The following is a 144179-nucleotide window of genomic DNA, read 5'->3' on the forward strand; positions in this document are numbered from 1 at the left end:
ATCTGTAAACCACAGAAAGGAACAAGAAAACTGAGAAAAGATGCTGATAATGTAACGAATTGTTCTCATATGTGAATATACCTTTGTTGGCAGCCCAAGTCATGCCAGTCTTTGTATTGACAAGCAAGTGGAAAAGTATACATTTAAGATAGCCTCTCTAGTGCACTGAGCCCCAGTGTAACTAATGAAATAATAATAAGGAATGTATAACTAAAAGCGAATAGAGGTAGGAATAGGAAACGTGATATCTGATTATCACTGTCACACGTTGAAAAGAATGTGAAAGGCCGGCAGGGGGTGGCTCACACCTGTAATCCTAGCACTCTGGGAGGCCAAGGTGGGCGGATCACCTCAGATCAAGGGTTTGAGACCAGCCTGGTCAACATGGCCAAACCCCACCTCTATTAGAAGTACAAAAATTAGCCGGGTGTGGTGGCGGGTGCCTGTAATCCCAGCTACTCCAGAGGCTGAGGCAGGAGAATCACTTGAACTTGGGAGGCTGAGGTGGCAGTGAGCCAAGATCATGCTATTGCACTCCAGCTTGGGTGACAAGAGCAAGACTCCATCTCAAAAAATAAATAAATAGTATAAACAGAAAAGAATGTGAAAAGTAAAAATAAGAAATAAAGAATAAATGGAACAAATAGAATATATAAGGTAACATAAATTTTCAAATTTAAATTTGAAAATTTGAAAATTTAACTATGTTACCTTAGTTAAATACCTAAGAATAGAATTAAACTTTCCCCTCATTCTGAAAAAGAATGTATTTAAAAAGAAAAGTCACATAGCATCATACTTTTTGAGAAAATATTGTAAAATATTGTAAAATATTTTCTCAAAATATTGTAAAATATTGTAAAATATCAGATTAAATTAAAAGTAATGGGACTGTGTTTTCCAAATAAAGAGTAAAATTGTCAAATTGAATGATAAAGGAAAATTCAAATATATGCTACCTAAGAAAGACACATGTTAAAGATAAATATGCAGATTGCATAAAATATAGTGGGAAAATATACACCACACGAATGTTAACTGATAGAAAGTTGGTATGCTTATCATTAGACAAAATGGAATTTAAGACAAGAAGTGTTACTAGAAAAAAATAAGAAATATTACTAGAGAATAAGGAGAAACATTTCACAACACTACTAGAATTACATCTCAATTGGAAGATGTCACGATATAAGCAAGAATAAAAAATACTCAAATAAAAAGGAGATTCAGGCTGTGCATGGTGGCTCATGCCTGAAACTGCAATACTTTGGGAGACCGAGTAGGGAGGATTGCTTGACCCCAGGAGTTTGAGAGCAGTCTGGGCAACATAGTGAGGCTACATCTCTTACCTAAAAATTATTTTTTTTAATTTTTTTTTTAAAAAAGAAAACACAACTACAGACTAGATAGGTCTTAAAAGAACAATAAGGCATTTTGAATTACTTTATGCCAAAAAATTCTGAAACTTTAAATGAAATGTACAAATTCCTTGGAAAACACAACTTCCAAAAAGTTACACAAAAATGAATACCAAGTCTAGTCATTAATGTATTAGACAGTTTTAATCCATAGTTTTAAAAGTCTCATGCACACACACACAAAATTTCAATGGCTTCCTGGTAAATTCTTCAGAATACCTAAAGGTGATATAACACCACTGGGTACAAAAAGTACAAAGGATAAACATTAACATTCATACATGACACAACTAGCACCTAACTAAGAATAGAATTAAGCTTTCCCCTCATTCTGAAAAAGAATGTATTTTAAAAAGAAAAGTAACATAGCAAGCATCACACTTTTTGAGAAAATACTGTAAAATTTCTTCTGAGATTAGGAAAGAGAAAAGGATTTCTATTTTTTTCTATAATAAAGAAACAAGTAAGTAAATGCATAATAATTGGAATGAAAAAATTAAAAATGTCACACTTATGTAAGAAAATCCAAAATAAATACCTGAAAAATTTATGAGTATTATTAGATTTAATAAGGGATTATGGCAGAATTTCTTAATTTTAAGTCAAAATACTGAATAAACTATGTTTTTATCTCTGCAACAATAATTAGAAATTTTTTTTTAATTACCATTTAAAATAGTACCAGAAAACAAAATCTAGGACCTAGGAAATAAACTATTTACATAAACTGTATTAAAAACTACTATGATTGTTGACAAATATTTCAAAGCAGACCTAAATAAATGTATTTATAGATTTAAAGACACAATACTCTAAAGATATTAGTTTTCCCCAACTTTATCTAAAGATTCCATGTAACTCCAATCAAAATATCAGGGGGTGTGTGTGTGTGTGTGTGTGTGTGTGTGTGTGTGTGTGTCTTCTTTCTCTCTGTCACCAGGTATTAGGAACCAATATAACCCACTGTCTAAATAAAAGACAGTATGAAAGAGAATTCTTGGAAGATGTCCAAGTAGAAGCACCAGGAATCCACTTTACCACAAATTGTCCTGGCAGAATCTGTCTGGTGTAAGTATTTTGGAACTCTGAAGTCTATTTGAAGGCGTACAAGTTCCAGGGTAAGACTTGCACAGTAAAATTGCAGTCAATTTTGGTCAGTTTCAGCTCTAGCTTAATGGCAAATACCCATCTTCCACCCCCCATGCCTATGCCAGGCATCCATGCATGTGTTCCTGAAGTAGCTTGTATGTAGCTTGTAGGAGTCAGGGTGAGCAATAGCGATCCTGCTCTCTAAATATGAGGTATCTGTGTTCTGATTGCTGATTGCTGGTTCTGATCACAGAGGTGCAGACACACAGGAGGGCAGCCATTTTCGCACAGCTCTCCCACCCACTGAGTTGTTGCGATCCTCTTCCCCGTTGGCTGAAACAACTTTCAGGGGATTTAAAATAGGGTTACCTTTTGTTACTCCTCTTTATTTTCCTATTTTTCCCCTTTGGGGAGCCAGCAATCTAAGGACTAGGACATTCAAAGGCAATCATATATACAGGGGAATTCAGAAAATCACTATGCAGGCCCAGGGAAAGTCACAAGCTCAGAACAGAGATACCTTAAAACAGTTTTTTAAAGCAATTCCTGGAAAAGCGGGGGAGTCAGACCTCTAACAATACCACAGTATAAGATTAAAATGTCTAGCTTTAAAGAAAAATAGGCCGGGCGTGGTGGCTCATGCCTGTAATCCCAGCACTTTGGGAGGCCAAAGCAGGCGGATCATGAGGTCAGTAGATCGAGACCATCCTGGGTAACACGGTGAAATCTCATCTCTACTAAAAACACAAGAAACATTAGCCGGGCGTGATGGTGAGCGCCTGTAGTCCGAGCTACTCGGGAGGCTTAGGCAGGAGAATGGCGTGAACCCGGGAGGTGGAGCTTTCAGTGAGCTGAGATTGCGCCACTGCACTCCAGCCTGGGCAATAGAGTGAGACCCCGTCTCAAAAAAAGAGAGAAAAAAGGTATAAGACACAAAAAGAAACAGAAAAGTATGGTCTATTCAAAGGAAAAATGAATCAACAGATATTGTCCCTGAAAAAGACCTGGTTGCAGATCTACTAGTTAAAGACTAAATGACTATCTTAAAGATGCTTGGCATTAAAAGATATGGACAAAGATAAGAAAATTCTAAAGCTGAAAAGTACAATAACTAAAATAAAATCTAGAGCGATTCAAAAACAAATGTAAACAGGCAGAAGAAAAAAATAAGTAATCTTAAATATATGACAACTTGAGTGATTGAGTCTGAGGAACAGAAGAAAAACAAATGAAGAAATGGGAACAGATCCTAAGGGACTTGTGGGTCACTATCAAGCAGACTAACATATGTATTGTGGGATTACCAGAAGGAGAGGAGAGATAAATGGGCAGAGAAATTATTTGAAGAAATAATGGCCAAAAACTTTTCAAATTTGATGGAAGATATGAATATAAACATCCAAGAAGCTCAATGAACTTCGAGAAGTATAAACTCAGAGAGAATCATATTGAGGCACATTATAATCAAACTGTCAATAGACAAAGAGAGAATCTTAAAAACAGCAAAAGAGAAGCAACTTAACACATGCAAGAGACTTCCAGTAATATTAATAGAAGATTTCTCATTAGAAACCTTGGAAACAAGAGGCAGTGGGTTTATATATTTCAAGTGCTAGAGGAAAAAATCATCAATGAAGAATTCCATATATGGCAAAACTGTCCCTCAAAATGAGAGAGTAATTAAGACATTCCCAGATAATGGAGAAAGTTCCTTCACTAGATCTGCCCTGTAAGAATTGCTGAAAAACTGCCAGATGAAAAGAATGAACCCTGGATGGTAACTTGAAGCTGAGTGAAGAAATAAATACCCCAGTAAAGGTAAATACACAGACAGTTATAAAAGCTAGTCTTATTGTAACTTTGGGTTGTAACTCCACTTTTTGTATTCTACATGGTTTAAGAGGATAATACATTAAAAATTATTAGTCTATGTCTTTGGACACACAATGTCTAAAGGTGTAATTATGTGACATCAATAACTGAAATGGTAAAGGACAAAGATGTATAGGATCAGACATTCTTATGTTATTGACATTAAGTTGGTATAAGTTCAAATTAGGCTATTATAATTTTAGGAGTTAAATGTAATCTCAATGATAACCACAAAAAATAGCTATAGAATATACAACAAAGGAAATGAGAAAGGAATTCAAATGCTTTACTAGAAAAAAAAAAATCAAGTAAACACAAAAGAATTAATGCAGGGAATAAGGGAAAGAAAAATTATAAGGCATATGGAAAACAAAAAGCAAAATGACAAAAGTAACTTCCTTTTTATTAGTATTACTCCACAAGAAAATAGATCAGACTTTCCAATCAAAAGAGATAAGCAGAATGGATAAACAAATAAAAACAAGCATGATCCAACTGTATACTGTCCATAAGAGACTTACATTAGATCCCAAAACACAAATAGATTGAGAGAGAAAGAATGTAAAAAGATATTCCATGCACATAGTAATCGAAAGAGAGTAAGACGGCTATACTAATATCAAACAAAATAGACTTTAATCAAAAAAGTTTACACGAGACAAAGAAGGACAATGTATAATAATAAAAGGCTCAATACAGCAAGAAGATATAATAGTAAACATTTACACACCTACTAACAAACCATCGAAATACATGAAGAAATTCAGACACATACTATAAGTTGGTTATTGAACCTGGAAGAAATTATGCTAAGTGAAATAAGTCAGCCACAAAAGAACAAAGATGGTATGATTCACTCACATGAGGTCCCCTAGAATAGTCAAATTCATAGAGCAGAAATAGTTACAGGTAGTTAGGCAGGAGTGGGAGCAGGAGAGGCTCTCTCCAACCCACTAGGAATGTCAGGTGATGGTTCAGCAGTGGTCACCTTGCCTCTCTAAAAGTGATAAATTGGTAGCTGGTGCCATGGAGAGGCTATTTCCTGATGTCCACACCTATTGCACTAAAGTGATAACAGAACACAAGCGCCAGAGAGAAACAACTTTCTGGGCATGCACAGTAAGAGACAAAATGGCGGAGGATGATCTTCCGGGGCAGTCCACAGGGCATACGTACAGCTTCCCCAACACACTGCGCATGCTCATTTCCCAAGGTAAGGAGCGCACTGCGCATGTGGGCAGCCCAGCCTAAGGGAAGAATCGCGGGAAAAGGATGCAAGATGCCGGCCTATAAAGTCGTAGGATCACAGTTAAGCAGGGAATTTGTTCTTCAAGTCCCCCACTAGGATTTCTTCCAAGTGTTATTTTCTATTCTAAAGCCTTTTTAATAAACTTCCACTCCTGCTCTGAGGCTTGCCTCAGTCTCTTTTTCTGCCTTCTGCCCCTCAGTTGAATTCTTTCTTCTGGGGAGGCAAGAATGGAGGTTGCTGCAGACCCGAACGGATTGACTGCCGGTAACTCAGATACCTTCCCCTGGTAACAAAAGTGGAATGGTGATTGCCAGGGGCTAGGAATAGGGAATCAGGGGTTAGTATTGAATGGGTAGAGTTTTACTTTGGGAAGATGAAAAGTTTCTGTGAATGATGGATGGTGGCAATGGTTTCATAATCGTGTGACTATGCTGTAAACCAAAAATACAATTACAAACACTCCAACTGACTGATGGGTCCTGCTGTCAACCAAGGACACTCGGAAGAAACCTGCCATGAGAGGAAGTGGAAGGTTGGGCATGCCTCATTTTACCCTCCTCCCTTTGGAGTTCAGACACAACAGACCAGCGATACCATGAAGACAGAGACCTGAAGAATGAAAAAAACAGACTCCTTGTAGCAATAGGACACCAAATTCCAACCTTACTGCATCACATGACGAACCGCAGGCTCTGAAAGAAATGGAAGTGTTCTACCTCAAAATACATTTCTTTGACATATTTTGCAATGACCCTGCAAAGCTGTCTCTTGTGGGGGACATCTGCATTCTGTAGAGAATCCCTTTCCCTTTCCAGGTCTTTTCTCTGATCCTGGACAGAATTAACTAAGAGTCTGGCACCTTTTTAAGTCTGATAAGAAGGACTCACAACCTATTGTATCTGAAGCCTGCTCCCCACAGCTTCATCTGCATAATAAAAACCTTGGTCTTCACGACCCCTTATCTTAACCCAGACATTCCTTTATATTGATTCCAGATCTTTAGATGATAACTTAACTCTTTCAACCAATTGCCAATCAAAAAACCTTTGAATCCGCCTATGACCTAGAAGCTAGAAGCTTCAATTGTCCCACCTTTCTGGGCTGAACCAATATACAGCTTACATTTATTGATGGATGTCTGCTTGTAACTTCTGTCCCCCTAAAACGTAAAAACTCCAGCTATAATCCTTGGGCACATGTTCTCAGAACCTCAGAACCTGTGTCAAACATCATGGGCCTCACATTTGGCTCAAAATAAGTATCTTTTTTTTTTTTTTTTCTGAGATGGAGTTTTACTCTTTTTGCCCAGGCTGGAGTGCAATGGTGTGATCTCAGATCACCGCAACCTCTGCCTTCTGGGTTCAGGCGATTCTCCTGCCTCAGCCTCCTGAGCAGCTGGGATTACAGGCCTGCACCACCATGCCTGGCTAATTTTGTATTTTTAGTAGAAACAGGATTTCTCCATGTTGGCCAGGCTGGTCTCGAACTCCCGACCTCAGGTTATCCTCCCGCCTCGGCCTCCCCAAGTGCTGGGATTACAGGTGTGAGCCACCATGCCCGGCCCAAAATAAATCTCTTTAAATATTTTACAGAGTTTGTCTCTTTATGTCAATACTGCCTGATGACACTGAATTTTACAATTAAAAATGATTAAAATGGTTACATCTATCCCATGCATATTTACCATAATCCTAAAAATTGCATATTTTTTTTAAAAGATCAGTGGTTGCAAGGAGTTCAGAGAAAGGGGGAGGGTTGAACAGGTGGAACAAAAGGGATTTTTTAAGGCAGTGAAACTATTCTGTATGATCTGCAATATTTGAAATGATGCATTTGCTAAAATCCATAGAGTGTATAACACTAAGTATGAATCCTAATGTAAACAATGGACTTTAGTTAATAATAGTGTAGCAAAAGCTAAAAATGAAAACAAACAAACACAAAAGACTGTGGAACAAGCATAGGAGAGAGAGAGCACTGGAACAGAACAGAGTCCAGAGGCAGACCCCACGTGGTCAGTCACAAACCTGCCAGGGTGCCATGGCAGTGCAGGGAGGAAATAACTGAAATTTTGTTGGCACATTTGGAAAATGTGTATCATGTAGAAAAACCTGAACCTTGATGCTTAACTTACCCTATCCACAAACATCAGTTCCAGGTGGGTCACAGCCAAAGTGTGGTTGGAAAAATGCTAAATCTAGAAGCTGACATAGAAAAATATCTTCATGACCACAGGAAAACGGGGAGATTTCTTAAAGAGCACACAACAAAATGCTAACTACAAAGTAAAGATCAATAAAATGGACTGCATTAAAATTAAGGACTTCTAAGCATCACATAAAAGCTTCTTTCATCAAAGGATAACTTTAAAGGAGTGAAATGGCAAACCACAGTCAGAAGAAATATTAGCAGTATGCTTGCAATATGCATGGCTAATATATAAAAATAAGTCTGACCATTTTCTTAATAGAAGACAAATAGCCTAATAAAAAGTAGGCAAAAGACTTGAAAAGATACTTCTTCATAAAATTAGATATCAAAATGGCCAATACATATGAAAAGATGTCCAATTTTATTAATCATCAGGTAAAAGCATTTTAAAACCACAAAGAATTATGAGCATATAATCACTTAAGTGGCCAAAATTTTACAAACTAACCATCCCAAGTTGGTGAGGTTGTGAGGATGCCCAGACAGTGCTTTTGAAAGTAGAAATTGGTGGCCAGGCACAGTGGCTCATGCCTGTAATCCCAGCACTTTGGGGAGCCAAGGAGGGTGGATCACGTGAGGTCAGGAGTTCGACACCAGCCTGGCTAACATGGTGAAACTCCGTCTCTACTAAAAATACAAAAATTAGCCAGGTATGATGGTGGCCGCCTGTAATCCCAGCTAGTTGGGAGGCTGAGGCAGGAGAATTGCTTGCACCTGGGAGGCAGAGGTTGCAGTGAGCCAAGATCCCGCCATTGCACTCCAGCCTGGGCAACAAGAGCAAAACTCCATCTCAAAAAAAAAAAAAGAAAGTAGAAATTGGCACATAACTTTGGAAAGTTACTTGGCATTATCTACCAAAAACAAACATATACATATCCGTATCTATTCAACAGAAATCTTTGCATGTGTACAAGAAACATGTACATCATTGAAGCAGTCTTCTAATGGCCAAAGACCAGAACCAACTCAAGTGTCCACCAACAGTAGGACAGACACATGGATTACAGTAGATTCCCATCTGGCAATGGGAAAGAGGGAACCAGTGCTTTGCCCGACAGTATGAGTGAATGTCACAGACATACTTGCCTCATTCAAGGGGTCTTGGATGGTCCTAGTGAACTACCTTCCCCAGGGGAGATGTCTCCCTTCAGTCTGGGTCAATTACCAGGTATTTCTTTCATAAAGGGAGTTTAAGCTATTCTTGTAAGGGTAAGGTTGGTTTTAAGCTTCAAGAAGTTTGCATATGTGCTGAGGAGACCTTGTCTCTAGGGCAACCAGATTTTTTAGGTCCTGTTGTCATGGAGACCCAGTAATTCCCCAGACCAGGATTGGAAGTCTCCAGACCAGGTTACAGCAGCTTGCTAAGTGATACGTAGTGCATCAGCCCCGAGAGATGTCAGAGTGGGCCGTCTGGCTGTCCTTAATCTTATAGCCACAGTCTGTATCTTAGAGTAGAGGCCTCCACCCCCAGGCCACAGAACGGTACTGGTCCACCTGAGCTCTGCCTCCTGTCAGATCAGCAATGGCATTAGATCCTCATAGGAATGTGACTCCTATTGTGAACTGTGCATGTGAGGGATCTAGGTTGTGTGCTCCTTATGAAAATCTAATACCTGATGATCTGGTCCTGTCTCCCATCACCCCTAGATGGAACCGCTGAGTTGCCAGAAAACAAGCTCAGGGCTCCCACTGATTCTATGTTATGATAAATTATAGAATGACTTCATTATATATTACAATGTAATAATAATAGAAATAAATGCACAACAAATGCAATGCACTTGAGTCATCCTGAAACCATCTCCCACCCTGGCCCTGGTCTCTGGCAAAATTATCTTCCATGAAACCAGTCCCTGGTGCCAGAAAGGTTGGGGACCACTGCCTTAGAACATGCTACAGTACACTATTATCTGAAAGAAGCCAGACTTGAAAGACTGCTAGCTGAGTGATACTATCTACACAAGTTTAGGGGAAAACATCTATGGTGATACAAGTAAAAATAGCAGAAACTGTTGGCAGGTAACGTCTAGGGCAGGCCGCAAGGGAGGCTTCTGGGTTAATATACTTCTGACTTGAGTTGGTAACATGAGTGTATCTTCTTTCCACAAATCACTCATTCATTCATTCATTCCAGCCCTACAATTTAATATTATTTTCCAACATTAAAAAAAAAAAGCTTATCTTAAGAGGAATAGCAAAATGTTACTAAGCTCACAAAGTATATTAAAATCCAGAGAATTAAAGATGCTTCATATTTGTTAGCTTAACTTATTAGATTTACAAGCACTGTTTAAATGCTTGGAAGGTCTGTTTGCTAGCCAGACAATTGAAATACCAAAAAAAAAAAAAAAAAAAAAAAAAAAAAAGATCAAATATATTACATATATTAATTCCATTTAAAATACTTGAGGGAATTTCATGGTCTAAGTTTATAAATAGGATCAAACATTAATCAAAGTTGAATTCAAAGAGATAAGGAAGTCATTTTTTAATGTGTGATTTTCATACATCAAATAATATTTTTTAAATGTAAGTTCCTAAGTAACCCTTGAATCATCTTTTCACTGGACAAAAGCCGTTATGCAGGGTATTGAAAGTGTCGTGGTGACACCATGCGATGCGGTCAACGCAATCCCTAGGATCAAATAAACAAGGAATGCCAGGTGTCATCATCGTGATAATTCTGTTTGCCCTTGCTGTGACTGTTGTCATTTGTCATGCCGTGTCAGTACAATCTGCAACACAGATTCTTTTCTGCTGGTGGTGTCTCTCAGCCACGCAATCCTACTTTCCCAACCCTGCAGTGTAGACAGATACCACAGAACCATCATGGTGCCCTGGGGCAGATGGATTTGTGATCAAGAGCTTCAAGGCCAACTCCGCCCTAAAGCCACCCTGATACCCTGGGGGTCAAGACGTGTGCTGTGGCAGAACTCGTGACTCTTGCACCCACAGTGCCTCTTTATCCCCCACCCCAGGGGAGGACGTGCTTCTGCAGACCCTCTGGGTCTGTGTGAACAAAAACATATGTGTGAGCATGGTCTCATGTAGAATCAGTTGTGTATACGGAAGCCCAGCATGTTCCTACCTTACGGGGAGTGTCACTGACCAAGGCAGCCCCCTGAAAGGAACTGGGGGCTGGGGCGAGTTGTCCCAGGGGCTGCAGCAGCTGCTTCCCCATCCACAACTCTAACAAACACCCGTGACTTTGGGTAATGAAACCAGGAGCTCAGTGGCCTCCCACAGTGGACAGTCTCTTCCCACTGAGTCCTGGAGGAGAGGGAAGTGCCTGATGCATCTCCATACCCCACAATCCCTGGTAACTGAGGAAGTAAAAAAAAAAAGAAGAAGAATTAAAGAGACATGGCTGTCAGTCAATGGGGTGTTGAAAACACTCAAATAAAATCAGTTCCATGTAGTGCAGTGGTAGAACCAGGGAGGATGCCCAAAATCCAGACACATGTTTTACATCAAGTTATTGCAGGAGCCTGAGTGAGAACATTAACCTCCCTGGCACCATTCTCTCCCCTGTGGTACAGGGGTTTCTCCTCGCTGCCCTCTTACGCCCGGGGTCACACGGGAGGTCACGTGATCAGGATGGTGAACCAGGAGTACCAGGCTCCTGCAGAGATGCCCTGGAAAGACCCCGGAACAGTCAAGGAAAGAAAGTCTGAGAGCACGTGTGTCAGCTGTTCATGCACTCACCAGCACCCTGCAAAGACGCCTCATTGTGCAGAGAGAACGCAGAGATGGCAGATCCAATGCAGAAGCCGATAGAACCAGGGACACCATGGAGGGCATCAGATGTGCTGCTGCCTCGGGGGAACAAGTCCCAGAGGGGGTGTCTCCAGGAGACCTCCCTCTGCCAGGTCTGGAGCAGAGGAGGGGCCAAGCCTTGACATGTATCTCTGATAAAGCAAGGACTGGAGCCTCCTTGCCCCTGATGAACTGTGGAGGCAGCTCTGAATGACTGGAAAGACAGGCTCCAACCCACTGCTCAGAAGGTCTGTGATGTGGAGAAAAAGATACATCACTGTGTTTCCATCACAACAGCAGAGCGAAACTACAATCCTTCCACCAATATACCGCTGATGGCCGAATCTTCACCCAAAAGGCCTTTTACTTTCGTTTTATGTACAACTCCATAAATACTTACTGAATATGGACAACATGCAGGATACCAGACCTATGTGCTTATTTGTAACTAAAAAGGTATTTTTACAGAAAATGCATAGGCCGCCCGGGATGAGTCAGGGTTTGCCAGAGGAACAGACCAGTGGGCTCTATATGGTAACATAGAAGAGATTTTCTAAGGGATGTGGAAATCTTCTCTTCTGTATTACTTTTTTTTCCCTTTGAGATGGAGTTTCACTCTTATTGACCAGGCTGGAATGTGATGGCATGATCTCAGTTCACTGCAACCTCCGTCTCCCAGGTTCAAACAATTCTCCTGCCTCAGCCTCCCAATTAGCTGGGATTACAGGCAAACACTATCACGCCTGACTAATTTTGTATTTTTAATAGAGACAGGGCTTCTCCATGTTGGTCAGGCTGGTCTCAAACTCCTGACCTCAGGTGATCAGCCCGCCTCAGCCTCCCAACGTGCTGGGATTACAGGTGTGTGCCACCGTACCCGGCCCTCTTCTGTATTACTATACAGAGCCCACTGGTCTGTTTCTCCCTTTCCAGCTCACAGGATCATGGAGGCTGAGAAGTCCCAGGATAAGCTGTCTGCAAGCTGGAGCCCCGGGAGAGCAGGTGGTGCACACTCAGTACTGGTCTGAAGGCACGAGTACTGGGTAGGGTGGGGGAGGATGGGGGCCAGGGCAGTAATGTGAGTCCTAGAGTCTGAGGCCTGAGAACAGGAGCACAGGTGTCCAAGGCAAGAGGAGACAAACGTCCCAGCCCAGAGAGGAAGAATGTGTCCTTTCTCTGCCTCCTTGTTCTACCAGGGCCCACAGTGGATTGGACGACAATGCCCGTCCACACTAGGGAGGGGTCTTCTTGACTCAATCTGTGGGTTCACATGTGCTCTCATTAAGAAACATCCTCTCAGACACACCCAGGAATAATGTTTCACCAGCTGTCTGGGCACCCCATGGCCCAGGCAAGTTGGCACATGAAATGAACCACACCACACACTCTGCCAGCCCAGGAATCTTCTCCACAAAAAGAGATTTGCCCTCCTAAGAAGGCTGCTCCAGGGCCTGGACCCCTCAAACTGGCTCCTGAACCCCGACACACAAGGAGAAAGCTTCTCATCAATGCAACCTCGGTGATGATAAAATTACAAATACCATGTTTATGTTTCTGGAGAAGGGAAATAGGCCGGCTAAGACTTGTGGACAAGAAGACCATGGACGAAATGTACAGAAACATGCAAGCATGGCTGTTCTGGGCAGGAATGCCGGGCTGGCTTTGCACGGCTCGTGAACCCTGATCTCATCCAAAGCTGCTCAGGACAGGAGGCTGGGTGGGACCTGGAAGTGGATGCAGCTGGAGGCCTCTCAACACTTCTCATGGGATTTCATATTGGACAGAAGAGCGTCTCTGTCTTTCTGAGCCATGCACTTTGTTCTCACACAGATGAGAAGACCTGTGAGTAGGGCTGTCGCTGCTCTCTCTTCTCTGACAAGTTCAATCGTGATATTTATTTGGAGTGATTAGCAGTGGAAGAACAGAGCTTCTCTCTTAGAATTAGTCTCCCAGGGTGGACATCCTAAGGTGGTGTTTTTTCTTGCTTTTTATTTTGTTTTGTTTTTAATTTTTAAAAAAGGAGCAAGATTGGCTTTTGCTATGGTGTCATTATGTCATGTTTCCTTCAATAGAATTGTAGGAAATAAGGACAAACCAGGACTCGGTGAACCTGGCCCTCTGGAAAGCCACTTTGAGGGGAAGGTTTGAGCTCCTTACACAGAAGTGGTTCCCAAGCCCCCCACTGCTGGGGCGACACTGGGTGTAGCGTGAAGCCTGGGTGAGCCGTGCACCATTTTGGCTGGACTGTTTCCCTCTCAGAGAATGCAATTGTTCATTTGCTCAGTGATATCAGCAAATGAGCAGCATCCCATGGGTGAAACCCTAAATGCCTGGCAAGGCCTCCAGCCCACCTTCTAGTAAGTGTGTGAGTCTCACGCTCAGCTCACAGGGTCACCACTCAGGAAGGCCAGGGACAGGGCCTGCAGGGCTCTCGAGCCCAGTGGAGCTGGGGAGGGAGGGAGGGATTGACAGAGAAGGAAGCTCAGTCACACAGCCAGGTGCCTCAAGCCACACAAGCATGGGGTGCACATGGCCAGCGATGTCCAAATCCAGGGGACCCTGCTGTCCTGGAAGTTGAAGAAAGCCACCAACAGGTTCTCCACTTACTCTCAGGGCCAGCCATCAATGGTCCTTAAAACTCCTTGACAGTAGGTCCTTTTATCCACCCCTTGCCAAGACCACAACCTCATTCCTTCTCCCACAACAGGGGCTTCAGCCCTCCTCCTGCCTCCCAAGCTCTCAGCCTGGCCCCTGGTTTTGGCAAGCCCTGATCTTCTACTTCAGTAAAGAGATGAAGGCATCAGACTCAGCTCCTTCCACCTCCTATTGTTTTTCCAACTCAGATCCACCGGTCTTGACCATCCAGGCCCATAGGGAAAAGCATCCTTAGCTGTTGTTTGCAGCAACCCTTTGTATAAACCATACCATCTTCCTGACCCCCTGTTCCTTATCTCTAAATATCAGAGACAACCACACTTACCACCCAGTGTGATCTCATCCCAGGTAAGTCCAAGGTAATTGGGGCCGAGGGCTGTTCTGAGGTTAAATAATGTAATCTCTATCAAGAATATGACAACACGAGGCTGCAGTGAGCTGTGATGGCACTGTCGCACTCCATCCTGGGTGACAGAGTAAGACTCTGTCTCGAAAAAAAGAGAGAGAATACGACAACAGCTCCTTTATCCGATAAACACAGAGTTACTGTATGACCAATTCTCCACTCCTAGGCATGTACATAGGAGACTTAAAAGCAGTGTTTAAATACATATTTGCATAGGAGTGTTCTAGGCAGTATTATTCATAATAGACAAAAAGTGGAAACAACTCAAGTGGTATATCACAAAATATGGTAAAATGTGGTATATTTATACAATGAAATACGGTAGTGTTCCTCCATAAAAAGGAATGAAGTTTTGTTTGCTTGTCTGTTCATTTGTCTAGACAGAGTCTTGCTCCGTCGCCCAGGCTGGAGTGAATGGCACGATCCTGGCTCACTGCAACCTCCAACTCCCAGGTTCAAGCAATTCTCCTGCCTCAACCTACTGAGTAGCTGGGACTACAGGTGTGTGCCACCATGCCTGGCTAATTTTTGTTTTTTTAGTAGAGACAGGTTTTCACCATGTTGGCCAGGCTGGTCTTGAACATCTGACTGCAAGTGATCTGCCTGCTTCAACATCCCAAAGTGCTGGGATTACAGGTGTGAGCCATCGCACCCAGCCAGGAATGAAGTCCTGACACAGGCTACAGTGTGGCTGAGCCTTGAGAACGTTATGCTCTGTAAAATAAGCCAGACACAAAAGGCCACATAGTGCCAGATTCCATTTACATGAAATGTCCAGAATAGGCAAATTCATGGAGATGAGAAGTAGATAGATGGTTACCAGGGGCTGGGGGACAAGGGAATGAGGGGTGATTGCAAATGGGTGTGGAACTCCTTTTTGTAGGGACATTATAATATCCTACGATTAGGTACTGTTCACGGTTGCCCACCATTGCCAACATACTTAATGCCTCTCGGCTCAGCCACTTTAAAATGACTAATACCATACATTTTATGTTTTGTATATTGTTAAAACAATTAAAAGGGAGGCCCTCAGACTAAGGGCACCCTAATGCCTTGAGTTCTTACATAAGCAAAATTAAACTTAAGGCCAGGTGTGGTGGCTCATGCCTATAATCCCAGCACTTTGGGAGGCCGAAGTCAATGGATTACTTGAGGCCAGGAGTTCATGACCACTATGGCCAACATGGTGAAATCCCACCTCTACTAAAAATACAAAAAAATTAGCCAGGCATGGTGGCAGGCACCTGTAATCCCAGCTACTCGGTAGGTTGAGGCAGGAGAATCACTTGAACCTGGGAAGCAGAGATTGCAGTGAGTCGAGATTGTGCCACTGAACTCCAGCCTGGGCAACAGAGTGAGACTGTCTCAAAAAAAAAAAAGAGAGAGAGAGAGAGAGAGAGAGAGAGAGAGAGAGAGAGAGAGAAAGAAAGAAAGAAAGAAAGAAAGAAAGAAAGAAAGAAAGAAAGAAAGAAAGAAAGAAAGAAAGAAAGAAAGAAAGAAGAGAAAAGAAAGAAAGAAAGAAAGAAAGAAAGAAAGAAAGAAAGAAAGAAAGAAAGAAAGAAAAGAAAGAAAGAAAGAAAGAAAGAAAGAAAGAAAGAAAGAAAGAAAGAAAGAAAGAAAAAGAAAGAAAGAAAGAAAGAAAGAAAGAAAGAAAGAAAGAAAGAAAGAAAGAAAGAAAAAAAGGAAGGAAGGAAGGAAGGAAGGAAGGAAGGAAGGAAGGAAGGAAGGAAGGAAGGAAGGAAGGAAGGAAGGAAGGAACTTAACTTCAACCAATCACAGGCAGCCAAGTAAGCATGAGTTCTATTACCAGGAATTCCCCTGGCTGGAGAGTTCAAATGAAAGGACTGCTCCACTTTAACCAATTAAATACTTTCTTTGCTCTGCTTCCACATTCACCCTATAAAAGCTTTTCCTCCAAGCCCCTCCAGCAGAACTCCCAACCAGCTGGGATCTGAAGCTGCCCTATTCATGAATAGCTTTCTGCTGACATAAACCCTTTAAAGTTTTAATGTGCCTAAGTTTATCTTTTAACAGTATCTTACCACAATTTTTTAAAAACAAAGCAATCTCTGGTGATTCAGCTCCTTTCTGCCCCTGTCCAAGGTCTCCCATTAAACACAGATTCTATGACATCCTCATTACTGGCTTCTCCTCGATCATTGTGGTGGGCAGAATACAGCCCTGCAAAGATGTTCATGTCCCAGTCCTTGACCTAGTCCACATCCCAGTCCATGTTCCAGTCTGTGTCCCAATTCCTGGAACCTGCAAACATGCCACCTTACATGGCAAAAGGAACTCTGCACGTGCAGTTAAGGAACTGGAGATGGGGGTTGATCTTGGGTTATCCGGGTGGGTCCAAGGTAATCAGGGTCCCTATACAAGGGAGGCAGGAGGGTCAGAGGGAGAGCTGTGTCCTTGGAGGCAGAAGTCAGTCTGAGAGAGATTGGAGGATGGCATGCTGCTGGCTTTGAGGATGAAGGGGACCATGAGCCAGGGAACACAGGCAACCTCTAGAAGTTGGAAAAGGCAATGAAATGGGTCCTCTTCCAGAGCCTCCAGAAGGAATGCAGCCCTGACCACCTATTTTGCATGTAAGTCTGTATAATTTTAAGTCACTAAGTTTCTGAAAATTTCTTGCAGCAGCAATAGACAGACAAGTCATACACTCTTCCAACATGTTTGGTCCCACCACTATTAGTCTATACTCTTCAGCCTTGACCCCGCCATCCACTCTATCTTTCATTCCCTCTCTCCCTCATCCTGACCAAAAAATTCCTAGGGTTGTTCTCCTGCCCTCACCTTCAGGGAAATCACCTTGGACCTTATGTGTGTGGACACAGCCACAGTTAAGCTGCATTTTGAACACGCTCGCAACAGAGAAGAATTCTTGCCTTTCCAATGGCTCCCAACAGGAGGGCCAAGGAACGGATGGTAATCGTGCTCCATTGCTGCAGAAGGCATTATGGAATCTTCCAATTAAAGGTATTTTAATTACTCCTAGTCCCACAGCCCCAGCTTGGTCTCCCAGCCTTCTGATAAGGATGTTACAGGAGTGTGAGAATGGGATTCGTCCCAAGATGAATTCTCTAAGGCCTACCTGAGCCGCTGTCTTTCCCTCTGGAATGCACTTTAATTACGCGCTGCTGGTCACAACACTTTACATCTGAGGAGGAAATTGTATAATCCCTTTAGTGACAATTAAAAGGAAGGATTTGTCTGTAGGTCATCAAGAGCATCTCAGAAACATTGCCTGGTTGTTCTCTCCTTTTCTCACTTTAATCCCGATATCTTGTTTCCTTGGGGCATCTTCTTTTATTACTTTCAAAACCTTATCAGAGAGGAAGAAAAACAATCAGAATACTTACACGATGGTTATCTTGCAGTGGTTGGAATCCATGTAAGGCCTCTCAGAAAACTTTACACCCAGAAGGGTCCTCGAAATAGAGAAGCGGCACCGATGCTCATGCCCCTGGCTTCTCCGGATCCTGAATCAGGAGGGCTATGCAGGCACAGATGGCTCTTTGGAAACTGGTTCTGTGATTGAGGGCTGACGTCCATCCAAGGGCAGGATCAGACAGGCAGATACCACGAGGACCACCTGGCACCCACCCCTCACTTCAAAATGGGATCTGAAACCCAGAGAAAAGGAGAACTGGGCCCAAGCTTCAGAGTCCAGGGCTCGGGATCTGTTGGCTCAGAGGGGCAGCCTCTGTGTGGAGATCTCAGTGTCCTTTTAAAAATTCATAAAGAAGGGAGGCTTGGAGAGAGAGAAAGAGCACACATAGGAAGACGATGTAACTACAAAAGTCAGTACTCAAAGGGGCTCAGGTGAAAGTGGAAAGCAGAACAAGGAGTGTTTGCCTGAATTCGGAATGAACATCATCCATCAGATGTGTATGCTCCAGAAGTTTGTAAAGTGCTTACCCACACACTGGGCACCTTTCTAGGGGGTCCCATGCCTCTCTCCTTGCCAGAGAGTATTCATAGTCATACCTCAGCGTCCCAGCACTAAATACAGACACTATGGGCAGCAGGTGCTCCATCAATGCATAGAAGGGCAAATCCATGATCTCAGTGAGCCCTTAGGGTTCCCCTGCCTCAGCTGCCTGTTTTGCAGAAGAGAAAAGGCCACTGTCACACAGGGAAGCTTCCAGTCTGTTCCAAATGCCTTCTCATGGACCTAACTGCCCAGCACGTTGAGCTGGATGGGACTCTGCCAGGGCTCAGTGAGGCATTTGATATGGTTAGGCTTTGCATCCCCACCCAAATCTCATCTTGAATTGTATCACCAGGTGTTGAAGGAGGAACCTAGTGGGAGGTGATTGGAAAATGGGGATGGTTTCCCCCATGCTGTTCTCCTGATAGTGAGTTCTCATGAGATCTGATGGTTTTATAAGTGTTTGGCAAGTTCCTCCTTCACTCACTCTTCTGTCTCCTGCTGCCATGTGAAGGAGGTGCCTTGCTTCCCCTTCCCCTTCCACCATGATTGTAAGATTTCTGAGGCCTCCCCAGCCTTGTGGAACTGTGAGTCAATTAAACCTCTTTCCTTAATAAATTACCCAGCCTCAGGTAGTATCTTTAGAGCCATGTGTGAACAGACTAATACAGCATTCTATATATTTTTTTCATCCTCTGAAAACCCCAGCACCTTCCATTGCCTTATTCGTATCAAGTATCAGGCATGAACTGGGCAGATGTCCAGATGGGTCATTCCAGCCCCTCCAAATGCTTCATCAAACTGAAGGTACAGACCTGGCCCTGAAAGGTCACATAATCTTGGACACCTTTTTAACCTCAATTCCTCCCCTGCAATGGACTGACAGTACCTGCATCTCAGGGCTTCTATGAGCTTTACCCAAGACAGCAAATTGGGCTCTGCTTGAAAACTGAGGTGTGGGATCATTAAAATTCTCTTTCTCCCTCGATGATGTGGCCCCTTCCCTCAAGGAGCTCAGTCCCTCAACATGCTGAGACAGTGACTCTGCAAAAAAAAAAAAAAAAAAACGTTGAGAAACCTGCGTTTGAAGCATCTATTGACTCTTGGGTGGGGAGAGGGAAGAAAAGTAATCTCGCCCAAAAGCTTCACCCCATTTAAGAACTATTTTGCAGGAGAGCACAAAACTCAGAGGTAGGCAACAAATACTGCATGATTCCACTTAGGTGAGGTCCCTAGAGGAGTCAAATTCACAAAGACAGAAAATAGAATGGTGGGTGCTAGGGGCTGTGGAGGAGAAGGGGAGTTAGTGTTTAATGGCTATCGAGTTTCAGTTTGGGAAGATAAAAAAGTTTGGAGATGGATGGTGGTGGTGGTTGTACGTGAAGGTACCAAATGCCACTGGATTGTATATTCAAAAACAGTTAAAATGGTAAAGTTTTTGTTATGCATATTGCACCATCAAAAAATGAATGAATAAATAAATAATGATAAACAGTGGCAGTAATTACACGATAAGAGCTACCACTTATGTAGGGTTTCTTGTGTGGCTTTTGGTTACCAACTCAATAAGTTCATGAGAGACAGTTAGGAAGCTGTTAGGAAGAGGAAGCAACACCAATGCGAAATGTGAGTATTTGTTAGCTAAGGCTACATAACAAATTACCACTGAGTGGTTATTTCCTTATGTTCTGGAGGCTGGTAAGTCCAAGATCAACATTCCAGCTGTGATTCCTGATGAGGACTCTCTTTCCAGCTTTCAGGTGGCAGCCTTCTCAATGTGTCCTCATGTGGCAGAGGGAGAGCTCTGATGTCCCTTCTTATAAGGATGCCAGTCTCATCAGGTTAAGGCCGTACCCTTAGGACCATGTTTAACCTTAATTATCTCCTTAAAGGCCCTATCTCCAAATGTAATCACATTGGAAGCTAGACTTTCAACATATAAATAGAGAGGAGTGAACTTTGTTCCTAACAGAAGGGAAAGACGGATTAGATATGGGTGGAGACAAAGACTGGCTCCACTTTGCCATGTCAGGGCTCAGGGAATACCGAGGCATTTGAGAAGCAGAAAAAATAAGGAGGGAAAGTGGTGTCTTGGGGGATGGGGGGCAATTATAAGCTTTCTTTCCTATGCTGAGTTTGAAATAAACCCAGGACAGTCAGTAAGACCATGCTGGAGCTTTGTATATATGCCAGGGCTGGACATGAAAATGGGGAGCCATAAATTCATGAGTTCACCCAACTTTGACTCTGTGCCTGAAGAGTAGCCCAGAAACAAAACAAGAGAGCTAAGCTCATCAGGCTTAGAGTCAAGGGAAAGGAGGGTCCCTGACTACAGCTGGGCAGGGATAAATCAGCAGAAGAACATTGAAAAATGGGAAGGAAGCATTTAGAAAGGAGGGTGGGGAACAAAGAGGGTGGCCCAGATGCTGTGAGCAAGTATGTGATGGCTGAAAAGAGACTGAGGCTGCACAGCTTATGTAACTTACCTGAAAAGATATATAACACTAAATGCTGGAGTCTTAAAAAAAAAAAAGTACTGGTCAGAGTTAAACAGGCAAGGAAGATTTTATCCAAGACTAGGGCAACCTGGGAGAGAGATTGAACTCAACTCAACTGAAACAAGAGGTGGGAGGTTTTTGAAGCTTTGGAATGAGCTAGGGGTAAAGTTTTGGAGGACACTGAGGGAAGATGGGCTGATGTGACAGGCTGTGTGTGTGTTTGCCCGTCGCCTCTCATCAACATCAGGCTCCCCTCCCTCAGGGACTGGGAGCCGGGAGCACCATCTTCCTGATGATCATGTTTTGAAGGAACCAATCCCAGGTCCTTGAGAAATACATTCCTGGGTTGTAGAAGGTTTCCATCTCAAAGGGCCAGAGAGAGACTTACAACCGCAATTTTTTCTGAAGCAATGCTCTGAGCAAAGGGAGGTCAGGTGCCTCGAGTCACGAAGAAGCCTGCCCAAGCAGCATCAGCCAAGCTGATGGGAACATTCAGGCCATCCTGGTCAAGTCCGAGAATCATCTGAAGGATGAAGAAATGGAAGCTATGAGAGGAAGAAGGAACTGTGCACCCCTGAGCACTTGTGGCTCTGTTTGCAGCGTTCTGGGGCACCAGCTCCTGAAGTCAGGAAGGAAGCTGCCGAGCAGCTACAAGGCTGAGCAGTGGGCCCAAGGGGCCCCCCTACACAGGCACAGAGAAGGGCCATGGGAGGGTTCCTGTCCTGTGCACCTGCACATTCAGCCCTGCAGCCACTGCACTAACTTCTCACCATCACAATCTCCATTGTACAGATGAGGAAACAGAAAAACAAACAACTTTCCCAAGGCTCCCAGAGCTAGAGCCATCTGCGTTTTCCTCATTCCTTTGCTGCCCTCTCTGGGAACATCACTCTTGCTTGGATCAAGGATGACCCAGTAAGGAGCAGCCCTCATAATAAGCCCACATGAAGGCCTTGTGCTCACAGGAGTCTGTGTGTAGCTGTTCACATCTGAAAGACTTTGAGATTTGATCCCAACTTTTTTGCCCTCTTCCTTTCTATGCAATTAAAATCAATACCATAAAGCCTCAACAGCACATAAGGAAGCAGGAAGCCCTCACCCGATGCCGAACCTACCTGGTGTCTTGTTTTTGGACTTCCAGTCTCGAGTTCGTGGTATTTTGCTATAGCTGCCCAAATTAAACCAAGACTGCCAGGGTCCTCTTGCCAGAGCCAGCAAGCACCTGGGTTTACAGGTGAGTGGGAAGAGAACCAGGAGGGCTGTCTGACGAATGTGTCCTCCAGGTCCAGGGCTGTGGGCTTAGAGAGGGGAAGCAAGCACCAGGCTTCTCCCAGGCTGCCCTGTGGGATAGAAAGGGTCATGGCAGCTGCCCCTTGGGGCAGGGGGAAGGTGGATTGGGCAGATCTGCCTTGCTTTGAGTCTCAGGCTCCAGGCATGGAGGGAAGAGGCCCCATTAGGGAGGAACTGGGCTTGCTTTCCTCATGAGGGTGAGAGCAGGACTGCTTGGTGCCCATCAGCAAGGGTGGCCCTTGACTTCCCTGCATCCAGAGTGCCATCAGGGCAGCCTGACTCAGCACTGCTGCACCGAGGGCCTCAGGTGAGGCTCTTCAGAGATGCTGGCAGGATCCGGGGGACACTGGGCTGCTTAGAATACATGGGCTGCCTTCCAAATCACGGAGATTTGAGTGGACAAGATGGCCAGGCTCCAGTCCAGTGCCAGACTGCATGCGTCTGAGAGGTGAATTGGCAGGCAGAAACACCGACGGATGGCGAGGGTGACCAGGAGCTGCCACTCAGAGCCCAGAATGCCCAGCAAGCCCTGTTCTGGAGGCTGTCGTGCCCCAGAGGCAGGAGTAGCCACTGGTCCCAGGACAAAGACTCCCTGAGAGCAAAGGCCTGGATAGGACAAGGTGGTAAGAAGGCCGCCCAGCCCCATGCACCTCGCTTGGTCTCCTGCCTGCCTGTCCCCTGACACTCTGTGGGTTCCAGCTCCACTTTATCTCCCACATGCCCACCATGTCCTGCTGAGCACACATCTGACCACTCAAGCCTGCTCAAACCAAGCATTGCGGCCAGAAGCCGCAGCCTCTGAAGTAGAGATGGTGGCTGCCTCCCCTGCCAGCTCTGAGTTTTCATCGATTCATTCTATAAATGGGAATCGATGCCTTTTATGGCCCTTCTCCCATCACTGCCTTTTCCGTAGCTTTGGCTTCAAGCCAGCGGCTATGTAACGTCTTCGTGATGCTGAGACTTGCCTGCATTAATATTCAAATGTTGTTGTAATTACCCCTGACACTTACTGAGTTGTGGCTGGGCCAAGCACTTCATATGTAGACTTCATTCGATCTTCGAGACTGACCTACGATGTATGCACGATGACGGGCCCATCCCCTGCACTCATCTTCAGATGAGGAAATCCAGCTCAGAGCAGGAAGAAGGGGCAGTCCCACAGCCACCTGCGAGAGGCAAAGGTGGGATGTGAATGTGAGACTGCAACTCCAGAGCCTGCCTCTGTTTTAAAAAGGTCATCCAAGACTTGCAGATAAGCAAAAGGAAGGCTTCTGACGCCACACGGGGATACTGTCTAGCAGCCCACACATGCAAGAGTTGGTTCTTTAGGGATGCTCCTTTCCTGCTACTGTTTCCTACTGCTTCGTTCCCAGACTCTGAAATTACTTGTCAAGCTGTGGATTTCTGCCTAGCAAACATGCAAATAACTTCTACCTGGTGAAGAAGATAACCCCACAGGTGATGACTCCATTGCCCCAGAGGACAGCGACCAGCTTTGCCTTTAACATAGCAACCCGATTTCAGTTCGCCTTCCTGGCTTAAGGTGTGAGCACCTGTTCCTCAAATTCTCCTTTGAATGGGTTCACTCGCCTGCCAGCTCCCTGTTCAGGGAGGTAAGTTAATCTTTGAGGAGTGTTCATTCCATGTTTGCAGGAGAGTCCTATTTTTAACTGTTCAGAGGGATGTTTTGATGGCTCTGAGCCCCGGCTCTGCTGGAAAGCCTGTCCCTCCTCAGAGGTCTGGCTGCAAAGTCCCTCCTCTTTAAGCTTTCTCAGTCCAGCTTTATCCTCCGACTGTTCCACCCAATGACACTCTTCCTTAACTGCACCCCCACCTCCATAAGGTGTGTACTGTAAAAGAAAAGAAAATATCAGGACCCTCTAAGTGTATTACACCAAGGGAGAGGTTAAGCCCTAAAGACTGAGTTATGTAGTATGTTTGCAATTCTGCTTCTTAGATTATAAATGAGGAGAGATGAATTATCTTCCTCATTACTCTTGTACCAGACCTTCCCCTTCCAATCCAAGACTTTGCTATGGATTCACTGCCTCCTTTATTGCCCTGTACCCAGCTCAGCCCAGATGGTGCTCAAGACCCCATGATCATTACATCTTCAGTGTAGAATGTTAATTATACCTTTTCTGAAAGAAAAAGACTAAGTCAACTAATCAGATTGTTGTAACTATACATTTAGCCTTATATAGAAAGATATTGAAATTCTGTTAGTCTTCCCTGAACTTTGTTTATATATGCAGTCCCAAACTTCTGCACTTTGGAATACTGACTTCCATTCTTTGGAATCTGTATTTCCTGGGTGGCTCATCCTCAACTTTGCAATTGAATGAACTCTCTTTAAACTAGATTCTGACCCTTTTGTTTACCTTAGGTTTACAGTGCTTATAGCACATGCACAGCCCGGCTTAACCCCACCCCCAGCCAACAATGGCTTCCAATTAGGTGACTTTCACTCATCTTCTTTCCTGGAGTCCCTGCAACCCCAATGGAGGATATATATATATATATATATATATATATATATATATATATATATATATATAGTTTCATGCCTTTCATTTCTACTCATATGCAATCACAGGGACAGCACACCTCTCTCGGCTTTTGGATGGATGAACAGATGGATGGATGTTGAATGTTGAATGGATGAATGGATGTGTGGATTGATAGATGAAATAGTAGATAGATGGATGTGATTGATGAACGAATGGATGGATGGATGGGTGTGTAGCTGGATGGATGGATGGATGAATGGATGGATGGATGGATGGATGGATGGATGGATGGATGGATGGTGAACAGATGATGGATGGCTGGATGGTGGAGAGATGGATGATGGGTGATACAGTGATGGACAGATGGATGGTTGGATGGACAGATGGGTTATGATAGATCAGAAGACATGCTTGGCCGTTCTAAAAAGCTGCAACTTAGCCTCTGAGTCCGTGAGTGACCTTGGGCAGACTACATCTTCTCTCTGGGCCTCAGTTTCCTGATCTATTAACTGTGGGAGCAGACTGGCTGATTCCAGAGGCTTCTCCCAGCTCTCAGCCTCTGATTGTATTATGTATACTATAAATTGATTCACAGAGAAACCTTTGAACGTCAAGACTCTCAATGACAGTAAGTTTAGAAAGAAAAAATATTAATGACGTGAAATTCGAAAACAAAACAAAAACTCTCCCATCACGATCAGAGTTCTGTTTGTCAGGAAGCTGCAGAAGCTGAAGCTGACAGGGTGGGATCATCCACCTGCTCAGTATTTATTCATGGGGTGAGCTCCAGCAGCAGGGGAAGCCTCCTCTCCACCAGTGCTGGCTGGGAGGGCTAGAAAACAGGGAAGTTTCAGGGCTGTTCAAGCAGAACTTGACCTTTTCACCTTCTCCTTCCCTGAAAGGAGGGCAGGTGGCCGGAGCCGGCTGGGCATCTGTGAGCAGGGGGCAGGGGTGCTGGGTCAAGAACAACTGGCCACCTGTCCCTGCAGATGATTGAAGAGAGATGAGCTAAGAGATTGGGTAATTTGACAGTTTTGACAGAGAAGGGAATTTCCCCTTTTCCTCAGCCTGGGAACTTGGCTTTCCAATACCTAGGCAGTGGCATTTATTCCCATTTCAATGCAGACTGATTTTCAGCTGCCAGGGACCCCTGCAGCTCTTTTCTATCGAATTTGCATTGCAATGATTGGAGACGGCAGGGGACTGGGAGCCAATTTTTTAGCTGTGAGCTTATCAATGCAGGAGTCTGCCCAAAGTTAACTTCATCTTGTCCCAGGAAAAGCACCTGCCTCCTACTCCACACCGAATCTGACACCTACTTCAAAATAAAAAGAAGAAAAGTTAATAAAAATCAGGTTCACTAGACTAAATACTTAACATCACTGTGGTGATAAAAAATGTGTAAGAATATCTCACGGAAGATGTACATGGAGCTCAGATTAAGAAATTCCATCCCTGAGAAACAGGCAGCTTTCTTCTTCAAAGCTTCTGTGTATCAAAGTCTCGTGTAGAGAGAGAGGAGTGGGTGGGAGATGGAAATTGGATTTTGAAGACTCGTCTAGGAAAACAGAAAAATGCCCTCCTAAGTGATAAGAAGTTCTCACAGAAACAGCAGCTTCCCGTTATCTGCAGTAACAGCAGGCCCTTGAAGGTCAGGACTGCAGAGTGCTGGGCCCAAGTTCTCACTGAATCTTGGGTGAAGAAACAGGCACGACAGAGTGGGGGACCAACCCATAGGGAGAGTGCTGGATGCAAACCCTGCCAGGGTGTTCATTTGCTGATGAGGCAATTCGGCTGAGTGGAGACACTTCCTGGATGTCAACTGATACTCAGAGCAAGAGGGAGATCAGTACATTCAATCCAAGAAGAGCAGCCAATGTGGGGAGCCCGGCCATCCTGGCTCCGGCAAGTAACCACACAAAGCTGTAGGCAGAGCTGTCCATGGAATCCGACTAACTCCAGACAGCCCAGCACTCTGTGCAAATGTATAATACAGCAAGTGAGAGACGGCCTCAGAGACAGGCCAGGTCTAGGTCCTGGGTCAGCCAGCCTCCAGTCAGGTGACCTTGGATGTACTTGAACTTCTTCTCCCCGGTTTTCTCATCAGTCATCACAGGTTATTAGCTCTCTACCAGGAGTGCTGCTGGGATTAACCTCTAAAAATACGCACAAAGGTGGGGCTCAGTGGCTCATGCCTGTAATCCCAGCACTTTGGGAGGCCAAGGCAGGTGGATCACCTGAGGTCAGGAGTTTGAGACCAGCCTGGCCAACATGGTGAAACCCTGTCTCTACTAAAAATACAAAAATCAGTCAGGTGTGGTGATGCATGCCTGTAATCCCAGCTACTCGGGAGGCTGAGGCAAGAGAATTGCTTGAATCTGGGAGGAGGAGGTTATAGTGAGCTGAGATTGCACCACTGCATTTCAGCCTGGGTGACAGAGCAAGACTCCATCATAAATAAATAAATAGTCCAGACGCGGTGGCTCACGCCTGTAATCCCAGCACGTTGGGAGGCTGAGGCAGGCGGATCCCAAGGTCAGGAGATCAAGAACGTCTTGGTCAACACGGTGAAACCCCGTCTCTACCAAAAAGACAAAAATTCTTTTGGTGCATGGTGGTGCGCGCCTGAAATCCCAGCTACTCTGGAGGCTGAGGCAGGAGAATTGTTTGAACCCGGGAGACGGAGGTTGTGGTGAGCCGAGATAGTGACACTGCACTCCAGCCTGGTCAATGAGTGAAACTCCGTCTCAAAAAAAAAAAAAAAAAAAAGAAAAAATAGATAAATAAAATAAGCATAAAGCATGTAGAACACCTACCACGTTTGTGAAAGAAGACAAGCCCCGGGTCACCTGCTTGCTCACGCCCTAAATCCAGGAGACACGAGCAGGCCATGGCAGGAGGGGCCCACAGGGTAGCTTCTGCCCCTGGAATGGAGCCACAGAAGGTCTGGAGGCTTAGGGGCACGGGGCTCTCCAGGCCGTGCTTGCACCTACTCACACTGACATGGAGGGGCCTGCTGGGAGGGGAACCCTAGCTAGTCTCAGAAGGGAGAAGAGGGGACATGCACTGCCCCAGCTGCCTCCGGCAGCCACACCAAGCACAGAAGGCCGTTGATGCTCCACAGATGCGGCAAAGCTTGCAGGTCCCACCCAGACACACCCTTCCCAACTTCATACAATCTCAATCAAAATCTTATCAGACTATTTCTACAACCTGACAGAAGATTACTCAAATTTACCTGGAAAAATAAATTGCCAAGAACAGCCAATAGATACTGAAAAAAAAAAAACAAAAAAAGTGGGGGAAGGGATGGAGAATAACGGAAAAGAGATTTCCATGTCAAACATGAGGTTATATTATCATTCAAAACAATTGTGACAAAGTAGTGGTGGGTGGGACAAGGATGCATACAGATAGGAATAAATCTCCCAGAACCAGATCTAAGTAAATGTAGAATTTCAAGGGAGGGAGATGGTTTATTTGATAAACAGCAAGGAAAATTTGATGCTTAAACATTTCAATAGAAATGAAATCCAAGTTTTACTCATAGTGCACACCAAAATTACTAGAAGGTTAAAATTCTGATAGCAAAAATAAAATAAAATAAAATCATGAAACTTAAATAGAACAAAGCATAGAACACTACTGACCTCATCTCAAAGGAAGCAAAGTCTTCAGGAGCAAAATAGAAAGAATAGCAAATACATTTGTAGGAAAAGTTTGTATCTCAAACTGCATAAAGGTAAAAATAAATAAATAAATTTTACTAGAAAATTAACACTAACAGAATTCAGAGAAAAAAAAACAAAAACAAAAATTTCATCACAATATGTGACAATGTCCTTTATACATAAACTGCTCTTAAAAAAAAAAAAAAAAAAAGCTCCAAGAAAATAAAACAATAGCCCAAATTGAAAAACGGGCAAGGAGGATTAGCTGGTAATTCATCAAAGGAAAAGGAAAAAGTACCAAAGAAAACATGTAAAACAGTAGCTTCAAGAGTAATCGAATGCATGCTACTTACCACAATGAACTATTGCATTTTTATTTTCTTGATAAGGATCACTTAGCTTAAATGAAGCTTCTAGAACCACCATGAGAGCAGCCTGTGAAGGAAAAACCAAACAGCAGAGAAATGGTCCTGCTGGAATGGAGCTGTTACTACCAGCCAGCCCTATTACCGTTTGATGATGGAATATACTTCATCCTAAATGACTGTGTGATGCTTATCTGAAATCCAGATTTAACTACTGTTTGATGACGGAATATACTTCATCCTAAATGACTGTGTGATGCTTATCTGAAATCCAGATGTAACTGGGCACCCTTTATTTCATCTGGTAAGCCTACGCATGAGGCTTCTGGATGATATCCAACCAATGGGGTCCTCCTCTGTCTTCCAGGAAGGGGGGTGAAGCACTTCCGTGACCCAGCTTTCAGGGGAGCAAGACGCTTTGCAGCATCTGCCCGGACATCCCCTGCAGACTCCCAGAATCCCATGCCTTCCCTATCAGGGTCCCGACCCAGGGGAAAGAGACTCTTGAAGTCTGATACTCTTGTCGTCTCTCAAGTCCTCCCTTTTCACAACCACGTCGGGCCTGATCTCCAGCTCATTCTACCGCAGACGCGAGGGATTCCTTTAAAGAGGGCCCCTGACTCCGGTGTTGCCTTAATTGGTGATTGATCAACCTGAGTCTGTCATTGTCTCTCTTCCGAACACAGTTCTTTCACTTTCTATTTCTCGGTTCTGGGAAAATGGCAGAGGTATGACACGAGCCAGTATAAACCTGCTTCCGATCTCTGTTCACACAGGTGGAAGTTGTCACAACTGACAGCTCCCAAGCACTAGGGATGAAGGATTCCCCACCTCCCCGAGCAGTGGGGCCCCCGTGGCCAGACAGCCCGAGAGGGAGACCAACTCCAGAATCCCGTCCTCAAAGTGTGCACCCTGGGAGGCAACTTCTGCAAACTGAGGGCGATTTGTCAGCAAAGAGGCACAGACATGGGCTGTTTGCAAACCTCCTAATCCCAGCAGCATGGGGGGTGAGTGGACGGCCTGGCAAAAAGGTCTGTGTGTCCATCACAGCGTCTTCCACAGCCACTGAGTGAACAGAGGTGAAGATGATCGCGACGACATGACGGGGGCCCCATACATCATCATTAATTACGATCTTCAAAGTCAGGCTTGATTTTTCTCAAGTGGGAGGGGGTGTCATGGCATTGCTATGGCATAAACCTTTATGTCCCCCCCGCAAATTCATGTGTTAAAATCCCAATCCCCAGTGTGATGGTATTAGGAAGTGGCCTTTGGAAGATGATGAGGGCGTGAGAGCGGAGCCCTCATAAATGGCATCAGTGCCTTCATAAAAAGAGGCCTGAGAGAGAGACCCTTCCCCTTCCCACCATGTGAGGGCACAGTGGGAAGGCCCTGTCTCTGAACCAGGAGGCCTCACCAGACACTGCACCTGTGGGTGCCTTGACCTCGGGCTTCCTGCCTCCAGAACTAGGGGAGATGCATTTCTAGGCTGCTTTGTTGCGGCAGCCCAAACGGACTAAGATGAAGATCCACTGAGAAGCCTCGTGCATTTGTATGTTCACCTTCTGAGCATTCACAGAACAAACTCCAGATTCAACCCTTGGAACATCTTAGAAAACCTGGTGACAACCTCCTGGTACCAAGGTCTTCCTCAACCATGCAGAAGTCAAGAGTTCCTCATCGTGCTGGATCTTTTTTTTTTTTGAGATGGAGTCTTGCTCTGTCCCCCAGGCTGGAGTGCAGTGGCGCGATCTTGGCTCACTGCAAGCTCTGCCTCTCAGGTTCACGCCATTCTCCTGCCTCAGCCTCCTGAATAGCTGGGACTACAGGCGCCGCCACCACGCCCGGCTAATTTTTTGTACTTTTAGTAGAGATGGGGTTTCACCATGTTAGCCAGGATGGTCTCGATCTCCTGACCTCATGATCTCCCAAAGTGCTGGGATTACAGGCATGAGCCACCGCGCCCACTCCCCGCTTTTTTTAAAATTTAATTTAATTTATGTTTATTTCCCTTTAAGTTCTGGGATACATATGCAGAATGTTCAGGCACGTTACATAGGTATACATGTGCCGTGGAGGTTTGCGGCACCTATCAACCCGTCATCTAGGTTTTAAGCCCCACATGCATTAGGTGTTTGTCCTAGTGCTCTCCCTCCCCTTGCCCCACAACCCCCAACAGGCCCTGGTGTGTGTTGTTCCCCTCCCTGTGTTCATGTGTTTTCATTGTTCAACTTCCACGTGTGAACGGGAACATGCAGTGTTTGGTTTCCTGTTCCTGTGTTAGTTTGCTGAGAATGATGGCTTCCAGCTTCATCCATGTCCCTGCAAAGGACATGGTCTCATTCTTTTCTGTGGATACTTTTTGCAGATGCTGGAAGCTGAAAACCACGCTGCCCAGACCCTCTTGCTAGCAGGCTTTTGGAATTCTGCCAAGTTGATGCTCATGTGAGATTCTGAAAGCAGACAGGAACACCATGATTTTCCCGGGTGGAGGCAGATGTGTGGCTAGAGGAGAAGCCTGGAATCTGCGCAGATTCAGGACAAGCTTCTGCGAATTCCCTGCTAGGTGCTAAGGGGAGCTGCCGTCACAGGTGCCAGTTTCCCTGCAATGCCTGCACTCCCTGAACTGCCGGGAGCCCGCAGTTCCTCCTCCTGGACTTTAGCCCTCAGCCCTGCAGATGGTTCGAAAAACACCTGATTTCGGCCGGGTGCGGTGGCTCACACCTGTAATCCCAGCACTTTGGGAGGCCAAGGCGGGTGGATCACGAGGTCAGGAGATGGAGACCATCCTGGCTAACACGGTGAAACTCCGTCTCTATTAAAAAATACAAAAAATTAGTCGGGCGTAGTGGCGGGCACCTGTAGTCCCAGCTACCCTGGAGGCTGAGGCAGGAGAATGGCATGAACCCAGGAGGCAGGGCTTGCAGTGAGCCGAGATCACGCCACTGCACTCCAGCCTGGGCGACAGAGCGAGACTCCGTCTCAAAAAAAAGAAAAAGAAAAAGAAAAACCGCTGATTTCCAGAATTAAGCACTCTTCTCAAAAAACTTCAAGTCGTTTGTTTTTCTTACCCGACCCTGACAAATACAACCCCCAACACTTCTCTCCATTCCCCCCAAAACAATAACGACCTTTAAGACGGGTTATGAATTAAGAATCTTTGGCCAAACTAACTATGGGGATGCCAGTGATGTCTAAATAAGGTGGGTACATCCAAGGGTGTCCAGCCTCAAGCCAGAAGGCAGCAATCATCTGTGAAAAATGGAACATCCAACCAAGGGGGACGAGGCACTCCGTGTCCAACCAAGGGGGACGTGGCCCTCTGTGTCCAACCAAGGGGGATGTGGCCCTTCATGTATTGGCTTCAGGGTCACACCCTAGCATGGTTTCTTGAAGAGGTCATCCCTTTTAGAATTTTGAGGGGGTCTTGAAATTAATAATCATATGATCATAAGCATCACAAACAATGTAAGATGATCACCCCGGCTGTGGCCAGTTCATACCTTCTGACCACGGCTACTTACAGCGACCCTGAACCATCCAGGCCCACACCATCATACAGGGGCTGGCACACAGGGCACACCCTTGGAGCCTGTCGCTGCCTCAACTTCAGCTCTGTGATGACATGTAAGTGCCAGCGTTGCTGCCTGGTCAGACACCCTCAAGCCTGAATGCTCCTGAGCTGTGTGCAGAGAAAGCAAGCGCTCAGGCAGCACGACTGCTATGGCTGGCTTGGAAGGCACACTAGGTCCCCAGAGACACTGTGACACTGTGGGATATCACCCAGTGGCTGGGAGCCCAGGCATCCTCTGTGTCCTTCCCGGGCCTGGTGTGCCACCCACGGTGGGGACATGCTAGCCATGCCGGGCACAGGCCTGTCTGGCAAGTGGCAGTGCAGCCACAAAGCCGCTTCTGCTGTCCATGCCTAGAGGTGGCCTCCATGTGTAAATGACCCCATGCAACTCCAAGGACAGGAACAAAGAGGGGCCAGAAGACGGAACAGGTTCTCCACAACGGGAAAGCGTCTTCTCCATCAGGCTCCGTTACAGACTTGGACTCAACTGGCCAGGCAGAAGGAACTGCTTAATGCAGGGCACCCAACACCACCTGGCAGAGCCCCTAACTCTAGTGGTGGTCAGAGGCGAGATCTGCAGACACGAATGAAGCTGTTGTGTCAGCATCATGAGACCCCCTAATACTTTAAAACCCAGGTAATTATAAAATGTGTAGGGTGTGGTGGCTAATCCCAGCACTTTGGGAGCCCAAGGTGGGTGGATCACCTGAGGGCAGGAGTTCAAGAACAGCCTGGCCAGTGTGGCAAAACCATGTCTCTACTAAAAATACAAAAATGAGCTGGGCTTGGTGGCACATGCCTGTAATCCCAGCCACTTGGGAGGGTGAGGTAACAGAATCGCTTGAACCCTGGAGGCAGAGGTTTCAGTAAGCCAACATCATGCCTCTGCATTCCAGCCTGGGTGACAGGGTGAAACTCTGTCTCAAAAACAAACAAACAAAAAAAGATGTGTAATATAAAAGTGTCCAGCGTTTAAAAAGAGCAGGACATTGCATCAGGTCGCAGCTGAGACTGGGTGGTCTGAGGATGACACAAAGGATTTAAGCAGGTGGCAGGTGCTGTGGGCTGTCCCTTGGGGTCTCTGTGGATAACCCACCCCCAGCACTGACCTGTGAGTCTCTAGCACCCAGGAGCTGGTGGCATCCAGAGGCCATTATGTATTTAGACAGTAGCATCCGTGGAATCCTTGCACATGTCGGCTGTGTATCCTTGGAAAAGTCTTGGTGCCTTGCTGGACACTGGAAGGGGTCTCAGATATAAGATTTGGACTATTGCTGTAAGAGGCATACTGTACTTTCAGAACCTGTGGAAATAGGCCAGAGTGTTGTTCTTGGGTGGGGAGATGCCTACGCTGCTACTCTAATGACTCCAAGGGCCATAAGCTCCCTTCCCCTGTCATAACCCTAATCAATGATGCCTGCAGCTCTTCACGTATTCCCTTCATATATACAAAGGGTGCAGCAGGAGACAGGGCTCCTGGTGCAGTTGGACGTCTCTGGTCCATTTGTACTTGCCATTGTGATTGACTTGATGACTTTGCCTGCTTCCTAGATTATAAGATTCTCCTGACTGTTGGAACCACGCTTTGATATTTTTTTTTTTAAGACGAAGTTTTGCTCTTGTTGCCCAGACTAGAGTGCAATGATGCCATCTCGGCTCACTGCAACTTCTGCCTCCCGGGTTCAAGCGATTCTCCTGCCTTAGCCTCCTGAGTAGCTGGGATTACAGGCATGTGCCATCACGCCGACTAATTTTGTATTTTTAGTAGAGACAGGGTTTCTCCATGTTGGTCAGGCTGGTCTCGAACTCCCAACCTCAGTTGATCCGCCAGCCTCCACCTCCCAAAGTGCTGGGATTACAGATATGAGCCACTGCACCTGGCCATGTTTTGAAATTCATTTAGTGTACACCACCATTATCCAACGCCATCACCACAACCATCACCATCACCACCACTATCATCAGAATCAGAATCATCAGAATCATTGATTTTTACCTTGAGTTTTTCTGCCTTCCAGCATTCTGTTTCCTTCCTGTAAAGTCGCCTTAGACAAATGACACCTTCACTGAGAACAGGAGTTTGTTGTAACCTGCACTCTTTCAGGCCACCAAGGTCAAAGCCCACTGCTCCTACATTCTCCGTGTCTAACCAGCCATCAGCCATGGTGCCGGCTTTTCTTTTATCCTTATCTCTGTGTTTCTCTCTTTCCTACGACTTCCGCCACATTTGTTTTGTATTTGTTTTTGTCTTTTTTTTTTTTTTTTTTGAGATGAAGTTTCACTCTTGTTGCCAAAGCTGGAGTGCAATGGTGTAATCTTGGCTCACCGCAACTTCTGCCTCCCAGGTTCAAGCGATTCTCCTGCCTCAGCCTCCCAAGTAGCCTCCCAAGTAGTAACTACAGATGCCTGCCACCACATCCAGCTAATTTTTTGTATTTTTAGTAGGGATGGGGTTTCACCACGTTGGCCAGACTGGTCTCAAGCTCCTGACCTCAGGTAATCCACCCACCTCGGCCTCTCAAAGTGCTGGGATTACAGGCATGAGCCACCGCGCCTGGCTTGTTTTTGTCTTTATGTGAACACTCTGTTCCACATGGGATTTGAAGTCCGAGCCCATAGTTTGACCAGCTCATGCCTTGATCTTCCTGACCTTCTCTCCTCAGAGACACTGCTTGTTTTGCCACTGTCTGGGCCCTCCTATGTTCCTTCCCCTCTGGGACCAAGAAAGGCAACAGAAAAACTTCAATGACTTCTGCTGTCTCTGGGAAGAAGGATCTGACCTGCGAGAGTCCACATCATATCATTAGTTGTCCCTAATCTGCATTCCCAGCATAACTAACCTTCTGCCCATCCACACCTGAGGACCTCATAGCACACAGGACTGGGCCACATCCTGATATGGTTTGGCTGTGTGTGTCCCCAGCCAAATCTCACCTTGAATTGTAATAATCTCCATGTGTCAAGGGTGGGGCCAGGTGGAGATAATTGAATCACGGGGCTGGTTTCCCCCATACTGTTCTCGTAGTAGTGAATAAGTCTCAGGAGATCCGATGGCTTTATAAATGGGAGTTCCCCTGCACACGCTCCTTGCCTGCCACCATGTAAGATGTTCCTTCGCTCCTCCTTTGCCTTCTGCCACGGTTGTGAGGCCACACCAGCCATGTGAAACTGTGAGTCCGTTAAATCTCTTTTCTTTATAAATTACCCAGTTTCAAGTATGTCTTTATTAGCAGCATGAAAACAGACTAATATAGGTCCTAAGGAGATCAGCTACCCTCCCAGACCAGTTCCTCCAGGACCACTTTCCGCAGATACAGTTTATTTAAATGCTGTTCCCTCTTCAAGCGTGGCTTGGAACATTTCATCTTGCACACAGTGGGTACACGCCTTGGGACATGCCTGACCAGATTTGAGGGCCAGTTGTACCATTCAAGAACTAGGTGACTCCAGTGAAGTAATGAACCTTTCTATGCTAAAGTGTCATCACCTGGAAAATAAGACTTACCATAGAACCAACAACAACAAGTTTCAGAGGTTGTTGTACAGAAACCTCTGTTACTTTAAAAAGCTTTGACATATTCCTCTCATGAAATTAGCCTTTATTTGATCAATGGTACAGGAGTGGCCTTGGGTTTTGTTATAATGAATTCCTAGACCACCAGTGGCTGAATTATTCTCAGCCTCCCGCCGACCACCTGGAATAGGTGTTGTTTATTTTTCACACTGTGGAGCTATTGACCCTGAACATTCTAAAGAGTTCCCTAAGGGCAAGAAGCCATGCATTGCATGGCCTCCATCATCATTCCTCACAAAACTTCACACATATTAGGAGGCATAAATATTAGGTCTCTAGTTCATCATCTATCATGGAGGCCCACCCTGGAGACGGCAGAGAGAACACCTGGGTGTGTATTTTGGGATATTTGAGGTGGAGTATCCCTGAGCAAGAGTCTCAGGAAATCATGTTGATGACTGGTGTTTTCTCCTGAACTTTATGGTCTCCATAGTTGATTACGAAAGAAAAACAAACTAATTAACCTTTTGAAAACATTCCTCTAATCAATGACATATTTTATGGTTTCATTGGCTATGGGCCCAAACTCAACAGGTGATCATATTTAATTCCTTGCATACCAATTTATAAAGGATACTTTATGGCCACCTGTTCACGAGCAGTGTAAAGTAGGATTCCCACTGCAGGGTAATCACTTTTTATATTGAAACAACATTAGGACATCCCAAAATATCACAGAGCCCTTGACGTCCTGTGATGAATGGGAGGTCTGCTTATGGCTTAGAATCTTTGGAGAGGGCTGCTTTCCCCATCCTTTCCTGGGCAGTCACTGGAGTTTCATTAGTGGTGGCTGTCTTAGTCCATTTGCTGTTGCTATAACAGAACACCTGAGACTGTGTAATTTACAAAGAAAAGAGGTTTATTGGGCTCATGGCTCTAAAGGCTGGAAAGTTCAAGATCAGGCCGCTGCCTCTGGTAAGGGCCTCGTCCTGTGTCATGACATGGCAGACAACATGACATGACAGAAATGCAAAAGGCAGCTTCGGTTTATAACAACCAACTGTCATGGTAACTAATCCAGCTCTGCAAGAGGGAGAACTCACTCCCTTGAGAAAAGCATTGATTCCCCTTAACGACCTAATTTCCTCTTAAAGGCACCATCCCCCAATATCACCACATCGGGGATGGAGCCTCAACATGAGTTTTGGTAGGGCCAAACCATATTCAAGCCATAACAATGGCTTTTCTTGAGTTGTTGAGCTTTCTCAGGCTGCCAGTGGAGACTCTTAATTAGGCAGTTGTTGACAGGCTCAGAAACACGTTGCACATTTAAGCAGAGTTTTCATTGAGGATAAAGCACAAAGCTGGGGTGCATGTTATGATTTGAATCTTCTCACCCTCAGCACCCTCAACATCAGGTTTATCATCATCATTGCCACCATCTAAAAGCCACTGACTCTGCCCTAACTTTGATACCATCCTATGGCCGTCATCCATTATCTCCACCACCTCAACTCCAGGCACAAAAGTGTTGCTTCCAGTTGTACTCTCATCCAGCCGCCTTTTGCTTCCCTGACTCCTCCTTGCATAAGAAAAACAGAAGAGACCAGGCACAGTGGCTCATGCTTGTAATCCCAGCACTTTGGGGGGCAGAGGCATGCAGATGACTCTGTTTCAGAAAACAGAGAAAAGGAAGAAATCTTCCAGATCACTCCTATAAAGGTGGAATTATAATAAAACCAAAACAGTACAAAGAAAACACAAGAAAGATACTAATCAGGAGTTTGAGACCAGCCTGGCCAAAATGGTGAAACCCTATCTCGACCAAAAATTAAAAAAAAAAAAAATTAGCCAGGCGTGGTGGCAGGTGCCTGTAATCCCAGCTACTCAGGAGGCTGTGGCAGGAGAATCACTTGAACCTGGGAGGCGGAGCTTGCAGTGAGCCGAGATCATGCCATTGCACTCCAGCCTGGGCGACAGAGCAAGATTCTGTCTCAAAACAAAAACAAAAACAAAAACAAAAACAAAAAACAGAAAAAAGGAAAAGCAGAAGAGTAAATTCATCTCCACTTTGGTTTTAAAATACTAGAACAGGAGGAAATTTAGAGAGATAGAATTCCAAAATAGTAACCAGGATGTCCAATTGTTTCATATCCCTTTAGATGGATCTTTCCCTGTGTTCAATCAGAGGCAGCCAATTCACTGTGGGAGAATTAGGGGTTTTTATAGCTTAAATTTAAAAAAAAAAATTAAAACCATAGTAAATATCAAAACCTTAAGAAAAATGTCTTTTGGAGTTGTAAGAACTGGCATATTTTAAGTACAAAAAAAATTTAAAACATATGGATGCTGTTAATTTAGGAAGGAAGACTGATTCTATAAAAACTTGTTTTCCTACCAAAAAAGAGATAAAGTTCATCAAGTTATGAGAAGGAAGAGAAGAAACAAACAGATGAGAAATGGGGCTCGGAAGCCTGTGTGTGGGTCCCTAAGTCACCCCGTCTTCATCTCCCTTGTACCCAAGTCACACGTAATCAAACAGCCTCGCACCTGGATCCTCCTAAAGAATCTCTGGCCAAGAGCAGCTTGTAAAGTACCAGGTGACAAACCTTCCTGCTTGCCCAGAAATGAGAGGCTTCCCAAGTTACAGGATTTCCTCTGCTAACACCAGGAAAATCTCAGATGATCAGGAGGAGTGGGTCACCCTTTAATAGGACTCACCTCAAAAAAAGATGATTCGTTTTTCACAAAGGGAATGGAGCAGGGTGTAGACAGAGCAGAAGAAGAAGAGAAAAGGAAAGAACAAGGGAAGCAAATGGAAGATGAAATGTCATAGATGTGTCGCCGAGGGCCTGAGAATCGTTACCTGACCCATCACCATGAATTCAGAGAACCTGACGAACCAAGAGCTAAGTCAGAGCGCAGGTTGCTCGGGAAATCCACGGAGGAGCACAAAAAGGGGAATGAAACTGTGGCTCATAGAACCCAGAGAGGTAGTTGCGGGGGACAATGCTTCCACCACCAAAATGAATGCCAGTTTGGAAGCAGCACGAAAACAAACACTTTTGGGGATCGGTATGGGGCACACAGTGGATATGGCCCAGAAAGTAACATGAAGTGAAACTGAACGAAGCCAAGAATTTCAGGTGATTAGGGAGGAAATAATAGACAATAAAAAACAAAACAAGGACCAGGCAGGAGCATAACTGTGTTCCTAAAGAACAGGAGAGAAATAGTACACAGACCTGATTCAAGAAAATTTTTCTGAGGTAAAATAAAACTCAAATCTAAAGACGAAAAGCCTCACCATATTCCAAGGAAAAAGGACCATCTGTAACAATCAACACCAAGATATAGACTAGACTAGTAAAATTACTGGAGTTTAATAATCACAAACAAATCCTTTGAGCATGTAGGAAAACATACCAAGACACTCGTAAAGGAAAATAAAAATCCTAGCCAGCCTCAGCCTTCTCCAAAAAATTATTCAAAAAACCGTTCCTACGAGATCTTCAAAAAATGTTTTTTCTCAACTGAAAACATTCAGATATCAGAGCAAGGGACAGCTACTTTTTGTGCATTCAAAGATCAAGGAATATAATTTTGGTGGGTAGAGAGAGAAAGTGCCAACAAAAGAATGGACGTAAAAATTGAATGTGCTCTATTGCAGTTTTAAGACCAAAATAAGTGTGGGAATTATGTCTCTATAATAGGAGGCAAATATTATCAATCATGTCAGTATAGAAGTAATATAACCAAGAAAGGTGATAGGGTGAGAGAGAGAGAAAAGCCTACTGAAAGGAACAGCTTAGGGTGCAAAGTGGGAAAAGTACATTCTGGTGTTCCCATATTATTGTTGTTGGGCTCAAAAGATAATATTTAAGCTGATGATACAAGTAAAAATATAGAATTAAGCATATAAAGTAAAAGAGCGAACCCATAAAAGGACCAGGTCCAGACAGTTTCAAAGACTGATTCTTTAAACTCTGTAAGGTTACATTTTTATGACACTGCTTTGACTGTTTCAGAAAACAGAGAAAAGGAAGAAATTTTCCAGATCACTCTTATAAAGGTGGAATTATAATAAAACCAAAACAGTACAAAGAAAACACAAGAAAGATACTAATCTCACCTATGAATACAATAGCCATGTAAATATGTTAGAAGCACCGTAAATATCAGAAAACAGGGTCCAAAACAAAATAAAAGAACCCCACAAAAGGACAAAGCAGAGTTTATTCCAGGAATTCAGTGATGCTTTCACAATTGGAGAATCAAATAACATGACTCGCCATACTAATTGATGAAAAGTGAGAAATCTTATGATAAATTCCAAAGATGTTGAAAAGTCATTTAAGTATACTTAATTCCATTTTTGATAGGTAAAGCTCTTAATAACACAGTTGTTAATGAATACTTTTTTGCCATGATTTTGTTCCTTTATATATATGATGACAGGAAAAAAAAAAAAAAAAAAAAAAAACTCCTAGACAATTCATTTGTTAAAAAAAGAAGAAGATGCAGAAAAGTGTAGGTTTTATAAGAGAGAAATGTAGCCAAGTGCAGTGGCTAACGCCTGTAATCCCAGCACTTTGGGAGGCCGAGGAGGGCAGATCACCTGAGGTCAGGAGTTCGAGACCAGCCTGATCAGCATGGAGAAACCCTGTCTCTACTAAAAATACAAAATTAGTTGAACTTGGTGGTGCATGCCTGTAATCCCAGCTACTTGGGAGGGTGAGGTAGGAGAATTGGAACCCGGGAGGTGGAGGTTGCATTTAGCCTAGATCACACCATTGCACTCCAGGCGGGGCAACAAGAGTGAAACTCCATCTCAAAAAAAAAAAAAAAAAAAACAGAGAGAGAGAGAAGTGTAGTGAGTGGCGGGCTGTATATGCGTGAACATCTCTGTGAATACAAGCAAGCAACAGGTGTGAGTAATAGCCTTTTGGAGCAGAATAGGGTAAAAAGAAATACTTTTTCCTGTATTCTATTCAAACATTCAAAATACATACCTTTTGGTAAGTATATTTTTATAGATATAACTAGTTTACAAAATTGTTATTCTAGAGCAGTGACTTTCACGTTCAGGGACATTGGCAGTGTCTGGAGACACTTTGGGTGGTCACAACTTGGGGGCAGAGGGTAGAGGTCACCAGGTGCTGGAAGTCAGGAATGCCACTCAACATCTTGCGCAGCCCAGGAAGCCGCCTACAACAAAGATTTATCTGGTCCCAAGTGTCACTGTTGCCAAGGTCAAGAAACTCTGTTATAGAGTGATAATTTCTACCACAGAGGTAACTACGAGGCAATCAAAAGTGTATGGAACTTAAATCAGGAAATCTAAGGTTTCCTCTGTCATTTATTCGCTATTTGACCTTGGGTAAATCATTCCCCCATACAAAGCCTCACTCTCCTCACCTATAACCGTAAGGTGATAGTGTAAAAGCAAATGATGTAATGTCTGCGAAATGGCCATGTAATGGCAAACAACTGCATTCAGCGAGCTTGGCTGGAGCAGAAGAAAGGTGGATCCATTAGAACCCTGTCCTGGGAACTCACCGCCTAGTGGAAGAGGTGACAAGTAAACAGAATTGCAATGTGTATTTACGTGATAAGACAGAGACTTGCTGGGAGCTTTGGAAGCAAGGCTTGGAGGCTATTTCAAGCCAATCGGATATATGCAAATTAGAAAGCCTCCAGCATACTGGGCACCTCCAGGTGCTAATCACCTCACATGGGACAAGAGCAGCTGTCCACTAGCTAGGGCAGAGTCCTCAAGCAGGTTGCTGTTTATCATGCACAAAATACATTTTCTATTCCATATTTGTCAGTAAACACACAAATCATACATACACACACACACACACACACACACACACTTCTATATATACATACTGGCATGCCTCAGAGGTATTGTAGGTTTGGTTCCAGACCACCATAATAATAAAGCAAATATTGCAATAAAGCAATTCACACAAAGATTTGGTTTCCCAATATATATAAGTTATGTTTACACTATACTATAGTCTATTGAGTGTGCAATAGCATTATGTCTTAAAAAGCAATGTACATACCTTGATTAAAAAACACTTTATTGCTAAAAATGCTGTGATAGAGATGGGAAGCGAGCACACGCTGTTGAAAAAATGGCACTGATAAACCTGCCCAATGCAGGGTTGTCACAAAACTTCATTTTGTAAAAAAGTACAACATTTGCAAAGTGCAATAAAAGCAAAGTGCGATCAAATCAGGTGTGCATATAAATATTTAAAAGCTTATGAACAAATATTTCCCTTTACTACAAGTTTACACTTATGTATCCTATTCAATGGGATGACTTTATCTAGAAAATGCTGATCTCAGCCCCCTCAAGATCCATCAACGAGCCACGGCTCAAGTTTGACACACATGATGCTTCTTCCCCAATGTGAGCACCACACTGCAGTGAAGTGACCATTCTGGGACACAGATAGGAAGTGCCAGTGCCTAGAGAGATATCCTTCTTGGCTCCCCGTTGCCATAAGCAAAAGCCGAGCTTCACCTCCCAGCACACAACCTCCCTGTTCGGACCCTGAGCACCCACCAGGACTTCCCCTTCTCTCCAGCCCTCATTCTGCAAGCACAACCCAGGACCTGGTTTAACCCAGGATTCTCTGTCATGGAACACACCCGAAGGGAGCCCAGCAGGACAGGTGTTCCTCTTCACCTCTATTTTGCTCTTCTTCTAAAATTGAGATGGAAGAGGCTCTTTTCAGGCTGGAGCCATGCAGAGTCTCAAAGAGGAAAAAAAGAAGATCTCTGCTGTGATAGAAACCCTTAAGAGAAAGTGAAGGAACTTCACAGACCTGAACATCAACTGCCGGAGAAAGAAGTTTGCCCAAAAAGTGCTTCAAAAGGTAAGGAGGAAGCTTATCTATGAGAACACTGTGACTACCACAAAGAACACAGAAAGAGGCACAGAGCTGGGGTCTGGATGGCTGGGATGGCAAGGAAAACCCTGTGGGTGCCTGCAGAAGCCAGGCTGGCCTTTGTCATCAGGATCAGCAGTGTCAGGAGTGTGAGCCTGAAGGCCTAAGAGGTGCTGTAGCTTCTTTACCCTTTTTCTTTTGGAAATGGAGTCTTACTCTGTCATGAGGCTGGAGTGCAAAGGTACAATCTTGGCTCACTTCAACCTCTGCCTCCTAGGTTCAAGCAATTGTTCTGCCTCAGCTTCCTGAGTAGCTGGGATTACAGGCACCCACCACCATGCCCAGCTAATTTTTGTATTTTTAGTAGAGATGGGGTTTCACCACGTTGGCCAGGTTGGTCTCGAACTCCTGACCTCAGGTGATCCACCCACTTCAACTTCCCAAAGTGCTGGGATTACAGACGTGAGCCACTGCTTCCAGCCTAGCTTCTTTACCTTTGCTGTGTCTTCAAAGAACTGTTGTTAAGCTCCGCAAGGCTTCAGTTATGCTGAGGCTGGAGGGCTCAGATGCTGTCTTGCATGGGGAGACCTAAACACAGAGTCAGTAAATGAGCTGATCTATGGGCATGGTTATGGCAAAATCAATGGGAAGCAAATTACCTTGACAGAGAGCTTTTTGATGGACCTCGAGCTGGACCTCGTGGGAAATACAGCACCATCTGCATCGAGGGTCTGATTCCTGAGCTCTCTACTGCTGGAAAAGAAGCAAACAACTTTCCAGGGCTCTTCAAGTTTTCTCTATGAGCTGGAATGAGGGACCACCTACTTCATGGAAGGAGATGCTGGCAGCAGAGAAGACCAGACCAACAAACTCATTAGAAGGATGAGCCAAGGTGCCTCCCGTGGTTATTGTAAACTGGTCAGTTAGAAAACAGTGACTACTTTCAAATCGAAAAAACATTGAGATGCAGGAAAATACTTGGGTTCTAGTTAGATACATTGGCTTTGACGTAGTCGTGTACTAATTAAATTAATAGCTATGCAAATATTATTCTTAAAGTTTATCTTTGCATGGAGAATATTTTTAAATAGCCTTTTAGCACCTAGATAAATTTTTGTCATTCCTTCAAGACAAGAATTCTGTTGTACAAAAGTCTCTGTCCACAGAAGCATTGATTTGTCACCAAAGTGCAGCGATGTTTTTGCACTGATGTCAAGATTATGGAGCATGGCTTCCTTAGACACAAAAATTGAACAATAATCTCTCCCTTGTTTATGTTTAGGAGTTTTCAGTTATATGTGACTTTGAAGTAAGCCTGTAAGGCAGTCAAGTCTTACTTGCCTAATTTTTTTCAAGTGAGGAAACTGCATCTGAGAAAGCTGAAGTGGCTTTACTGTGGTATCATAGCTCCCTTGGTGACCTAAAAGTGGACTCCAAAGTTAACATTCAGATCGGAAACTCTTGGCTCAGAGCAGCCCATGCAAGTACCTGAAAATGTAATATTCAAAGACACTTAACATTAAAGTATGTTCAATAAAGCCAGTCGAGAATATAGAACCCATCTAGACATCATCTTCATCAGACAGTGAAATTAAATTAGATTTCCCTGATAACCAGCTTTAGTAAGCCCATTTGCATTACGAATGTGAGATTAGAAATGGAGTAATTCAGTAATGAATCTACCTGCAGAATTTCTGAGCATGCATTTGGGTTCAAGTCAGTCTTCATTCCAATTCAGAGTAATAAAGTTTCAGCTTTAATGTGGACCTGAAGGTCACACGGTCTAAATCCAAGATGCAAGTCTAACCCACCGAGCTTCCTCCAAAATGGCCATCCAGCCACTCTCAGAGCAGTCTTCTTCCGCTGCCCCGGGAAGGGAAACTGACTGTAGTCCAAAGCATCCCTTTCCACATGAGATTATTCTGTTCCTGAAGGCCACACAAGACTCCTCGAGCACCACTTGACAGCTCTGTATATTTTCAAAGCTTGCATCCTTTTCCCCCTTTGACTCTTACCCCCTTCCTGTGCCTGTTAATCTAGCTTCTATTAATTGTAAAATAGTTTGCCCTTGATGAATGGGAGTTGATAGATTTGTTCCATTCCTAACAGAAAGACACAGGTCAGGCCAGGTGGAGAAACTTGCAAGAATGGAAGTGCCCCTAGGATGGGGCTGAGGCTGTACAGGAGGGAGAGTGGGGCTCTGACTGAGAGCAAAAACTAAGGTCAGAGCATTTGAGTCCAAATCAGACCTTGCCACCAAGTTTGGCTCCAGAGGAGGCTGAAGTCAAGAAGGGATCTCTGGCTAAGGTAATGTGAAGCCTGGGTACTGCAGGACCACAGACATCTCCTGAGGACCTATGTCTCCCAGAACTCGACATTTTCGGCGTCACAGGCCATCTCAAGCCAACATTATTCTGTTATCCTCTCACTTCTCCTCAACCACTGCCACCAGATCTCAGCATCTTCCTCATAATAATTATTTTGCCAGTTTAATCAAATGAACTAAGAGCTATCTTATTGAAATATTCTAGTGTGTATTGCCAGAGAGAGGAGGGGAAAGATATGAAGAAGCAGAAAATTAAGGCAATGAAGAAGATGAGGGTGAGGAAGCAGGATGAAGAGGAGGAGTTGAAGGGGATGAAGAAGATGAAAAAGGAGGAAGAGGAGGAAGAGTTGAAGGTAATTAAGAAGAAGGAAGAGGAGGGGGAGATGATTGTGATGAAGGTGAAGAAGAGAAAGAGGAGGAAATGATGGCAAGGAAGTTGAAGAAGGAAGAGGAGGAGGAGTTGAAGGTGGTGAAGATGAAGAGGAAGGAGGAGAAGGAGATGAAGGTGATAAAGAAGATGAAGAAGGAGGAAGAGTAGAAGGAGAGGAGTTGATGAAGGTGATGATGAGAAGGAGAAAAAGGTCATGAAGATGAAGAAGGAGGAATAGGATGAGCAGATGAAGGTGATGAAGATGAAGGAGGAAGAGGAGATGATAATGATGAAGGTGAAGAAGAGAAAGAGGAGAAGATGAGGGTGATGAAGGTGAAGGTGAAGAAGGAAGAGGAGCGGGAGTTGAAGGTGATGAAGATGAAGGAGAAGGAGGAGGAGATGAAAATGATGAAGAAGATGAAGGAGGAAGAGTAGAAGGAAATGAAGGTGATGAAGATGAAGAAGGAGGAAGAGGAAAGAGGAGGAGATGAACTTGATGACAAGGAGGAGAAAAAAGTGATGAAGATGAAGAAGGAGGAAGAGGAGGAGGAGATGAAGGTGATGAAGAAAGTGAAGATGAAGATTAAGGGGAGAAGAGATGAAAGTGATGAAGAAGAAGGAGGAAGAGGAGAAAAATGAAGATATAGATGAGGAAGAGATGAGGGTGATGAAGAAGGAGGGAGATTAAGAGAAGAGTTCATTTCCAATCACTACTTTTGTAAAACTTCCAACTGCCTACAGCCTGCCCTAACTGGGGGGGTCACCACACCCTCACTGGATGTCCTGAGTGATCCTTGAAGAGAGACAGAGTGGAGTTCTGCTAGCCAGGCTTTTGTGAGCCCTTCAGAGAAGAACAGTCCAATAGACTGGGCCCAGACCCCCATCCACCAGCACAGTAGTCCTGAGCTGCTCCTCGCTCAGGACAGGATTAGCTGCACCCCAGAGGGAAGCTCATCATGCCAGCAGAGCCTGCAGGAAAATGAGCTTATGTTGATCTTCTTTCTTTAAATAAATGCACATTATCTACACATGTGGAAAAGATAGGCTAAGTATTTATTTAGCCAAGAAGTCCATATGCAAAGCTCAAGCAGAGCCAACTCCTGAGTAACAACCACAAACATTGTTTATCAAAGCAGTCAATGAGTAGCCACTTGACTAGAGTAGTTACATCCTAAAGGAGAGGATAATAGAGTTCTCCAGATGCATTGTTGCTCTTTAAAGGAACAATGCCCTTTCATACTCTCCAGGGAGCATTTGATAATCCACTCTCCTGTAGTGCTGGCCTGCTGCTAGTTCAACCCAGGGAGGAGGATCCAAGGGCACACAGCTGTGCGGCTCTCCGGATGCCATCTCTCTTCTATGTCAGGGAGACAGCAGGGTGTGCCAGCCTGGCCCTCAAATGCCCAGGAGCTCTGAGGTTAGGGGAACACCTGATGAAGGGGGATTCAACTCTTGGGATGCAGAGGGAGGACGATACAGACTGAGAAGCTGCAAGTATTTATTTAGCGTGAGTTTTCTTTGCCATGGTGCAGAGGACTCAAGAGCTGGGATGTAGAGAAATGGACCTTGCCCAAGACCATGGGAACCCACCTCTTGCATCAGTGTGACATGGATGTGAGACCTGGAGTCAAAGGAGATCATTTTGAAGCTTTAAAATTTGACTGCCCTCTTGGATTCCGGACTTGCAGGGGCCCTATAACCCTTTTGTTTTGGCCAAATTCTCCCATTTGGAATGGCTGTATTTACCCAATCCCTGTACCCCCATTGTATGTAGTAAGTAACTAGCTCACTTTTGATTTTATAGGCGTGTAGCTGGAAGGGACTTGCCTTGACTCACACAAGACTTTGGACTGTGGACTTTTCAGTTAATGCTGAAATGAGTTAAGAATTTGGGGGACTGTTGGGAAGACATGATTGGTTTTGAAATGTGAGGACATGAGATTTGGGAGGGGTCAGGGGGTGGAATGATATGGTGTGGTTGTGTCCCCACCCAAATCTCATATTGTGGGAGGGACCTGGTGGGAGGTAATTGAGTCATGGGGGCAGGTCTTTCCTGTGCTGTTCTTGTGATGGTGAATAAGTCTCACGAGATCTGATGGTTTTGAAAAACAGGAGTCTCCCTGCACAAGCTCTCTTTTTGCCTACTTCCATCCATGTAAGACGTGACTTGCTCCTCCTTGCCTTCCACCATACTGTGAGGCTTCCCGAGCCACATGGAACTATAAGTCCAGTTAAGCCTCTTTCTTTTGTAGATTGCCCAGTCTTGGGTAGGTCTTTATCAGCTGCATGAGAACAGACTAGTACAGACCTCTACAGGCTTATCCATCATCATGATCATAATTATCCATAGTGTTACCATGGGCTGGCACCGGTGTTCAAGAGGCTACCACCAGCACCTGCCACTCATCATCCCAGGCAGTCCCTAGCAACTCCAGGAGAAAGAGGCAGATTCTGTGTCAGAGAGAGCAGGGTGCTCATAGTGCAATGTGGGCAGAGTCAAGAGAGTAGATGTAGCAGACAAGGAGTCTGAGATGGACTTGGCCATGCACAAAGGGGCAAAGGCATTCCTGGTGGAGGGAGCAACTTGCACAAAGGCTTGGAGGTGTGGGACAGTGCCCATGCAGCCCGATCACAACTCTTGGCTCCATATGTTCACCTCCAGATCTAGACTCTGTGCAAGGGCCAAGCCCTCCCTGAGCCATCACAGGCTGCAGGAAGACTGCCCAGCTCTGGCCCGGCTGGCCTGGCTCAGACCCACCACCAGCTGTGTCTCCACTATCTCTGAGGCTTCATTTTCTCCCCTGTAAAATGGGAATAATTTTATCTACTGTAAAAATTAAGGAGTAGAAATAATGCCCATTAAGAACCTATCAGCGGCTACAACCTGCAATGCAGCAATATTGTTTTTCACCCAACCAGGAGAGGAAAAAACAATCGAGGCATAGGCTCATCTTCAGAAAGCTGAGAGAGGAACATAGGTGCAAATCTGTTAATATTATGATGATGATAATCACCCTCCATATCATCATCTTCTCTATCAAATATCAGTTCATACATTATAATAATATATATTATCCCTAGTAGAGCTGAGAGGAAATTATAGTGGGATTCCTGAGGATAAATTAGTTTTCTTTCCAGAACATTGTGCTTAACTTAGAAGTCATTATGCATCTACGGGTAGAAGCATTCCTTAAATATAACCCAGTAAATATATGTGATGTTCTCCATGGCTATTAATAGCCTAACTCTATTTATTAAGGGAAAAAAATGAAACAACAAGAAAGAAAAGGTAAATCTAGACTAGCAGAGGGTTGATGCACTTAGGCAGAAGCCTGTTTATAAAAGTCAGAGAAGCCCCACTTCAGAGTATACCCCCTAAGGGCCAGGTGCCTCCTGCTGACCCTAGACCCAGCCTCAGCTCAGGGCCAGGTGAGTGGTAAACCACCAATAGCGGTCAGATAAAACCTCCACTGGAAGAAAATTCCCTGCCACCCCTCTCTGCACAGGGCCTGGCACAGAGACAATATTCAATGCATGCACATTAAGTTAACAAACATTTCTGGGAAGTGTCTCCTGTCCTCACTCTGTCTTTGGCTGGCATAGAATCCTATGTAACTCCACAGCACACAAGGGTAACCTGGGGGCCTGTGACAGCACAGGGGGGAAGCAAAGGGGTGAATCTTCTTTCCCAAGAGGAGTTTGAGTCACTTTCCCTTCCAAGTTAAGGGAAGGGAGGGCCTCCTACCCTCCGGTTGGGATCCCTATGCTCCAGCATTTTTCACCACCTTCCTCTTCCCAGGATGGGCCCCCGCATGCCTTCACCAGAAGGCAATATTGTCCACCTGGAATCTGTAAAAGCCGGACACAATGGCGGGAGCCCTGCCCCGGCTCGGTTACTCCTTTGTGGCCGACATATCCACATCTGAGTCCCCTACACTGTGGAAGTGGGGAGTGGAACTGGAGACCCCAAATCCTACTCTTGCTGTGACATTCAGGACTCCCCAGCAAGGATGGCTGCATCTATCCACCGCTGAGTTGAGCTGCAGAGACAAAACTCCTGCCACAGGTGCTTCAGCCATGTGTTTGGCCTCCTTCAGGATTCTCTGAAGGGATGTTCTCCAGATGGGTCTCCCAAGTGAGTAAGCAAGGGTCACCCAGTTGCTCACCCTTCTCAGAGGCATGGCCGCACATTCTGTCCTCAATTTCAAGGCATGGCTGCACATTCTGTCCTCAATTTCAGGATGTTCACGAAGAGAGGACAGAGCGAAGGGTCCAGCAAGCGCAGAAAATTACACCCAGCTCTAGTTCAAGCCGAGAATAAGCATTCATGAGTGTTTTTCACAGGATGCCTTTCTAGCTATTCTGGGCATTTCCGTGCATGTGTGCGTGTGTCCGCTGATGATTCCCTTCAGTGATGATAGTGATGACAGTGAGGGTGGTGATGATCATGGTGGTGGTGATGATGATGGTGGTGATGATAGTGATGATAATGATGATGGTGATGGTGGTGATGATGATGGTGATAGTGATGATAGTGACGACGGTGACAATGATGGTTGGTGATGATGATGTGATGGTGGTGATGATGGTGACAATGATGGTGGTCATGATGGTGATGGTGATGATGTGATAGTGATGATAATAATGATGGCGATGATGATGGTGATAGTGATGACAGCAATGATGGTGATGGTGATGATGGTGGTGATGATGATGATGGTGATGGTGATGATGGTGGTGATGGTGGTGATGATGGTGGTGATGGTGATGATATGGTGGTGATGGTGATGGTGACGGTGATGATGGTGGTGACAATGATGATGGTGATGATGGTGATGGTGATGATGATGATGATGGTGATGGTGATGATGGTGGTGATGTTGATGGTGTTGGTGATGGTGGTGATGATAGCTAACATCACTGAGATTTTTTAATGTGCCAGGGACTCTGCTAAGAGCTCTACTTTCAGAAACTTATTGAAGTACATAAATTTGATTTTCACTTGTTTAAAGAGTTTTTCTTTGAAAAAATTATACTGAAAAAATATGAATACACTCTCCTAACTATTTAAAATATTCTTTGAAAAGTGGAAATCACCTTAGACCCATTCAGAGATTTGTCCCAATTCCCTGGGTGTTTTGAAAAAATGTGTTAGGATATTAGAAGCAGTACTGTCACTGTTCCTCTCTCTCCTCTGTGTATATGTGTGTGTGTGTGTGTGTGTGTGTGTGTGTTGTGCAGGTTCTCTAGTGTGAGTGCCAGCTCTTCTGCACACCTGCACTCTGGTCCACGTGCCTGTGCCCCTTGCAGGTGTGTGGCACCAAGTCCAGATCTGCCTGAAAGCCTTCCCTCCACTCCCTTTTCTTTTCCTCTGCTTAGTTGGGAAGGAGGAATGGCAGGCCTCTGTGTGTTCCAGGAGAGACAATTTAAAGCAACGCTGGCAGAACAAAACCCTGGCCTAATACCTTTCCAAAAAGCATATTGCTTTTTGTAGCTGCAGCAGCTGAGAGTCCAACAGCTATTCCCCAGACAACCGAGCACAGAGCATGGCTATTTTTAGACTGTATCACACCTAAGAATCTGTGCAGAAAAGATACTGTGCCAAGCAGGCATGCTCTCCCTTCCTCCAACAACCACTTAGCCTGATGCAGAAGGAGCAGGCTGCCTGCATTTTTTCTTAATATATCAGATTCCAGCAACAATATGCCATTCTCTTTGAATTCTTTTCAAGTGTCTCGTATATGTTTGTACCTCTTGATAGCTATTATTACAGTGCCGGAGTCAGTCCAATGCCAAATGACAGAAAGAAAACTGAAAAAATAGAACCATCACGTGTACTTAACTTTGTGGGCAGAATATCACTACATCTGGATGTCTGAGCACATTTTGATGTTTGACTGCATTTTCAGTTTTCACTGAGATGTTTGGCATCAAGTGGGATATTCACACCCAAAATAACATTAACATGGGGATGTGCAAAAGCTCTTTACATTATAAAGTAAAAAGCACTGGCACTTTTCAAATGTTGGAACTAATACAATTTTTCCAGGGATAGGATGCACTTGCTGGCAAATGTTCATTTTTGTTAACTTTATTACCTTCATCACTATCGCCATCATCACCATCACCATCAACACTATCATCGCCATCACCACCATCATCATCATTACCCTCATCATCATCACCATCACCATCACCATTGCTATCATCATCATCACCACCAGCCATGATCACCATTAACCTCAACATCACCACTACCATCACCATCATCACTATCAGACACCATCATCATCATCACCACCACCACCATTATCACCATCATCATTGCTATAATCACCATCATCACCATCACTGCCATCATCATTCCACTATCACCGTCATTATCAACACCATCATCACCATCATCATCATTACCACTATCACCATCACCATCATTATTATCACTATCACCATCACCACCATCACCATCACCACCACCATCATTATTATCACTATCAATTACACCATCATCCGCACCACCATCATCATCATCACCACCATCCTTATCATCATCATCATCATCATTCTCCCCACCATTAATGACTATCACTATGACCACCACCACCATCATGACAATATCATCATTACTATCTGCAGTCAGTAAATGGATGCCCAGTTCTGTGCTCAGTATGTTCCACAAATTATCTCTACTCCTGACAGCAACCTTGCATCATAAGCACTAGATCCTTTTTATGTATTTAGTTTTCAAATAAGGCTTAGAGAAGTTACCGTGACTTTTTTTGAAACTAAATAGCTGTAAGTGGTTGGACTGAACCCAGTTTTGTGAAACTCCATAGCCCTTTCCATCACACCGGCTTGTTCTCTAATATGCTTAACTACCTCAGAATCATGGACTGGACAATGATGAGGCACCTCAGTAGCCAGCTCACTGCCCTCTTGAATGGTTGAGGGAGTTGTTTCTGCATCAAGTTCTTCTCCCAGCCCTGTCTCCCCTTCTTCACAACATAGCCTCCTGTGAGTGTCCCTGCAAAGCCAAGCCTTGTCTGGGATCTGTCTCCTGGCTGTGGACTCTGGACAGCCTCGGGCCAAGACCTCCCAGCTTCCTGCATTGGCATCTGGCTCTTATAGACGCTTAGCAAGTATTTATTGGCATAGGCCTGTATTGACCTAATCTCAGTATGGAGCATGCTTTGTATGAGGAAATAGCTGCCTCTGTGCCAGGGAGGCCATGTCTGAAGTCATGCTCCACCACAAACTGTCCAGGTGGGCTCAGAGCCCTTGACATCTGGGAGTCCAATTGGACCCCTCTCATCCCTCACCAAACCCTACTGGTATTACCGCTGAAGTATTTCTCAAACTCACACTCTTCTTTTCCAGGTTGCCTTGACATCATTTTTTCAGAATACCTACACCAATCTCTAAATATGTGCCTCACTTGGTCTTCCCCATCTATGGAAATGGCCTCACTTTGGACTCAACTTTTCACAGGAAACAAACACATGAAACCTTGCAACTGTCCTTGACTCCTGCCTCCACTCAGTGCACAAGTGCTGGTTGGATGGATCAGTGACACAAGGAAACAGTCCCTGCCCTGCCGTCCTTCCAGGTCTCTCTGAGGCTCATGTCAGGGATGTTTGTCACATTAAGGCAATGTGTGGTTCTAAACCAGTGAGGAGTCAAACTCTAGAACTAGTACCCACGTGAGGACAGATCTGTCCCGCTGGCTAAAAAGAAAGGGACCTAAAGTACACCACACATTACACACAAATTCCCATGATCAATGCCTTCACCAGCTTCTGAGATGGTATTTATTTGTACCAATGCATGGATGAGACACTGAGGCTCAGGCAACAATTTCCCCAGGGTACAATCCAGCAGGAAAGTGAAGAACCAGGACTCACAATGGGTTCAGCCTGGAGTCCGGGCTGCCCTCCTCCCTTGGTGTACATCTTTTCCTTTCCAAACTGTCTCCATGAGCACGTGGAGAGAGAGAGGCCATGCACAGCCCTGTTCAAGCTGCCGTTTCTAACTGCAGGTGCTTCACAGACATCACTGCAGCCTCGTAGCCTCCTCGTCAAGGGCAGCACCTATCCAGCATGCTCACTGGACATCTCTGCAGCACTGGGACTCATAGGTTCTGCTTGAGAAACTTCCAGCATCCTCCCCACAGCTCCATCCTGGAGCTGCTGCTCCCTCCCTCCCAAGGTAGGCCTTGGACCCCCCCCACCCCCGTGTAGGGCGGTTTGCAGGCAGATTGCTCTTCCGTGTGGTTGGCTCCCTTGGAAGGCCAGGGAGACAAGCAGTCCCTGAGAGACCCCCAGGGGTGGGTGACGGACAGGGTCTTGTCAGTCCTATGGTCTCCCACTCCACAGAGGCGGCCCTGAGTGCAGAGCAGGAAGCCAAGGGGATTTCAGGAAGCCTGTCATTCACCCAGAATGACAGCTAGAGGGGTCTGCCTATATACACAGAACCTGCTGTTTTGTGAGGCCTTCATGTGGGGCACTTCACTCAGCAACTTTGGATACAGGAGCTGATTTCGCCTTAACAACAATGCATTGTAGGAAGAAACATTTACGGAGCTTCCATGGGTGCCAGGCATCATGCAGGCGCCATCGCAGGCAAATGCACCGAGGCATTTTAATTCTAAAGTGCAGGCTCTGCAGCGTGAGCCCTGGGGGTGGAATCCCACTGTGCAACCTTGCAAAAAGATTATGATGATGACGATGATGACGATGATGATTGATGATGATGATGACGATAACGAGAATGACACTGAGGACATCAGCCCCTGGGCTCTGCTCCTACATTGTAAAACAGCATTGCACTTCCCTGCCAGTGCTTTACCTCGCAGGGAAGTTGCTGACACTGCACAAATAATTCAAATAAAACCCTTAAAAGAGTACCGATCACATACTGAGGACTGGATCAAGGTTAGCAACGAGCAGTTTCTCCTTCAAGGTGAAGACTCTGGGTCCCAGAGAAGTTTAAAATGCACCCAGAGTCTGTAATCCCAGCACTTTGGGAGGCCGAGGTGGGTGGATCACTTGAGGTCAGGAGTTCAAGACCAGCCTGGCCAGCATGGCGAAACCCATCTCTACTAAAAATACAAAAACTAGCCAGGCGTGGTGGCACGTACCTGTAATCCCAGCTACCGGGGAGACTGAGGCAGGAGAATTGCTTGAACCCAGGAGGCGGAGGTTGCAGTGAGCCAAGCTCATGCCACTGCACTCCAGCCTGGGCAACAGAGCAAGACTTCATCTCAAAGAAAGAAAAAAAAAAAATGCACCCAGAGCCCAGTGCCGGGAATGGTGCAGAGCCAGGATTTGAACTCTGGTTCTCTGGAGAGCTCTGTCCCCACTTCTTCAGCTCTTCTGACTGTAGGCCCAAGGGACAATGTCCTGAGAGCATTTGTAAAGGTCATGTCACAGCAGAGGCTGGGAAATGTAAAATACAGGCACGTCAGAAGAACATACTAGGGGGAAATGGAATAAAAATTTATTTCTGAACACGTGGATCCTACTGCAGAAGTGGGTGGCCGTGCACATTTGTTTAGCGTGGTGATGGGAGGGTGGAAGTGGAGTGGTGACCCCACAAATGCTGAGTTCCAGCCCTTCCCCAGCATCGGCTGGTTTTGAAATCTAGGATGGAGTCTCTGCTCTTCCGAAACAACCACGGCTACATGAGAGATCTCTAAGATCCCCTCTCACTTAACACCCTGCAGAGTTCCCTCTGATCTATGCGCATTGGCCCCAAGGCCCCTCCCGCCAGCCAACCACCGGGGAGGAAGCCCCTGCCCTCTGATAGGACAGGACAAGACTGGAGAGGAAGCCTCCACCCGCAGAAAGGCTGCCACCCAGCACCAACCAGCCTTGCCCTCGGCCTTGCACAGGGGAGGATGACATCACTGCTGATTACCTTCAGTTCCAGCTGTCCCATCATCCAGGGGCCACCCAGGGACAGGCTTTGGGGCACATCAGGCCTCCCATCCCAATGCCAGACCCAGGTGCGGATTCCTTACTCCTGTTAAGGGAACTGTCTCCACGGGCCTCCTCTGGTGACTGTCCTGGTGCCAGCCCTGCGGCCCTCCCTGCCGGCAGCAGGTACTCCCATGGAATGCACTCACCTTCTCCCTGGTGGGGCGGGAGCTCACTCCCAGGGCTTTCCACCATGGCCCAACCCGTGGTTCTCTGGCTGGAAGAAGGAAGCAAGTTCTTCTCTTTAAACCTTTCTAGTTTCTCCCTTTAAGTCAATAGAAAGGTGATTGCTAGATTGTTATAGAAGATACTGATAGATAGATAGATAATAGAAATGATAGATGAAACATAGACAGATAGATGACAGGTAAATAGGTGATAAATAGAGAACTGATGGATGATAGATTGATAGATGACAGATAGAGATGATAGGTAGATAAATAATAGATATATAGATAATTGATAGATGATAGATACATAGAGATGATAGGTAGATTATAAATATATAGATAATTGATAGGCAATAGAGATGATAGGTAGATAGATGACAGACAGACAGATGATAGAGATGACAGGTAGAAAGATAGATGATAGACAGCTAGGTAGGTAGATGATAGAAAGATAGATAGATGATAGAGATGATAGGTAGACAGATGATAGATGATAGGCAGATGATAGAGATTATAGGAAGATGATAGAAATGATAGGTAGATAGGTGATAGGTACATAGATAACAGAGATGATTGGTAGATAATAGTTATATGATAGATAAATAATAGAGATGATAGATAGATAAGATAGATGATAGATAGATAGATGATAGATCGATACATAGATACATAGACAGATGCATAGATACATAAATATAGATAGATAAACAGAACAGCCCATACATCCATATGCCAGTGGCCAGGCCAACCAGGTCTTGGCCCTGTGCCCTTTGACCACCCTACCACCCTGTTCTTGCCCTGACCTCCTGGCATCCATTTCCCCATCCTCACATTTCTCACCCAGCTCACTCTGGCTCCTGCCCTATTGCCCTATTTCAGGGACCTCCTGCCACATGGTCCCTGTGGCCGCTGAGTTGCAAATCCTAGGGTTCTTTTCAAGCACTCACATGCATGGCATGTGGCCTCTCGGGGCAAGTCCACAGGGACGGCCCCTCCCAGTGGCCCTGCCTCACCTGCTCCTCCTTTCCCAGCAGCTCTGCACCCCCCTACTGTCCAGTCCTGGACTTCAGCAGCACCCCTTTAAGATGCCCAGTAAGTCTTTCTCCAACTTCTTATGAAAGGTCCTGGAAAGATGTGAAAATGTGAAAACCTGTATCACCACTGAAAAACAAAATCTGGCAAGAAAAGAAGGACTTTAGACAAAGTTGCACAGAAAAACAGTCATGGGATGTTTGTGGAAACAGAAGGAGCCTGCTCACATGGTGCGGGTGGGACGCGCTAGCAACAGATCATACTGAACCACCTGTGTAGGCCGCACTGGGAAATTTATTTTTCCAACACTTCTATCCATCAAGCACTGTTATTATTTCCATTTTATAGAGGAAGAGACTGAGGTTCAGAGAGGTTAGAGGCATGGCCCTAGATCACGTAGCATGCAAGGACTGAGGCAGGGCTTGCTTGGAGAGCCTGTGTCTTAACTCTTGAAGCACCTGCCATCTGGGCCACGAATGGCCATGTGGAGAGGGGAGGTCTGATCCCTCCACTAGCTTTGAGTCTTCACCTCAGGTGCCCCTGATGCAGAAATGCAGCATTTCCACCATCACAAAGCCACACCCCTCTGCTATGCTTACCATCCACTTTCTGGGGCAGCCAGACGTGGGCCTCCTAACACCAGCACAGAATTGTGTTTCTTTCATGGCCAGGTAAAAGTTCCCAGGCAGAGGTGGGGGAGGCACAGCTGGTAAGGGCTGAGGACTCAGGAGATAAGGCTCTGTGCGGTGCAGAATCTGGATGGGCCTCTCTCCTGCAGAAGGCAGCCTCTTGCCTTCCTTTTCTTTCCTTTCTTTTCTATTTCTTTTTCTTTTCTAAAGTAAACACTATTTAATATCATGCAGATTTTACCTATAAATATCTTACTGTGCATCTCCAAAAGAAAGGTCTTTTAAAAAGCATATCCACAATATCATCCATATCCAATAAATGCTTGCGTGTTACCAACTATCTACATTTTAATTTTGCTAGTTCACATCTGAATCCAAATAAGACCCATATTTTGAAACTGGTTGATACGTCTCCAAAAGCTTTTCGTGTTTTCAGTCCCGAAGTCTCGTACTCACGCCCTTTCTTCCCTTTGTGCTACATGGATCAACAAAGCAAGGTGGTTTTTCCTGTAGAGGCCCCTGGAGTCTGTATTTTGTGTTTGACTGTCCCAGGGCTCCTGCAAACTTGGAGTTAGATCTGGGGGCTTGATGGGATTCAGGCTTTGGGTTTTGGCCAGACGACCTCCTACGCTGTGCTGTGCCTCCGTGGGGGATTTGCGATGTCTGCTGAGCTTCTGTTTTTGTAATCTCAGCAGTCACTGAGGAGTATAACACGTCATTAATATAGTAAGGGTGGAAAAGGATGACACTTTGATTCCAACATTAATTCTTCATGTGGCAGCTGGACTATTTATGTAAAAAGAAACCTCTCGTTTCAATTATCTGCTTACTTAGAAATAAAGTTCTTATATGTAAAGCAGGGAGAAACACTTATTTATTTCCAAGTTTTTACAATAATGAGTAGTTTCCCTGACCTACTCCAATAGTGACCAGTTTTTTACTTTTCATTTTCATAAATGCAAGGATTAAATCATATTTAATGTGTTGTATCCATTCAAGGCAATCAGGTTAATGATGCTAACATTGGCCTATCTTTGGTTGAGAGAATCTCTTCAAGTCTGGCTGAGTTTTGTTTTTTTTTTTTTTTTAATTCATTCATTCATTCTTTTTTAATTTCTTTTTCTTAGGTTTTTAAAAATTGTAGTAAAATACACACGACGTAAACATTTACCATGGTAATCATTTACAATTCAGTGGCACTAAAGCAAATGCACTATGCCATGAGTCTATCACCATTACCTAATTCCAGCATTTTTCATCGCTCCAAACAAAAACGTATACGCACCTATTCCTAGCAGCATTGTTCCCAATAGCCAAAAGCTGGAAACAGCCCAAGTGTCCATCAAGGGATGGATGGAGAAATAAAATGTGGCATATCCATGCTTTAAGAAGAATGCAGCTCTGACACCTGCTACAACATGGATGAACCTTGCAAACACGCTAAGAGAACGAACCAGACATACAAGGCCATGTGTTTTCGGAATCTTTTCGCCATGGCCCCAAGAGCTACGGCAGCTTCCTTACTTTCTGGTACAAGATATTTGGGTCTCATGTTGTACATTTTCTAATGCATACCCAGAACTAACCATTTCTCCAAGAATCCCTGGTTGCTTTCAGTGGTCAATTGGATTTAGCGATCACAGCCTGGGGATAAGGGTTGTTCCTTCATACGGAGTTGTCATTTGCCTCCTTGCTTTTGAGGAAAGTTTTTTTTTTTTTTTTTATCCTTGTTGCTGTTACATCATCAATCTCCTATATAGGTCATATTAAATATCCTATGTCCCACGGCCCACACAACTACTCATTTACTTTACCCTATCTCTCTCTCTCTCTCTCTCTCACACACACACACACACACACACACGTGTCCAAGTAATAGCATCACCACCTCCACCAACACCCTGATGGCTGAAAAAAGCTTGAGATAACTCATGCAGCTTATTTTGTGTTTCTGGTACCAACCCCTAGGAGTGCACTGTCAGATCAGGGTTCCCTAAAATCACTGGATGGAAATATTTCTCTGTGTGACTTCCTCATCCACTGCATACACAGCTAACTTTCTGCATTCATTTGGTCGTTAGGTCTGGTGATGGCCTTGTACATTTATCTTCATGGTAAGTGGGGAGGTTTGAGGGCTGTTTTTACTTCTTTTTCATTGGATTATTCATTTATTTGTATTGCCCATTTACTCATTTTCCTGTCGGATTGTTGTATTTGGGGCCGTATCTATAGAAGATGTGTTTTAATGTTTTGTGTGGCTGGCACCCTCCCCTTGTTCTTTTTCAAGGGTTAACTGGCAATTTGTAGTTACTCTTCCCACTGTGTTCTTCCTAATGCAATACATAACCAAGTGATTTAGATCCAAGGAAAATGTATTTGGACTGAGATACTTTAATACTATGGAATAACTTAAGGAGGCGTGGCCAAAGCCTTCCCATCTAAGAACACAGCATGTTTTTTCCTTTGTTCAACTTTATTTTACTGTCTTTAAAAGAGTTTTACAGTTTATCGCATATAATTTGGGGACAATTTTTAAAAAGTTTATTCATGGAAAATGTGTGTGTGGTGTGTGTATGTGTAGTTTGAGTGTATGTGTTGTTTTGTGTGGGGTGTGTGAGTGTTGTGTATGTGTGTACATATGATGTGAGTCTGTGTGTGGTATAGGGAGTGTGTATATGATGTGAGTGCATGTACATGTACGTGTGTGTGGTGTGTGTATAGGTGAGCATGTGTATGTGCCTATGTATATTGAGTGTGTGTCTGTGGTGTGTGTATGGGTACATATGTATAAGTGTCGTATGAGTGTGTGGGGGGTGCATTTATGATGTATGTGTGTTGTGCATATAGTGTGAGTGGGTGTGTGTGGTGTGAGTGTGTGTGTATGTGTCTGTGGTGTGTGTGTATTGTGCATGCATGTATGCCTGGTGTGAGTCTGTGTGTGTTGCATGGGTGTGGTATGTGTGCTATAAATGTGTGTGTGCATGTATGTATGTGAGCATGTGTGTGTGTATTGTACATGCCTGTATGTATGGTGGGAGTCTATGTGTAGTGTGTTGGTGTGGTATGTATGGTGTGAATCAGTATGTGCATGTGTGTATGTGAGTATATGTGTGTGTGTATGTATTGTGCATGCTGGTATGCATGTTGTGTACTGTGTGGGTGTGGTATGTGTGGTGTGAATGTGAGTATGTGTGTGTGTGTATGTGAGCACATGTGCGTGTGTGTATTGTGCATGCCTGTATGCATGTTGTATAGTGTGTGGGTGTGGTGTGAATGTATGTGCATGTGTGTATGTGAGCGTGTGTGTGTATGTATTGTGCATGCCTGTATGCATGTTGTGTAGTGTGTGGGTGTGGTATGTGTGGTGTAAATGTCAGTATGTGTGTGTGTGTATGTGAGCATATGTCTGTGTGTGTATGTATTGTGCATGTCTGTATCATGTTGTGTAGTGTGTTGGTGTGGTATGTGTGGTGTGAATGTCAGTGTGTGTGTATGTGTATGTGAGCATATGTGTGTGTATGTATTGTGCATGTCTGTATGCATGGTGTGAGTCTGTATGTAGTGTGCGGTGTGGTATGTGTGGTGTGAATGTGAGTGTGTACATGTGTGTATGTGAGCATGTGAGGGGTGTGTGTGTATGGGCATGTGTGTGTGCATGGGATGTGTATATGGGATGTGTGTGGACACTGGTGGGCAGCCTCTAAGATGGCTCCAGTGAACCCTGCCTCCTTGGAGAATGCTTCTCTTCTGAATGCAGGTGGAACCCAGTGACTTGCTTCTAATGAATAAAAAGTAGAAAAAGTTGATGGATATCACTTCCAAGATAAGGTCACAAAAAGACGATGCCTTCTGTCTTGGGCGCTCCATCAGCCTCTCCACCTCAATTGCTCTAATGGAAGCCAGCTGCCACGCTGTAAGGTGCCCTGGGGAGGGACAGGTCTACGACTCTCCAGCAGGCAGTGAGGACCCGAGGCTCCAATAACCATGTGATTGAACTTGGCGGTGGGTCCCACAGCCCCAGGCAAGCCTTGAAGTGCCAGCCTGCCCAGAGCCTGTGAGGGCTCTCCCTTGAGCCAGAGTGCCTGGTTCTGCCATGGCCAAATTCTTGACCCTTAAAACTGTGAGTTAGCCAATGTTTTGTTGTTGTAATTTGGTAAGTTTGAAGGTAATCTGTTACAGAGTGATAGATACTCTAACAGGTTTTGGCTTATATCCATGGTAGTTATTGATTCTGTCCCTTTCTGTTTGGAACTGGGCTTTTAATTCTGAGATAAGTGCAGATTTACATGAAGTTGTAGGAAATAATACACAGTGACCTCATGTGCCCTTTACCAAGTTCCCCTCCATGGTAACATCTAGCAAAAATATGTGTACACTACACACAATGCAACAAGCATATAGTAAAATGTAACAATCAGGATATTGATGACAATATATGCAAAATACAGGCTAGTTCCATCACTACAGGGATCCTTCCTGTTGCCTCTTACACACACATCCATAATCACTGGCAACTAGGAGCCTTCTCTCCATTTTTGTAACTGTGTTGATTCAACGTTATAGAAATTGAATCGTACAGTATGTAACCTTTGGGACTGACGTTTTTCACTTACACAACCCTCTGGAGACTCTACCAGATGGTTGCATAGATCAGTAGTTTGTTCTTTTATTGCTGAGTAGTAAGCGTTCCATGGCATGGTTATGGATGGACCACAGTTATTTAATAATCCACCCACAAAGGCCACATGGGTTGTTCCCAGCCTTGAACGATGATGAATAAAGCATACCCATTAGTATGACTATTATCAAAAATGCAGAAAATAACAAGTGTTGGCAAGGATGTGGAGAAGTTGGAACCGTTGCACACTGTTGGTAGGAATGCAAAATGCTGCAGCTGCTATGGAAAACAGTATGGCAGTTCCTTAAAAAATAAATATAGAATTATTACCATATGATCCAGGGATTCCACTTCCGGGGATATACTCCAGAAACTGGGAAAGAGGGGGACTCAAACAGATATTTGACAGCCATGTTTATGCCAGGACTACTCCCAATAGCTAACAAGTGGAAGCATCCCAAGCGCCTCTCATTGGATGAGCGGAAAAACAAAATAAGATACACAGACAATGAAATACAATTCAGCCTTTGAAAAGGATGGACATTCTGACACACGCTACCACGTGGATGAACCTTGTGAACATTACATTAAGTGAAATAAACCAGCCTCGAAAAGACAAATACTGCATAATTCCACTTACGTGAGGTCCGTAGAGCACGGAGGTCCCCTTTTATCTGCTGTTTTGCTTTCCACGGTTTCAGTTACAAGCAGTCAACCACAGTTCAAAAGTACGAAATGAAAAATTCCAGAAACAGGCAACTCAGAAGTTACGTGTGCCATTCTGCGTAGCATGATGAAATCTCATGTTGTCCCAGCCCAGATGTGAATCATCCCTTTGTCCAGCATAGCCATGCTGTTATCTGCTACCCACCTGCTAGTCACTTCATATCTGTCTCAGCTATCAGATCAAAGAAACAGCATATATAGGGTTTGGTATTATCTGTAGTTCTAGGCATCTACCAGGGATCTTGGAATGTATGTCCTTCAGATAAGGGGGGACTACTGTAGTCAAATTTATAGACAGAAAACAGAATGGTGGTTGCCAGTGGTTGGGGGCAGGGAGGATTCAAGAGTTGTTGTTTAACAGGTATAGAGTTTCGGTTTTGCAAGGTAAGAAGAATGCTAGAGATTAGTTGTACAACAATGGGAATACAGTTAGCACTACTATACATTGGAAAGTGGGTAAGATGGTACACTTTATGTTATATGTATTTTATCACAATTAAAATGAAAAGAAAATTGGATAGACCTATTCCTCTCACTTTGTTCCCCTTTGTAAAATTGTTATAGCAATTTTAGTCTTTGCCTTTCCATATATATTTTAGAATAATCTTGTCTATATCTACAAAAAACATTGCTGAGATGGATAGGCATTGCATTAAACCTATATATCAATTTGAGTAAAATTGGTATCTTTACTACATTCCACTTTTTAAAAATTGTTGCTCTCATCTTCATTAGTTCTTTTCTCTGTGTGTGTGTGTGTTTTTTTGTTTTTGTTTTTGTTTTTTTGGGTTTTTTTTGCTCTTCCATTTTTCAGTTCTTGAGCTGGGAGCTGAGGTTACTTATTTGAGACTTCTTGTCTCTGTTAACATATGCATTTAGTGTTATGAATTTCTCTTGTATAACTGCTTTACTTTTCCCCCAACAATTATATTTTCATTTTTATTCGGTTCAAAGTATTTTTATTTCCCCTGAGACTTCTTTCACAGAAGTATGTTGTTTTGTTTCCTAGTGTTTGGAGATTTTTCTGTTATGGTGCTGTTATTCATAATCTAGTTTGATTCCACTGTGATCAAAAAACAAGCGTATGACTTTAATTCTTTTTAAAATGGTTGAGATTTGTTTTATGGTGAAGGATACATTCTATTTTGTAACCTGCCCATATTCAACCTGCCTATATTACAGCATTTGAAGTGAGTTTCTTGTAGACAACATATAATTGGGTCATGCTTTTTAATCCATCCTATCACTTTCTGTATTTTAGGGTATTCAGATTATTTACACATTAATATAATTATTAATCGTTTAAGGCTTAACTTTGCTAATTTAATTCTTTCTTTTTTTCTCTCTTGTTTTCTCTCTCTTTCTGGGTTCATTTACATTTTTTTACCTTCCTGTGGATTACTTGAAGATTTTTACAATTCCATTTTGATGTATCTGTAGTATTTAAAATGTGCCTCTCTGTACAGTATTTTTAATGGTTGATGTAGGTACTGTACTATATTTACACAATATCACAGACTATTGGTGTTATCCTTGTATTAGGTGGAGTGAAATAAAGAAATCATGCCTATCTTTAAGACCCTTCATTTCCCCAGTTTACATTAGGTTGGTGCAAAATAATTGCAATTTTTGCCATTACTTTCAATACTTGTCATAAATATATCCTCTGCATATATTTAGGACCATATCAAATGACATCATAATTTTTGCTTCAACCATCAAATGTAATTTATAAGACTCAAGAGGAAAAAGAATGCCTACGATATTTGTTCATATTTTTGTTTACTTCGCTCATCATTTTTTCTTCTTGATGTTGTAAGGTTCCCTTTTATCATTTCCTTTCTGTTTGGAGAACTCTTTTTAGCTATTTTGTTAGGATAGGTCTGCTGCTGATAAACTCTCTCGGTTTTCCTTCATCGGAGAATGTCTTCATTTCTCCCTCCTTCTTGAAAGATATTTTTATGGGTATAGAATTTTGGGATAACAGTTCTTTGCTCTTAGTCACTGAAAAATATTGTGTCATTTCCTCTCGGCTTCCACGGTTCCTGATGACAAATCCACCATCATTCTAATCGTTTTTCCCTTCTAGGTTGGGTGTTCTTTTCCCCTGGCTGTTTTCAAATTTTTTTTCTTTGTTTTTTTTTGCCGTTCAGAAGTTTAATTACGATGCATGTTGGCATAGATTTCTTTAGGCTTATCCTGTTTGAGCATCTTTCAGCTTCTTGAATCTGCAGGTAGGTTTATGTGTCTTAACAATTTGGGTCATTTTCAGCCATTATTTCTTCATGTACTTTTCAGCCTCTCCCCCTTTCTCCTCTTCTGCAGGGACAAAACGACACCAAATTTAGACTTTTGTTATAATTCCAGAAGTCCCTGAGGCTCTGTTCACTTGTTGTTGTTGTTGTTGTTGTTGTTTTATTCTTCTTCTTCTACTTTCTCCATGTTGGTTGGATTGGGTTATTTCCATTGTTCCATCTTCCATTTCACAATTCTTTCCTGTGTCCATTTCATTCTGCTATTGAGCTTATTCACTGTACTTTTAAAATTTCAAATATATTTTTCAGTTCTAAAATGTCTATTCGAGGGTGGGTGTGGTGGCTGATGCTCATAAACCCAGCATTTTGGGAGGCTGAGGCAGGTGGATCACTTGAGGTCAGGAGTTTGAGACCAGCCTGGCCAACATGGTGAAACCCTGTCTCTACTAAAAACACAAAAATTAGCTGGGCTTGGTGGCAGGTGCCTGTAATCTCAGCTACTCGGGAGGCTGAGGCAGGAGAATCGCTTGAATCTGGGAGGCAGAGGTTGCGGTGAGCCGAGATCACACCACTGCACTCCAGCCTGGGCAACAGAGGGAGACTCCATCTCAAATAAATAAATAAATAAATAAATAAATAATAAAATGTCTATTCATTTTTTTTTTCTTTATAACTCTGTTGCCTTGCTGAGGTTTTCTATTTCTTTGCTGAGGCTTTCTTTGTTTTCATTCAAGTGTGTTCATAATTGTTTATTGAAGCATTTTCATCACTGCTGTTTTAAAACCGTTGTCAAATAATTCCAACATCTTTGTCAATTTGTATGCCATGCAGTGGTTGTCTTTTCATCCACTGTGTGATCTCCTCCATTTTTAGTAGAATCAGTGATTTTCTACTGAATCCTGGACATTTTTGTATTATGTCATGAGATTCTGGGACTTACTTAAGCCCTCTGTTTTAGCTGTAGGGTAGATTTGCTGGTGATAAATTATTTTCTTTGTCCCAGGGACATCACTCTGGCAAGGAATGGGAAGGATGGAGACACCACTCTTCCCTTCCAAGTGACACCCAGGTTTCGCACTCACTCACCCTTGATGCCCACAGTGAGGAGGGTTCCTTGTTACTGCTGTGCAGGGATGAGCATCCTAGCTCCCATACGATCTCTGCTGGCACTGTGGTGGGTGGGGCTCCATCACTGCTAGATGGGGGTGAAAGTCCCCGCTCTTCACTAGGGCTCCCAGTGTAAGGGAGGCCTCTTTACTGCTAGGGAAAGGTTGTCTTTTCTGATGTACCTGGGGTACGGCCAGATTCTTCTGTGGTATTGCTGGAGGGCAGTGGTTATCTTTTAAAAGCATTCTGTCTTGATGGACTGCCCCTTTCCTTGTCCTTTGGCTGGAGTGAATGAGCTTTGCCCCTTTCCTTGTCCTTTGGCTAGAGCGAACGCGCTTTTGAGGTTGTTTATTTGTCTGCATCCACCGACATTTCCAGGTTGCTTGCTTCCTCAGTTTCAAATCTAGGAACTATGAAGGCAAAAGAAAACCCAGGAAACTCACCCCAAGCTGTTTCTTGGGTGCTGAGGTCAGTCTGGTTTTCCCTCTGCACCTTGAGAGCCTTCCTAGGTTTGTTCTGTGTGTAATGTCCACAGTAGGTAGTCGAAATCAGTAGAAGGAATAGGGAAAATGATCCATCTTTCTGGAAGCATAAGTTCTTACTGACTTGCAAATCTTGATTTTATAATATGCCATTTTTAGCAATTCGCGCTCTCTCTCTTTTTTGGGGGTGGTAATAGTTTCCCTTTGATTTTGGGGGGATTTTCAAGATATATAATTTTCTCATCTGCAAACAGAGATGGTTTTATTTTTTCCTCTGCTTTTCTAGTATCTATTCCTCTGATTCCTTTCTCCTGGCTAATTGCACTGTCTGATATTTTCAATACAATCCTAGATGGCAGAAGCGACTCGGGCATTCTTGTTTTCCTCCTGTCTTTAGCCAGAGGACATTTTTGTTTGCCATTGAGTAGTATGCTAACTTCTGGATACATCAATTGCTATTTTTATCAAGTGTTTTTAACATGAATATGCTTGATTATGTAAAATGCCTCTTCTATTTTTGAAGTGACCAGATGACATTTCTGCTTAGCTATATTCATTTGATGGATTATATTAATATGTTTTCTCGTATTGAACCCTCTTCCTGTTCCTGGTAAAACCACCACTTGGTCTTGATGCATTATTTTGTTACCTGCTGTTTGCTTCTGTTTAATTACATTTTAGCTAAGACCTTTGTGCATCTATGCTCATAAGCGAAGCTGGTTAGCACTTTTGTTTTATAGTAAAAGTTCTGTCATATTATAGAGGTTTTACTTGCTTCATAAAACGAATTTCGATGTTCTCCATTTTTCCCTATACTCTGGAATTATTTAAGTATCATTGCTATTAATTGATCTAATTAAAACTTGGTATGTTTCCTCTGTGGTAATGGGGTTTGAAAGGAGTAACTACCTCCTCTGTTTCTTTAATGGTAACTGGCCTGTTTAGATTCTCGCTTTAATGGGGTCAGTTCTGGTACTTTGCAGTGTTCTAGAAATTATCCTATCTTGGTGTTTTACTTTATTTACCTACAATTCTACAAAGTAATCTTTTGATTAAAAAAAGTAAATTCTTCTGGATTTGATGCATTTGTCATTTCTAAGTTTTTTGTATTTGTGCCCTCTTTCTCCCAAACTCACCAGAATTTTTTTAGATGGCCTCACAGTTTGTCTACAAACAGATTTTGGATGTATTTGCTGGCTCTATTGCATTGGTACCAACTCATTTGAACTCATTAGTACTTTTGTTACTTCTTTTTGCTGCTTTCTTTGTGTTTACTGTGTTGTTTCTTTTCTAGCTTTTTGTGTTGGATATTAGTTCATTTATTTTCCTTTTTGCATTTTTAATAATATTAATTTTGTCTAAAATTATTCTTTTATAACTGCTTTACCATATTCTATAAATTCTATTTTATGAAATTCTGTCATTTCATTCTTTATTTTGTTTTTTATTCTTTATTTTGTTTTATTGTTCCAAGAGTCATTTAATAACATGTTTAGTGGGCAAATCTTTTTGTTTTTTTTTTGTTTTGTTTTTTGTTTTTTTTTTTTTTTTGAGACGGAGTCTCGCTCTGTCGCCCAGGCTGGAGTGCAGTGGCCAGATCTCAGCTCACTGCAAGCTCCGCCTCCCGGGTTCCCGCCATTCTCCTGCCTCAGCCTCCCGAGTAGCTGGGACCACAGGCGCCGCCACCTCGCCCGGCTAATTTTTTGTGTTTTTAGTAGAGACGGGGTTTCGCCGTGTTAGCCAGGATGGTCTCGATCTCCTGACCTTGTGATCCGCCCGTCTCGGCCTCCCAAAGTGCTGGGATTACAGGCTTGAGCCACCGCGCCCGGCCTTGTTTTCTTAATGCTATAATTAGCTTCTAGTTCTATTGCTTGTGGTAGGAGAAGGCTGATTGTATTATTTCTATGCTTTGGATTTAATGAGATTCTCTTTGTAGCATAAGATATGGTCAATTTGGGAGACAGTTCATGTGCTTTTAAAAAGAAGATGTATTCTCAATTATCAGAGTTCAGAGTTCAATATACTTCTGTAGGATCTGCCTCATTGGTCATGTCATTGAAGTCTTCTATCTTCTTACTAACGGTTTGTCTTGGATAGAGAGTGGTGTGGCGAATTCTCCTGTCCTGAATGTATTTTTATCCATTTCTCATTGTATCTCCTGCACTTTTTACTCTTTGAAAGTGACTATATTATTGGGCACATGTATATTAATAACTGTGATGCCTTCATGGTGAATTGTGGCTTTAGTGTGATGAAAATGCCTCCTTTTAAATCTCTTTCAATGCCATGTGCTCTAACACCTACTTTGTTAGAGAGCATGGTTGTTACACCTGCTTTCTTTTTGTTTGCATTTTTCCCAGATATCTTAATTTGTACTTTGTTTTCTGAATTTCTTTATTTTAGGCAGGTCTCATGTATATAGCATAGAGTTGGATTTCCTTTGTTCATCAATCTGAAAATAATATTTCTTCCATTTATTTTAAGCCCATTTTGTGTATTATTTATCACTGTAATCAATGTCTTTGCCTTCAGTCTGCCACAGTCATATGACACATGCATATACATGGCATGTCACACACACGCACAGATATTCACTCACTGCATACAACACTCAACTTGCTTTTTTTCTCACATGTCTTTCAGTATCTAGAAGGGCATGAATTTTTGTTCTAATGGACATCTTTACTCTAGTAACTGTGTATTTTCATCATCCTCTCTTTTCTTAAAGAATGGCTCCCGGTTCCCTGCTGTCTTTCTAGTCTCCTTCTCCCAAAAGAACTAATTTGAAGTTACTTCTTTTTTTTTTTTTTGAGATGGAGTCTCGCTCTGTCACACAGACTGGAGTGCAGTGGTGCAATCTCGGCTCACTGCAAACTCCGCCTTCTGGATTCATGCCATTCTCCTGCCTCAGCCTCCCACGTAGCTGGGACTACAGGCACCTGCCACCACGCCTGGCTAATTTTTGCATTTTTAGTGGAGACGGGGTTTCACCATATTACCCAAGATGGCCTCAATCTTCTGACCTCATGATCTGCCCTCTTTCTCAGTTAGTACTTACAATCAGTCAGATTACTCCACTTTTTACATATTCCCCTCTTCCTTTCACCCCCAGTTTTGATAATTTTTCGGGTATTACATTGTTAAAGCATATAGCCATTGTATACTGCACTGCTTTCCTCAAAGTCATCATTTAGTACTAGTTCTCTGGGTGCTGTTACACCATGCTAAGTAGTTTTCTGGGTGCTAGTACACCATGCTAAGTAGTTCTCTGGGTGCTGTTACACCATGCTAAGTAGTTCTCTGGGTCCTAGTACACCATGCTAAGTAGTATCTCTGGGTGCAAGGACACCATGCTAACTAGCATCTCTGGGTGCTGGTACCCCACATTAACTAAGAAACAGCTTCATATAACAAAAATGAGGGCAAAGTGGTGGTGGAAGTATACATAGTTAGTGTGGGGTATTAGGCATTTCAGGAGGGCTTCATAGTAATAATATTCTCTGAGTTTTTACATGGATGTATGCCTGAAGGTCAGTCTGGCTGGTTGGCTCACATTGTCTTTCCTTGAGTATCTTCAATCTTTTTCTCCATTTTTTTTTTTCTGGTATAAAGACTTGCTGTCAAAAAGTCTGATGCAGTCTGATTTTCTTTCCTCTGTAAGATTCTGGATCTTTTTACATGAATGCCCAAATAATTGGATTTCAATTTAAAGCCCAATAATTTACTAGAATATGCTTTTGTATTGACCATTCAGGTGGACTTTCCCAAACAGGGTATGTTCTTTCCCAGTATTTAAGTCTTTTTTTTTTTTTTTTTTCATTTAAGGAAGTTTTTTTTCGTAAGTATTGGCTTTAGTATTCATTCTGTCCTGTGTTTTGGCGTCTGCTTCAGCATCTCCAATGATACATATGTTGAATCTTCTAGTCTTCTATATTATTACCTTCAAATATTTTCAATGTCTTTCTTAATTTTCCTTCTTTTAAAATACTTCCTTTTTTACATTTTATTTGTATCTGTTCATATTATATGTGATGGTTGTTTATTTGTGTATTTCCTCTGATTTCATCTCTCTTGTTCTAAAATGATGTTTCTTTTATTTCTAATCATTTACTAAATTCTGTGAGCTCTATTTGTCATCTACTTATCCAGTCATCTTATTTATGTGTTATTTTAATTCTGATATATGCTATTCTTTCGCAAATTCTGTTATTTGTCAAAGAACAGTATATTGTTTTTGAAAGATTAAAGTCTTTGGTTTATTGTGACCGTATCTTTCTGTTGTGCCTTAGCATCTGTAGGGATATTATTACGCTAATTGTTCCTTTTTTTAATACTAACTTTGCATTTAATCACAAGCTTTTATTGCTAGTTTAAGTGAGATGATTTTCCAGTATTATTAGAAAGAAAGAGTGGGTCAGAGTGCCTCTGTGGCTTCACAGCTCCAGTTTCCCCTTCTGAGGTTAACATCCAGCGTCTAAAATTACAGCCTCTTTCTTCTGAAGATCTGCTTTCCCTACTTCCTTCCTTCACTTTCATCTGGGCCATCTTTCTTCTTCTCCCCTAGAGTCCTGTCTTAATCAGTTGAGGCTGCTACAATAAGACAATACAAACTGGGGAGTTTAAACAGTGGAAATTCACTTCTCACCATTCTGGAGGCTAGAAAGTCCAAGAACAAGGCATCAACAGGCTTGGCCATCAGGTGAGGGCTCCCTTTCTGGCTCACAGACAGTTGCCTTCCTGCTGTGTCCTCACATGAAGGAGGGAGAAAGGGTCTTGTCACCTTTCAGAAGGAAACTAATCCCACTATGGGGATCCATCACGGGGACTCTACCCTCAAGACCTCATCTAAATCTGATTATCTCCCAAAGACCCCTCCTCCAAATACTGTCACCTTGGGAATTAGTGCTTCAGCGTATGAATCTTGGGGGAGACACTCACAGACAGTTCATAGCAATTCCCTTTCCTGCTCCATTTATGTTCCTCTCTGTCTTAGTCAGTTCTGGATGCTATAACAAAATACCATAGACTGGCGGCTTAAACAACAACCATTTATTTCTGACAGTTGTGGAAGCTGGGAAGTCTAAGATTAATGTGCCAGAAGATTCAGTGTCTGAAGAGGGCCCACTTCCTGGTTGATAGATGGCTGTCTTCTTGCTGTGTCTCCACACAGTAGGAAAAGGGCTAGAGAGTTCTCTGGGGTCTATTTTACAAGGGGGCCAAACCCATTCATGAGGGCTGCACCCTTATGACTTAATCACCTCCCAACCCTCCCACCACCTCATATATCACTTTGGGGTTATAGTTTCAACATGCAAATTTCAAGGGACACAAACCTTCAGACCAAGCACCCTCCCAGCAGTTTCCCTATAGTGGAGTCATCCTTAGCTCTGGGCTAGAGAGAAAAGTCCACCTTCCTTCATTCACACCTGTGCCCCCGGAGCATGAAGTCCAAGGTGCAGGGGAACACGCCACCCAGAGCCACAGCTCCTCTCACAGCCATACTCAAGCTGACCTGGGACTCTCATTCACTGTCAAATAGCCGTCGATCACTGCTTCGCCACCTGGAGACAATGATCAGATCTAGCTCGTGGGGACTAAACTGAATGATGACTTTGAAAATTGTGTAAAGGGTCGTAGGCTGCTCTGTCTAAGTCGCTTATCACTGGTGCCAAAGTACAGCTGTGACTTGGATTTTGACCCTTGGGTCCTCTGTAAATTGAGTTTTGCCTAAGATCTACTATCAGAGTATTGCCACACAGGGCAATGCACATCTAAATAAATGGATGGAGAAAGCCAGGCCGTGCAACCCACTAGACCCATCTGTCCATCCTCTTACACAGGCACTCAGCAAGCATCCACAGAGCACTCTGTATGCACCAGCCTGCAGTGCACCACAGCAGGCTCGATCGGGAAAAAGAGAGGCTTAATATACAATTGTAAATATTAACAAAATACAAAAGTGCCTATAAGACAAATGACTCCAAGGTGGGGAAGGTGCTTTCGACAGGGTGCCAGCAGAGTGCTATGGGATCCCACAAAAATAAAACATGCCCTTCACACTGAGTGTGGACTATGCACCGGGCTTGTGCTCTGTGCTTTTCTTCATTATCTGGGTGAGTACTGAACTCCAAGTCATACTACTCACCCCAGATGTGAAAAACAAGATGCAGAGAGGCTAAATGACCTTACATGTGACTGAGCTGGGACTTGAAGTTGGTCTGACGGAGCCCCAGACTCATTCACTCATTCTGTTACACTTTGACTCCCTGAGCTATAGCTCTGTCTGTCTCTCTCTCTCTTTCTCTCTCTCTCTCCCTCCCTCCCTCCCTCCCTCTTGACAATAATTCATTTATTTGCATTGATTCCAACAGATATGGAATTAAGCATCTACTATGTGCCAGGTGCTAGGTTCTGTGAGCTGACATTTATCTCAAGAAAACACATTAAAAAAGGCAATTTAGCCAGTAAATACATGACATGTTGGAGTGTGATGAGCACATTAAAGAAACAATAGGTAGGAGCCGGGGTTAGGGGTGTCTGCAGGGAGAGCGCTGGGGCTAGGGGTGTCTGCAGGGAGAGTGCTAATCCATTGAGGTGGTAGATGTGAGGGGCATCAGAGCAGAGGGCCCAATAAGAGTTGCTTTGCATTACATCCTGATCGCATGTCCTACGGCCTTGAGCGAATTACATAAAATGTCATTCCTTCAAGCTACCTCATGGCAAAACTTTGAAATTGGCACCAGCAATTTTTTTTTATTTATACTTGCAAACATGAGTAAGTTAGTGTGTTAATCCAAATCTATAAATGTGGGAACGTGGTGGATTTAGTGCATGTATTCAGAATGCCGGGCATCGTATCATCTGCATGTGTATTAGTCAGGGCTCCCCAGAGAGGCAGCACCAAAGGGATACACAGAGAAAGAGAAGTTCAGGAATTGGCTCACACGATTGTGGAGGCTGGCAAGTGTGAATATGCAGAGCTGGCCAGCAGGCTGGAAATTACAGCAGGAGCCGATGCTATAGTCTTAAGTTCAAAGACAGTCTGAAGGCAGCACTCTTTCCTTCTAAGGCACTTCAGTTTTTTTCTCTTGAAGAATTCAACTGATTGGATGAGGCCCACCCATATGACAGAGAGTAATGTGCTTCATTTAAAGACTACTGATTTAAATGCTAATCACATCTGAAAATTGCCTTTACAGCAGCATCTAGACTTGAGTTTGACCAACCAGCTGGGCACCCTAGCCCAGCCAAGTTGACACATAAAATTAATCATCACAGCATTAAAAAGCGAATGCCAAAATGACAACAGTGGCATTCTAAGACCAGGACGAATACGAAGCAGGGGCAACTCACCTGCTTAACGTTTCACAAAGTCATCTTTCCGCTCATTGCGATGCAAGGTCATTGTGGTGGTGACAAAGCTGACATTTGAAGATGTCAGTGATTTCATCTCTAAGTGACTGTCCCTACCCCAGCCAGACAGAGTTGGGCTGGCCACCTCCCAGGCTCTGCAGCAAGCGTGGGGGGCCTATACTTAGAGGCAGAGGAGCGGGAGGAGGCAATCCTCATCTTAAATGTCACAGTGATTTATAGACTATATTTCCCGAGAAAAGTGCAAAGATTTATTTCCAGGAGACAGGCCGTTTGTAAACATGCAACTCACAGATGCAGCTGCGTGGGTCGTGAGCCCACAGAGGCCTCTGCCTTTTGCTAGGGAAAGGAACGCCAGTGGGTCCTGGAGGCAAGAGCAAGGTCTCGGACCTAGCAGTGTCTTCAGAATAATGGCTCTCATGTTCTTCATCTCCCCAGAGGAGCTAGGATTAAATCAACTTGCAGTAGCCTACGCCACCTAGCTGGATGAAAAGTGATGAAATTATGAGCAGGTAAGGTGATGGGCATGTTAATTAGTTGGAGTTAACCTTTCTCCAATGTACGCACATATCAGAACATCCCATTGAGCCTCATAAATACATAAAATTATTTCTGAATCTAAAATACTGCTTTTAAGTTTTTTAAAAGTGAAAGGATGAAAAGAGTAAGTATTTTACCAGGGAGATGAAAAATGATCAATTTGTATGCTCATAATAATTTAGCTTAAAAATATATAAAGCAATCACCAACATTAAGCAAGAAGAAGCAAATACATCTAAAATCAACCGTGGAAATGTTAATATTTCTTTCCCAGTCATTCATAGCTGGACTGGAAATTACCCCCCACGAAGCCAGGAGTCGAGAAGGGCTAGAGAGAAGGAAAAGATGAGTGGGAAAGGAGGAATGGTCCGACAGAAGCAGAAAGCCATGAAAAGTGTCTTTCTCAGCCCTGGATTCGGCACAAGGAGAAAATTCTCCCCAAATATTTGAAGCCCTTTCATGTCCTGAAAAAGCTTGCTTCCCCAGAGACCTTCCATAGATATCAAATCCACATGAGTTCATAACTAAAAATCACACAATTGTAGAAATAAACTAGCCAGCCAGACAGAGCAAAACTCAGCCAAAACAGGAAACAAGAAGAAAAGAACAAAGTCAGACTTTAGATATGTGGGCTGTCATGCACAATATGTATAGCAAATATTTCAAAAATACGATGGAATCAAAGACTTGCCTGCAATAAAATGGATAGATTCAAATAAGAATGAAATGGAATTTCAATGAATGAAAAATCTAACCAGTGATCTCTTACTACTCCTACGGATTTGTCTGGAGTTTTGGATTCTTGCATCATCATATCATCTACACCTCGTGAAGTAACACGAGAAACTCAGGTGTCAGCCAGGGTCTTTCTGCCTCTCTGAATTTGGGAGACATTGTTCAAACCCCCCTATTCCTGGCTGCCTCTCTGCATTCATGCTCACAGGCATGGTGAGACATTCATGCCTCCAGCTATACCCAAAGGCTGGAGCTCCCACCAGTTTCTCCGCAGACCCACTCATGGCCAAGCAGGCTGGAAATTCAGCAGCCTCACAGATATTGGGTGTGATAGAAGGGGTGACTCTGGGGTGTGTGTCACTTTCTGTCACCTCTGGATCCCCCTGCCCCCATGTCTCCTCCTCCCTCCAGAAAGATGGGTGAGTTCCTTTCTCATCATCTCACACAACAATCCATGAAGAATTGTGCTCACACCTGTACCCTTCAGATCCCCACATTCTGCCCCAAGCAGGCTGTCAAGAAACTTCCGAGCAACAACAACGTCACCCCTTCGTCACTTCCCCTGGAAAGAATTCAGGAGATTGTGAAGAAGGAAACTTCTCTACCTCATTTCAACAGATGCCCCAGCAAATCTAGGTGCTTTTCCTGCCATGCCGTGGTAAAACAGTGCCTGCTATGATGAGAGGGCGTCTCATCATCTCTTTTCCTGTCTGTCTCCCTGCAGGCTGTGGGCTCTGGGGGCCAGCTCTTTGCTGTGCTGGCTGCCCCAATCCAGAGGATAACAGAGGCGGGTGCAGGAAGCCTGAGGCCTCCTACAAGCAGCTGCAGGTTTTACCTCCTGTGAACCCCAGTTCTGATGTCCTCACGTTCCCTCAGCTACCTGCTGCCATGGAGCTGTGGTTAATAGCAAAGCTCTCCCTTGGTGCCATAAGGCTCCTGGAGCAGTCGATAATGTATATGTAAAGCAGTTGCTTTTAAAATCTTTTATGTGCCTATCATATTAAAAGCAATCCTTTGGAAATTACCAAGACATGATGCGCACCTGCCTGCAATTTTTATGGCTCTGTTTTCCCCCCAAGTGAAGAATGCAAAATACTCAAAACTGAGCTTGTTTCTTTTCTTTCACAATGGGTCCTGCAGGTTCTTCGCCCTCACAATCTCTCCAGCTGGGCCTGATGCCTCCACCTCCAGGATGACCTCCTCAGTTCGGATCCTTACCGTCACTTTCCTGGGCTCAGACCTCCTGGAAGCTTTTCTTTCTCTGATTTTTGCCACTTACCCCAAACTTATTCAGTCTCTCCCTGTCCTTTCCACCAGAAGCATTTTTTCTAAATGTAAGCCCACTGTGTCATCCCTTGGCTTAAAACCCTGAAATATCCTTGGTACTCCCAAAGCTGGCCCCAGGCTACTGCTGTTGCTGCGCACCCTCTGTAAGCAAACAAGCAACACTGCTGGTGTCCTCCTCCTTCCAGTGCTGTGCTGTCTGGAGGCACCAGAGACTGGGAGGGAGAAGAATCTGCAGGATCCATTCCGAAAGAAATACATCACAACCACCCACCAGCCTCCGGCTCACTCCCGCGGATGCTGGAAACATCTGATGCTGAGCCAACTGCCTCCTTCCGCACCTTCAGTGTGGCCATCCTAGGAGGCTCTGACACCCCACGGACGATGGGTCACTGGGCTCCATCATCGTCATAAAACGCACACACACTCCACCCATGCACATGTACCCTGACACAAGTTCACACTCACACTCGCACGCTCACCTCACTTTCAGCTGAGGCCACACTTCACGTTTCCGAGAGAAAGCAGGCGAGGCAGCAGGAGCTCTGAGGGGTAACCGGCTTGTCAGCTTGCCTGTGCCCCAGGGCACCCGGAGAGTGGGTACGTGACTTCCCGGGTGTCTGTGAGGGTGTTTCTGGAAGAGCTTAGCGTTTGCACGGGTGGACTGAACACAGCAGGTGGCCCCTCCCCAAGGTGGGTGGGCCTCGTCCAATCTGTGGAAGCCTGAATAGGACAAAAAGGTGGAGGGAGTTTGGATTCTCTCTGCCTGATCCAGGGGAGACGTGCATTTTCTCCGGCCATTGGTACTCCAGGTTCTCAGGGCTTCAGGCTGTGACTGGAGTCCACACTGTTGGATCCCTGCCCTCAGGTCTTGGAACTTGCACTGCCAGCATTCCTGGGTGTCCGGCTGGCAGACAACAGATCGTGGGACTTCTCAGCCTCCAGAATCGCATGAAATATCTCCTTACGAATCTCTTCCTATGCACGTTTATCCTATTGGCTCCGTTTCTCTGTAGAACCCTGACTAATACAAACCCCCTCATCTCACAGCAGTGCATGTACAAACCCACTCACATCTTCCCCTACCCCAAGCTCCCTCCGACCAGAGGCCAATCCCGCTGCGGCGCCCAGGACCCACCCTCTGCACCAGCCTTCCTTATTATTTTCTAAAAGCTCGTCTTTTCTGTGGGCTTCCAAGGCTGCTCTTCAGCATCCTTACATCAGACCCTTCCAGCTCCTTCCCGTCTCTCAAAAGCATTTTCACGGGGACTGCAGGCTCCCTCTCTCCCCTTAATAACCAATACCCCAGGTCCCTACCTCACAGCCCAAAGTTGTCCTAGGTCGGGTCCCGACCTCAGTGTCTTCAAATCCAACAGGCCATCTACTCTCCTGTGACATGCAGCATCCTACAGCTTTTCCTAAAACACCCCCTCTGTCAGCTTTGCTGTCACCCACCCTCCAGGGCTCTCTCTCACAGGACTGCCCTTTGCTAGCATCTTAGCCTCTCCACCTCCCGATGGTCCTGTCTGCGATACCCCCTCTGTGTGTCCCAAGGCCCTCCAAAGGAACAGGTCTGTATCAGGTTCAATTAGATTGAGTTACAACGCAAGGTCTTGAGTTGCAAAGAGGTTCATTTTTCTTTTTGTAGAAAAGTCTGAGACCAGCTGTCAGAGTCTGGTTTGGCCACTGCATGGTCACCAGGACCAGGCTGTGTCCATCTTTTCTGTTCTGACCTTTTTCACATGGGCCGTTGTCCACGTCACCTCTGGTCACCAGCTGCAGCAGTCGCATTCTTGCTCCAGGCAGCAGGAAGAAGGTGAGACCAGAAAGCAGAGGAGGTTAGTCCTGCCTGGTCAGCCCTCAGGGGACTTTGCCCAGGCGGCCCTTCCCCACCCATAGCTCTGATGATTTCTCTATAGCTGCCACCCTCTGAAAGGGGAGCTGGCAGAGTAGTTCTTGGGCATGGCATGTGGCCACCTCTGTGGCTGAAGAAGTGGGGGATTGAGAATTGGGGTACACATCTGACAGTCCCATACAGTGTCCCAAAGTGGACCATGGACTCCACACCACGCTGTTCTCTGAGTTTTCTCACCTCTGTCCAAGTGGCTGCAGAAGCCAAAAGCCCCAGAGCCCAGCTCCCCTTCCCTCCTTTCTCGCAGATCCCATCTTCCATCCTTCCATCCTTCCATGAGCCTGCCCCTCATCCTCCTCAGGACTGGAACTGATGCCGGATCCCTCGCTGGCTCCATGGGGGCTGGCTCGGGAATCTGAGCTGCTGATGGCTCTGTGGGGCAGCTGGGAGGATTCACACCCCATTGGGGCTGAGAGGAATGAGGTGAGGGCTGTGGGGTTTGCCCAGGATCTCCTGAAATGTCAGGTCCAGGAACCGCAGCAGGACTCTCATTCCGCCTTCTGGCCACTGTTGGGAGTGACGCTGGCAGGATCCTGGGGCTCTGGAAAGCTCCAGGGGAAAGTTAAGGCATAACCCAGCTTCTCTGAGAGGGAACTCAGGGAGCATCTAGCTCAATCCTACAGAGGCAACCCCAAGGAAGGACCTGCCCAGGGTCACTTGGAGAGCTGGGCGGGAGGAGGGAGAGACTTCCCCGGTTCAGAGTGACAAAGCCCCCCCTTGCCCCAGGGATGGCTGAGATCCAAGTCCTCAAAATCACACCGCCATCTGGAGAGTGTGAGAGCCAGGTTCGTCCTCAGCATCGACGCTGCAGTGCACACTGTTCGGTGCCAGGTGCTGGCTGACCCTGCCCTGGGGGAGGTGATGGACAGGCACAAAGGGACAGCCCCGCAAACAAGGGTCCCTGTTACAGCAGAGAAGGAGAGCGCCTGATAGGACGCCAAGCGCCGTGGCTGGGCTGCAGAGAGGCCTGCGAGGCCTGTAGAGAAGATGCCATGGAGAAGGTGGAGCTCCCAAAGGCCTTGCAGGTTTCACCAAGCAAGAGTGGAGAAGACACAGGCTGGACAAAGGGAGGTGGATGGGACAGCCAGCCATGCAGCAGCCTCACAGGACACAGTTGTGAGTCGAGGAGGGGAGCCGTGCCCCTGTTGGCCCTCCCAGGACCCTGGTGTAGACGAGTGGGGCCACAGCTCCAGACACCTGCACCGGTAGCTGTGCCTGCAGCCCTCCTCACCCATTTGGGCACACCCAGAGTCTAGGCTGCAGTGCAGAAGCTCACAGGAGGATCAGTGCGTCCAGAGTCTCCCCAACATTGAATATGCACATCACACGCATGCACCCATGGGCCAGAGTCCCTGGTGAGCACACACACGGCACCTGCAGACATGCCTGCACATGCAAAAGCACACAAGCACATGCAACTGTGCAGGACCACACAAGCTCAGTCACACACACACTTATGCACGCTTATACATCCTCCACATGCACTCCCACACTCCCACAAAGCACACGCTCACATGCACACACTAACACACACACATTCACATACACACAGGCACACTTATACACCCTCCATGCACACACTCATACACCCCAACACACGTGCTCACATGCACACACTAACACACGTTCACATACACACACACTCCTGCATACTTACACACCCTCCACACACCCACAACATGCACGCTCACATGCACACACCCTTCACACACACACCCACAACATACACACATATGCACACACTACACACACGTTCACATACACCCTTCACACACACACGCACAACATGCACACTCACGTGCACATGTTCACATACACTCGTGCACGTTTACACACCTCCACAACACACACGCTTACATGCACACACTAACACACGTTCACATACACAAACCCTTCACACACTCCACCACGGCATGCACACTCACATGCACACACGTTCACATACACAAATGCACGTTTATACACCCTTCACACACACACTCCCACAACACACATGCTCACATGCACACACTAACACACACACGTTCACATACACACACGCACGTTTATACACCCTTCACACACACTCCCACAACACACGCTCACATGCACACACTAACACACACGTTCACATACACACACCCTTCACACATACCCACAACACATGCACACACTGCACACATTTACACACGTGTTCACGCTCATGCACAGGTGCCTGCACTCCCCGAGGAGTGGTAGGCTCGTCTGTCCCTCGGCACCTGCCAACCTGTGGGAGCTGCGGGGACTCCATCCAACTCCCCCAATTACTCTCTTCAGAGAGCCTTTTATTAAGATGATTTGCCAGGCCCATCTCGAATTTCACACAGGACTAACTAGCCCCGTCTCTGTCACCTCTCAGGCACCCTCTGATCTGACAGAAAGGAATATGCGCGCCCACCCCAGAGCCAGCAGCTCCCCGGCGCCCTCCCTGCCCCGCCCGCAGAAGCCAGGACTCCATCTCTTTGATGTGTAGGTCGCTTACCCTGGCACCCAAGCTTGCCTGAAAGTTGGGAATATGATGACTCACTGTATTTGGCAGCTCGTATGTGTCTATATTTCAAGACATTCATGCTCATGCTCATTACAATTAGGGCTGGAGAATCAGCGAAGTCAGCTGCCAAAATCAAGTGCACAATTCACATCAACCTTTCAGACCAGACAGAGAGCACCGGCTGACATTCATTCCTCCAGCAGCAGGAAATGCCACAGCAGAAGGGGGCCTTCGAGATGGGCCAGCTCCACTCCTAGCATGGTTGCTGGGCGTCTGCACAGGCCAGGCGTTTCTCTACGGGTCAGGGGAGCTGCAGCAAGATCCCAGGTCCTGACCCAAGGCAGTCCTGACCCATGGTCTGTCCCCATCGGCCATTCCCTGGAGCTGTGCCTCAGCTGCGGAGGTACTTCTGGAAGGCAGGTGGAGGAGAGGAGGTAAGGTAAGGCTCCTTCCCAGCCTGCAAGTCTGCGGTTTAGGTGGCCTGTACTAACCGATACTCGTACAGGTGCAATTGAGAACTCACTAAGGCAAAAGGGCCTTTGTCATCCCACATAAGTGACAAGTCCAAGTGCAGACCAGGCTTCAGGTATGGCTTGACGGAGGCACACAGGCTGTCTTTCCAGCTCCCAGTGCAGGGTGTCTGGGTGCCCTCTACTGACAAGATAGCAGTAGGAGCCAGGGACCTTCTGTCCTCTCAGTAACAAGTTCAGAGGGAAAGCCAGGGTCCCTGCCAACGTTTTCTGTCCCCTCTGTGTACCCGGTCCTCAGGTTCATCTCTGTGGCTGGAGGAGTGCAATGCCCAGAGCTGCTCAGGTCTAAATCACTCGGGCCTCACCTGCCAGGAAAGGTGCTCTCCCCAGTTTCAGGGACCAGGACTAGGGGGATGACTGTCCTGGGAAAATGTGAGTGGAGGTGTCCAGCAAAAGGTAACCAGACACTGGGGCAGCAGGGACCTGGGTTCACCCCAGAAGGCTGGCTTCCACCCAATGATGACATCACCACGGGAGACAGAGACAGACTGGGAGGAGGTGAGAGGACAGAGCCCAAGGGTCCTTTCATGGCCCCAGAGGGAAGGGAGCACTGACTCAACAGAAAGGAGTAAAAAGGGAGTTCAGAGGAGATAGGGCTGCACCGGCATACATGTGCCAGGACCCCAGGCCGGCGAGGGACTGGCAAGGCAGGAGGGAGGGAGGCCACGGCCAGAGTAAGCAGGGCCTCTTCCCCTCCTGGGAGCTCAGCCCGACTGCCTGCGTGCCCTGTGGGGACTCCGTGGGGAGTGGAGATCATGTCACGAGTCCTAATTTGGGAACTGCACCCCTATCTGATCGCATCTGTGAGTCCTTATTTGGGGGCTGCCCCACCCCAGTCGCTCTGTTCACATCTGTGGCTGCTTCTCCCACAGGCTCCCACAGGTTCCTGTGATTAGGTCATTTGCCACCGGGAGAACTTGGGACCCTCACCGTGCACCCCCGCCCGCTTGCCACTGCCGGTGGAATATACGGCACAGCACCCCTCGAGGGGCAGGTGTTGAACTAATATGCCCTTGAGGGGGTCCTTGGCCACGGGAGGAGGGAGGGAGGGACGGGCAGGCAGACACCAACAGCCGTTGGCAGTTCCCAGGCTCTCACCTGAGACAAGACAGGGAGGTAGGGCGAGCCTAGCATGAACGCTGGGTGGAAATGCCCAGGGGGCCACAGGGAGCAAGAGGTGGACTCCAGGAAGATGGTGCTCTGGTGGGTGAGAGCACGGAGCCCAGAAGGCAGGGCGGCTGGGCTGGACCCTCCCCAACGAGGGCTGTTGCAGGGAGGCAGGGCGAAGGTGGGACAGGGAGATGGTGGATGTGGAGGGACACGGGCAGAGAGCCAGGCAGCCTGCGGCAGGCTCACCCCCAGACAGGCTGGCAGAAGAGAGGTCACCAGCAAAGCGGGAGCGGGCAGAGAGGCGAGAGGTGTGGAGGATAGACACCACAGTGCAGTGTCTGATCAGCAGCTGGTCAGCAGCTGGAGGCTACTCTCCTCTACTCCACAGGTCCAGTGCCTCTCCAAAACTCAAAATCCCATCTCTGCAGGTCTCAGCCAATCCTGCTTCTGCCTGTTTTTATTTCCTGCCCAGAGCAAGTGCAGAACCAGGGGCCATCGATGGGTGAGAAATCACCATGCCTCCAAGCCGTATTTTTCACAGTAACAAGTCATTACTTTGTGCCTGGAGTCATTTCTCAGGATCTTAATGCATTCGTTTATCAATCAATACTTAATTGATGTCTATAAAGCATGTTCAAAATCAGAGGTGAGAGCAGCTCGCCAGGTACCGACTTCGTGTCTGGAGCCGCCTTGTTAAGGAGCAACCCCTGGCATGGGTGCCGTGTCTGCACCCTCAGTAGCTCTGGGTGGGTGCACTGGGGTCCGCACAGCCCCTTCTCGCCACTGCAAATGGAAATCTCCATCTGGGAGAGGGACTCAGCCGTGCCCATCCGGGAGTCTGGGGCCTACCGGCAGCAGAAGGTGCAGTGTGGCCAAAGGCAGAGACATTTCTATCATCAGACCTGGTCCCCAGCCCGACTCTGCTGCCCACGTACTCCTGACCAGGGCGAGTTCATCAACTGTGTCGAGCCTGGCTGCTTCTCCAGCCTACCGGGAGTCTCAGTCTCGACAGGACTGAGTGGGGTGAAGGCGGCCAAGTGCTCAGCAGAGACCGTCCCACCGGGAAGTGTTCGCAAATATGGGCTGTTGAACCTGCTTTCGTTAGATCTAGATCCAGTTCTGCGACCACGTTCGTGACTTAGATCATAACTGAAGTGTGGGTCAGCTGAGGCCGGGCCGTTTAGGGTTTGGCTGCTAATTCAAGGACACCTGGGTTTGGATCCCAGAGTTGCCTCCAGATCCAGATGAGGCCTCAGGCAGGTGATGGGCCTGCAGATGCTGTTTCATCTTCTGCAGGGTGGTTAAGGGAGATCTCAGGCTTGTAGGAGACAAAGCACATCGCCCCGAGGAGCTCAGGAGGCGCAGATTACAGCCACCCTCTTTATCCACCCTGTCTCCCGTCACAGCCCTCATGAGTGCTCAAGCAAGGCTCAGAGCCTGATGGACATGGCTGCCTCCTCCCAGAGGACAGGCGCGTCTCGGGTGCCTGCACCAGCCAGCGGCCCTTCTCTCCGGCCAGGAGATCCTCCAAGGAAGGCCAAGGGCTGAGGAGGTAGGCTAGGGATGGGCTCTGGTACATGGGCCCCGTTCCTATGATTGGAAACTTCCCAGGTGCCATTTGTCACCTTGACACGCTGTTTCAAGTCTGGCTCTCCCCGGGGCGCCAGGAGTGGGCCCAGGCCATTCCGAGAGCCAGCCCGCGGCCGTGCCGGTGACTGATTGGGGATGAGGCCGCTGTCCCTGCCTTCCTGGGAGTCAGAATGTTGATTGAATGGCCATTTCACTCTCTCCAACAAGCAAGTAACAGTGTAAACTGGGGTCTAATTTATCAAAAACAGTCGCTTGTATTCTGCGTGGCCCATGTTCTGTGCTGAAATATGGCCGCTGCCCAGCTCCTGGCCCATGCGCGTGCGATTTCATGATATTTCAGTTTTATGGAGGACATCTCACTGATGAATGTCTCTTAGTGAACGATCATTCTGGAATCTATTTTGCCTTCAAAGAGGCTTCTCCTGGAATGGGCTGGGAGGGGCGGGCACCGTGTTATATATAAATTCACTGCCAGGAGCGCCCAGCAGGGGAGGGAATGAGATCGGCAGGAGACGAGAATGAAATGTGTGCGGCTACGGCCAAACCTGTCCTCCCTGCCACCGTCCGAGGGCTGCTGGGATGGGCAGGAAGTCCGGATGTGGGATGGGTGGCCCAAGTGGTGCCCCCAACTCCACCACCTGCCACTGCCTGGCGTTGGGCAGTTCACTCCCTCTGGGAGCCTGGGCTTCTCACGGGGCATAATTATTTACAAATTGCTGCCACTTTGCTGCTTGTTCTCCGCCATCATTACATGCCAGGCAGGGCTGGAACTGGAGGCTGAGCTGTGTCCCAGTTACAGGTGACCGTGCCAGAGCTGCCAGGGATCCTGAGGAACAATGAGAGCCTTCCCTCCACCCACCCTGTGCTTTCTGCCTGGCAGGTGGCCGAGACGTTGCAGGCTGTAGGGTCCTCAGCACTTAGGCTCCCTGTGCTCTCTCTCCCTGCATACCTGGAGCTCCATTCTCTCTTGCTGGTGGCCTAGAAAAAGTCTCTGGGATGGAATCACTCAGACTCTGGTGCTGACGCTGGCACCGCCTGTCCAGGGGGCCCCGGATAAGTCCCTCCCACTCTCTGGACTTGGAGGCCATGTCTGCAAATGAGGCTGGAGAATGAAGTGGTCCCTACAAGGCCCTCTGGTACCTGGAGGGACTGAATGTCCCGGCCTGGGCCTTGCAGCAGCCCTTCCATATCGTGCAGACCAGGAACCCTGAATCCTATCCCAGCACTAGGAGGGCTGCTGTCAACCAAGAACAGGATCATCATCCCCTCCGTCCCCTGCACGACGGAGCACAGCTGCCCCTTTCTAACACCTTTGCTCTGGGTCGAGGTTCTCAAAGGGGAGTCCCCGGCCGGCAGCATCAGCCTCACCTTGGAGTGTGCTAGAAATGCAGATTCTCAGGCCCCTCTGCAGTCTATGGAATTCAGAAGTCAGGTGCTGGGGCCCAGGAATCTGTTGTAACAGTGCATTTTCTGCAGCTGCTGGAGCAGATACCACAAACTCAGTGACTGCAGAGTGCGCGCGCTCCCCACCTTACAGTTCCGTAGTCTGGGATCCCACTGGGCTAAGAGCAAGGAGTCGGGAGGCTGCGTTCCTTGCTGGGTGCTGCAAGGAAGAAGTCGTTTCCTCGTGTTTTGTTTTGTTTTTTAATTTCCTTGGCCCACGGTCCTTCCTCCACCTTCAAAGCCAGCAGCCCCGTGTCTTCTGACCTTCCATCGTCATATCGTCCTCTGACCCATGTAAGGACCCGTGTCATTAGGGTGGGCACGCCTGGGCGATCTTCCCATCTCAGAGTCCTTGACTGAATCACATCTGCAAAGTCCCCTTTGCTGTGTAAGGTCACATGTTCACAGGACCAGGGATTAGGACTTGGACACTTTTGGAAGCCCATTGTCCTGCCAACAGCACAAGACCTCCAGGTGATCCTGCTGTGTAATGCACAGTGAGAGACAAATGCTCTAACAGACCACCCACAGCAGAACGTAAGCAGAGACAGGGACCCCGCTTTCCTCCCCAGTCTGGCCCTGTGCCTATCAAATTATAGAACTTTTGTAAGCCACCAAGTTCATTGGTGAATAAATGAATGACTGGTGAGATGAAGAGCTGGGAGTAGCGGCCACAGGTGGGGCTGCCAAATAAAATGCAGGATGCTTGGTTAAATCTGAATTCCAGATAAATAACAAGTAGTTATGTTTTTTGGTTTTTTGGTGTTTTGCTGGGTTTGTTTTTGTTTTTGTTTTTGTTTTGAGACGGAGTCTCGCTCTGTCGCCCAGGCTGGAGTGCAGTGGCCGGATATCAGCTCACTGCAAGCTCCGCCTCTTGGGTTCACGCCATTCCTCCTGCCTCAGCCTCCCGAGTAGCTGGGACTACAGGCGCCCGCCACCTTGCCCAGCTAGTTTTTTTTTTTTTTTGAGACGGAGTCTTGCTCTGTCACCCAGCCTGGAGTGCAGTGGCCAGATCTCAGCTCACTGCAAGCTCCGCCTCCCGGGTTCACACCATGCTCCTGCCTCGGCCTCCCAAGTAGCTGGGACTACAGATGCCCGTCATCACGCCCGGCTAATTTTTTGTATTTTTAGTAGAGATGGGGTTTCACCGTGTTAGCCAGGATGGTCTCCATCTCCTGACCTCGTAATCAGGCCGCCTCAGCCTCCCAAAGTGCTGGGAGTACAGGCATGACCCACCGCGGCAGGCGAACAAGTAGTTTTTTTACCACCAGTGTGCCTCTAACAGAGATACACTTTTTTAAAAATTATTTTTTATCTGAAATTCAAATTTAGCTGATATCCTGTATTTTTCTTTGCCAAATGTGGCATCTCTAAGCATCAGTCCAGCCATGGCGCAGGTGGTAAACCTGGGAATTCGTGGCTCCCTCCAGAACTCTGTTTCCCTGTTCAATGTTCTAGAAAGCATCCTCTTCTCTTGCAAACCCTGCTCAATTTCTCAGGGGGGATGAGGCCTCCTTCCTCTTCCTGTCCTCCATCAATCGATATTCCCATCCCACCCCCCTCCTAGAATTTGGTGATCTGGAGTCTGAAATCTTCTACCAGGAGTTCAGGCCGTGATGGGCTGATGAGAAGCCCGGTTCTCACATGAGTTCTGCACCCCTCCTTCGGGAGCAAGGAAGACCCAAGCTTGCTCATCTCTAGATCCTGCAGGGGGTTTTCGAGAATCCCTGGTTTTGAGGCTGCAGGATGGAGCTGCACGGGAGAGCCAGGAGGAGACCCTGGCACAGCACACTCTGAGTGCAGGGTTGCTGCTGGCCCACTCCGTTCCCTCCACACTCTAGAGGATGTGGGGTGGACACTGTGAGGGTGCAGCCACGAAGAATGGCTAGGTCTGTCCCTGTGTCCTCATGCGCAGAGCTCTGGGAGGCAAGCAGACGTCCTCACACATCTGCGAGCCAAAAGGTAAAAAACAAAACAAAACAAAAAAACAACAAAAAAAACCCACTCCAATGTTCTTATGCTTATGGGTTCTACAGACTTGTACGTATATATGCATATACATAATGTAACAAAAATTCTTGATTTCATCTTCAGAGACATAAATGGAAGAAAATGTACATAAAAGAGAGTCCACTTAAACGTGATCCTCTCAAAGGAAGAAGAGAACGGGGCTCTCTCATCCACATCGACCCGGCGAGGCCCAGACACCCCCACCTCCTCCTCTTAGAGCTCTATTGTCCTTTGATCTTCCTAATAATGTGTTTCTTTCCTGGTAATAGGTTTTTATCATCCTCACAGCCTATTGATTAGAACTCTTTTCCAGGGTTTTGAGATATTGGCTAAAATAAGGGATGAAATGATCAGTCTTCAGGTGATGTTTCAAAGGAGGCGTGTTGGTAATGTCCTCCAACGGCGAGGGACCTGGCCAAGATAAACCACGCAGGAGGCCCGGAAGGCAGAGCCTGCTCCGGGTCAGCCTCACTGCTGTCCCTTCCGGCCTCTTGACATTTTGGTTTTGGCATGGTGAATGGGGCTACCACAGTCGGCCGGCCAGCACGACCCCCTGGCCAGACCTAAGGGCAGGCAGAGGGAAGGGGAAGGCCAGGGATGGGTGGGTGGCCGTGTGTGTCCCCTTTGCTGAGGTTGGGGCACTGTGGTTCCTGCAATCCTCAGCCCAGGGACTTCTACGCAAGATCTACACCTTTAAGGGGGAAGGAATGACCCATCCCAGACTGTCTTCGACTGTTGGGGCTCCCATAACAAAATGCCATAGACTTAGGGGCCGATAAACAACAGCCATTGATTTCCCGTAGTTCTAGAGGCTCCAGCAGAACGTCTGGTGAGGGCCCCTCCCTGATTCCTAGGCAGCACCTCTTTGCTGTGCCCTCACCTGGTGGAGGGCCAAAGGATCTCTCTCAGACCTCTTTTTAGAGGGCACTCTCCCCATTCATGAGTGTTCCGCCCTCAGGACCTAATCACCTCCCAAGGGCCCCACCTTTTAATACCATTGCATTAAGGATTAGGTCTCAACACGTGAAACTGCAGGACACACACACTCCGCCCACAGCAGATGCCCTGACAGGGCTGTGAAATGTCGTGAGTAGAGCCCCAGCAATGGTCTGGAGGGGTCTGGAGGGGCACATAGGTCCAGCGGAGCGCAGGGACAAGGTGAGAAGCCAGAGGGGGCTGTGTGGGCTGCACTGGGTTAAATCAGGTGGCCTGGAGATGCCTGGTGAGGAGCCCTGGTCCCACAATGTGGGGGAGCCTGTCGGCACAGGAATGCAGGCCACTGGCTTGTGGGCAGCCTCCCTTAGGAGGGTGTGGGGCTGATGAGCAGGTGTGGGAGCAGGTGCAGGCATCAGGACGTGTCCCCTGCGGAAGCAGCTCCCGTAGGATCACTTCCCCCACCAGCGGCCAAGAAGGGCATTGCATTCGGACTCTACACGAGTCCAGCTTCACTTATCGCCGGCTGAGGCCTCATTTTCTCATCTCTAAGACACAAACACCCACACCCCTCTTCCTAGGAACACACACACACACACACACACACACACACGATTCTGCCGCTCATAACTAAACGCAGTGAAAGGTAAACGAAAGTGTCCCTCCATGGAAATCGACCCCAATTCAGCCTCTAATCCTGAGATGCAAGATTCAGCACCAATATGTCAAGGAAAAGTGTTCCTCTGCATTGATCCTTGAGGATACTAAATGTATATTTTAAAAAATAAATTCTGTCTCCAAGTGTTGGGTGAGACAGAGAGAGAAACAGCCGCTTCTGACGCGAGCACAAGGACGCGGCTTTTCTGGAGGTTTCCTCACTGCAGGGCCCATCCATCACCTTCAGGGGTTCGATGAAACCGTTGCAAATATGATCAATCATCTTTTTATTGAATTAAGACAAATGGCTGGTTATTAATAGTCTAAGACTTAATGAGGAAAATGGATAATGCCGCACAGGGAAAAGGCAAAGGACTGAGCACACAGCCTCTGCATTTTTTCTGGAAAGATCTGGAAGTGTCTTCAGTGAGAAAAGCCCCGGGCTGGATGACCTCTTTGATTCCCACTAAGAGAACTCAAGGAAGCAAAAACTCCTAGGCCTTCTATCTGTGCGATCTCCAGGCAGTGACTTGACCTCGCTGAGCTTCTGTCTCTTCATGAAGGTGCTTGGCTTATGATGTTGTGCCTGGCAGATGCAGAACAAGAGAAGCAGAGTCCTGGCCTCCAACATCTGAATCATGTATGGGACAGAACGGCGTGCATCACCTGCGGTTCTGAGGGGGCCGGCGGGATCAGATGCTGGCACAGGACATGGGAAGAGGGGTGCGTGTGGGGCAGAGCCGTGCAGCAGGTGCACAGCTGTGCAAGGTGCCCTGATGGCCCTGATGGGCCCTCTCTGCTCCGTGTTTCCAGAAATCCTTGGAAAGGAGCTCAAGTGGCGCAGTATCTGGAGCGTGTTGTGGACTTGGTTGGGATGCCTGGTGTCTGTTTATGGCAGCACTTCTGGGGAAACAGATTGTGTTTATGTCAGAAAGAAAAGACCATGTTTCGGGGCAATCCCTGCAGCTTGTTAGGTCAAATCAACACCCCCAGCCCATCTGCCTCAGCAGGGTGCCTCGGCCCCGCTCAGTGCCGGCAGACAGGAGCCTCCCAGGGAGCCGCCGAGCTCCAGGGAGGGGGAGCCCCACCACGGAGCACAATGGTCAATCAGCCCCTTCCTAGAAGCAAGTCAGGCTGCCCGGAGTGCGCTCTGTCCGACGTTCCTGCAGCCTCCACGGGCACCGACCCAGGTAGTCCCTGGCTGGATGGTCGGAACTCAGAGCCGTGAGCTGTGGCTCCTGACTCCCTCCTGAACAACAGGGTCCAGGGAGACAGGCAGACATGGAAACCTCAAGTGTAGTGGGGGCTGTGGGCTGGGGGTGCCGCATTGGGCAGTCAGGCGCACAGCAAAGAGGACATGACCTCAGGTCCTCGGCAGCAGGGAGGGAAAGCATGGAGTACAGGCTGAGACAGACGCAGGAAAGAGCTCCACAGAAGGGCCCATCAACAACAAAAGCGTGTTCATTCTCAGACCGAGGGTGTGATGGATCCCCCCCGAAACAGCTTGGATGAGAAGATGCAGACCCCCTGCTTAGGCCTCGGACGTCCATCCAGACTCTACCCAGGCCCCTCTCGTGAGCTCTGTCCTCAGCACTGTGGTCAGGAGCGTCCACGCCCCGTGACTATGTGTGCCTGCCTGGCCGCATGCAGCCCTCTGTGCTCGGGTGCCTGCTGTATTCTTTCTGTCTTCCTAGGAGACACCTCCTCGCTCTGCAGGAGTCAGCTCAGAACATCCCATCCAGAGCAGGCGTCTGCTGTGATGTACCCAGTGCTGTCTCTGCCTCCCGCAAGAACCAGCTCCTCCTCTTCTGAGAAGGGAAACAGCTTCTGCACTCCATGGGTTAGCCAAGCACAGAACCCTGCCCTGGCTGCAGCCGAGTGACCCCAGGGAGCCAGCAGATCCTTCCAGTGTCTTTTTGCACTGGAGCCAGAAGACGGACATTTCCCCTGGTGGCAAAGCTGGATTGTGGGGGCTGGGCCCGCTGCACATTCCAGTGAGGAAACGCGGCCACACAGGCCCAGCAACTGAGAAAAGGCAAACTGTGCACAAAGCCCTGAAGGTATAATTTATCCACTAAAAAGGTTGTTTTTGGCCAGGCACGGTGGTTCACGCCTGTAATCCCAGCACTTTGGGAGGCCGAAGAGGGCGGATCATGAGGTCAGGAGGTCGAGACCATCCTGGTCAACACGGTGAAACCCCGTCCCTACTAAAATACAAAACATTAGCTGGGCGTGGTGGCGGGCGCCTGTAGTCCCAGCTACTCAGGAGGCTGAGGCACAGGAATGGCTTGAACGTGGGAGGCGGAAGTTGCAGTGAGCCGAGATTGCACCACTGTACTCCAACCTGGCGACAGAGCGAGATTCCGTCTCGAAAACAACAACAATAACAACAACAACAGAGGTTGATTTTTTTTTGCTTATTTATATAAATGTTTTAAATAAATTGCACAAGAATTGCCTATCTCTCTTATTATCATAAAAATTCAAATAACGCCTTAGTCTGTAGAATGAAATATACTAACATCAGCTGGCAACCCACCCCTTTCCTCCACTTACACATACATAGATGTGCACATAGTTTTACATCATGCAATCTTGCTGGGTGTGTTATTCCCTGACTGGCTTTTCCATATAAAATCTAGTTTGGAGGGTTTTGCTTATTAGCACACATCGGTCTCCCATACTCTTATGAGCATCTGTGTCATGGTGTGATGGGATGGTTTAGCATGGCATCCTTCTTGAACAACAAGGTCTAGGGAGACAGGCAAACACAGAAACCTCAAGTGAAGTCAGGGCTGTGGGCTGGGTCTGCTGCACGGGGCAATCAGGGGCTCAGCAAAGAGGACGTGACCTCAGGTCCTCGGCAGCAGGGAGGGAAAGCATGGAGTACATACATGTTTTCCTCTGGGAAATATTCATGTCCGATTCACGTGATATTGTCCTCAGTGCTGAGCCTGGCAGACCTACATATTCATTTTTTTGGTGCATTAACTAGGATTTTTATTTCTCCTTTAATGATCAATTCCTAAAATTATAATACTTAGGTGAATAGTACCAATGCTTAATATTTTTGATAAAAATCTAAAAATTGAGCTCCAAAAGGGAGTCATCAATTTATATTTCCATCATCATTATGCAAAAGTCGCTATGTACTCACATCCTTAATTACATAGGAAAGTATCAATGAGTGTTTACCAGTTTAATGACTCAGAAATATTGTCATATCTAATTTGTATTTCTCCAGTATTAGCGACATTGTGCATTTTCGATTATGTATATTGACGATTTGTACTTTTACTCTGAATTTCTTTTTCTTTTCTTTCTTTCAACTTCTATTTTAGAATTGAAGAGGACATGCGCAGGTTTGTTACACAGTTCTATTGCGTGATGCTGAGGTTTGGAGCATGAGTGAATCTGTTACCCAGTTACTGAGCGTAGTACCCAACAGGTAGTTTTTTTCTACCCTTCTCCCCCACCCAGGAGTCCCCAGCATCTATTTTTCCCATCTTTGTGTCCATCTGTACTTAATGTTTATCTCCCACTTACAAGTGAGAAAACATGGTATTTGGTTTTCTGTTGCTGCATTAATTTGCTTAGGATAACAGTTTCTAGCTGCATCCGTGTTGCTGTGAAGGGCATGGCTCCATTCTTTTTCATAGCTGTGTCGTATTCCACGGTGTCTGTGGATTTTTTTTTTAAAGGTTGTTTTTGAAGAATACTTGACAACATGCAGAAATTCTCAATGCATGAAAAAAAGTAAAAGGGAATAGAGGTATATTTAAAGTAGGTTCCAATATTGTCCAAAACTATTATGATTGATTATCTGGGAGAAGTTATGGATATTTATGCTTTTTTCCATCTTTGAAAAATACTCTGAGAATAGGCATTAGTTTTATGAGGAAAATGCATGTTATAAAGCCTAAAGATAAATTGTGTCTCCCCGCAAAAGATAGGTTGAGGGACTCAGTCTGTGGCCTGATTTGGAAGCAGGGTCACTGCAGATGGAATTCGTTGAGGTAAGGTCGTCCGGGAGTAGGTGGACTCCGATCCGAGATGACTCGTCTTTGCCAGAATAGCCATGTGGAGAGAGACCGTAAAAGTAGCCACGTGAGGATGGAGGCAGAGACTGGAGCCATGCAGCCACAAGCCAGGAGTGCCGCAGATGGCCAGACTTTGCCAGGAGGGCTCCTCTCCACAGGATTCCCAGGGAGCACAGTCCTCCTGCCCCTGGAGCTTGGACTTCCGGCCTCCAGTACTTTAAGACAATTACTTTCTGTTGCTTGAAGCCACCAGTTGTGGTTCTTCCTGACAGTGACCACTTTCCAAGGAGTGGCTCCCGGTGTGAGGACACAGCAGCCACTGAAGGAGCCAACGCTGGCTTGCAGGGTCGTCCTACTGACTGGACGTTTCACCACTGAATCCAGAAGGGGCCTGCCTGGCCTCGCCCTCTGTGAAAGGCCACAGGCTGCTTGGGAAGGAACCCAAGGGTGCCCAGCAGGAAAAGGCAAACGGGGAAACGGGGATGGGCTTCCAGGCACACTCTCCCCTAGGCCACCTCAGCCAGAGCCTCCAAGGGCAGGACTCAGGGCCTCCAGCTGCTCTCAGCACCACCCACCCCCCATGACACAGCACAAACCCACGGACACCCGTTCCTCAAAAACTGTCTCCTGGCCCATCCAGGAGGAACCATCAGCTTACTGCGAACATCGTGCTTCAAAAAGAGCCTTTAAACGGTAGAACCTTTTTATGTTTTAACTTTTTAACCCAGCAGCCGCTATGTGATATTGTACACTGTCACAATGTAAAATAGCTCCCCCTTATCCACGGGGGACACATCCCCAGACCCCCAGTGGGATGCCTGAAATCTCAGACAGCACCGCACCTGATGGCCACCCACGGGAATATGGTTCATCACGGCTTCCACCCACAGATTTCCTGTCTTTCCCATTTTAACTGAGCCCGTATCATGCTCCGTGGCCATAACTTTTGCAGTTTGAGGTGTGACAGCAAAACTAGCACGAATTTCTTTTTCTTTCTTCACAATTTCATCAATAGAGGACTCCCTCTGACCCTAGTTATTAGCAGCCTCAGCAAACGATTATTTTATATCCCTGTAAAGTGTAGACCTTTCACCTTCTCATTTAAGGAAGCACTTTACTGCTTCTCTTTGGTGTCCCCGAATTGTTGGCATCGCTACTCTGGTGCTTCGGGGCCACGGTTAAGTGAAATAAGGGTTCCTTGAACACAAGCACTCAGAAGCCACAACAGCGGATCTGATAACCCAGATGGCTATCAAGCGACGAGAGGACGGGAGCGTCCACAGCCTGGAGATGCTGGGCGAAGGGAGGAGTCCCGTCCAGGCAGGATGGGGTGGACGGCACGAGATTTAAGCATGCAATTCAGAATGGTCTGCAATTTAAAACTTATGAATTGTTTATTGCTGAAATTTTCCATTTGATATTTTTGGATCTTGGTTGAATATGGGTAACTGAAACCAAGGAAAGAAAAACGAAGGAGAAGGGGGAACAACGATTGTATCAGAAATACGATGGTGGACGAGAGACAGCATCTCTCCTCTGATGCTGTGAAGGGGGTTTGCATCTGAAACTCATGCCCGTCTCTTCCCCGCCATCTCCACAGGGCCCTGAGAGGCTCCTCACATCACAATTTGGAAACTATTGCTCAAGTCAAGGGCAGTCCCCACCCAGCCCCCCTCCTCAGACTACCAAGGTCTGATGGCAGTCCTGAGTCCCCTCCTCTCATCCCAAACTGTTGGCCTGCGGGTCCTCACTCTGGCCCCATCACCACTGCCACCCTCAGAAGCTGGGGGAGTGTGCTCAGAGTGGCCTCCAATACACTAGGCCTGGGCACGGGGGACATACGTGGCTCTGCCCAAGTCACATCCCACAGCCCACCTGGGAGACGGCTCTTGTCAGGACATCTCAGCGGTGAGCTGGAGACCAGGGAATAGGGTAGCACTTTCTGTTTCCACAAAACGGTGCTCCAGAGGCGAGTCGTATTAAAGCAAGACGCTTCCTCTAAACGGCTAAATATTCTCCGGAAATGGAGGCTGGCAGCGAGCAAGTCCGTATGTTAGCCTGAGTGGAGGCCCAGTCGTACCCCGTCTGTGTTCCAGCCTGATGTACACAACCTCCGCCGTGAGAGACTGATTGGCGGCATTGTCTTCTGTCCTCATTGCATGCAGGTCCAAACCCTTCCGAGAAGTCCATAAGCAAAGGTACCAGCGCCGTGGCTGCCCCCGCCTGCCCCCTGCCCGGCTCACTTCAGGAAACCGTGGCGCAGCCGTGGGCTTCATCCTTCCTGATGTTTCCGATTCCAGACAGGCAGCTGCTGGCAGCGTTTAGCGAGCGATTTAAAAGCCCACTAACAAGGAGTCTTGGGCTATAACACAGAAACTCACAGAATGGTGCTCTCGTGGGCAACTTATTCATTTTAGTGCTACTCAGAGAGGCCTAAAAAGACCTGATAAATACTTAAAATCAGAATGATCCTGCGAGTGCTTCACGACACAACAGGTATTTAATTAGCCTCAATTCCGTGTTAGGAAGGCGTGGGAAAGGCGCCGTTAAGCCATTTATATCCCCAGATGACTGCCCCCCTCCCCATGCCTACCACAGAGCCTGGCTACCTTGTTTCTTAGCGGGGAATAAAACAAATAATTTTGCGAGAGGCAATAAAGTAGGATTGGGGAGGGAGAGTCGGGACCTGATCCAAGGGCGGCTGCGAATGTCAAAAGGACACGGCTTGGCTTGGTCTCTCCATTGACAGCGCCTCTTCTCGTCTTTAGGAATTAGCTCCCTGCAGGCCTGGCGTGAGGAAGGGGCCTTCACTGCCTGGGCAGCCTCCGGGGGCCACGGGGGAACTCCGAGAGGCATTTTCAGGGTTTCCCATCCAGCAGGCGATGCCGGGCATTGGTGTATCTGCAGAGGGCCGCACTCACCAGGGCTGGGTGTCTCTGCTCCTATTTCCTGTGTGGGGATCCTCCAAAGCATGGCAGCCAATTCTGCATCTTTCTGCCTCCTCCTGTTCATCTCTGGTCTGGCTCAGAATTGTGACTTTTCTCCCATGTACAACGCACGCAGTTCAGGGAAGCTGACTCCAGGTTGGCTGTGGGGTCTGGTTTGTCTGTGTAGACACGACTCTCACATCAGCAGAGACCTGAGTCCCCCAAAACTACACCTCGGTTGTAACACAGGTCACAGTGGCCGACCAATCTCCGGGATCCAGGGCTCCAACCCCCACTCTGAGATCCATGCCCCTGCGACAGGCTGCTAAGGGGCTGTAGCATGACCTTCTGTGTCCACATCTACTGAGGGTATGTTAAGAACCAGGCACTGTTCTAGGTGCTGAGAGACAAACCGCCTTGCCCTCAGGGAGTTTACCTCCTAGTGGAGGCAGATTAATCACAAAAATATAGAAAGATAAGTTACATAGGGCATCAGTAGGTTACACGTGATGAAGAGAAGGAGCCAAGAAGCAATAAGGGGATGGTGTTGGCAGCACAGCGGGAGGGCAGGGAAGGCCCCTTGGAAGTGATCCTCCAGGAAGGACTTGCGGTTGTAATGAGCCATGTGGACAGTGGAGGGACACAGTCCTGGGCAGCAGGAATGGCCCACGCTAAGGCCCCAGGGCAGAGGGATGCCAAGAGTGCTCCAGGGACAGCCAGGGCTGGTGAAGAGTGAATGAGGGGAAAAGTACAGGAAATGGGGGTCTCAACCTTGCAGATCCTCAGACACTGGTGTGAAGCTTTCGCTTCCGCCCTGCCTGAGATGGAGAATCATAGGAAGCTTTGAGCAAGAGGCCGTAGGATGTAATTTAGGATTTTAAAAGCCCTGGAGGCTCTGGGGAAGAGTCCAGGCCGAAGCGTGGGTTCAGTTGGCCACCCGAGTCCGGGTGCCTGAGGCTGTAGGGCTGAGGTCCCCACTTCCTTGCTGGCAGTCAGCTAGGGGCAGCACTTGGACCCTAGAGATCACCACAAGGGCCCCCATCTTTAAGGTCAGAGCCCTCTGAGGCTTTGAATCTCTGGCTTCCTCTTCTGCGACCAGCATGAGAAAACTCTCTCCTTCTAAAGGGCTCACCTGACGGGGTCAGCTCGTCAGGATCCTCTCCATAGCTGAAGCTAACTGACTTGGGACTCCAATTACATCTGCAAAATCCCTTCCCAGCAGCAGCCGGGCTGGTGTTCCTGGTATAACGCCTAAAATCAAAGCCAAATATTAGGTGTGCCTTGACCACTGAGGAAAACCAGGAGGGCTTCGAATGCCCCCCACCTGACGGAATGATCTAGAGGGCGGAGAGAGAGTAAACATCAAAGAGCACCCATCAGGTGGCCGCCGGCCTCTGGTGGGGAACTAAGCAAGGATAGGGGTTGGGGCAGAGGTGGGTGGGGGCCGCCCTTTCCTGCAGAGCGCAAGCCTCCCTCGCCACTCAGCTCCCTTGGAAAAGACCCCCACCATAAACAACCCTCCTTATCACGAGGGCCAGGCACAGCTCTGCTTATCCCCGGGTAGCGGGTTTCCGTTCCCTGCCAGCCGGAGAAAGTATTCAGATAAGCCAACCGCCACCCCTGCAGGACCCGGGACACGCCACCCTCTTTCTCCACCGGGTCTGTCCCACACAGCACCTGCCCCTCCCGGTGTTCTCTCCAACCCTGGCCAATGCTGACTCCCTGACCAGGCACATAGAGGGCACATTGCTCTGATATCAGGAGGGTGACCCCCATCCAAGGCTGCTGCAGGTCTCCGAGGTGCTTCTCCACTAACCGAGTGCCTTCCCAAGGAGGGCTCCACTCTGCTGGGCAAAGCTCCACAATGGCTTTTAAACTCCAGGCCATTTCCTGCTGTCTTTGGCCAGGATGCACTCTCTCTCTAAAGTCTGATTCTCAGCTGGGCATGGTGGCTCACACTTGTAATCCCAGCACTTTGGGAGGCCAAGGTGGGCGAATCACCTGAGGTCAGGAGTTCGACACCAGCCTGGCCAACATGGTGAAACCCCCATCTCTACTAAAAATACAAACATTAGCCAGGTGTGGTGGCGTGTGCCTATAGTTCCAGCTATTGGAGAGGCTGAGACAGGAGAATCGCTTGAACTCGGGAGGCAAAGGTTGCAGTGAGCTGAGATTCCACCACTGCACTCCAGCCTGGGTGACAAGAGTAAGACTCCATTTCAAAAAAAAAAAAAAAAAAAAAGACTGATTCTCACCCCTGCCTGATTCGACCCTTACTGCCCTGCCCAGGGGATCGCTTGAACTCAGGAGGCAAAGGTTGCAGTGAGCTGAGATTCTGCCACTGCACTCCAGCCTGGGTGACAAGAGCAAGACTCCGTCTCAAAAAAAAAAAAAAAAAAAAAAAAGAAAAGATTATTCTCACCCCTGCCTGATTCGACCCTTACTGCCCTGCCCATATGGAAGAAGATGGCCCTTGCCGTCTTACAGGGCACAGTCCCAGCATCACCTCCACCAGGGCTCGCTGACTCCCCCGGGCACAAACCCCCACAGAGCTGGATCCTCCTGGCTGCCAAGGGGCAGCAGCTCTCAGTTACCCAGGTCCTCTATTCCCAGATCTCAGGCCAAGGAGGAAGAGGCCAGGGTTGCCTGTCCCATTAGACAGACAACCAGAAATCAAAGCTGTGAGATGCGGCAGCAGCTCGCCCAACCTGCATATTTAATAATAAAAACCTGCATATTTAAAAATAAATAAATAATAAACTGAAGTTTAGAGGAACACTTGAGGTCACACGGCAAAGGAAAAAGGCAGGTGTGAAAATCCCACGGCTTTCCTTGCACACCCAGGAGGATCTGCAGTTCTCTCTATTGAGATGGCAAACCCACACAGGAGCGAGGGCTGGAGACACATTTGCAGGATGCATGGCAAGAACCAGGAAGTTACTGGTTTGATGAGAGCACGAAGAATGTTGAACCTCATTGTCCGCTAATCCACATATGCAGCAAAACCTTTTTTAAAACCTCCCTACTGTGGAAAACAGTGATTTCTGTGAAAAAAAAAAAAAAAAAAAAAAAAAAAAAAAAAAAAAAAAAACCAGGCCAGCTGCCTAACGCCTGGCTCCTTACAAGAAAATCTTATTACTTGAAAGTGCAATTTGTTTGGTTTGTAATAGCATTGCCTACAAGGGAAATTCTGTTACTCAGGTTTCTTAGCCAGTCGCAACAGAGCTGGGGATAATTTGCAGAGAAGAGCTCTGTTCTCTTTGCAGTGGGGCCAAGTCTCCCTCGCAGGACTGTGTCACCATGCACACACACCCATCTGCGGAGAAGAGTGGCCTACCTCAGCCTGAAGAGTGGCTGCTGACTGCGTTTAGGCTAATCCACTGGTTGGGGTCCCAAAAAAATGTTTTGACTTGATTTGGTCAATTTACAGGAAAAGAATGAAAATTATTCAGCTAAATTATTGCTTTCTCATTTCCAGGTAGTTTTCACATTCAAGATCCAGGTGTGCTCCACAGAGAGCCCGGCGCTGGGCTGCAACAGGAGAGCGCATGGTGGACTGACTCCAACCCCCCTGGCTAACTGCTGGCCCAGGCACTCAGGGGAGCTCATGGTGGACTCCCACCCACCTGGCTGGCCACTGGCCCAGGCACTCAGGGAAGCCCATGATGGACTCCAATCCACCTGGCTGACCACTGGCCCGGGCACTCAGGGGAGCTCAGGCCAGAGCAGTTCCTTCTTCCCTCCCTTGTCCATCAGATACAGGCAATGAACTCTGCTTCTTCACCAGAGAAAGCCTCTCATCCCATCGCACACAAAGAAGGCATGTAGCTCTCAGACTCTGGCAGTGCCTTGCCACCTGTGAGAACCAGGGGCCAGATGATGGAATCAGCTCTGAGGGTAGCTCAGAGCACAAAGGCTAAAGGCACCCAGCACTACAGCCCTCCCCACTGCTCTCCCTGCCACCCATACTCCCCGCATCCACTCTCCTGGCACTGCCAGAATGGGATAGTGTCCCCATTTACCAGAAGCCCTCTGCTCTCAGGAGAAAATGCTAAGGATGCAAGGGGCCATCCTGCCCGGCTATGCAGGCTTAGCTCTCAGTGACACCTGGCCCACCCGTCCACGCTAAGCTCACCTGTGAGCCTGCACACCTGCTCTTCTTGGGAGGGTGGGGCCCTGGCTGCTCCTCCCTCAGTGGCCCTCATCACCCACTTTCTAGCTCTCTCTCATCCTTTATGTCTTGAGTTCAAACATTCCTTCCCAGAGAGGCCCTTCCTGACCTCTCCTCAGTTCAAATGCCCCCAAGACAGAGTCTGCAGAACACGCCAGCCCCCAGCTCGGAGCCATCACTCTCCACGCACATTGCTTTGTGCAGCAGAGGTCTGGCTTCCTCCACGGTCCTGGTGTCTGGCACGCTGCGGAACCTGCTGGGTGCTCAGTAAACCTCTGGGTAATAAATCAGTGAAATGAAATGTCCAGATGTCGGAAGGCATTTGCCTTTTCATCTGTGAGAGGATGGCTCTGATGTGGACCAAGATACCTGCGTTGTTGGGATGCAGAGCTGCAGCAGCCGGGAGCCTGTCTTTGTTTTGCATAATGTGATTAAGGCACGTTGGCCATCGCCAGGTGGCTGTGCAGCGCGGCCGCTCACTCACGAGGTTCATGTGTTTCCCCTGTGCCCCTCCATTAGCTCAGGCTAATGCTGATTCCCTCGACAGAGAATGCTGATCATAAAGACAGACTATCCTGTCCACAGGCTGCAGTATGAATATTTATTCCTTCCACAAACTCTGCGCTTGCATTTCATTTGCTCATCAGTTTAACTTCGGGAGGGGATAGCTGGGATCATTGAATCTGTCCACGTGCAACTTGGAAGGTGACTGACTTGATGGGACCATCTCATTTGCAATTTGAAATGTGGACTCTTCCCTGCACACTCCCTCAAGCTGGGACACTTTCTGCCTCCCTCCTTAGCAGTGTCTTCAGAAGAGGCTGGGTCATGTGCTCACCTTACCATCTCTGTCTGACCTTCTGGTTATTTCTTAAGAAAAAAAGTCTAGAATTGCTTAGCCAAAAGGTATGCTTTTATAATAATATTTATCAATTTTTTCTTGACTATATGACTTCATGCTTATCTTGAAACGTTATAGAACCATGAGAAATAAAGTTAAAATCTCACATGGCCAACCACCCAGAATTAATTACCATTAAGATTTTAGTAGAACCCCTTCTAGTATGTTTTCTGTATTCCTGCCTCAAACTAACGCCAGATTCTATCTGTTCCTGTGCTTCCCACACCTAGCACAGCACCTGCTCTTGGGAGGTGCCGGCAGACGCACAGCAGGGGAGCTGTCCCTGCTGTCCCTCCTGTCCATCCATCATCCTCACAGCAGCCAATAGGAACACACTCTCCCTGATTGCTTGAAACACATGGGTTACTCTTAGGGAAAAGGCCAAAACTCCACACTGTGTCTCAGGAGACCTGTGTGGTCTGGGCCTTCCTAGTTTATCCAGCCTCCTCCTGCTCCATTTCCATCCCTCCAAACTTTTGTTCCAGCTTCAGTTCTCAAGGAAACCTTCCTTAGCCCCGACACCCATGGGCTGTCTGCCTCAAGGGCAAAATCTTTTGTTATTCCCAATACTTCCCACCCACCTCTCCAAAATAAAGTATCTAATTCACAGAGACTGCAATTCCCGGGAATGCTTTTTGCCTTTTAAAATATTACCCAGGGTTTGTTGGTAACCTTCCAATCTACCGGTAATTCCTGTAATTCAATATTTTCCAAAATGGTAAATTGCTACCTTGCTGGAGTGTTTGTGATTAAGAAAAATAGGAAAAAAGAATTGGAATAAATCAATGTGTTTTTTTTTTTACTACCAAATGCTCAGAATGTTTAATATATTAAAATGTATATAAATGTCAACAACAATATCCAGCAGAAAAGCTCTGCCCAAGTATTTGACCACAAAGAAAGCCCCTGTTAATACCTCCATCAAAAACCAATGGGCACCCCCTTGTGTACTAGTGTTATGGGCTGAATGTTTTTGTCCCCCTGCAATTTACACGTGAAAGCCTTAACCCCAACATCATGGCATTTGGAAGAGGGGCCTTTGGGAGGTGATTAGGGCTAGTAGGCTCATGAGGGTGTAGGCCTCACAATGAGATTAGTGCTCTTATAGGAATACGCAGAGAGTTCTCTCTCTCCGCCTTGTGAAGACTCAGGAAGAAGGTGGCTGTCTGCAAGGCAGAAACAGAGACCTCACCAGAGACAAAACACTGCTGCCATTAATCCGTTCTCACATCGCTATAAAGAAATATCTGAGACTGAGTAATTGATAAAGTAAAGACGCTTAACTGGCTCACAGTTCTGCAGGCTGTACGGGAAGTATAGCAGCTTCTGCTTCTGTGGAGGCCTCGGGAAGTGTCCAATCATGGCAGAAGGCACAAAGCAGAAGCAGGCAGGTTTTCCAGAAGCACAAAGCAGCATCAGGCAGGCCAGAGCAGGGGCAAAAAAAAAAAAAGAGGGAGTTGGTGTTACCGTCTTTTAAACAACCAAATTTCATGAGAACTCGCTCACTATGCAGTACCAAGGGAGGTGGTGCTAAACTGTTCATGAGAACTTCACTCCCGTCATCCGGTCACCTCCCACCAGGCCCCCACCTCCAACATTGGGGGCTGCAATTCAACGTGAGATTTGGGTGGAGACACAGATCCAACCCATATCGTGGCTGGACCTTGATCTTGGACTTCCAGCCTTCAGAACCGTGAGAAATAAATGTCTGTAATTTAAGCCACACAGTCTATGCTATTTTTTTAATAGACACCCAAGTCAACAAACACAATTGATGAGATATTTCTGTCCATTTATGAGTAACAACAGCAACAACAGCAACACACAGTAACTTCACCAGAGGGTGTTTATCTTTCTCACCTGATGAGAGGTTCACGGGTAGGTGATGTCTGGCACTGGCCCAGCGACTCAGAGATGTCAGGGCTTTTCCCTCCAGGCCTCAAAGTGGCAGCTGTTGCCCCAGCCATCCCAGCTACATCTAACAGGAGCAAAAGAGAAAAGTGACAGAGCAAGGAGATTTCCTGGAATCCCCGTGTGATGTCTGTTCACCTCTCAATGACCGCACGGATCACAAGGTCAGCCCTATCTGCAGAGGGACTCAGGAAGTACAGCCATTCTGGCAGGCTCACTGCTTCTCCCAACACACACTTCTGTTAGCAAGAAAGAACGGAAAAATGAATATCTGGGAGGCAAATAAGAGCTTCTCCCACAACTAGTGGCACATATTCAGTTAGAATCTAAATAGAGTTCATTGGTAGAAAATAGATATATATTATATTTACATAATACAGATATTTTACATTTTGTATGTGATATATATACACATATGTGTGTATATATACATATCTATGTGTGTGTATATACGTATCTATGTGTGTGTATATATGCTGTGTGTGTGTATATAAACATTTTCTCCTTGTTAGGATCAATTATACAATCTTACAGATCTGTTTCCAAATGATAAATTCTACAGCTTTTAAGAACTTTTTAATGAGAGGCTCCCAAAAAAACAAAATTATATATTTCCCTCTTAGGCCTTTGCATTGAATAGTATGGTCAGGCATCCCCATGCAGACTGTTTTTTTCAATGTGTAAATGGTTTATTGTCAATGAGAAATGTGCTTCACCCGTCTGGGTTATAAAATCTCTGCTTCACTCCAGGGTCTCAGAACTCCACATACTGATGTCCAAACAGGTTTCTTTTGTTTTATTGACACAAGCACAGAGTTGAGGGGAGGAAAGTACAGTCAGGAAATGCCCTTGAACATCTGAGCCACAGAAGTCCCAGAAGAACCGGTGGCCAAGACCGTGATTCGGGTGGTTTAGAGGAAACTTCTCTGCCAAAGACCAAAGGGCGTTTTGAGTCATCCACGGATTGAACCTGAGTCTCCTGGTCGCCCAGCTGATCACATCAGGGAACTTGAGTCGCACTTACAGACATCGGGATGTCTCAGGCACACCAGGCTCGGGAAGCGCATCTTCTAAGAAGGGAACGGACGTGCGAATCTGCGGGGGGCTGAGCGGGGGGCTGAGGGCACAGGTGAGCGGGAGGACTCGGTGTTGCTGGTTTGGGATTTTTGGTGAGGGGAGCTGGGGCCGGGAGGGAGGGTGGTGAATGGCCCCATTAAGGCCAAGGGCACTCCCAGAAGAGTGGCAGGTGAGGCTGAAGGAGTGGGGCTGAGGCCTTCCCACCCCGCTAAGGGGAGCCCAGGGATGGCTTTCCCATCGCGCTCAGCACGATGGAAGAGGAGGAGGAGGAGGAGGAGGAGGAGGGCAAGTGACTCCAGGGACAGAGAGCCTCCAGGAAGACACAGCAGTGGCCCCAATTACAGACCAGAAGACCCTCAATTCAAGCAGGAGATGGGGAGATTCAAGCGATAATTGAAGGTGGAGTCAGCAGAAACAAAAGCCCACAGAACATTGTTTGTGAGGTTAATAGAGGCACCGACAGCGGCTTCCCAGTGTTCCACCTTTGGCAGCTTCCTCAAAGGAGAATTCCACTAATTAAAACAGAAGCACAGCAGCGTAGAGGGGAGAGCTAGCCAGTGGGCAATTTGCTGCGTGGATCTGACGCCGAGTCTCCAGTAGAGGTGGGGTGGCCAGGAGAGAACTGCACAAGCGAGGCCTCAGTCAGAGCCTGGGGGGAGCAAGAGAGTGCACAGGGCAGTGCAAGGGACACCCAGAGGCAGTAGTGCTCAGAGCCAGGGTTCAGAGAACAAAGAGGAGGTCAGTAGGAGCAGGAAGGCTGCGCAGAGGCTGAGAGGGGCAGGAGGTGCACAGAGGCTGAGAAGCGGGGGATGCACAGAGTCTGAGAAGCGGGGGGTGTTCACAGAGGCTGGGGGGTCATGCACAGATGCTGAGAGGGGCAGGATTTGCACAGAAGCTGAGGGGTGGGGGTTTCATTATTAAGACCTTATTCCCTCCTCTCTGAAAACAGCCCTGGCCTTCCCTTCCTCATTTCTGCTGAGAAGAGATTTCCTTGTCTATACTATCATTTTAAGAAAAAATTTCCAGTTAACATGAAAAATGAAAGACGTATCACACCTAGTTTCCCTTTTTGGGAAAAGTACATTCTGCAGTTACTCAAGGGAAACAATTAGGACTCAAAATTGACAGACATGACTTGAGATATGAAAAACATGCACTTGATTAATGAAAGTCTGGAAATGCTGATTGCCGGTCTGCCTGGGTTGTGCACCCAGCGTGTGTGACGGCGGCCCCTGCTGGTCACCCTCCGCCTCCCAACCCCACCCAGATCTCTCTGTGCCTGCATCGGGTCTGCAAGGAGCTAGCTCTTTTCTCTTGAGCTGATACATGTCAACGGCAAGGTAGAGCTAAGCCTGTTGAGGCAGAGAGGTCCCCCAGTCTCTGTGACCTGGACCTCTCTGAGCTGTGCTGTGAGTGTTACAGGCTGGACTGTGGTCCCTATCCCTACCCATTGTAGCTCAGACCTAGATAGGAAGATTGATGTTTGTGAGTGTGATGCGGATGCAGAAAGAAAGGGAGGCAAACACAAAGCGTGTAGAAGCCCAGAGCGTGGGGATTCTACCCAGGCTAGGAACAGGGAAACTTTCAAGGAACTGGTGTGGAAGCCAATCTTGAAAACTGAGTGGAAAGGTACCATTTCTAAGGCTAGACCTAAAGACTGAATGAAGCCTGAAGGAAATTAGAGGAGGGACCTTGGCAAATGAAGTAGAAATAAAAGGCCGGGTGCAGTGGCACATGCCCGTAATCCCAACACTTTGGGAGGCTGAGTCAGGCGGATCATGAGGTCAGGAGATTGAGACCAGCCTGACCAACATGGTGAAAGCCCATCTCTACTAAAAATACAAAAATTAGCTGCGTATGGTGGTGGGCGCCTATAATCCCAGTTACTTGGGAGGCTGAGGCAGGAGAACTGCTTGAACCCAAGAGGTGGAGGTTTCAGTGAGCCAAGATCGTGCCACTGCACTCTAGCCTGGGTGACAGAGCAAGACTCCATGATACACACACACACACACACACACACACACACACACACACACACACAAAACTAAACAGTCTTTCCATATGATCCAGCAATCACAAGCCTCCATATTTCATCCAAATTCATTGAAAAGTTATGCCCACCCGAAAACCGGCGTACTGATGTTTATAGCAGCTTTATTCACAGTCACCAAAAGCTGGAAGCAACCAAGGCATCCTTCAGCCAATAAATGTGTAAACAAATTTCGGAGCATCCAGACAATGGAATATTATTCAGTCCTAAAAAGAAATGAACTCTTGGGCCAGGCACAGTGGCTCACACCTGTCATCCCAGCACTTTGGGAGGCCGAGGCAGGCGGATCACGAGGTCAGGAGATTGAGACCATCCTGGTCAACACGGTGAAACCCCATCCCTACTAAAATACAAAAATTAGCTGGGCGTGGTGGCAGGTGCCTGTAGTCCCAGCTACTCAGGGAGCTGAGGCAGAAGAACGGCATGAACCCAGGAGGCAGAGCTTGCAGTGAGCCAAGATTGTGCCACTGCACTCCAGCCTGGGCGACAGAGCGAGACTCCGTCTCAGAAAAGAAAGAAATGAGCTCTCAAGCCATAAAGAGACACAGAGGAAACTTAAATGCACGTTACTAAGTGAAAGAAGCCAGTCTGAAAAGGCTCCATGCTGTACGAGTCCAACTATATGACATGCTGGAAATGGATACAGTAAAAGGATCAGAGCCCAGAGCTGTGGGAGGCCAAGATGGGCAGACCTCTTTAGGCCAAGAATTCAAGACCAGCCTGGGCAACATGGTGAGACCCCATCTTTACAAAAATAATTTTTAAAACTTAGCCAGGTATAGTGGGGCATGTCTATAATCCCGGCTACTTGGAAGGCTGAGGCAGGAGGATCACCTGAGACCAGGAGTTCAAGGCTGCAGTGAGCTATGATTGCATCTCTGCACTCTAGCCTGGACAACAGAGTGAGATCCCATCTCTTAAAAAATAAAATAATTATAAAATAGGATTAAGAGTTGCCAGAGGTTGGCGATTGGGAGAGGGTTGACTAAGAGAAAAACAGCATTTCCTGGGCAGTGAAAACTACACTGTCTGACACTACAGTGATGGGCACACGCCATATGCATTTGTCAAAGCCCATAGAATGCACAAGACCAAGGGTGAATGCTCATGTAAACAATGAACTCTGGGTGAGGAAGTTTCAATACAGGTTCAGCAATCACAGTGAAAATGTACGAACTACCACAGTCGGGGATGCTGATAGTAGGGGAGGCTCTGGATATCTGGGGACGTAGAAGAAAGGGGAACTCTCTGTACCATCAGTTTCATTTTGCCATGAACCTAAAACTGCTCTAAAAATTAGTCTTAAAAGAAAAAAAGACAAGTGAGGCACATGGAAGCAAAGCGTGTGAAATTCACATGTTTCCAAGCAAGGAAGGTTCTCAGCCTCTGCTATGTTGCATTTTCCCGGATGCTCCTGCCTCCCTGTATCTGAGTGTTCAGGTGTGGTACCTGCTCAGGTGCGGTACCTGGTGTGCAGTAGGATAGCAGGAGCTCAGCATGTATTTGGTGTCAGACGCATGGAGGATTGAGGAGGGGCCTCAGGTCCTCCGAGGAGAGAGTGGCCCGGCCTCTCCATGGGGCAGACAGAGTGGATGACAACCACTGATCACACAGCAGAAGCCACGCCAGCCAGGACGTTCCTCCTGAACAAGGTCAGCTGCCTTAAGGAGGAGACAGAGGAGGGACTCTTCGGGAAAAGGCAGGTGCATAGGAGAGGGGAGCAGCATTTCTAAGCCCTCGCGGTCAGACATCTCTCTCCTTATCTGCCTTGAAGACAAATGACCCTTTCTGCTTCGAATGCCATTTCCAGAATGCAGGTCAATGACAATAAGTTAAAATATACCTTGTTAAAGGAGAGGGAGTTTTTGAGGCATTGTGTGCCCTGGGGCTACTGCCAATGTGGGTTTTGAAGTGTTTTATACTTGTATCAGTCCGACCATCATAAAATAACCATGGAAACAAGGCAGAAAGCAAAGCCGAGTGGGTCTGATAGAAATGAGCCTTGTGGGAGAGGAGGGAAGAGGGGATGCCAGTCTTGGTCTTCTACTCTGACACCAACTTTACTCGGAACCTTGCCAGGTAGGTAAATGTCTACAAAAGCGAAACTGCTGTCAAGGCCCCCAAGAAGTAGCAATAGGAATTATGTAGGGCATTCAGAAGCATTTCTCACCAAATACACTGTTTCCTGGAGGCACAGGACACTCTGTGGCCGTGGGGAGGGCCCCAGTCAATGCAGAAGCTAAGTCAATTTTAGCTGCTCTTTAAGGACAGACCTTGACATCCTGTGGGGCTCGGTTCAGGCTCCATTCACCTGCAGTTGTCTAAGCCCACACGGAGCCAGGGAGTCAGGTCAGGTGCATGAACTCACTGTCTCTATGGGCAAAATACTCTGTAACGAGGCCCCAGGGCAGTGCCAGGGCAGCGCAGGTCAGGCATGGGTCTTCTGCAGGCTATCACACAATGGGTGGCCAGGGCCACAGGAGGACTGAGTGCCTGAGGACCTGGGGGAGGGTTAGTGTCTGGTCAGGGACCGGGTCACTCGTCTGCTGCTGAAGGTCTCCTGACACACCAGGAAGGGAGCTGCTCTGTACCCTGCAATCTCCCACATCAACACTCAATACACTCTGGCCCCAGAACTCATGACTTCTCAGGGGAATACATGGCTCTATATTTCCCCTCTTATTTATTTATTTATTTATTTATTTATTTATTTTTGAGACAGAGTCTCACTCTGTCACCAGGCATGATCTCAGCTCACTGCAACTTCCACCTCCCCAGTTCAAGCAATTCTCCTGCTTCAGCCTCCCAAATAGCTGGGACTACAGCCACGTCCCACCACGCCTGGCTAATTTTTGTATTTTTAGTAGGGATGGAGTTTCGTTATGTTGGCCCGGCTGGTCTCAAACTCCCGACTTCAGGTGATCCACCCACCTCGGCCTCCCTCCCCTCTTATTTCTTAAAATAACAGGCTTTCTTTATAAAATAATACATTTTTAGGCTGGGCGTGGTGGCTCACGCCTGTAATCCCAACACTTGGGAGGCCAAGGCGGGTGGATCACCTGAGGTCAGGAGTTTAAGACCAGCCTGGTCAACATGGTGAAATCCCACCTCTACTAAAAATACAAAAATTAGCTAGGTGTGGTGGTGGGCGCCTGTACTCAGGAGGCCGAGGCAGGAGAGTTGCTTGAACCCAGGAGGTGGAGTTTGCAGTGAGCTGAGATCACGCAGTTGCACTCCAGTCTGGGTGACAGAGCAAGACTCCATCTCAAAAAAACCATAATAAATAAATAAATAAAATAATACATTTTCAGTATAAAAAAGTTGAAATACACATAAATCCAAATAAGAACGTAAATGTCTCCCACCCAGCATCAGTCGCTATTGACGCTTAGTCTGTATTGAGGATCCCTGGGCGAGTTCACTAAACTTTCTGGACCTCGGCACTACAGACACATGGGGCAGATACTTTGTTGAGGCAGCTGTCCTGGGCCTAGGAGGATTCTGAGCAGCATCCCTGGTCTCCATCTGGTGTCCCCCACCAGAGGCCAGTAGCACCTCCACTGGGTGTGACCATCAGAAATGTCTCCAGACATTGCCGGTGTTCCCTGGGGAGTCAAATCAGCATACTCTTGTGCTTTCTGTCACTTACAACCAACAAGGCCTGGTTCATTCCAGGAACTCTGGCCTGGCATGTTTAGGTAATTGCCCTAGAGGGTCTGTAAGCAGGAGGGGCTGGCGGTTGGGGCTGGCAGACAAGCCCTTGCTGCTGCTCCCGTCAAGTGAACAGGAAATGAATGCAGAGTTGACGGAAGATGAAAACGACAGATTTAGGGAGCAGATGGCTTGAACTATTTGGATTCCGCCATTCATCTGCCTGATGCAGCCCAAGAACACACCAAATAGGAGGGTTTAATTAGCAAATTCTTAACAAGCCAGCACTTGGCTGGGAAGAAGGATGAGCTTTGGTGCCGTTCCTTGTCCTGGACGGGGCTCTTCACGCTGTGTGGCCGTGGGCAGGTCGCTCGCCTGGAGCTTGACGGTTACTTCACCTTGTTCTTGGGCAGGTCACTTCATCTCAAAGGACCCTCATCTCCTCTGCTGTGAAACAGGGATCCTCTCATTCAAGGCCGTTGTAAGAATTCATGAAAGGATAGAAAGTGCCCAGGCCGGGGCCCAGTGCAAAGCAGAAGTGGAAGATATCGGCACTGATGGTGTCACCATCATCATTATTATCAATTTCCAATCACGTTAATAGCACTAAAACACAGGGTAACCCTGGGAACCTCCTCAGCACGCCCACAGCTCTGCCGGCTCCATAACCGTGCCTGCTGCCGAGAGGGCATTCGGGCGTCAGTGTGTCAAAATTCTGCACATTCGAGGTTCAAATGAAAACAAATGCATATTTTGGGTTTGACAATGTCTTTGAAAAAAAAGAAGAGAAAAACTGCATGAGGCCAGAGGTTCCACTCAGAGGGAGCTGGCAACCTTCCCCTGGCCAAGCAGCTCCCTACCCAATGCAGCACTTTGGGAGGTCAACCACGGAGGGCCAGGGAGCTGACCAGAACCTGGCAAGCACCGACCTTCCAATCACTTGGAATTCTGCTGGTCTGGGAGCGTGTGGAGCCCTGTGCCAGCTGCGTGGAGAATGCAGGGACAAACCCCGTCCCCAGGGTGCTCTGAGCTGCAGTTCAGAAAGAGCAGCCCTGGGGAAGAAGGGGCACTGCTTCTTCCAGCCGCAGACACCAGCTCTGCACTGCTCCTCCGAGCACGTCCAGCACTGAATGACCTACGGCGTGGCATCGCGGCGCTGTCACCAGGACCCTGTGCATGCTGTATTAATTCAGGCTGCCTTAACCTGGCACCACCGGGCAGCACAGACAACAGGGACTCACTGTCTGACAGTTTTGGAGGCTGAAAGTCGGAGTCCTGGGAGCGGGCAGGGCAGATTTCTCCTGAGGCCTGCTTGGTTTGTAGATGTCGCCTTCTCCCTGTGTCCACACACAGGCCACCTATTGTGTGTCTGTCTCCTAATCTTTTCTTCTTACGAGGATTCCAGGCAGACTGGACCAAGGCCCATCCTAACAACCTCATTTAACCTCAATCACACGTTATGTGAGGCCGCTTTTGTAATGCTATGAAGGAATACCTGAGACTAGGTAACGTATAGAGAAAAGAGGTTGAATTGGCCCACGATCTGCTGGCTGAACACACATGGCGCCGGCATCTGCTCCTGGTGAGGCCTCAGGGAGCTTCCACTCACCGCAGAAGCCAAGGGGAAGCCAGTGCATCACATAGCAAGAGCCAGAGAGGGGAGGCAGGCACCACACTCTTGGAAACAACCAGAGCTCATGTGAACTAAGAGCCAGAACTCGCTAATGACTGCGAGGGCAGCACAGAGCTGTTCATGAGGGATCGGCCTCCATGACCTCATCATCTCCCTCCTAATAGCCGATTCACCAGGATACTGAGACCGAGAGATGTTAACAATAAGAGACGTGGCCTGGAAGCCCCATCTCAACACTGGGAATCTCATTTCAACATGAGACTTGGAGGGGACAAACATCCCGCCATATCACCCCGGTGAAGACACAGTCTCCAGACACAGTCACCTTCTGAGGTCCTGGTGGTTACGAATTTTGGGCGACACAGTTCAGTTCATAACAGGTGGGTTTATGATTCCAAATTTATGAGGCAGAAACAGAGCCTCAGGCTTCCAGGCCACGCCTCTTATTGTTAACATCTCTCGGTCTCGGTATCCTGGGCTGTCAGAACCATTCATCCAGCTAGGATGTGTCGCAATCATGCAGTGCAGTGGCCATTGGGCCATTCCCTGCCCACGGAGCTTGCATTCTCCTGGGGTTAATAAGGTCTTCCTCATAAGATGACCAGGTTCCTGTGCTCAGGGCCATGTTTGTGAGCTCTCAGGGGCACTGGCCGACTGAGCCTCTCCCTCACTTGTCTTCCAGACAGATTCCCGGCCACAGCCTGATGCCCCATCTCCATGGGGGCCCGGGGAGTTCCACATGCTACAGAGTTAGAGCTTGAGGACAAGGTATCAGAAAAGCATAGGGCCTTCCTTGAACTTCAGAAGCAGGGAGCCTCTCGCTATCAGAACTGAGGAGGTCCCTGCAGAGGCAGGTCCAGGTGTATGAGGACACAGAGCAGTATCAGCCAATTCTCCCAAGAGGTCAGGAAAGACTCCAGGCTGTCAACATGGAAATGGTCCACAGAGGCAGGGACGGGCACGGTCACCTAAGACGTCCAGGCCACCGCAAGTCATTGTCCATCTGAGCTCCAGAGGCTGCAGCTATCTCTATAGTTGTATTAGTTCATTTTCAAATTCCTATATAAAGAACTACCTGAGACTCGGTAATTTATAAAGAAAAGAGGCGTACAGCTGGGGAGGCCTCACGAACCTTTTTCTTTTCTTTTCTTTTCTTTTGTTTTTGAGATGGAGTCTCACTTTGTCACCCAGGCTGGAGTCCAGTGGCGCAATGTCGGCTCACTGCAACCTCCGCCTCCTGGGTACAAGCGATTCTCATGCCTCAGCCTCCCAAGTAGCTGGGATTATAGGCACACCCCACCAGGCCTGGCTAATTTTTGTATTTTTAGTAGAGACAGGGTTTCACCATGATGGTCTCCAACTCCTGAGCTTGTGATCCGGCCACCTCGGCCTCCCAAAGTACTGGGATTACAGGTGTGAGCCACCCCACCCGGCCTGGTTTATTTTTCCCTTTCTGTTCTGTCTTTTGTTACAGGCATCACAGCTGAAAACTCAGATGGGTAGAGGGAAGATTATTCTTTTTCCTAAAATCTCACATCTTGTCCGCAGCCCGTGGTTAGGCCAGAGTTGCTCAATGAGTGAAGGAAGGACTGAAACACTGGCTGTTCACCGGGCCATCAGCAGCCCATGTGGCCCCTTCCCTGGCCATGGTTTCTGAAATGCTCTGTCTTGAGAGACGGCCCTCAGTGCTTTCATTTCCTTTGGGTGAAACAGCTCTTTCATCCCCTCCGTGGGCTCAGTGTCACACGACGGCACGTTTGCTCTGCTGGGCAATTAGGTGTGAGGGTTTCTAATTGCATCACTTTATGTCTGACATGAATCAGGGCCTGATGGCTCCTAATGGGGGAAGCTTCTCAATGACTCAAGTGCCGCTTCCATTTCCACTGGAAATCCGATTACTCATGGCATTTTCCTTTGGATTAATCTGGAATTTTAATTTCAACAAGCAGATCCATCAAAGAATGATATCTATTCAATACAAATTAATCCAATTGGTTACCATAATGTGAAAATTAACACGGTGCCCGGAGTGCTTGTTCCACACGTTGGTCAAAGAGAGTGGGCGGATCGAAACAACGTCACCTGCACCAAGGGCGTTCCCCTCGCTTCATTCTTACAAATCTGGCAGCCCCCTCCGCCTGCAGGGATGGCCCAGCGTTGAACAAGGACTCAATTTTGTGTGGTGGGCAAATTACCACGTCTTCTCAATTGCTCTGGGGGAAGAAATCCATATGGACCGTGTGTTTACCTGACTACTTATCAAATGCACCAGGCTGAGGATTTCCTAAGGGAAACCTGGGTCTTCTCGCCTGAACCCACAGCTGAGGCCAGGCCTTGTACATGGTGCCCAGTGAACGTTGCACCGATGAAGGGGTTTTAATTCAAAAGCGATGGTGTAGTTTGGCTTACAGGCCTGGTGTTCTGCTCAGACCCTCTGAGGCCCCCTCTGCCCAGCATTCCGGGCCCAGTGACTTGTGGTACCTCCCCTTCCAGCTGGAGGGTGAGCGCCAGGTGAGCAGGGCTGGCAGGAGCGTGAGGAAGTTTTACACTGGTTTTATATTTTCCTCTGAGTTGGTTAGGAGGCTCCTCTCCGGAGGGTGGCTGTGAACTCTAGCCCTGCCCTGATGGAGCTCAAGGGCAGGTGGCTGTGGGTGTCACAGTGCATGTCTCAGGGATATTTCTTTATCCTGACAGACGGTCTGATGCCTCAGTGTCTGACTGTGACCAGGTGTCCCTCTCACAGGAAACTCGTTTACCCTGGCAGACACCCTGTGGCTCTTGTCGGACCCACGTCCAGTTTATTCCCACCAAGATAGACACTCCCCAGGAGAGCCCTGGCCGGGAGAGTTAGGTCTGGGTGCGTTGGTCAGGTGGGCCATGGAGGAGACAGCAAAACAGAACACACAAAATAACAGAAGACGTTTATCACTCCCAGGTCCACGGAGAAGAGGGTCCCGCAAGGAACCATGGGAAGTCTGGAGACAGCAGGGAGTTCAACCAACAGGTGGTGGGGGATGGAGAGGGAAAGAGAGAGACCTGCGGGACTAAAGCCTTGATTGGAACCCGGGCAGGTTTCCCATAGGGAGTTCTAATTGGTGGATTTGGAGCAGGCAGGAGTTCTATGGGATCATGCGGTGGCAGGTGGGGGACACTGCTGCATAGACCTGCGCAGTACACATGGGAGTGGGGGACACTGCTGTGTAGACCTGCACAGTCGATGCGGGGGTAGGGGACACTGCTGTGTAGACCTGCACAGTGCACGTTGGGGTGGGGGACACTGCTGCGTAAACCTGCGCAGTGCATGTGGGGGTGGGGGTCACTGCTGCGTAGACCTGCACAGTCGATGCGGGGGTGGGGGACAATGCAGTGTAGACCTGCACAGTGCATGTGGGGATGCGGGTCACTGCTGCGTAGACCTGCACAGTCGATGCGGGGGTGGGGGTCCTTGGGTTATATCCAGCTGTCCTATAGGGCAGGGCCCCTGGCAGGTGGTGGTATAAGGCCGACATCTGTATCGACTGCCTTGAGGAACTGGGAGGAGGTGGAGAACTGGGAACCCGGGGCGAGGGTGACTGAGCTTTACTTCTAGTGTGAGAGTTAAACCTCTATTCAGAATGCATGCTTAGACAAGGTAAAATCACAAGAATCCACTGCAGTTGGCCTCATCGGATCAACTTTCCTAAAGAGCTGAATGGACAGTGTCTTGCTTATAAGAGCCCTGGGAGGCTGGAGGACAGATGAGGGTGGTTCGGCTAGGTGTTGGCAGGACAATGGAAGGAGCAGGATCTGGCCAATGCTTCGGGACTGTGCCGTCAGCATTGCTGCTGGATTCAACATGAGTGAGAAACGGGGAGGAGACAGCCGACCCCCAGGTTTGCTTCTCAGAGCTGGGTGGAGAAGTCTGAAAGGAGAGTGGGTTTTGTCTGGGCAGGGTCGTGGCCTCACCGAGCATGCCTTCAGCAGGATGGGCAGATTCTGCAGCAAAAATGGACAACTCAGCACGTCAGCGCAATGTAACAAGACTTACTCCTCCCCACGATGTCCACTGGGGCTGGTCTGCCTTCACCTCTTGCCCTCCAGAGTCAAGGTCCCCGAGGTCCCACTGCAGGGGAAGCCATGGGGGAGGAGCGGCCCCTGACTCCCTTAGGGCAAAGAAGATTGGGACTCGCAGGTGGCACCTGTGCCATTTGCTAAGTGCTCTGGGCTCACTATGAGCTTGCCCTGCCAGTCTGCAAACATGCCCAGTGGTGTGAAAGCCCCCAGCCCAGGACAGAGGGGAGTGCTGCAGGGATCTCGTGTGTCAACTGAAGAACCATGAGGTTCAGAGATTTGGAAGGGAAAGCTTTCTTTCTCATAAAGGGCTGCAGCCTGCAGGTGGACGTCCACGGGCTGGGAAGCGTGGCCTCTGACATAAGCTGGAAACAGGCACTCGGAGGGAGGGAAGCATAAGACAGGAATGTGTGGTAAGTGGGGAGACTGAACATGCATATTCAATAAGCTATGAGAGGAGGCATGAATATTTATGAGAGCAGGAGATACATGCCCATGTCCATTCGAGCTTCATACCTCTTCATGGGTCACATGTTCAACAACTTGCAGCATTAACATGACCCGAAGGTGGAGATTATGGCCCTCTAATGTCAAAAGGTGAAACACAGCACACAGAAGCTGTCACTGGGCATCCCCTGAAGACCGGCCCGAGCCCCTCCGTTACTGCTGGTCTCTCGTCAGGAAGGGGTGCGTTGTGAAACTGGCCAACTGTCACATCCGCAAAGAGGGAGAGGAGCTCAGGTACAGACTCAGAGGATTGGCTAAAGGTGATGAAAGGAGTCGTCCGTTCCGTGGAAAGAGTCATCAAGAGATCGGTTCTGCTTACTCCTTAGGAAATCATTCTGGTTAAAGGTTAATGAAGAAGGGACACACTTCGGCCTAACAGACCCCCTGTCTCTTCCCGGCTGGGAACTCAGTTTTTAAGGTTTCCCTGGGGACTCCTCGGCCAAGAGGGGGGTCTGTTCGGTCAGTTGAGGGGTTTAGGATTTTATTTCCATTTATCAACTGGGAGTGACTAGGGTATATGGAGCCTGAGGACGGCACCCAGGGGTCAGCATCAAGGAGGGAAGCGCATGGACCAGGCCCAGGGCTTCAGTGTCCAGGGCTCAGGGAGGTGAGAAGGAAGCAGCAATGGTGGCTGGGGAGGAGCAGGTGGGGAGGCGAGAAGAGAGTGGGAGATGGCAGGACAGCGATTGCAGGAAGGCCCCTGCCTGGCAAATATCACTCTCATGATCTCAGGGCCTCAACTGCATTATGACATTGAATTTGTCCTCTTCTGTCACCATCTTTTAATATGGGCATTTAAAGCCTCATTAACTTGGTTCTTAACATCCTAGAGATCAAGGAGCTTGGACTGTCCAGCAGCCATGGCGAAAGCCCTGGAACTGCCTGGACCTCGGTGGCCTTGGGCAAGTCACCTCCTCTCTCAGCCTACACTCAACTCCAGGGCACACCCTCTCAACAGGCACCCCAGGCTAGCAGTAGAATTCACAACCCAGCAAGTGGCAAAAGTCTTTTGTTAACTGGAAAACCCTTTTCAAATATGAGCTGCTATTATTCTATTTCTTCCCCTGGCACCAAGAAGAACTTTGCAGAAACCACATAAAATGCTAAAATAAATGAGGTTTTCTCCTGCCCTTCCATAAGTGAACAGAGTGTAATTGAATTTCTGGACTTTCCCCCAGCTGTTTTGAGTGTAGGTTCCTTTTGAGTCCCTTCATTATTGTGGAAACGTTTGAACCACCATCCTTTAAGTTTATAGAGGGATCCCTGGGGACGAGGCATTCCTACTGGCATTATTTTGATTGGCCTTCATAAGATGTCCTGAGTGCGCAGCCTGGTGCTGTTTTGGGGACAGCTCAGGATGCTGAGGAGCCCCGTCTTGGGCGGGGTTAAGATGCTAGACCTGTCATTCGTGCCAGTGGTTCCTCTGGGTTTGGAAGGTCATTCTGTGAGCAGCCTGGAGGGTGAGATATACAGGTGAACTTCGAGACACTAGGTCTGAAGACAGGGAAGACGTCACAGCACGCCCTGCATGGATCAGTGTCCCAAAGGGGGCTGTGGGCTCTCCTGCTGAGATCCATGAGGTGACCAGTTTTTCCTGCTTCTCCCACACGCTGGGATATTTCATATCTTGGTGTGGACATCTGGAGTATAGTGATGAGTTTAAAGCCAGAAGTGTTCTCTGCAGTGTTTGGATCTTCAGTTGATGGTTGTCCGTGTGTGCAACAGCCTCGTGGATAAACGTCCTAGCACGGCAGAACTGGAGGGACCCTCAGAGGCCTTCCATGTCCAAATTACAACCCTCATATGTCAGGCAGGGCTTGAATTCCCCCAGAGAGGGAAAAACGGAGCCCCAGGACAGCCAGCAGGAGAGAGGCCAAGCCACAGGGTGAACCTGCCCTCAGCCAGCCACCTACCTGCCTCACTGTGGGAATGGTGATTAAGTACACAAATCAGGGACCCCCCAAAGCCACATTCATGGTCTGTCCAAGTCAAAATAAATAACAAAGAACGTGGGGCTTGAAGAAGGGAGGTCCATGTTCATTATTTTTCAACTGCTCAGCCTACGTAGAGCTCCCACTCTCCCAAGTGCAAAAATGAAAAGGAAAACCGGGAGGCACTTCTTGCCACACAAAGGGCTCATGGCAGGGTAGTTTTTTTTTCCCACTTCTACCCCCTAACTAGAATTAAGCAGAAAGTCCCAGAGAAAAATTGAAGGAGAGAACAGCAGACCCCAGGATCACCTGCAACGTCTGCAATGTTGCAATTTAAAGCAATTTTGCCAAGTGAGCCAAACAATCAGGGAAGACCAGCTGAGGGTGGGTGGTTAAAAAGGTTTTTTTTAAAAAAAAATTCCTTGGGCAAATGGTTCACACCCTATCAACATGACTTATTTTCAGTTCGATATTCCCCAGTGGCCATTCTTCATTCATGGAAAGGAGGAGAGAGCTGGCAACAGCCCAGAGATCTCACCAAGCATTTTCTCTATTGATTTTTTTTGGAACTCATTGACTAATGGGACCATTTGGCATCAGGATCATGGAGAATAGGAGTCTGGTGTTGACTTGGGAGCTGAAATGTCTATTCTTGGAAGGGGGATAAGGAAGTGTCCAAATTGATGTCTTCTTCATGCAGAGAACCACTCAATCTAGGTAGGATGCTTCACTCCACATCTAGTGCATGACTCATGGGAGCATTTTAGAACTATCTTGCTGTGGTTTATTAACAATATGTATTTATTCTTTGTCCCTGGTTCCCGGCACAGAGCACCTAAAGCCCTTGGAATTTCCTGAGTGACAGGAGTGTCTTTTGTTATTCATACTCATATCAGAGTTTTGCTAATAAGGTGACAAAGGATGGGACTCCTAGATGGCATCAGGATGGGCTGGTCACCAGGAAGACCACGGAATTAGAAGTGGGGGAAATCTTTCAGCCCCACCCTTCCCACCCTCTCTGCAGTGCCCCTTCACTCCCAAGGGAAGGAGGCTGGAGATTGAACTCGATAAAAGCGATTATTTTTCCTTTTCTCATTTAATAAAGAAAACTAATTTTGTAAAACTAATATTTTTCTGATGGAAATTTGTTTTTCTGGTTGACAAAAGTTGTATGTATTTGTGAACCCTGAATATCTGAGACAGGTCTCGGTTACTTTCGAAAGTCCATTTTGCCAAGGTTAAGAATGCACACCCATGACAGCCTCAGGAAGTCTTGAGACATGTGTCCAAGATGGTCAGGGCACAGCTTGGTTTTATACATTTTAGAGAGACATGAGTTATCGATCAACATATGTAAGATGACTATTGGTTCCATCCAGAAAGGCAGAACAATTCAAAGCAGGGAAGGGGCTTCCAGGTCACAGGTAGGTGAGCGAAGGTTACATTCTTTTGAGTTTCTGATTAGCCTTTCCAAAGGAGGTAATCAGATGTGCATTTATTTCAGTGAGCAGAGGGATAACTTTGAATAGAATGGGAGGCAGGTTTGCCCTGGGCAGTTCCAAGATTGCCTTTTCCCATCAGCTTAGTGATCTATTTATTTTCCTTTCACATTTCCCCTTTTTTTCTTTTTAAACTCTTTTGGAGAAAGCATTTTAGAAGAAAATGAGTCTCTGATCTCAGGCTTCATCTGATCTCTCATGGCTAGGACAGTTTACTCCTACATGGGTAGGTTTCAAGTTATCAGAAAAGCTCATTTTTAGCAGGTTGTGATGTCTCATGTCCTACAAAGAGAAAATAGGGGGAGGAAGGGAGAAAAATAACAACAAATAAAAGAGTAATCCCGGAAAACTGATATAGGCCACATTACTCTGAAGTTCATAATAATCAGTAGGCATGTATGAAAGTGACTTATGTATGTAAATAAGTTGCTGTTATTTTCTTCTGAAGTTTACATTGTCTGGCTTCAGTTCAAGGGGCTTTAAGAAAACACAGTCTAGTTTTCAGTGATTTCAAGTTAGGAAAAATGGAGGAAAAAGGAAAACAAGAAGAAAAAAATGAAAATATTATTTTGGAGATTTGTAGCCAGGAAAAATTAGAATTCAGTCCAAACTGTAGAAAATAATAAAAATTGAAAAACATATGGCAAGACTAGAGTTTAACAACAGGTGTACTACAGTTTTTGAAACATAATTTTTCTCTCTCCAGTTTCCCATTTTTACTAAAGACAAATCATGGTAGGATTGATTTTCTTTAGTATACTTGGCCAGATTATTTGTATAAAGTGCAGCAAGAATAATTGTTTTTCACATAGCCTTTTTAAATTGGTTTTGATGGAACTTTGTTCCAAAGAAGAAATCTCAGATAAGATTTTTTTTTAAAAGCTGAGCTCAGCCATGGCTTTGTATCATCAAATATCTATGCGTTGGGTAAATTCCTCTCCTCTTGTGGTCCCGAGATAACTTAGGGCTCCTGGGCCTGTCAGAAAGTGACATTCTTTACTTACTACAGGTTAGGAACCCTGTACAGGGACTGCGTAGACAAGGTATGCAGCCAGTTTCTCCAAGGGGTTTTTGTTGGCTCTGTAAGTCAAATTTGATTCCTTAAAAGAAAGCACACCATTCCAGTCACAGCCTTGGTAAAACAACCAGTTTCTCCAGTGGTGTCCTGTTGCAAAAGAAAACACTCTTATTGCGCTTATGCAAATAACTATATTGCCATAAGTTAAGAATACTCACAAATAGTTTCGAAATTCTGGAGAAATCAGGTAGAGAGAAACAAATATGCTCCAAATTTTTTTCACAGGAGTATACTTGACTCAACTGCTACATGCTGTAAACAGTTCAGAAGAAAGGTTTCTTGACTCAGAAAAACAAAACAAAGGATTAGCCATGTTTTAAGCAAAAAAGTCAATAGATTACTTTAGAGTTTATAACTCTAACAGTTTATAGCTGATTATAAAACCACCTTTGAAAGAGGACCAAAACAAGGCAACAATTGTCTATGGATGACAAAAAATTTTAGGAAACCCATAGCCAAAGAAATAATGTGTTACCTCTGTAACAAGGAAATGTGTTACCTCTGTGGCACACAATAGTTTAACATAACAGTTATAATTACTACTGATAACATACACTAAGTCATATCGAAATTATAGGAGTTTCCCATAATTTTGGAACACATACCAATAACATATTTATACAAATATAGCCCAAACAAAGCCAAACACCATTTCATATTTGACAATGCTTCCTGTATCGTTTTTATACCAAATAAGCCAAATATATTATTTTTGGACTTTAGGGAACCTAATATCTTAAAGGATTAACTAGGTCAGAAAAAGACATAATTTGGCTAGGCATGGTGGCTCAACCCTGTAACCTCAGCACTTTTGAAGGCTGAGGTGGGCAGATCACTTGAGGTCAGGAGTCAAGATCAGGTTGACCAACATGGTGAAACCCCATCTCTATTAAAAATACAAAAATTGGCTGGGCTTGCTGGTGTACACCTGTAATCCCAGCTACTCAGGAGGCTGAGGCAGGAGAATCACTTGAACCCAGGAGGCAGAGGTTGCAGTGAGCTGAGATTACGCTACCACACTCCAGTCTGGGCGACAGAGGGAGACTGTCTCAAAAAAACAAGAAAAGAAAAAGACATAATTTATAATTTGATTTTGAAAAGTTTGTCCAATATCAAAGGTTTAAAACACTTGATGTCACAAAATAGGATCACAGGTCATTATAAAATAAATCATTGATTTAACCAAAGTGATAACTCAAGGATTTCAAAAAAAAGGTGAAAACATTCATTTTCTGAGAGAGGAGACTTAATTTTCCAAACAATAAGCCCTAATAAAAGTAGCATGATGCCAATTAAATTTGTTTTCAAAATCTTATAGACTGCTTTATAAATTTTATAGTCTATAAAATTTTAATCATCTTGACTGTAAGATATAATTTCAATAAGCCTTTTATAACTTTTATTAAGGAGTTGGTTAATGCTTCAAGAAAACCTTGTTAATTGATACAGTGGCCCATATGCTGATCTTGTATCAGTATACCTTTGACATCAATGGTTAATTTATAGAGAAACTGAACTTGTTTTATCTCTCAAAATCAGCCCTTACAATCTCACATGCCCACCTCTCCTGCAATAGTCCCTGCCTTGAGGAGTTGAATAGCTTTAATTTCAGGCCCTGCATCTCACAAACCCAGCTTACTTTGATTGGCATCTTCTACAGGGTCTGTAGACGAGGCTTTAACTACTGTCAATGTTAAGATTTAGCAGGACTTGGTGTCCTTCTAGACCCAGGAGTCAAAACCCTGTAACTTAATGGCACAATGAACTTTAAAATTGACTTTTAAAATGGACTTTAAAAGCACACACAGTAAGTTACACACATGTAATAACCTTAATTTTAAAAAAGTAATCTCATTTTTTTCTAAGTAAACCAAAACTTAATAATAATGTCATGGGAATAATTTTAATAAAACATAAAATCTATTACAATATATTAAATCAATGCCTTAAGAAAATTTCATTGTCTAACCAGTTCTTTAGTGTGTAAGTGTATTTTTTACATTGAACTCAGTTTCTAGAAAGACCACTATAATTTCCTTTTAATTGCAGACAACTTGATAATAGAAAATAAAAGCTTTTTTTATTCTTTATAAATCCTCTTATAGTGACTTACACAGACCATTCATGGACATGCTTGGACTTTCTGGTTTGTCCTGAACATCCCTCTTTCTTAAGCAACCAGTCATTTTATTCTATGACTAAATTTGCCATATAAAATTATTTCTCATATAAAATTATTTCTCTTTAAGCTTTCTTACCAAAAAATACTTCTTTATTTCTATAATCTTCTTTACATCTCTCTTATTTCCTGGTTCCTTTTACCTTATTTTAAACATAGCCTTTAGATAAGCTTTGGATTCAACAAAAATTATTCACTTTTTTAAAAAGGACACACATGCACACATATATATACATAAATATATATATATTTAGAATATATATATTTTTTAGAATGTTTTCCTACAGTATATTTTTATTGGAAAATACTCAAATAATGAAACATTAATTTAATATAACTTTAGATTCTAAATTATAACCAGTCTGTCTACAAGTATTCATCCCATTACATGTAGCTATTTTAATCATTTACCTAGATTAGTTATGAAAACTGCAATAGTCATCCTTTAAAGTTATGAAACCACTATTGCAAAATAACTGAGACAGTGAAAAGGATCTGACCTAACTGATTCCATCTTGCTTCTAATCTCTAAGCTGTCTTTGTTCACTCCGAGGTGTAGGCCAAGCTAACTTTGGGAGGAACTTGGTTTATAGTTTAGCTTTGAAACAAATGCTTATCTTACCAAAACAAACCCCCTTCCTGCCTGGGAACTAGACTGCCTAAAGCCACAAGATTAGAAGTTATGGTTATTTTACTAAATAATTCAAGATTTGGCTATTTTCATAACCAATGTCAATGTCTTATTTATCAAAAGTTATGCAAGCAAAGATCATTCTGTTTTGGGCTTCGTTTTATAGTTTTGTAACCCCTATGCCAAATTTTGACACCTTACAGTATTTGGCATGGGTAACTATGAAACTGCTTGATCAACAAATTCAACTGAAAATGTATGCTGATAATTCTTAAGACATTTCTAACATTACTTTACCAGTAATTTTAAAGCTGGGTTATTTATTAAAGGTTTTACTTAGGTAACATAAATTTGAAAAAGGATTTGACTAGTCTTTCCTTTTTGCTGATTTAATATATCATTTGAATGCTTTTATTATTCTTTAAGCCAATTAATTAGAGCTCTTTTATATATTTTTAGTAGTGAAACATTGTGCACACAACACATAAATATGTAGACATATTAGGCATACCAATAGAAGTACGTGTTATAGTTCATAAGACCTCCTTTGTTTTCCTATTTTAGACTAGCAAACTCTTGATAACCTGTTTCATTATCCTGGTAGTTGTCAGCTAAATAGCCCCAAATTGGCATATTGAAGGAAACAACTCTTAGGTGAAAAATCAAATACCAAAATTAACATCTCAAAGTACACAGAGAAAAAGTCTGGTGGTGCTAGAGGGAGATTAAAGACAGATGCCAAATCAAACATAAAACTATTAGAAATCGATCATAGGATTGTGTAAGGGGACCAATTTATTTAGATAGGGACTGCTTATCTTTCAACTGGATCTCTGAGATCTAGGCAGAGCCCACACGGAATCCTGGGTCTCCAAATAGGAAGAATTATTATGAGGCTAGACCACGTGATGCTTTTACAGGCATATAAAAAGTTTTTTTAAACAAATACATTTGTAAGTGTCTAAACTACACTCTTCCTTAAAAACCCAAGAGTAGCCTCTGTTGCACTAACTATTTTAGTCAAAAAATCAAGTAACACAATATAAAAGCAAATAGTTTAAGAGCTGAGACGGGCCGGGCGCGGTGCCTCACGCCTGTAATCCCAGCACTTTGGGAGGCCGAGGCGGGCGGATCACGAGGTCAGGAGATCGAAACCATCCTGGCTAACCCGGTGAAACCCCGTCTCTACTAAAAACTACAAAAAACTAGCTGGGCGAGGTGGCGGGCGCCTGTAGTCCCAGCTACTCGGGAGGCTGAGGCAGGAGAATGGCGTGAACCCGGGAGGTGGAGCTTGCAGTGAGCTGAGATCCGGCCACTGCGCTCCAGCCTGGGCGACAGAGCGAGACTCCGTCTCAAAAAAAAAAAAAAAAAAAAAAAAAAAAAGAGCTGAGACGAACCTGTCTGTTTACATTCCTGGGGTTCCATAAGAAAAAACAGAGGTTTCTCCCCAGAATGGAGTCTGGCACCTTCTCTATTTTTTGAAGGAATCCCAGGCTATCATAAACTATTTTGGTTCCCTCATGCAGCAGGGGGTGCAAGAGAAAGGAAGGACAGCAGAAGTAAATGAAGAAAACAGAATTCAGTCAACTAAGAAGAAAAAACTTTTGCTCAAAAAAGGCAAGGTCCTAGGAGACCAAAAAAAACCCCTAAAACAACAACGTAAAATCCTTGCAAATGCAAGCACACCCACACACCCACCCACACACACACACACACACATCTTAGATTTTAGCTTTTAATTAAGCTGACTTTTAACCATCGAGCTCCTTTAAAAAAAAACTTTTAAAATCTCATTACCATATTTCTGCTAGGAAAAATTGCTGCTATTTTAGGAGTACCAAGTATCAAACCAGGAAGGGCTTGGTTTAGGAACCAAACTCAGGCTATGCTGGTTAAGAAAAAAAAAATGCAGAACCTTAGCTATAGAACTTCAGCGTGGGGCCACAGGTATCGTTCTTTCAGAATGCCCTGGCTCGGAAAAGGTGGCTTCGTTATATAAATAAAGCCCCTTACGCAGTCAAAATAAAAAATCTTCCTTTTATTTTTCCTTTTGCTGCCATTTTTCTCTTCCCCACTACACCATCTTTGCATGTGTGTGTGGCGGGGGTGGACTTAGTCCTCGTTCCCCATAATTTAGAACTTTCCTTCGGGTTCAATCTAGTCAGGTAGAGTTGGTCAACCCCAATGGGAAGAAGATTGAAAGAACTACAAAATAGAAGCAAACAAATAACAAAAAAAGGTAAGCAAAACAAACAATTGATCGCACAACTTATACAATGAGTGAGCATTCTAATGGTAAGGAGAAACTAAGTCCAGCTGGTTTTTAATCTTAATTTTAGCCAAGACAAACCCCAATTCAGTTTCTTACCTACAGATGGGTCTCAGGCTGAAGACTGTTCTCTACCATCCTAGAAGCGGTGAATACAACTCCGTAAAGAAGATAACTGCCTTCCGTCATCATGGAAGCAGGAAAATCTTGCCTTCCTTGTGTTGGAAGCAAGTAAAACTCAAAAAAAGGAGTTGTACAGCAAAATAAACTTTAGATCTCAACCAAATTTGGGAGGATTAGGGATTCTCTGGAGGGGGCGCTTCCAGACCTCAGCAAATTCTCCTATTGGTTTGAGCCATAAAGTTAGCTCATGCTGGTACCAAGTACTGATAGGAGATTGGCCAAAGGTCAAGGGCACCCCTACCCAGAATCCCTTTGTTATTACCAAAATGTGAACCCTTATATCTGAGACAGGTCTCAGTTAATTCAGAAAGTTTATTTTGCCAAGGTTGAAGATGTGTGCCCATGACATAGCCTCAGGACGTCCCGAGATGTGTGCCCAAGGTGGTCGGGGCATAGCTTGGTTTTATACATTTTAGGGAGACATGAGACATCCATCAATGTATGTAAGATGAACATTGGTTCCGTCCAGAAAGGTGGGACGACTCAAAGCAGGGAGGGGGCTACCAAATCACAGGTAGGTGAGAGACAAATGGCTACATTCTTTTGAGTTTCTGATTAGCCTTTCCAAAGGAGGCAATCAGATATGCATTGATCTCAGTGAGCAGAGAGGTGACTGAATAGAACGGGAGGCAGGTTTGCCCTGAACAGTTCCCAGCTTCCCTTTCCCCTTTAGCTTAGTGATTAGTGATTTAGGGGCCCCAAGATTTATTTTCTTTTCACATATTCATGATGTACAGCATGATGTTTTGAAATATGTGCACATTGTGGGTTGGCTACCTTGAGCTAATTAACATATGCATTATCTCACATAGCTCCCTAAAATCCCAATGAGAAATCGCCTCACGCCTGTTAGTATGACCATCCTGTCTAATGTGGTGAAACCCCATCTCCACTAAAAATACAAAAAATTAGCTGGGCGTGGTGGCACGCGCCTGTAGTCCCAGCTACTTGGGAGGCTGAAGCGATTCGTCAAAAAGACGAAACTAAACATTGGAAAGGATGTAGAAAAAAAGAGAAACCTTGTACACTATTGGTGGGAATGCAAATTAGCACAGCTATTTTAGAAAAACAGAATAGAGGTTCCACAAAATGTTAAATATAGAACTATCGTTAAGATCCAGCAATCCTAGTTCTGGGTGTTGAGAAATAGAAATAAAATCCTAAGTCCCTCAACCAACCCAACAGACCTTCTCTTGGACAAAGGAACCCCAGGGAAACCTTAAAAACTGAGTTTGCAGCCATGATGGCATGGAATTGGCACACATCTCAGCATATCTTCCTTATTAACCTTTAACCAGAATTCTGTCCTGAAGAGGAAGTAGAAACAAACTCTGGAAAACAAGAAATGGTCTTCCTTTATTTCTTCAGCCAATCCTCTGAGGTCGGACTGGATTTCCCCTCCCTCCCCCCTCTTTCCTGTTCTTGTTTTTCGTTTTGTGTTTTTTTATTGAGACAGAGTCTCACTCTGTCGCTCAGGCTAGAGTGCAGTGGCACGATCTTGGTTCACCGCAACCTCTGCCTCCCGGGTTAAGTGATTCTCCTGTATCAGCCTCCCAAGTAGCTGGGACTATAGGCGCATGCCACCACGCCCAGCTAATTTTTTGTATTTTTAGTGGAGATGGGGTTTCACCACATTAGACAGGATGGTCTCGATCTCCTGACCTCATGATCCACCCTCCTCAGCTTCCCAAAGTGCAGGAATTACAGGTATGACCACCACGCCTGGCCCTCTTTCCTGTTTTGGTATGACAGCTCGCCAGTGTCCCAATGCATTCCTTCCTAAAAGCTGACCACCATTTCCGCACGAGTTTTGTCTGACTCTCCCAGGATGCAGTGAGGGTTGCTGTGTCCCCTGCTTCACCTTTTGATGTCAGAAGGCTGCAAACACCACCAATGGGTCATGCTAATGCTGCCATTTTTTGCACATGCAACCCATAAAGAGACACAAACTCAATCGTGCATGTTTCTCTTCATAAATATTCACGACTCCTCCTTTAGTTTATTGTATATGTATATTCAGCTTCCCCAATCACCATACATTTCTGTTCCCTTTACCCCTCCCTGAAGTGCTTATTGTCAGCTTCTGCCAGAGGCCATAGTTGCCAGCCTGCAAGGTGCAACCTTTTGTGAGAAATAAAAGGTCTCCTTTCCAAACTTACGATTCTTCTGTTGACATGATGTATCCAAATGATGTGAAATCAATATGTCAAGGAGATGCCTGCATTAGGTTTATTTTAGGATTATTCACAATAGTCAAGATATGGAAACAACCTAAGTTCCTGCCCATGGATGATTAATTAGATAAAGAAAATGTGGGTAGGCACACAGTGGAGTACTATCTAGCCTTCAAAAAGAAAGAAACACCATCAACATGGGTGAACAACCTGGATGCCACGTGGTGTTTGCCACAACATTGATGAACAGAAAGAACATTACGTTAAGTAAAATAAGCCAGGCACAAAAGGACAAATATCAAATAATCTCACTTTATGTGGAATCTAATAAAGTTGAATTCACAGAAGCAGAGAGTAGAATGGTGGTTTCCAGGGTCTGGGGTCGGGGCAGGGGAAGAGGATGTTGATCAAAGGATAAACAAATTTCAGTTCAAGAGGAGGAATAAATACAAGAGATTCTCTTACAACACGGTGTCTGTTGTTAATGATAATGTACGTATATACACTGTCCCCGACATATTTGGCATGTGGTTTTTTAACTTTAGGAGAATGCAAAAGCAATGCACATTCAGTAGAAACCTTACTTTGAGTATCCATACAACCATTCTGTTTTTAATTTTCAGTATAGTATTTGATAAACTACATGAGCTATTCAGCACTTTATTATAAAATAGAGTTTGTGTTAGATGATTTTGCCTGACTGTAGGCTAATGTAAATGTTCTGAGCACATTTAAGGTGAGTAGGCAAAGCAATGACATTCAGCAGGTTAGGAGCCTTAAATGCATTTTTGACTTACGATATTTTCAATTTACGATGGATTTATCCAGACATAACCCCATTGTAAGTCAAGGACCATCGGTACTTACAAACTCTTAAACAAGGAGATTCTATGTTCTGGGAGGGTGATTGTGCTAAGGAAGGGTGTGAAAGCTCCACGTCCCCGCCCCAAGTTCCACCCCCACGCCCCAAGTTCCACCCCCACGCCTGGTCTCTACATCTCTTCCATTTGGCTGTTTCCGGGTGTCATACTTTATAACCAATGGATCATAGTAAGGGAAGAACTCTCCTGGGTTGTGTGAGTCACTCCAGCAAATCATTGAACCCGAGAAGGGGGCATGGGAACCCTTGAATTTGTAGTTCTCCAAGCAGAAGTGTGAGTAGCCTTGGCACCCCATTGGTAGCTAGTGTGTGAAGTGGGGGCAGTGTGCTGGGGTCTTACTCTCAGTGGGGTCTGCATTTACTCTAAGAGCTGGTGCAGAATTAGATTGAATTGTAAAACACCCACCTAGTGTCTAGAGAGTTGAAGAACTGGTGTCAGGGAAAGAAAAAACATACTTAAACAATTGTAAAAATGAAAATACCTGGTAGTATGATAGTCTACCAAACATGATCTTAATGTGCTGCTGGATGCTCCCCAGAAAGGCGGGGCTGCCCATTTCCTGGGCTGATCAGAACCCTTCTGGCTCTGTGTCCACTTGGGACATTGTATTTGAAGATCGATATTGACATATGGGGAGGTGGCAGGGCCTGAGAGCCTGAGCTCTGAAGGCAAAGGGAAGGACAGGGTGGAGGGTGGCCCGTGCAGCCCGGCAAGGCAGAGCATTGTAAGGTGGCGGATCTCAAGTCAGCCTGAGGAAGGGAGGGGGCGAGTGTCTCAGTCAGAGCAGGCCCCAAATGAACCAAGCTGTCAGAAGAAAGGGCGAGCTCTTGTTCCTGGAAATTGTTTACCATATTTGGAAAAGACTAAAACAAAAACAGTCCTGGCTTATCTGTAAAATGTGAGTTGTGACCGGAATGAAGTTACTACCGTTTCTTCAAGGAGTTCAGTGACCTGTCCCAGCCTTCCCTCTAGGGGACCCATTATCATTGCCTGCCCTGAGTAAATGCTGCGCCTCTGTTCTCTGGGGCCATTCTAGCTCTGTGTTCTATGTTCCCTCCTCTCCTCAGCTCCAGAGGAAGGAGGGGCCCTATAGACCTGCCCTGTGTCCTGGGAGGGATTTGCTGTCCCCCACCCCCGCCAACCACCTGCAGACTGGAGAAACTTCAAGACGGATTTGCACTGAATTTGCCTTTCTCATTTACAGAAGTCCATCTATTCTTCTGCAAGGGGTCACTGCAGGCGTGGGAGTCACTGGTGAGCCTGCAGGTAATGCCTCCATGTTCTGATGGAGCTTCCCAGCAGCCACCTCAGTGGGTGTTCGGCTCAGCCCACTGCTGCTTGGTCTTCCCCATTCAGTCAACTCAAATCCACCAGCCCACCCTGCACCCACAGGGACAGGATGAACAGGTCAGTAGCAGCTACCCTGGAAAACCACTGTGGATACCACAAGACAGGCTGAGACCTAGGGGTGAAGCAGGTCCAGGGAGGGGGTGAATCCAACCCATGGTCTGGGGGCCCAGAAGGACACATGGGTCTTTCCTGCTGCCTCATCCACCCCCCCACCCCCCACCATGAGAAATCCTTTCATTAGGAAGGAGAAGGCTGGCTGAACAGGGGCACCTCTCTGCTGGGGACAGCCCGTGCCCATCTGGCCACTACAAACTCTATGAGAATGATTTGGGAAAACAAGTGCTTTTAATGAGCTATTCTCAACTAATAGGCAATCAATATGCAAGGACACCAGATCGTGGGCTCAAAGGAGTAGGGTCTTCTGGGGGGTGGTAAGTTTTTCTGCTGTAAAGCATCAATGATCGTCTGTTTCTTTCCTCTGCCTGCCTCATCACCACACGCCAACCAGGAAACACAGACAGACACACAAATACATACACAGCACACATATGCACACACTGCACACATTTGCGCTGTTCCATGGTGAGCAGGCCTATGCAAACTCACACCCAAAGGCCAACAGAACTGAGAGGCTGAAGAGAGGCTGAAAAATCCAGTTTCTCAGAAAGAAACTTTTCATAGGGACTTAGGAACGGAAGCCATGTCTCTGGTGGCCACAGTGTACCCCCCGACCCAGGGCTTAAATACCACAGGGAAAGGGTAAATGTGCTTCAGAAGAAATGTGTCACCAAGGTTGTTTTGACCAGATGGCAGGATTTACTGTAAGTACGTGCTTTTCAGTAAGTGCCTCTTAAATCTCAGAGGCACTCCAGAAATGGGGTTAATCAGAAGTCAATACGGCAGATTAGCATCCAAAATGGAGATATTGTCGCCTACACACACATGCACACACACAGAGCACACATGCACACACAAGCACATGTATGCACACATACACACATCATACAAGGCACACACATAAATGCATTGCGTGTACACATGCACATGTGTGCACACACGAACACATATGCACACACACCACACAACATGTACACACATGCACGCACACATTACACAACACGTACACACATGCACACAGGCACAAAGAAACACAAATGCACACACACACATCACATGATGCATACACACATATGCACTCATGTACACACATGCAAGCATGCGCACACACACATTCAAAGCAACTACATTCCCAACTACCTCCAATTGCCCAATATGTAAAATATACCCAAAATACAAAGGGAAAAATAGTGTAAATCACCCGTTTCTTTTTATTGGATTCAGAACCCTTTCCCAACCACCAGGGGCACTGAAAACCTCAGACAAGCTCAGCTTTCAGTCCAAAGGTTGATTTCCAAACTCGGAATTAGAACATTGAAATTGGCCCGAAGCGTCTCATCCCTACAGAAAACAGGCGAAACTCTTCTAAACGTAAAAACATAAGCTGAGAACACACACCACACGACACATGCTGGGAATTAAATAAAGATACATATGAAAAACAGAGCCAGGAAATAAAAATATGTCACACACTTCATATTCATGCGAGACCTCAAAGTGAGTGCTCATGGGCAGAGCAGAAAGTGGGTGGGTGGAGAGCTTCCAATGACAGCTCCCAGGGGTGGGGTCAGGACAGAAAGGCTGTAGTGGGGCTCCCTGGGAGACAGCGGGAGAAACAGAAATGGGCAGTCCAATGAATTTAAAGACAGGGAGAAACATGTGCGGCACACACCCAAGAAACATGTTAATACTGCATGGCTGAGGAAATATTCCATAGTTAATTTAAAAGACCACCGAAAATTCTTTGCTGCTCTGCTTGGAAAGATAAATTATAATGGACTAGCTATTCTCAAACTTAAAAAATTTAAAAGAAATAACAAACTCACGTTGAAGAGTGGAAATCCAATGTCCATCAGATCCCCCAAGCTCCCCATCACGAAGTGTTTGAAGCTGTCCAGGAGCTCGGACGGGCAGTCCTCAGCCAGGCAGCCGGCCCACAAGGCAGCATGTACTTCCCGTGCTCAGTGACCGCTCGGGTCACCCAGGAAAGAGCAACGCTTCGCAGATGGAGGCCATACGCACTGTGATGAAGTCTGGCGTTTGGAATCTCTCCAGAAAGACAGGGACTGGCCACAGAACTTGAGTGTGAACCACTGATACTCATCATCCTTTGGCTGATCTAGGACCAGCGTTCGGGAAAATGCCCACATCACGCTGAGGCATTAGCAACCCACCACCTTCTCCAGAACCTCCCTCCTGAGATTCCGTTCTTGGATGGGATGGTTGTGAGATCATCTTGCTCCAGTCCTAAGGCTCTTGAGAATGTCAGAGCTTCAGAAGTGAGAGGAATAAAGTCTCAGTTCATTAAAGATTTAATCAAACCATTTACATGATCAGGGGTTCCCAAACATACGGGAAATTTGATGGCGCGCTGGTTGCACAAGCTGGTGTGAAGATCTGGTGTGCGGTTTGTGTCGGCCACACAAGGACAAGGAAAGGAACATATTGCAGTCCATATAAACAATTATTTTCTCGTAAAACAATCAGGGAAATGAACTGGAAGTGGGATCGTGAAATGGACTTGTCACCCCATCTAATTACATTCTGCTGGTGGTGACTGGTACCGGCATGGAGGTCGGCTGAACGTGAATTAGTACTCGCTGCTAAGCTGACAACTGGGCATTTTTCTGATGCATTGAGTAGGCAGTGGCCAAGGGTGGGGAACAGGTTCGGGGCCCAGTGCAATGGCAGGAGGGAGGCAGGGTAAATACATGGGGGGCTCAGGATTCAGAGGCACAAGGTAGTCAGCACAATTGTGCCCACTCTGTCTTGGCATCCCTCTGGTGGCAGCTGAGGCCAGGCATAGGTGGATACACCATGGGGCTCCAAGAAGGAGGCCACGCTGGGCTCCTCTGCCACCCATAAGGAGCTAGTGGTGGTACGGCCTTGCCAAGCATCAGGGTGACCTTGCTATGCAGCAAGCCCCCGTACTAGGTGGCCACTGTCACTGCAGCCCAGCATTACCGGGGCTCTTCTGTGAGGCTGGTATTGAGGTCGTCTGTCCCGTCCCTCTCACTGGGGGAGGAGGAGCCTCTGGTCCCCACTTGCTAGTAACCGAGTGCCCAGAGACAGTAGGGTGGTGTTACCACAATTCTCTCTCTCCACGCTTAAGAGAAGTCCTGGGTTCTAATATTAAAGAAGTGGAGGGGCTGGGTGCAGCGGCTCACGCCTGTAATCCCAGTACTTTGGGAGGCCGATGTAGGAGGATCACTTGCAGTCAGGGGTTCAAGACCAGCCTGGCCAACATGGTGAAGCCCCGTCTCTACTAAAAATACAAAAATTAGCTGGGCTTGGTGGTGCGCACCTGTAATCCCAGGTACTCAAGAGGCTGAGGTAGGAGAATGGCTTGAACCCAGGAGGCAGAAGTTGCAGCGAGCTGAGACTGCAACACAGTAACTCAAGCCTGGGCGATACAGCGAGACTCCATCTCAGAAAAAAATAAAAATAAACAATAACAATATTAAAGAAATGGAGGAAACTGACTGGATCCAGAGATTGTAGGAAAAGAAGACAGGCCTGGTTTTGTCCAGCAGGCAAGAAAGGTGCAGATGCAAATTCGACATGTGTGTGGAGGACCTGCTCTGCTCCAGGGACTTCCAGTGACCGCTAAAACCTCCTTCTAAGGATGCATCTATTCCTCATGGTTTATCCCTGCACCCAGGAAGATGCTGAGGGTCACAGAGGCTGGCTTAGTCCTGCCAGCCTAGAGCTGACAGGCAACAGATCTTGAGTGTGAACCAAATTCTCAGGTTCTAAAGCCACCATTCCTTAGGACGCCCATAGCCCCCAGGGGGGAATCTGAGTCATGTTTCCATCGAGGCCCACAGAGAGCAGGAGCTAGAAAGGGAAGCAGTGACAAGCAGGGAGAATGCAGCCTGTCCATCCTCGCAGACACCAAAACACAGGAATATCTGCCAGACAAAGGAAGCTCTTGGACATGTTTCTGCTGCAACAAGAGGAACGGTGGAGTTCCTAGGACATGTCCAGTCTGGCCTCTGAAAGTGGAGACAGAGCACAGCTGTCAGAGGGATGACAGTGGACAGGTCTGGGAAGCAAGCAGGAAGGACCCACAGGCTGGGGAGACTCCAAGCCACACACCAGCCGCCAAGAGGGAAGGCCCCAGGGTGTGGCGGCTGCAGACGCCGCCTCCTTGCTCCGCCTCCCACTAGCCGCACCTGCTTGGGCAAATTGTGAATGTCCCCTCAGCTTGTTTCCTCATCTGCAAAATGGGAGTGAATGCGAGGTCTGTGTCAGAAGAAATGTCTGTGATCACGAAACAGGTGTGTAAAAGTTTTAGTAATAAACACAACGCCACATGAACCCGTTGGCCGGCCCCCGAAGATGGAGGATGCTTGTGAGATGCACACACAGCCTCTGGAGAGCGAGGGCAAGCTGAAGAAATGAGATGGGTCGACCACCCAGTGCCCACCACAAGGGAAGCATGCAGAGTCCTGGTTCCCACCTGGCCCGAACGCCATAAACGCAGACAACAAGACCATTAGAAACGCGGCTGCTCAGCCCTGTGCTGCAGAAGTAGAAGCTGCCGCCTGCAGACTGACAGCTTCCCACCTTTGCTGCATCCACCCCCAGAGCAAGAAGCGCCCAGGCACCAGCACGGGACACTCAAGGTGACACTGACCCAAAATGAAGGCATGCCAGCCTCCAGCCACCACTGGGCCACACGGCCCCACTCCTACTGCACCAAGGCCAGTCTTTCCATCATGGTCTGCATGGGTGGGGCCAGCGGTGACCCACACAGCCACTACCCCGGTCATTCCCGTACAGATCAGTTACTGAAAGCTCAGCCCTCCCTCCTGTGACTCCAGGCACTGGGATTCCGAAGATGAGAGCTGAGAGTGGTAGAAGTAAAACTAAATAACATAGAAGGAAAATGGTAGCCAGGGTCCTGGTCAACCAGGGTGCAACGGGAGGCACCAGAGAAGAGAGACTCTCTCCACGCAGGTGCTGAGGGTGTGCGGTGTCCTGGCAGGGGAAGCCTGCTGGCTCTCACAGGTGAGAAAATGCCTGGCTGGCATCAGGACCCCGAGAGCATTTCAGAGCACCGCAGCCTCAACAGAGGCACGAGGAGTGAAATTCGCTCACAGATAGGGGCCTCCAGAGCTGAGGAGATGCACACCAGGCACGTGGCCAACGTGGACTTATTCCGTAGACCTGGGATCCATCACGGGGCTCAGCAGGGAAAGGAGAAGGTGAATATGGTGAATATTCAGATGCTTTTTCCTGGAATTATTTTCCTGGCTACAGCAGACGGGAGGGAGGAGGTCAGGCTGGAAGAAGGCCTCAGACCCAAAAACATCTTCACGTCTAGGAGAGAGGCAGGGGAGTTGTGAGTGGCGCTGAGGCTGTCAACCTAAATAACAGACAAGAGAGAGGCTCTCTGAAAGAAAAGGTGTCCATTCGGGAACAGGCCTTGCAAGGGGAATACGTGTGCCACAGCGAAACTAGGTGCACATACAGGGAGGTAGAGGACAGTAAAGGTTTTTCAAGGAAAACGAGGGTTTTGTAATAATTTTGAGATCATTGTCCTTGGTGATATGGTTTAGCTCTGCATCCCCATCAAACCTCATGTTGAATTAATTGGAATCCCCAGTACTGGGAGCGGGGCCTGGAGGGAGTGAGTGGATCATGGGGCTGGGTTTTCCATGAATGGTTTAGCACCATCCCCTCGGTGCTGTTCTCATGACAACGAGTGAATTCTCACGAGGTCTGGCCGTTTAAAAGTGTGTGACGCCTCCCCTCACCCTCTCCTCCTGCTCCAGCCATGTAAGACAAGCCTGCTTCCCCCTCGCCTTCCGCCATGATTGGAAGTTTCCTGAGGCCTCCCAGGAAGCTGATGCCGCCCTGCTTCCTGTACAGCCTGCAGAATCATGAGTCCATCAAAACCCTTTTCTTTACAAACTACCCAGTCTCAGACTTTTTTTTTTTTTTTTTTTGAGACAGAGTCTCGCTCTGTCACCCAGGCTGAAGTGCAATGGCACGATCTCGGCTCACTGCAACCTCCGCCTCCCAGGTTCAAGCGATTCTCCTGCCTCAGCCTCCCAAGTAGCTGGGATCACAGGTGCCCGCCACCACACCCGGCTAATTTTTGTATTTTTTAGTGGAGATGGGGTTTCGCCATGTTGGCCAGGCTGGTCTTGAACTCCTTACCTCAGGTGATCCACCCGCCGTGGCCTCCCAAAGTGCTGGGATTACAGGTGTGAGCTACCGCATCCGGCTTCAGATATTTCTTTATAGCAGTGTGAGAACGGACTGATGCCCTCATCTATGAGACTCAGTAACAACGGTGGCACCAGTCCAAGGTTGGACAGGCACCTGCTGGACAGATGTCCTCACACAAGTATTTTTTGTGTAAGGTTGTGGTGGCCTTTGGACAAAGTTGTGGTTGTTGCAGTGTCTTCTGTGATAGATTTTGTTGCCAGGCTGGAGAACCCTCTCTTTGTGGCCTTCCTTGGCCCTGTTTGTCAGAGTTCTTTTTTAATTTTGTTTTTTTAACTCCATTTTGATTCTAACAACTTTCACCAGGCCCCCAAGGAGCGATTGTTTCACTGGGGTGTGGGTCAGGCTTCTCTCACCCATATGTGCTCTCTGCGTCACCAATTTTAAAAATGCCTTAACCAGGGCACGACTGGCATCGCCATTCCTGGGCCAGAACTGAACTGAGCCTCTGGCTTTCTGGAATGTTCTCCCCTGATCCAGCCTTCCGCCTCGCCCCAGAGCCGCTCGTTTTTCAGAGTCGTCTGTCGACGGCTATGTGGCATTAGACAGCTGTTGCGTGTTCACCCTGAAGCGAGCGGCACTTCATGGCGAGTGAAGTAATTTCTTGATGTGGCTTCTGTCACATTATTTATTTTTATGATGTGCTTTTGATGGAAGGCATCATCCCCGTGGATATTATTGATGACTTGTGTGAATTTGCATTAAGAATATCTATGATCTGGAAAATGGAATTTGTGTTGGCCCAAGCTTGCCAGGCCTCCGTCACAGCCTGTGCCTCGCGTGTTTATCCCGAGCAGCAGAAAATGTGACTCAGCCGCACTGTATCCCCATGCGGGCACTGAGGGCCACTCAGGGGAGAGTGAGAGGCACACCCAAGCGTCAGGGGCTCCCAGGCTCACAGCCCTAGGCCACAAGGTCCAGAGAAAACCAGTGGCCGGGTCAACAACAGCCCAGGATGGCACTGAACAAAAACAGCGGAATACACAGATCACTATGATTAGGGCTCAGAAAAGGCTTTGCAGAGGGCAGATGCCTGGGTTGGTCCCAAAGCACAACTACATGCAATTTTCCTGAGCTGTTTAAAAGTGTGTGACGCCTCCCCTCACCCTCTCCTCCTGCTCCAGCCATGTAAGACAAGCCTGCTTCCCCCTCGCCTTCTGCCATGATTGGAAGTTCCCTGAGGCCTCCCAGGAAGCTGATGCCGCTCTGCTTCCTGTACAGCCTGCAGAACCATGAACCAATCAAACCCCTTTTCTTTATAAACTACCCAGTCTCAGATTTTTTTTTTTTTTTTTTTTTTTTTTTTTTTTTGAGACAGAGTCTCGCTCTGTCACCCAGAGCGAGGGGCCCGAGAGCACTGGGCAAAGGGACAGCCTGGTGCACTAAAAGGAGTGTGGACAGGAGCTGCAGATCCAGGGGACCTGAGCCAGGCTCACTGTCTCTTACCTGGACTATTGAAGCCTTCACTTATGACCACCTTTAGTCATGGCCCACACTGCAATCACAGTGTCTTTTCTAAAATATCAATGGATGTCATAAAGTGCAGACTACCCGGGTCTACCCCTACAAGCTGTATGGCCTAGGCAGTTTCTCTAATCTCTCTGGGCCTCAGTTTCCTCATCTGAAAAAGGAAGACTAATAATAGTGTCTCTCTTGTAGGCACGTTGAGGGTTAGGTTAGTGAATATGTGTAAAACTACTTAGAACGGTGACCAGCATAGGACAGTCACCAATAAATGTTAGGATTAATCATAATAATTATTTCTAATAATAATTGTTATTTTTATGAAACTCATAATTAGCTGCCCCCCAACCTGTGCCACATAAAGACCACATTCTTCCTGATGGTGCGGTCGCTCTGTGAATCTCCAGGCGCACCTCTGCTCCCGTGGACCTGTGTTCTCCCCAGCGCGTTCAGGGGTAAGCAGAGCACGCTTTCTGCAAACTCTTCTCTATCACTTAATTTTCAAGCCACACCAACTCCGTGAATCTGGTCTACAGAAAACGTCACACATACTCTAACATTTACAAATCCATGCACACAGACGTCCATGGAGTAGCCAGACCCTGGGAGTAATTGAAATGCCTCTTAAGAGAGGAGTAGGCACAGGAGGTCCACCCCATGGCACGATGACTACTCCACAGCTGGCAAAATGAATGTGATCAGCATGGTGACGTGCTGTGAATTGTGACGACAGGCTCTCCTGAGAAGGTGGGCAGGTGACTTGCAGTGTTTGGTGGTTTCTGTTGTGTAAATACAGTCTCTCCACCACGACAGACCTCAGGATACCAGCCTGATGCCCATCAGCTCACATAATTCCTGAAACCTTAACAACTAGCTCTCAGCAGCCCATGTGAGCCAGCTATTGGCACCACCAGATGGACCTAATGACAGGGAAACATCTCAAAGGCCTCTGGTTAGGAGCAAAAAGCAACTTGTGGAGCCGTGCATTCCGTAGGATCTCCTGCATATACCACCCCATTTGGGTAGAAACGCACAAGCTGGGCTTCCGTGTAAACGAGCACGTTTCCCCTCATTGCAGGAGCACCTTGTCACTAATTAAGACAGCCCAGACACCATTGTTCCGGAAGTTTTCTGGACTCTGGGGCCAACCTCCATTTAGCATTAATTACCTTTGTTTTTCCTGCCATGGATCTGCTTCCTCTGGACAAACGTGGTGGAGGGGCAGGTTGTTTCTTACTGAATTCTCAGAGCCTATCCCAGGGCACAGCCCCCAGGAGACCTTCCCTAATATGCTGATGAATGCAGCAGCCAGCATTCACTCATCAAGCACCTACCCATTCCTAACCCTGTGATGTCTCACCTTCGGAAAACTATCACCATTCAGCATCAACCCAGAGTCACACCCTCTCTGCTTGCTCACTTGGCCACACCCTCTCCTACCGCTTCAAGCCTCTCCTACCACAGCTCCTGGACAAAGTCCCCAAAGGGAAACACATACATGGTCTGACTCCTTTGACAGCCAACAGGGGACCCACCGTGCTGGTCACACCGACCATGACTCAGCCAACGACAAAATCCCAGGAGCCCATGCGTTCAGACAACTGGGCCTCCCCAGTATCTCTCTCTCTGGGGGTGCTCCATCCACAGAGACATGGCCTCTCTTCCCTTCTCTGGCAGCATTCTGAGAAGGCAGTGGGCGCGTGGGGACAAAGGACGGTCACTTGGGGCCAGGAAATTGGCCCATCAGAAATGTGGCTTTTGCATCTTACAGGTTGGATACTCCTATGTTGTCACACTCCTTTTGAACATTAAATCTAATAAGCTGATTTGTCTTCCAAGATGAGCATTTGGAACTGACCCACGAAAGACGGCGGAGGAGAGGAAACTCTACCCAGATAAAATCATTAATTCTCTGCAGCCAGAGCAGGCTCCTTCACTTTCTCCCTGGCTACAGACACAGATATAAAGCAGGTGATATTTTCTCCATTCCACAAATTAGGAGGCAAAATGCCATAGAAGATGCAAACAGCGCTCTGACTGCGAATTTCATGCTCGTTATAAACATTTCAACTTATCTTCTACCCTGACCCCTCAGCACCCAACACAGGCTCGAGTGGACAGTCCCAGCTTTCAAAATGCTGGTAGATTTGAATTTGGCTGTCAGCTCCGGGTTGAGGTCATCCCACTGCAATGAAGCTAATCAATGTGGATGCCCACACTCGCTATTTGGAGCGCCCTGAGGCAAAGTGCCCTGCAATATTTGTTTCTACCCATGATTCCAGCTTGGACAGGGCATGTGGTGTGGTTGGTTTCCGTGCTCTCCCGGCACAGAAGTCTACACTGCAGACAGGCAGGTGCGTGACCCCTGCTTCCTGTGTCTGGGTGCAGAGGATGAACAGAGCGGTGGGTGTGCTCATCTGGACGTGCGCGCTCACACCCATGACGGCCTCCACTCCCTCCCTTTTCCAGCCGTTGCCTCATCCATCAGCAGCACCCCAGGGACCAGCTGCAGCTGCTTCATGCAAACATCCCTCCTTTCCTCCTAAGAGCCGTTTGATCATTATCCTGCGTCATGATTATTTTGACAGGATAATTTGAAAGATAACTTATTGAATACTTAGTCGTATTTGTCAAATAAACAATTGAAAACCGTCTGTTTCCCCTCAGTCGCTGAGTGCACACCCGCCCACCGACTTCAGGATTCATGGCTTCCTCCCGCTGAAAGCAGCAACTGTGGGCGAAGACAGAAACTGGAGCTGGCCTCAGGCTGCATTTTGGGAAAGCGAGGTTTGTCTTCCAAATAGGTTGTCCAACCCTTCCGGAGCCCCTTTTCCTAGACAGATGTCACCTTTCTGGGCAGTTTGAGCGTTTGCGTATTTCTCACCCTCACTATGAAGGCAGCCTCTGGGTCACCCCCTTTCCCACTTGATCCACGACGTGCTGGCCCCCTTTACTCTCTGCATGTGCACACAACCCTCCCCAGGCACCCCTCTCCCTCACCCCCTCCGAGTCAGGAATCTGGACCCACCCTGCAGTCCACCTCGGTGCATCGTTCTGGCTTCCACCAACATCTGCTGGGCATGTACTGGGATCAACTGCCAGGCCAGACACTGGGGCTTCAAGGAGGAAACGAGGCCTGCCCCAAGCAGCCCACCTGCCTGCTGGAGGGAGGCAGAGTCCATCTCTTATCCTGAGAACACGGCAGCGCTTGCACCATGAAGTAGACCTGGGGGGCAGCGAGGGGGTCAAAGTGTCTGTCCAGGAGGCCTGAGTGCAGCCGAGTCCTGACAGGCAGCGTGGATTGAGCTGAATGGGCGAAAGGAAAAGGCCACCCAGGTGAGAGGAACGGCCCCTGCACCTGCCTGCACTTTCTCCTCTAGCTCTTCTCGTCCCGCTCCCTCCTGACCCCTCTCCAGCCAGGACTGGCCCCCAACACCTCCCCAAACAGCTCTTGTCAAGTGACCCATGACCACGGTGTCCAATCCGGTGCCTGTCCTCAGCCCCCACCGCGCTTCATCCTCGGCAGCGTTTTGACACTGACTCCATCGTCCACCTCACGGAAGTCCTCACCTGGCTCCCAGGCCTCTGCTCTGCCCTGGCTCTCTTCATCCTTGTTGACTGCTCCTCGTCAGTGTTTGCCTCCTCCCCAGCTCTCCCTGGGACAATGGACTGCCCCATACACCTGGCCTCTTCTCTGTACAAACTTGCTCCCCTCCGAGGCTTCGCCAGCCACATGGCTGTAAGGACCACCGTGCTAACCACGCCCAGGTGTCCCTCCTGACCGTGAGACCCATGCATCCACTCCCTACCTAACATCCTTCCCCACACACCCAGCGCCCCTCTCAGAGCCTGGTGCGTAGTAGGAGCTTAGCAAGTGTGCAGTGAATAAATACACAATGCAGGGGCCGATGATTTTTTTTTTGTCACCACTCTTCAGTTTGCATACGTTTTATGGTGTCTGCAATTCCCTGGACAACTAGACAGACCAAAAACAATAGGTGGCTTAGCCTTACATGGAGAAGACATCCAAGCCTGGAATGATATATTTCACAGGAAAGGGGAATATGGATTACCTTGAAAACTAATGAAACATATACAAAAAATTAATGATATGAAAAATGGTTTATGAAAGCAGCAAATAGCTTCTATTGACCATATGCTAAGCAATTCTCTGCCTCCTAAATCATAATAAAGCATTGCTCGAAACATTATATACCTTTGGTAGAGACCAAGTGTGTGTGCCTGCTCACCTAGCTTTGCATCTGGCCTGCCTCTGCCTCCCACCAGTGACACCTCAAGCCCCCAAGCTCCGGTTTTTCAACAGCAGGATGCAGATGACATAACTTGTACCATCTCAAGGGTCATATGGAAGACGAGATGAGTGGTACCTGCCATTAGGTAAATTATTGTAGAGATGGAAATACTAATTCAACATTTAAGTTAATTGGGAGGTGTACCTGTAATTCACTCAGCATATGTTTGGCAAAACTGACCCAGAAGCCTATTATCTAAACAAGATGATAGGCCCTCTCCTTAATCTAGTACAAACAATAAATAAAGAAACTTGGTATCAAATCTTTAAAAGCAATCGTTTAAATATAATAGATGATGCCTACCTCATAAAAGCTCTTTACAGTGCTAATCTGTTAGAGAACACATGGCTTGCAATACTACCTCTAGTAATAATACAGTTCTTATTTTAAAAAGTGACCATTTAGCTTTGCCATGGGTCTTTAGACACCCACCATACACACACGCACACATGAGAGCACACACACAAACACATTAATCCACAGTTCCCTTAATGCAGGTGGGGATCGCTGCTGTGGAGAACCCCAAGGCCCCCTGTATTAGTCAATTAGTCAGGGTTCTCTAGAGGGACAGAACTAACAGGATACATAGACAGAACTAATAGGATATATAGACAGAACTTATAGGATATATACAGATATATGTATGTGTATATATGTATGTATGTATATGTATGTGTGTGTGTGTGTATATATATGGGAGTTTATTAAGAAGTATTAACTCACACGATCACAAGATCCCACAATAGGCCATATGCAAGCTAAGGAACAAGGAAGCCAGTCTGAGTCCCAAAGCTGAAGAACTTGGAGTTTGATGTTTGAGGGCAGGAAGCAACCAGCACAGGAGAAAGATGTAGGCTCAGAGGCTAAGCCAGTCTAGTCTTTTCACGTTCTTCTGTCTGCTTTTTGTTTTGGCCACGGTGGCAGCTGATTAGATGGTGCCCGCCCAGATCAAGGGTGGATCTGCCTTTCCCAGTCCATGACATTTCAAATGTTAATCGCCTTTGGAAACACCCTCACAGACACACCCAGGAACAATACTTAGCATCCTTCAATCCAATCAAGTTGACACTCAGTATTAACCATCACACCACCTGAACAGAGTCCTTGGCAATGTCCAGTCACCAGGCTCCTCTGGCCCCTGAGCTCCCAGGGGCAGCCCCTTCCCTCCTCTGCTTCGTCACCCACCACACATAATCCCAAGATCACAAACTGGGTGGTAAAGTCAGGCCAGGCTCTGGGAGAGGAGGGAGATGTCAACAAACACGCAGGGTCCTCGTCCTTCCTTTGGTTGAACCCCCAGGTAGGTACCCAGTGCCGGTTGGCACCCTTCCTCTCTAGTGGGCAGCAGGGACTCTGCAGGCTGAACAGGATCTGCCTCCTGGGTCTTCCCAGACAATGAGGAAGTCACACCCTGGGCATTTCCACACGCACCCAGCTCACTCCCGACCTCTGGTGGTGTCCAGTCCTCACCTCCTCTGCTCACTGGAGTGGGGGCCCTCAGAAACAACACATGGACTGCCCCGTCCCCACACAGGGTCACATTCACAGGTGGCACCACCAGTGCTGGTGGACCTGCGGGCCACACAGAGACTCTTCTAGTACTCACTATCATGGCTCCAGGGCCCCCAAGGCCACTACCACCCTTGTGTCCCAACCCAGCCATGGCCACCACCTCTGCAAGGAAGCAAAGACACTGGCCCCATGGCACACACCTGG

The 144179-nt window shown here is 46.6% G+C and overlaps 4 long non-coding RNA genes across 4 annotated transcripts in view; 1 reads left to right on the forward strand and 3 right to left on the reverse strand.

Annotated features, from left to right (window-relative positions):
• The window catches only part of LOC126929862 (uncharacterized), a 14895-nt gene extending 9370 nt beyond the window's left edge, over positions 1-5525 (reverse strand). Inside the window, exons 1-2 of the long non-coding RNA XR_007717305.1 lie at positions 5241-5525; positions 1-2 (exon numbers count right to left, since the gene is read on the reverse strand). The exon at positions 1-2 is cut by the window's left edge and continues 156 nt beyond it. This is a non-coding gene — a long non-coding RNA (uncharacterized LOC126929862). The remainder of the gene's footprint in view (positions 3-5240) is intronic.
• A 14614-nt stretch (positions 5526-20139) lies between these two features.
• LOC126964007 (uncharacterized) lies at positions 20140-77249 on the reverse strand. The gene is made up of 4 exons (XR_007729288.1): positions 77028-77249; positions 23395-23550; positions 22210-22434; positions 20140-21617 (listed from the first exon to the last, which is right to left on the reverse strand). It is a non-coding gene; the product is annotated as an uncharacterized LOC126964007 (long non-coding RNA).
• LOC126964010 (uncharacterized) lies at positions 23823-28977 on the reverse strand. Its single transcript, XR_007729291.1, has 3 exons — positions 28919-28977; positions 26311-26452; positions 23823-24234 (listed from the first exon to the last, which is right to left on the reverse strand). It is a non-coding gene; the product is annotated as an uncharacterized LOC126964010 (long non-coding RNA).
• Positions 77250-77345: 96 nt separating the features above from the next.
• LOC126964011 (uncharacterized) lies at positions 77346-87790 on the forward strand. Its single transcript, XR_007729292.1, has 6 exons — positions 77346-79573; positions 81129-81266; positions 81472-81552; positions 82995-84158; positions 85673-86176; positions 87734-87790. It is a non-coding gene; the product is annotated as an uncharacterized LOC126964011 (long non-coding RNA).
• Positions 87791-144179: the final 56389 nt, after the last annotated feature.

This window comes from Macaca thibetana, chromosome 10 (genome assembly GCF_024542745.1).
Source record: "Macaca thibetana thibetana isolate TM-01 chromosome 10, ASM2454274v1, whole genome shotgun sequence".
In the NCBI taxonomy this organism is placed as follows: Eukaryota; Metazoa; Chordata; class Mammalia; order Primates; family Cercopithecidae; genus Macaca; species Macaca thibetana.